The sequence below is a fragment of the Hydractinia symbiolongicarpus genome, chromosome 4 (genome assembly GCF_029227915.1).
Source record: "Hydractinia symbiolongicarpus strain clone_291-10 chromosome 4, HSymV2.1, whole genome shotgun sequence".
NCBI classification, from domain to species: Eukaryota; Metazoa; Cnidaria; class Hydrozoa; order Anthoathecata; family Hydractiniidae; genus Hydractinia; species Hydractinia symbiolongicarpus.
In genome coordinates, this window is record NC_079878.1 from 26,424,657 (window position 1) to 26,528,294 (window position 103,638).

The 103,638-nt window shown below is 33.6% G+C and overlaps 11 protein-coding genes and 1 long non-coding RNA gene across 13 annotated transcripts; 6 read left to right on the top strand and 6 right to left on the bottom strand.

Annotated features, from left to right (window-relative positions):
* Positions 1-1,568: 1,568 nt before the first annotated feature.
* Positions 1,569-16,393, bottom strand: LOC130642104 (uncharacterized). 2 transcript variants are annotated; one of them, XM_057449183.1, is made up of 24 exons: positions 15,623-16,379; positions 10,964-11,051; positions 10,337-10,413; positions 10,208-10,251; positions 10,057-10,135; positions 9,803-9,874; positions 9,483-9,575; positions 9,298-9,377; positions 8,174-8,244; positions 7,807-8,025; positions 7,494-7,675; positions 6,749-7,183; positions 6,567-6,597; positions 6,462-6,490; positions 5,901-5,945; positions 5,071-5,173; positions 4,937-4,973; positions 4,778-4,863; positions 4,519-4,631; positions 3,938-4,017; positions 3,224-3,275; positions 3,052-3,138; positions 2,444-2,527; positions 1,569-2,062 (listed from the first exon to the last, which is right to left on the bottom strand). In XM_057449183.1, exons 2-24 carry the CDS (start codon positions 11,007-11,009, stop codon positions 1,901-1,903), a joined length of 2,307 nt encoding a protein of 768 aa, XP_057305166.1. In that variant the 5' UTR covers positions 11,010-11,051; positions 15,623-16,379; the 3' UTR covers positions 1,569-1,900. The 2 variants fall into 2 exon arrangements, 1 of the variants encoding a protein (XP_057305166.1); XR_008982540.1 differs by having other exon boundaries at positions 1,972-2,062; positions 2,355-2,527; positions 15,623-16,393.
* Positions 12,028-14,480, bottom strand: LOC130642106 (xyloside xylosyltransferase 1-like). Its single transcript, XM_057449185.1, has 2 exons — positions 13,729-14,480; positions 12,028-13,529 (listed from the first exon to the last, which is right to left on the bottom strand). Exons 1-2 carry the CDS (start codon positions 14,191-14,193, stop codon positions 12,909-12,911), a joined length of 1,086 nt encoding a protein of 361 aa, XP_057305168.1. The 5' UTR covers positions 14,194-14,480; the 3' UTR covers positions 12,028-12,908.
* A 1,318-nt stretch (positions 16,394-17,711) lies between the features above and the next one.
* LOC130642108 (gamma-aminobutyric acid receptor-associated protein) lies at positions 17,712-20,127 on the top strand. The gene is made up of 3 exons (XM_057449186.1): positions 17,712-17,966; positions 19,070-19,148; positions 19,588-20,127. The coding sequence occupies exons 1-3, from the start codon at positions 17,877-17,879 to the stop codon at positions 19,770-19,772; spliced, it is 354 nt and encodes a 117-aa protein (XP_057305169.1). The 5' UTR covers positions 17,712-17,876; the 3' UTR covers positions 19,773-20,127.
* Positions 20,128-21,714: 1,587 nt separating this feature from the next.
* Positions 21,715-25,183, top strand: LOC130642392 (uncharacterized). Its single transcript, XM_057449478.1, has 4 exons — positions 21,715-21,942; positions 22,964-23,396; positions 23,581-23,750; positions 24,187-25,183. The coding sequence occupies exons 1-4, from the start codon at positions 21,832-21,834 to the stop codon at positions 24,469-24,471; spliced, it is 999 nt and encodes a 332-aa protein (XP_057305461.1). The 5' UTR covers positions 21,715-21,831; the 3' UTR covers positions 24,472-25,183.
* Positions 25,184-26,139: 956 nt separating this feature from the next.
* On the bottom strand, positions 26,140-31,496 carry LOC130642105 (uncharacterized). The gene is made up of 5 exons (XM_057449184.1): positions 31,356-31,496; positions 28,928-29,604; positions 27,649-28,069; positions 27,404-27,573; positions 26,140-27,129 (listed from the first exon to the last, which is right to left on the bottom strand). Exons 2-5 carry the CDS (start codon positions 29,591-29,593, stop codon positions 26,845-26,847), a joined length of 1,542 nt encoding a protein of 513 aa, XP_057305167.1. The 5' UTR covers positions 29,594-29,604; positions 31,356-31,496; the 3' UTR covers positions 26,140-26,844.
* Positions 31,497-40,232: 8,736 nt separating this feature from the next.
* On the top strand, positions 40,233-55,475 carry LOC130642109 (uncharacterized). Its single transcript, XM_057449187.1, has 5 exons — positions 40,233-40,430; positions 52,583-52,850; positions 53,005-53,155; positions 53,743-53,907; positions 54,481-55,475. The coding sequence occupies exons 1-5, from the start codon at positions 40,328-40,330 to the stop codon at positions 54,700-54,702; spliced, it is 909 nt and encodes a 302-aa protein (XP_057305170.1). The 5' UTR covers positions 40,233-40,327; the 3' UTR covers positions 54,703-55,475.
* On the bottom strand, positions 50,907-51,615 carry LOC130642110 (uncharacterized). Its single transcript, XR_008982541.1, has 2 exons — positions 51,311-51,615; positions 50,907-51,188 (listed from the first exon to the last, which is right to left on the bottom strand). It is a non-coding gene; the product is annotated as an uncharacterized LOC130642110 (long non-coding RNA).
* Positions 55,476-58,763: 3,288 nt separating the features above from the next.
* Positions 58,764-60,611, top strand: LOC130642112 (outer membrane lipoprotein Blc-like). Its single transcript, XM_057449190.1, has 4 exons — positions 58,764-58,922; positions 59,176-59,239; positions 59,510-59,677; positions 60,309-60,611. The coding sequence occupies exons 1-4, from the start codon at positions 58,806-58,808 to the stop codon at positions 60,542-60,544; spliced, it is 585 nt and encodes a 194-aa protein (XP_057305173.1). The 5' UTR covers positions 58,764-58,805; the 3' UTR covers positions 60,545-60,611.
* Positions 60,612-61,226: 615 nt separating this feature from the next.
* On the bottom strand, positions 61,227-77,608 carry LOC130642111 (dnaJ homolog subfamily C member 10-like). The gene is made up of 22 exons (XM_057449189.1): positions 77,337-77,608; positions 71,157-71,217; positions 70,827-70,982; positions 70,615-70,700; positions 70,403-70,528; positions 70,158-70,248; positions 69,944-70,012; positions 68,939-68,982; positions 68,577-68,699; positions 68,391-68,480; positions 67,951-68,067; positions 67,432-67,540; positions 66,837-66,970; positions 66,622-66,741; positions 66,106-66,210; positions 65,251-65,406; positions 64,382-64,515; positions 63,969-64,167; positions 63,491-63,622; positions 63,104-63,214; positions 61,809-61,844; positions 61,227-61,519 (listed from the first exon to the last, which is right to left on the bottom strand). Exons 1-21 carry the CDS (start codon positions 77,601-77,603, stop codon positions 61,821-61,823), a joined length of 2,454 nt encoding a protein of 817 aa, XP_057305172.1. The 5' UTR covers positions 77,604-77,608; the 3' UTR covers positions 61,227-61,519; positions 61,809-61,820.
* Positions 77,609-79,036: 1,428 nt separating this feature from the next.
* LOC130642116 (chymotrypsinogen B-like) lies at positions 79,037-81,924 on the top strand. The gene is made up of 5 exons (XM_057449194.1): positions 79,037-79,384; positions 79,562-79,744; positions 80,198-80,398; positions 80,686-80,892; positions 81,557-81,924. The coding sequence occupies exons 1-5, from the start codon at positions 79,333-79,335 to the stop codon at positions 81,889-81,891; spliced, it is 978 nt and encodes a 325-aa protein (XP_057305177.1). The 5' UTR covers positions 79,037-79,332; the 3' UTR covers positions 81,892-81,924.
* A 3,523-nt stretch (positions 81,925-85,447) lies between these two features.
* Positions 85,448-88,085, bottom strand: LOC130642114 (uncharacterized). The gene is made up of 2 exons (XM_057449192.1): positions 87,253-88,085; positions 85,448-86,774 (listed from the first exon to the last, which is right to left on the bottom strand). The coding sequence occupies exons 1-2, from the start codon at positions 87,958-87,960 to the stop codon at positions 85,716-85,718; spliced, it is 1,767 nt and encodes a 588-aa protein (XP_057305175.1). The 5' UTR covers positions 87,961-88,085; the 3' UTR covers positions 85,448-85,715.
* A 1,662-nt stretch (positions 88,086-89,747) lies between these two features.
* LOC130642113 (probable serine/threonine-protein kinase fhkE) lies at positions 89,748-103,268 on the top strand. Its single transcript, XM_057449191.1, has 8 exons — positions 89,748-89,887; positions 98,244-98,358; positions 98,516-98,858; positions 99,145-99,277; positions 99,458-99,692; positions 100,196-100,241; positions 100,552-100,620; positions 101,006-103,268. Exons 1-8 carry the CDS (start codon positions 89,863-89,865, stop codon positions 102,353-102,355), a joined length of 2,316 nt encoding a protein of 771 aa, XP_057305174.1. The 5' UTR covers positions 89,748-89,862; the 3' UTR covers positions 102,356-103,268.
* Positions 103,269-103,638: the final 370 nt, after the last annotated feature.

Genomic DNA, 103,638 nt, shown 5'->3' on the forward strand with positions numbered 1-103,638 from the left:
AATGGAAGAAAAATGCGCAAGCACCAAAGTTTATGAGAACAGCAAGTCTCCTTGGCTCTTTCCTTATTCAAAAAGTCGTACGACATACAACGGCAAATATGATTAAACCCGAAATTTTGATTCGTGCACTAGCTTAGCCGATGTGGTACACACGTGACTTTGTTCTTCTCAAGTAGATAGTTGACAAGCGGCTAGTAAGTAACAGGTGAGTTCGTAAAACAAAAACTTAAACAACAGAACATCCAAATTTAGTGTTTCTTATGAAAAAAGGCTTCTGACTTCAGGATTATAACCTTAGGAATTACATTCGCATAACTAGTAACTTAATTTTCTACAACTTCATATACATTTTATGATTGTTGATTTTTCAAGTTTCATGAGATTTTGTGTTGAGCTAGCTTGTTAATTTCCTTGTTTACATATTAACTTGGACGAAATAACGAAATTTTGGAGAGACGAAGACTTTGCGTTTGTTTACACAAATACAGTTAACTCGTTGCAACTCGAACACACCGGTTACAATTGGAAATGTTACCCGCGAACACTTGACACTCTAAAAACCTCCGATAACTCGAACCATTTTTGGTCTTCAAAGCTAATAATTCCTTCAGGTAACTCAAACACTTTGTACTCAAAAAAATCAAATCAAAAGGGTTAGCTTGAATGCCAAAATTTTAATTTCTTATAATTTCAAACATTTATTAATGAAAGACATATGTTGCCTGTCCAGATAAACTCGAACGTCATCGCTAACAACCTTTAGTCAAGCTACGATCACCGCAATCGATGTAAAAGATTGTCTTTAAAAAGCTTCAGGATGTACTTTTGTTTGAATACCCCAAAAATTGTTTCGTTTATCTTTAAGCATTATACGAACATGTCCATTAGATCATCAGGCTGCATTGAAACTTATAACTGTCCGTCTTGTTTTTATCTATGTTTTTGTACACAGAATGTCAATAGCACTAAGTCACTAATCTCATCCGACGTCTTGGATAAGGTAGATCTTTGTACTAAAAAGTTTTTGGTGATATTTCTAATAAACTCTAATAAACATCCCATAACCCAATATATGTGTCAAGCACTGTACGTACTCCGAGTCTATGTTATTCACTGATAATGTTGTACTTGCAAATATAGAAACCAAATAAATTTGTTGTTGCAAGTTCGGGACAAGCTGGAATACAAAACTTGTTCCCAGTTAATACTAGATTGTAACATTATATGTATATTTATACTTTATTGCCTGAAGAAGAAGTTGCCCCAGCTTAAACTGATACCTTATTTTTGTTAAGTTTAGTGGAAACATTGTTTAACATTCGTCAAATTGAACTCTTTTACCCTAGTCCCTAGGTTACATTATTACAAGAAAATCTCATTCATCGCCGTTATATGTCACACACCAAAACTCCGTTGTATACCCTTGCATAAAATTAGTAATATATTCTAAAAATATTAAAATTCTGTGAAATATACAAAAAGTTTTCGCAAAGGACAAGAAACCAATTTGGCAAAGGATAAAAGGAAAACAACCGATATTTTTACGACGTATGTTAACTACGAAGAAAGGACCAATTAAAAGATGTTCCACTGTTACGCGTAGGTGGTTGCCATTCCAACTACAATCACGGACAAAAGAAATAAAACATATTCACTATTGTCTCGAGTTCCTCTGAAGATTTGATTGTACCACATGAATCCTACATTAAAAGGGAAGGCGCGGTTCCAGTAATTTAAATTTTTTTAGGCGCTTCATTATAATTAGTCCACGATTGTAGAGTTGCAGAAGAATTAGTAAAACAGATATATATATACAATAAAATATAAAAGAACTAAAAAGAATCGCCACTATGATTATCGAAGATACACTCTTGCGAAAAATTGTCTCCGTGTAATTTTGTCACAAAATATCACTGCTCCCCAACTGTTCTTTTTGATTGACAGAGAGCCGCCGATCCATCTCATTTTTTTTGGTCTGAGAACGCAAATGTATTCGTACACATTTCGGACATCGTTTATCGCGGCGACATTTAATGTGAAACGTTGATAAACAGCCTGGACACTAAGGAAAAAAACATGTTGAATTGATTGAGAAGTAGATGTCTTATTGAATCAAACTTTTCTAATTTTACATTTCGAATGTTTTGATTTTTTAAGAAGGGTTTTGCATGAAAATGTTTGTCTGTTTAAAAAACAATTTTACTGGATTTACTTCTTTCAATAAGCTCCCACTCAACAAAGAATTTTTTCCATACAAGGCCCCACCTGCGAATGAATCACCGTGTTTTTTTATCTAAGTTAAGCACAATACTCGTTTTAAACGTTTTATGGTCACGCTCACGTATCTTTCTTACCTGTGACTGTTTTAGCGGCTTGAAGTCCTCTCTTCCAACAATAAGTCCCCTACATCTTTTTAAATTATTTAATAAACTTATTGAGTTACCTGTGCGGCTATATTGACTTGAAACGGATAAATGATTGCTGGATCGTGACAATATTCACAAATGAATCCTTTCTGTCGACAAAGCTAAACAAAATACATAGAAAAATATCTTGTCGTAACACTCTCCTCCATTAAACAAAACACAGAATACACACAGCACGCGTTTTTGTTATGGCAGTGTAAACACGTTTTTTTTATAAAAAACAAAGCCACTAGTAGTAGAAAAAGTTTCTTATATTCGGACGTCATCTTACTAGAATTTTTCTTAAATTGGACGGCGGGATCTAAAAGAGGAATATTTCGCCAAAAGCATGGTTTTAACACAATAAAATATATATACACAAAAAGGTTGAAATAATGCGGTTTTTGCATTCAATCCGTCATCTAAAATTATGTCTATTCTATTGGAATCGTCAACCTACTCGATTTCTTGTTACACCAGGTACGTGAACGACATTGGAATAAGTGTAATTGTTACTATGGTGATTGTTGGGTTTTTTTTGAAGTAGTCAATTTCTTATGAAGTGGATTCTTATATCAAAACATGCATATAATGTGTTTATGATGAGTAAATAGAAAGAATATATAAAAAAACAAAAATCGCTTACTGTGCATTTATATATATGTTTTGAAAACTGCACAATCACTTTCTTCAAATGGTGCGCAAGCTGACCATTGTAGACTTGCACCAAATCCTAAACATAGGATTAATACCGTTTATAATCAAGAAGAAAGCGACAAAAATTATACAGAAAAAGTGCGAAGCATCATTTTACTCACTAATAACGAATATTGATGAATGTCATCACATAAATATTCTCGTGGCCATAACCTGAAACAACAAAATATTCATATGTAAAAATGCAACAAAAGCACATCCCATAATGCATTCGTAAATACTTGTATCTTGTTATACAGACATACAACATTTTTCGAATATTTTTTCTAACAAACTATGCACATAGCACAAAAAATATCGCTTTTATAATTCTTCTGCAACCAACTTATACAGCTGTCGCTATAGTGATATAGTTTTGGAATTTCGCGCTCATTAATTTTTGCGAATCCATGATCATAGGATTTTTATTTTATATTTTTATTTTATATTTTTTCGAAATGGTCGAATGAATTAAAAATATAGATTAATTAAGTTGATGAATATTCGATCCATTCGTGATTTTGATTAGCAATTCAAATAAATAGTCGTGACAGCAAAAAAAATCCTGCTGATTTATCAGGAGAAAATGGAAAAGTTCGTAAGACTAATTTTTGCAATTAGACATTTATTTCGCGAGCATAAACTTCACAAAAGTAATGCTTGCAAGAAATTATTCTTTTAAGGCGCCCTTGATTTACCTGAAAACAATAAAAACCGCCTCGTTAAAGTACAAAAAAATTCACAGGGTTTGGAAAAAAAGATACTATATATATATAAATATATAGTATATATAAATATATAGTATATATAAAATCATATAAATATGTCAGTAAAACCTGATTCTGAAGTCTTCTGTTACTTCATTTCTGCATGTTTGAACATATTCCTTGATGTACAGGAGTTGCAAACGAAGAAGCTAAAAGTCATCAATTAAAATAACACTACAAATTTATAATGAGGTTGATATATTGTGGATGTGTTTTTATTGTTATAAGTATGACATTTATAAGCATCTGTAGGCTTAAATTTGGTCATTTTAAGCATATGCTAACATTATGTTGACCCTAAGAGAATGTTGTGAAGTTTTTATGTTTTTTGTTTCGTGAGCAGTTTCACTTTTTATTCTTTATGTCTGAATTAACCAGTATGTAATGACGTTTAAGTTGTAATTACTGATGTTTAAAATTTAAATGCAATCTTTTTTTTAACTTAGCATATTTTGAGCCTGATCATGTGTTTTTCATAAGCAATAAGTTTTTTGTCAGTAAGCATAACCTAAGTATATTTTGAGCCTGAAAAAGTAATTTTTAATTTGAATAATTTCAATTGCTTATAAAAAACATGTAACGACATAAATCAATGTTTTCATAAGAAATTTGCATGTCTGGTTTATACCTTGGGAAAAGAGAGAGCCTACCTTGACTTCTTTCAGTTCTATGATCACATCATACAATTCAGCATTAATCTCATCAATATGAAAAAGTGGTTCTTCTTCAATTTTCATTAAGAATAATTTGTTATACTTTGATACTAAAAAAAGCAAAATTTCGCCAAATTTAGGTAACAAAAATATGTAGATTGTTTCGTGTGGCAAAAAAAAAAACACCTTTATATAGCGAAGTTGATAGCTTAACAAAGTAAAAAATAAAATAAGAAAATCAAAGAGAAAAATTCACCTTTATGTCTTTTGAAATCCCAGTTTTGTATAACTCTCGAAGGTATCACGTGTTCTTCGTCGTCATGGCAATCAAAACAATAATACCTAACAACGAATCCATATCACTGATCACACTGCTTGTTTACAAGTAACAAACAAAAGTGCAAACCACACCTACCCTCCATCATAATAACACACTCTGTACGGCCCATATACTAAAAAGAAAAAAAAGAAACACAGTGAAGAAGGGTGCAAGAAGTATTGAATATCTCTTACTCTTACAAGCATGCGCAAAAAGACAAGTCAACATACTTAAACCAATAGGTTTTCCACATTGCTTGCAGCGGAAATTCTGTTTATCTAAACCTTGCTCCAATCCAATCATAGTTAGTTGATTCAACGAAGATTGAGTTTTCTAGAAAAGTAGTATACCAGCTATCACGCACTTTGATCAAACTGAAATAGACTTACATGTGAATCCCTAACATATAGCCTGGCAGCCTGGCAGCCTGGCAGCAAGTAGGATTCGAACAACGGTCCCCACAACTAGGAGCAGTAAAGGCCCCCACCACACCACGCTCGACAATATGCCACCAGCACACTCATAACTTATCCGGATGGCGTGTATATGTAGGCGAAAGTTAATCATGGCATCTGTGCTTTAATTGTTTACTGAGTAGTTCTACTTCAATGTCTCGGAATGAACCATTTTCAGTAACAAATGGAAACACGAATATGCTATGATAAATCTTATCTGTGCATTTCGATCTTGACTCGGTGTATTACATTTTTCAAAACTTCCTATGGATTTTTCATTGATTAACAATAGCTTATTTTATTTTTACAGTTTTCCTTACGACTATCCTTATAATTAACTTCGTAACTCTTAAAAACTTTACGTAACGAGTCCAGGTACAAGCAGATTATATAAAAAAATCCAAGGAGAGGTTGAGGATTACTATGCTATTTCTACTAAAATGCTGGAGATTTCAAACGTTTCGATTTAAACGAACAGTTGACAAAGAACTTATACAGACAAAGGTAATTTTTCAGCGTCATTGATAAGTAAGTTTGTTCATTCAGAACTGGATGGCTATCCAGGTGGAAGGAACGGTAAAATGGCTTTTAGAAAGTTCTTATACCTCGTCTATGTGATGTTTTTGTAAAGAATAACTCATTGGAACAACCTATTAAAATAAGAACGTAAATATATTAGAAAAAATGTTAAAATACATAGTTTTACTTTTTTACAGAAGATAAACTCGCTTTAAAAAAATCTACAAAAGAGTGTATATATAAATAAAAGTTTATGACCAGTTCGAGAGTTTAATGGTTTATGGTATGAACTATTATTGAATTAAACACCTTCTTTCCTTCCTTTGGTTTAGTTCAGTTTCTTCTGAAACAACATTGATCAAATCCATCAACATTGAACGACAAATAGTAGGAAGTGATCCTAACTCTGCATGCGACTGACATAGAATGATTTGATCAATTTCGTTTCATTAGAAATTCCACCTTAGCGTCGGTTTGGCGTCTAGTGCACTTTTTGAGTATCATTGCACAGAATTAGAATTAACAGACAAAAATAAGATATCTTAAAACAATGCTTTTTTAAGTTTCAGATTCCGTTTTTTGTTATGAATCTTCAAATATACATGTTTGCTTGCAAAAATGACTTTATAGAAAACAACAATACAAACCTCAAAATTCATCTGTGCAAGATTGGCATCTGGAAAAAGCAATAAAAACATTTACATTATTTCATCTATCACGTGACATAGGTGCAATCTGAAGAGATTTCATACCTGACTGAGTAGGGGAAGTACAGTCCTCCTTCTAAATGATAAAAAAAATCTTCGCGAGTACAGTACATTGTAATTACAAAAAAGTCACTTCAAAAACAATTTTAAAAGTATTAAAGAGAAATTCCACACCAAAAATTATTTAAAAACAATGGTTAGTTTTCTAAAATAAGGATTAATCAAACCTCTGGTGCTTCTGTAACAGTATTTTCCTTGGGTAATATGACCACGCCTGCATCTACCTCATCAGAAGATGGATTCAGTACTTCTGTATCTTTAGACGGATTGTTGTCACCATATACTTTGAGAAGTGTCCCAAAACTTTCGTTTTTCTTGTTCATATCAGCAATTTCCTCCTTATCTGTGTTCTCCTCCACACTTTTTTCTCCCGAATCTTGTTTTTCCTCAGAATTGACATCAACAGAGGACTCCCGTTCAAACGAAGAAGACCAACCAGACCATCCGTTACCACCCAAACGGTTCCCGATGAATACAGGTGGAGCTTCGTTAGCATCGTTCTGGACAACAGAGTTCTGTGACATACTCTCAGCATCGACATCATGTGTAGAGGGGCTGCTTTCTTTTTCTTCTACATTTTCTACATGTTCTGAAGAAACGTTCTAAAATACAAATTGCATTATCTTCTTCTGAGATAAAATTCACAGTCAATAAATGTTTAAAATGGATTGTTGTAGTAAGTAGTAACATAAAGGATAAAAACTCTCTTAAAAGTTTTTGTGGAAAGTTTTTGTGGATACGTAACACTCACACCCTTTTATCAGATCTACAAGACACATTTATGAGAGGAGTGTTTAATAGTGAGTACGCTTAACCTAGCAAATATGACATTATGTTAAATATTGCAAGCATCAACATAATGATTTTAGAAATCTTCACATTTTCACCTCAATTGACATATACTTTAATTACCTTCGTAAGAGTATCGCTTTCAATTTTAAAAATCTTTCTTGAGACTGTTGTATCAATACTTGACTGTATTCCTTCCACTGAAGGACTTTCATTGAGTTGGATTTTATCAGATGATGCCGTTGATAATGGAGTTTTACTTTCATTTTGAGTTTGCGTGTCCTGAATTAAACTTATATTGATGCCTATAAGTACAACGTGTGATAATGTTTGAATTAAGAGGACTTATGTGAAGCTCGTAAATTAGGACAGAGATATTGTGAGAATACCAAAAGGATTTGGGCATTTTCATTCATAAATGTTCAACAAGACTTACCTGTTTGTTGAATATCACTACGTGTTAAAACAGGACCAAGAATATCATTTTTGACAGCTACATCTTTCAAGCGAGCTGTATTACCTTCACATTGAGCACTTTGTTTTGATTCTAGTTTGTTATCGTCCGGTAGTATACCTGCAAGTTGTAACGGAAGTGTGTCCCACATATTTAACTTCGATGAGTTGTAGTTCAAACGAAACTCAAACTGCATGAGACCTGCATAAACACAAACTAACTTTTCAACAATATTGAATACCATTCAGCATTTAGTACTTAAATAACATCTAAAATATCTGATTTTTTAAGTATTAATATAACATTCATTGTTACATGAATTTTCTTATGTTTGTGAAAATTATAATACCTTGTAGATACTCTTTTAAGATATCAGGTAGTTCACTATCCATAAGAAAAGCATTCACTCCATAATATTTCCTAAATAAATATATATATATGACATTTAACATGATTTGCAAGGTTAGTGTTCTTTGACTGGTCCTTCCATAAAGCAATTTACCTTACACCCCTTTCTCCCAAAAAAATCCAAATCACCCTTGGATATAGACATAATTTAGGCCATTCATGGTTAATCTTTCGCCTATCATCAACCGTTGCATTTACATTTTCAAACAAAAAAATCCTGCATTTCAGTTGATTATTTGAGAAAAAAATCCATTTTTAGATTTTGTATAATCTTCACCTTTCATCAAGAAAAAAGACAAAGCTTGTTAGATCACTTCAAACAATCCAATGTATATTAAAACAAACAAGCACGTTTACTAGCATTTAGAGCTATGTATGTTGCTAACAAATGATAGTAACAAATAATCAAATAATCGCAGCATTCCGCATTTGTAGTTCACTGTAAAAAATGACGATGAACGAAAAATCACCCATGAATAGACTTACCAACGAAATACTGCAAAAATGTAAACACATACATTGTACTGTATTTCAGGGTTTTCTAATATAATTTTCGTTGTATTTCCAGGTTCGTAAGAACACAGCAAAATCCCTCAATAAAATCAATGAGCCACTACTGACAAAAATTTATTTAAAGATTTTAAAAAATTACTTCTGAGGAATGATGGATAGCTAAGATTTTTGAAGATAGCCTAGTCTGTTTTTATGACTTTCAAGGTTTGGCAGATGCCCTAATGACATACATAACTGTTTGTCTTAATCACCAAACTTAACATCTAAAAAAGTAAAAAATGAAATTTGAGTATATATGACAACAAGCAATCTGTCCAGACCACAAAAAACGCTTGTAAAACATCCCACCACCCATATCTTGCTACAGTTTTTTGTTGAACATGCTTTCAAGCAAATCATAAAACTTCTAAAATCTGTTAAATATCGTAAAATTATTATATAACTCCAGCAGTTTCAAAAAACTAGACAAGCAAAAAAGGAAAATTGTAGGAGAAACATATACGAGTGTAAATTTTTTTGTCTCTACAGCAATTAAACAAACCCATTGCTTACTTTAGCTGATTTCTGTCAGCTAGAATTGCATCCAGATAGCTAACTATTAAGCAATCATTTAAGGCAAGTCGTATCCAAGCCTAAAAACAAGAAAGTATTTAATTTAAGCATTGCTATCAAGTGTGACAGAGTAATATCACTATTGATTAAATAACATGTTTAACATATATAAAGCTATTAATTACCCTGCATAAACCAATCTCTGTTGTTACTACTAAGTGCTTGAGCTGTGTAATAACATCATGGTGTGTAACCTCCTTCAACATATCCCAGAATGCCTAATATATAAAAATTTTGGGGGGATTAAGCAAAAAAGTTCTGGAAAATCAATCAATAATTGGTTAATATGTAAAGAATTGGTCTGTGTTTGAAAGACAATGTTCCCTTATTAAAAAAACTGTTCCATCAATTTAAACTTAACATTGGAAACCGCATAAATGTGCAAATAAATGTGTCTGATATAAATAAAAAAATAGATGGAAAAAACTGTGGAGTACACACATACTATGGAAACAATATCATCGTCAGTGGTGCGAACTCCATCAACAAACATTGATCGCAAATTGGTGACTGCTAACTAAAAAGCAATTGACACAAAAACATAAAATGAACAGTCAATATTTTCTTGAAACAACCTGTGTGCATGATTGTGAGAAATTCTATCACATCATAGGTTTGTTAAGCTTCTATATGATAAATAACAACAAAAAGGTGCTAACACTTAAATCTGTAAATAAAACTACTAAAAAGAACACTTACCGAAGGAGCATGTTGCTGGTATTCATGCAGAAATATGGCTTCCAATGCCATACACACTTGCAATGCGTCTTCATCATTTCTAAAATATAATCAATTGATTTTATTTTTCTCTAAATAATTTAGAATGTTAATAACATTAAATTACACTAACCTTTCAACGATGCGAACATCATCATTTACATGTGATTTTTGCAACTATAGAAAAAAAAAGTTCATTGTTAAAGAAGTAGTGGTGGTATAGTGAGTCATTGAAGACACGTAGGGTGTTAATAACGGTCACCTTTTTAATTTGGCGTGCTAAATTCTCTTTCAACTTTTTCTTTCGATACTCATCCTGGATTAAACTATTTCGTAGATCTAAAGAGGAAAACAATTGTTTAATGTGTATAAACATTAGCTTTTTACAGACAAAAATGTTTGTTATTGATTGTAAACTACATGATAATAAAATAGCGAACAAAAAGGACAATGATTTTATTTATTTTTGGTATAAAACTCAGATTGCCTATTATATATTTTATTAATATTATATTCAATTTAACTCGTACTTTGGTAGCTTTAACCTATGCGCAGTACCTTTTTGAACATGCACAATAACTTTGCTAAGCTGAGAATGTTGATAATACCATTAGAAATTGTTTCATTTCTGGTAAATTGTATTTATATAAATATTATTAAGGCAAAATTAATTATTTTTTTCAATCTTTTAGGCTAAGGTGAAATCACCACCAAAATTAGTTTTATTTCGCTTGAAATAATGCAAACAATTATAAAGGCTAGACAAGAAGATAAAATAAAATTTTCATTTCACCCCGGAAATAAAACTTCATGTAAAGGTTGCCTTAATGATGACACAAGTTGATGTGATACAACAAAACACACCTGCATTCACATAAGATCAACAAACCTTTTACATTGTTTCCTGCAACAGCTTTTCGAAGGTATTGAAACATATTTAAGGTGCCATATTCTTGTTGGTTTAATCTTTACTTTTTCTGTAATAAGAAATTGAAAACCTAATATTTGTTTAGGTGTGCACAGAAACCTTCGTAGATAAAAAACCTTTGGTATTTATATTAGGATTTTGTAAACAGTAATTTTTGCAATCTATGCCAACGAAAAATGTTGGCAGCATTAATAACTTTCTCCAATCATTAAAATATAATCTTGAAAATTTCCAGAGCCTCAAAATATATTATTTTCACAGCATAGAATTTGAACTAAATTAGACCATATTTGGCAAGAAATTGTGCTTTGCTAACACTAATGTTTTCAAATCGAAGGAATATTATGTCATTGGTGTTTTGATACATAAAATTTTTATAAAATTTGTTCAAAATTAATGAATGTTTCTGCCAGCGAAGTTTCTGCACTGAAAAAATTTATTTAAAATTGTTCTTCATCAACTAAAATTTTTTATATAACTAGCTTTTTTATAAAGTCCAAACAACCGGTGATAATTTCTGTGTTTATCACAAGGAGTTCTCAACAAAACACTCTGAAATATCTCCACCTGGCTAAGAAAAATAGGGGAAGCCTCTTCCCCTCTTATCTTACCTACGTTTTTGTACCACACAACATTCATTTTTTAAGTCTACAATTCAGAATACATAAACATTTTGATATAAATAAAAACACCATATTTCCTCTGACCTGGCCCTTGTTACATTTTTTTTCAAAATTTAAAGGAGGGTAGTTATTAGAGGGGTGGGTTAAGGAGAGGGTGGTTTAAAAAACTATTTTTAAATTCGCTATAATTTGTGAAAGGCATCACAACAATATTAATTTTACAAATTTAAAAATACAGCAAACTGAAATTCAAAAAGAAAACCTGTCCTTTTTTGGAGGGGGACACTTATTTTCAAATTTAATATTGTATTTACCTCTACTAATATGTTAGGACGAGTATTGGGAAAATAAAATACTTAAAAGAGGGTCACTAAAAGTAGGGAGTGCTAAAAACAAGACATATTGTTACTATGAAGTTGTTAAAGTTTTCTTGTATATAATAAATCAAAGATTGCAAATTTTTTCATTGTATGTAATGTAAGGACTATGGTAACATTAACTTCTGTTTTAAATTACATTTACCATTTTAAGAGTTAGTACAAAAATTTAACGAGAAATATTTACAATGAATAAAGTATAAAATCCTTAATATATTCAAATATCTTACACTTCATAATAATAATATATAACAAATTTCTAATCCTTTTAAGTGTTGCAAGTATGCTGGGTGTCAGGAGCCTTGCATGACTTTGGTCAGACAATGAATTACTCCATTTATCTAAGTTTGTAAACTATGCATATGTGCATAAAAAATAAAAATTAATGAGGAAATAGTCTGTTTACACATTTTACACGGATGTTTTTTTTGGCTAATTTTAAGCACTAAATGGCTCTTGGTACTTAGGCTTAAAAATTTAGTTTTCAATTCAGATAAGCTGCCACAATACCCGCACCTAAACTTAAAATACAAACCTTGTAAAATAAATAAGAATAAATAAAAGATGATTAAATAAATAAATGAATATTCTTGTCAAAACGATAGCTGATTTATTAGAAGAAGTGAAGATTTGCTAATTGAAAGATGGTAAAGATGATTTTTGGCAAACACATGTTTATTTGAGTACAAAAATTTCTATAAATAATTAGGGCATATATATAAATGCAAAATACATAAATGTAAAAAAAGCAAACAAATTAAAAAATCCAGACTTATATAACATGTAAAAATTTAGAAATATAAATATTGAGATTCTGAGAAGAATCTCACAAAACCCAAGGGTAAGAAAAAAACTTTCTTTTTTACTAGTATTTCACAAAACTAGTTCAAATAGTATTGACAGTTCTCAAAAATTTGAAGGAATAGGGGTGTCACAATTCCCATGCAGTATGTGATACGGTTGAGAGCAATTAAAATATTGATCAAATATATCACCATATCCATTATGCCGCCACCATTCGCATAACTGTCGATTCCATTGACATGGCAAAACATAAAACAATTCGTGATGCTCAAAACTTAGAAGTGAGTAAAAATCTTGATCACCCAAGTGACCTCTATAACTATATTTCAATGCAAGTTGGGCAAGCTTTACCTTGTCATCTAAGTAGGTATTATAAAGTTTGCTATTATTCATCGCATCTAAGTTCATTAACATCACACCACTGTTAAAACCTGTTAATCCATGTGGTGGGGGTGCTCCAATCAACGTGCCAGGATTGTTTTCTCTATAGTCCCACGTAATATGCCAATAAACAGGTTGCTGTTCTTGTGCAATTGCAATAATTTGAGTAGCATTCATCAACTCAAAGAATGCAAACAAATCCATAATGTCTACACGCAGCTGCAAATCGATATCTAACATGATTATCTTGGAGAGTTTAGGGGGAAGAACACGATGAATAGCTGTTGGAATAAAGAACAGGACGTTTTTGTAGTAAGCATTTGCATTTGAACTGAACAGTTCCTATCAATAAAAAAGTAGAAAAAAATTATACAATTGTAACAAACCTTACAGCATTACACCTTATTAGGAATAACTTTTTTTGAGAAAAATCTATAACAAGACAAACCTTTTATGACTATTGACTTGGTATATAAGTATATATATTGGGATATAAGTTATTCTGAACATATATATATTATAACAAACAATAAACAATCACCTGTAACGGTTTTATTACATGAACTAACTGTTTTGCCAGCACAGAAATATCTAAATAAATCCTTTTTGGTAAGACTAATAAAGTAAAACTTTTTTGAAAAGTTGAAAATATTGCTTCAGCAATGCCTTTTCCATCTTTATCACTTGTGATGTAAAGTGTGATGTGACAACGTGTTCGACTCAAGAGAGATACTAAAAAGTTGAATAAGTTCTTCTGAAGTTTTCTATTTTCCTTAGCATTGACAAACTGGATAAGGATGTTGATTGATTTGTTGCACTTTTGGGTGACATTAGTAACAACAGTGTGCGAATAATGTTGAAGTTCACCAAAGTTTATTATGGTTTCTTCACTTTTTTCCAATGCTGCAGAAAAAGATTTTGATATTTCATGTGAATATAACAGAATCAGCATTACCATCACAAGTATTATCATGTTTCTAACAATAATTAATCTCTTCCATCCCATAGAAATAATTTATTATAATCTAAATGGGTGTGTTTTTCAAATTATTAATGTCTGATAAAATTTCAGCAGAACTTCAATAGATAGATAACTCAGGACTTTTTTTTTATGAAAACAGAGGATTCTTTAATTTTTATTTGGAAAACAGCCTTAATGTAAGTAAGTAAGTAAATACATTTATTTGTTAAGTTACATTACAAAAAAAAACGTTTTACAAAAATAAATTGACTAGAGTATAAATAATGCAATAATCTAACCTAACAGGAGAGCTAGTCAAATAGATAAATCTAATCAAGAACTAGCCCCCCTCTCAACAAAAAAACAAATAAGATATATATATATATATATATATATATATATATATATATATATATATATATATATATATATATATATATATATATATATATATATATATATATATATATATATATATATATATATATATATATATATATATATATATATATATATATATATATATATATATATATATATATATATATATATATATATATATATATATATATATATATATATATATATATATATATATATATATATATATATATATATATATATATATATATATATATATATATATATATATATATATATATATATATATATATATATATATATATATATATATATATATATATATATATATATATATATATATATATATATATATATATATATATATATATATATATATATATATATATATATATATATATATATATATATATATATATATATATATATATATATATATATAATTAAATAAAAAATATAGCTATATATATATATATATATATATATATATATATAATTAAATAAAAAATATAGCTATATATATATATATATATATATATATATATATAATTAAATAAAAAATATAGCTATATATATATATATATATTTAAATTTAAGTGTAGCAAATAAATTCTTAGTTTATATATATTCCTTATAAGTATTTACTTAACAATTGATTTGTAATTATTTTTTTTGCACTGCTTTTTGGATAGTGATGACAGCTTTTTATCAATTTGTTGGTTATTGATTGTATTCCAGCAACAAATTGATTGATATTTTATACTATAAATTCCATACCGAGTTGTATTAACACTTGAAAGTATTAGGTTATTGTTGATGCCTTTCTAGTATTATGGGTATGGGTATTTGTAACCACAGTGAAAATTCTTTTAAGTAAATTTTTATGATAGTGATCATACGTAAATAAAAAGTATTTTGGCTTAATTGTGTCAGGAAAAGTAAGTATTTTGGATTTATTAAATTATTTTTGGATTTATTAATTTTAATTGCTTTATTTTAAAGGGAGATAATTCCATTCAGGTGTTATGTTATGTTATGTGGTTAAGATTACTAAGGAAAGATTATTTCACTAATAAATATGGATGTACAATACCATAACTTCAATACCCTTTCTTCCAATACTATAAATACTTCACAACCATCTGCAAACTTGACCACGTATTTATCTTTTCCTGAAAAATTGACACGTTTTTGGAAGATCACAAGAAAGGAACAAGCAAGGTAAGAGATTTTAGGAGGTTTCAGGTAAAATTTTAGGAGAAAACACTAAAAAACAATTTATGAGATTTTGCCAAAATTTGCTAAGACCAGAGTTGGCTGTTCATTTTAAATTGTGATTTTGTAATATAAACATATATGCTCATTTTCTATCACAATAAATGAAATAACAAAAAAATACAAATGAATGTCACCAATATAGGAGATTTGCTGGAGTTGCTTTTAAATCTAAGGGAACTTTAAGCTTGCCTGATGTAACAAAATATAGAAATAACTTTCTCTTTATATTACTCGTAATTCCCAAGAGAAAAAAAATCCTTTTTTTGTGAGTGAACAAAGAAATAAACAAAATTCTTACAACATTCAATTAAGTTAACATCTGCAGGGCTTAAATCCAATGCTAATTTGGGCAAGTATTATTTGACTCTTGTCAGCTACTCTGAAATAGAAAACAGGAGAGTAAGCTAGCTTTTGTTTTATTGTTATTACAATACCGCTCGAATGTAACTTTACATGTACGCGATAGTTATCACCTTCGCATGAGCTTTCGGTAGCGTCAGAACTGTTATTGTTAACCTATTATTAAATACATGACCTATTTTTGCATGTTGAAAACAATAGAGTTCATGTCTTGTTTGCAAAATTTAATTAGCTAAAACGGCGATAGAAATCCTTTTTAGATTGCATTTTAAAAGTTTAAGAACGAAAAACTGCGATAAAGATGCTTTTTAGATCGCATTTTATAAGTTTAAGAACGAAAAACGGCAATAGAAATGCTTTTTAGATTGCATTTTAAAAGTTTAAGAATATAAAACAGTGATAGAAAAGATTGCATTTTAAAAGTTTAAGAACGAAAAACAGCAATGAAAAGCTTAAAAGTTTAAGAACAAAAAAAGGCGATAAAGATGCTTTTTAGATCGCATTTTATAAGTTTAAGAACGAAAAACGGCAATAGAAATGCTTTTTAGATTGCATTTTAAAAGTTTAAGAATATAAAACAGCGATAGAAAAGATTGCATTTTAAAAGTTTAAGAACGAAAAACAGCAATGAAAAGCTTAAAAGTTTAAGAACAAAAAAAGGCGATGGAAATGCTTTTTAGATCGCATTTTAAAAGTTTAAGAACGAAAAACGAAAAAATGCTTTGTTAGATCGTGTTTTAAAAATGTAGCCGTCCTTGAATCTGAAAGTTTGGACCGACGTTAATTCACAGGGCTGCATGCATAGATATTATAAGAGTGAATTGATTAACATAAAATTTTTGCCAAAGTGACACTTATTTGCTCTATTTTAGACTGCTAAAATGTTGGCTAAGGACACAAACATATTAAATTATTTCATCATTTTATAAATATAAAGCTAACTATTAGCAAGCTAGCTAGCTAGCTACTTAGCTAATATTTAAAACTTAAATTAAAAGTAGGTGAAGTGTAGGTTAAAGCGCCAAACACATTCTATTGCCTTGAGCATGAATCCTTAGAAATGGGCTGCTATTTTTCCTAAAATAGATAAAGTTTCTTCCTAATCACTAATCATTGTCCTTTGCCAGCAGCTAGATAGTTCGTGAATTTTGCACAAGTAGTTAGCTTTATCTGCAAACATTAGAGTAAACTAAGGCGTACTACATTATTTAAGCGATTTGTTCTTTTGGATCTGATCAGACCAGAAGAGCTGAAGAAAGCGAAAGCATAATAATACAAATTTCGTGCACATGTTACTTGAACATCAAGCAACCTCGTACTTAGACAACAGACCGTGTGCTACTATAAAATTTTAATAAATGATTGTCCTGTTATGACAGATTCATGTCCCAGGAAGGTTATAATTTTTTAAAAGATCAAAAAATGTTGAATAAAACTAGGAAAATATAATAAATGATGTGATTGAGATGCATTATGTTTGCTCTTTGCACGATAACCGCTGACCAAAAAGGAAAAAAATTTCGACGTTAATCACGTGATTTAATGTTTTGATCGAAAGACGCCATTATTGCTTTAACAGCAGAAAAATTGTACTTGCTGGTCAAAAACGAAATTACTAAACTGCAGGAAATAACAACAAGCAGGGATAATCTTTTGGCTTTCATAAAACGTAAGAACTGAACGATTCAGTATTTTCGTGATATTTCAATATGAAATGGGAGTATAAGGAGGAACATCCATTTGAGAAGAGAAGATCTGAAGGAGAAAAAATTCGAAAAAAATACCCAGACAGAGTTCCAGTGAGTATGCGCGATGGCTTAATGTTGTGTTATTTTCTTCCTGCTACACATGTAATATAATTTTTGGCTCCACCCCAATATCCCCACTCAAGCAGTAGTAAATCTTAGGTTTATGATGACAAACTTTGCAAATGATATTTTAGACCTCTTTTGTGCAGCTTACCTCCTATTTATTCCGTATTCTAATATTTACACCTCTCCACTGAAAAATACCTTTTTGGCATGGTTGAAAAATAATCCATCTCTAATAAACCTGCATACAGGATTGCTGTAGTTTCATTTCAAGTGTGTACCATGGCTACGTTTTCCAATATTTCAATGGCATAAAAGTATGACTAGGATCTTACAACAATGTTCAATGATATATGTTAGAAAATCAATAAGTTAAAAAGTTGCAAAAGTTATTCTTTTTCATTTAATAATTCTTTCTTTCTGAAAATGAAGCTAACCTAATATCCACGATTTGAATAGCATATCTGGGCAACTTTTGATCACTTTTCATTTAAATTTTGACAATTTATTCAGTGCATTGTTTTCTTTGACTGTGTGTTGTACACACATATAATAATAATAAATAAGTGCCTAGCCCAGAAAATCACAAAAACCTATAGTTAGTGAATTGTTTCCACTGGTCGGTTTTTTCTAATTTGACTTGTATGGTGAAAATATTTATTCTTTTAGCTACATTTGAGTTTTTAAATTCATTAACACACTGGTGTGAACATTAACTTTTCTAGTGAAACAGGTCACTGGGCAGGTTAAGCTGCGTTAAGGCTTTCCCAATTGGTGTTAAATAAGCATTAGATACTTTACTTGTAGTACAACATTACCTTACGTTGTGGGTATTTAATTAGACAGTCATTTAACAGCTTTATTACACTAGGTGTGAATTTGGCCTCAAGTAGTTTCACCATTAGTTTTTTAAATGTTATTATAAAACTAAAAACAAAATCATATCACCTCAAATATGCATAACATATGCATACTCTGATAAAGTGTTATTCGTATTATATGCATATCCCAGCCTAATTATCACTTCAAAAATGTTGGTATGTAGACATTTATTTTGTATTCTTTCCATTGTTATTATTATTATTTTAAAGGTCATTGTAGAGAAAGCACCAAAAGCAAGGATTGGTGATTTGGATAAAAAGAAATATTTGGTTCCATCTGATTTGACTGGTTGGTGTTTTCTTTGTTTTTAAATTTATTGTTTCCCTTTTGTGTTTAGCTGCTTCGTTTTTTAACTACATGTTTTATAAGAAACCACTTTATAAGAAGCTAACAGCTGAAAATTTTAGGAAACTTTTACTAGTTGAAAAACATAAGAAATGTTCACATATGCCTTCCACCAATCAATGACATTGAAGTTTTGGTACCTGACATAACAAGGAATCAGAAGACTACTTAAAATTGACGATTTTAACGGAAAGGGCATCATCATCTTTTTTCCTTGCATATGTTTTAGTGAAAGTTTGTTGTGTCAAAATCATGTTTTCTCTTATAGAACCCCTAAAAAATAGGGAAACGTGTTAGACACTTTAACTAGTTATATATCCGTTTGCTTGGTTTCTTATAAGAATAGAAAAGTGTATACAATTGTTTACTCTTTATTTTATAGTTGGTCAGTTCTATTTCCTCATTCGAAAAAGGATACATTTGCGTGCTGAAGATGCTCTTTTCTTTTTTGTAAATAATGTTATACCTCCGACATCTGCAACTATGGGACAATTGTACCAGGAACATCATGAGGAAGACTTCTTCTTATACATAGCGTACAGTGATGAAAGTGTTTATGGGTGTTAAAACTTTGTAAATATAATATGCAAGTATTTGAATAATTATTCAGCTGGCCAGTCTTATAATGGATCTAATTCTCTTGTAGTGATATTTATTGTAAACATATAAATATCTGTGGCAATATTTATGTTTTAGACTTTAAATTTTAATGGTTGTTGTAGTTATTACAAGTTTTTAAATATTTCTCTTTTTATGCACGCAAATAAACGGACTGCACTAACTATTTTCAGATATATCTCTGTAGATTCTATCGTTTTATGCACGCAAATAAACGGACTACACTAACTATTTTCAAATATATCTCTGTAGATTTTTGTTTATATACCAGATTTTTATATCCTAAAATAAATTCCTAAAATTATATTTTTCTTTTTTTTTGGCGATGTGATGTCGAGCTTTACAATGTCGCCGTAGCTTAATAGGAATAACTCTCGTACTTGCGGGAGACCGGGGTTCGATTCCCCTTGACAGTGAATCAATATGGGCGAGTGAATGTTACCATAGCCTGGGTTAACTCGAGCCATGCGAGAAAAATTGGGGAGATGGAAGATTTGCAGATGGAAGATTTCACATACAACTCCAAAGAGATCAACTCTCTGTTAAAAATCCTCTTTCTATCAAAATTTATTCTGGCAGAAGTGTTCCCGGGACCATGATGTGGATGATTGGTTCTGTTGAAAAGAGATTTTCTTATAATCTTCACCGTATGGTGGATCTTATTACCTTAGGGAATTAATTTTCGCGTTGATTAATTTTTGCGAGTTTTTTTTAATTTCGCGAAAATTATTTACCACGAAAATTTTTGGTTAAATCGCTATTCGCGACTATTAATTCCCTTGAGATTTGGATATTTTTTTCTTTTTAAAAAACGCCCTTGCCTTTTTGATATAAGATAAAGGCAAAAACCCTGGAAACGAGGGTGACGATTTTCACTTCTTTTTCTTCTAATTTACCTAGAACTACACATAATGCTCAAATTTCAACTTTAGCAGTCCTTATTTTTTTATCTCCCACATAAACACCTTATAAAACGTTGTAAATTTTGAGTAGTACAAATTTATCAATTTTTTTTTTGCGAAATTGGTACAAAATATTTGATTTTTTCTAAATTGAACGCAGGTTGCCACTCTTAAATTAAATTGTCAAGAAATTAGAAATTTTTTTTATACCAGTCGTAAGTCCATGGAAAAAATCCATAGGAATTCTCGCATCGAAAAAAGTCTATAGAGATTCTTCCGTCGCGACTGTAGCTACCATCTGAGTTAATTGACAGACTACAAACATTGTCACAAAATGTCAGCAATTTAAATTTTAATGGCCAGTCATAACTATTTCATTTCAAAATATTGACAAGGAGTGAATTTCAGACCTGCTCCTAAAGAATCAGAATTTATTTTTTTACAATCTATATATCCAATCAATATATGTTTGTAATTAAATTTACATAGTCCACTATGTCAGGAAAGTCATTAATGCTCAAAGTATTGTCAAAATGTCAAAGAAAACTGTCAGAATTTTGAGGTTTAAGTGTTCAATAGTTACTGCTAAGTAATGATCTATACGAAATCTTGTTTGGTCATTTTAGTCGGAATTATTCGCAAGGATGAAATTCCAAAAGCGTCACCGAAAGATTAATTACAGTATGTTCTCTTAACATGCTTGTAACTAAATTTAAAATTTTTATGGTAATCCATTTTTCTAAGAAAATGTAAAAAAAATATAGTTCAAGAAACAAGATCCTGGGAACGAGGTTGTCAAGTACTGCTCCAATTATTTTCTCAGTTTCGTAAGTTTAATCCGTAACTAGTTAATTTTCGGCTGTTATTTTAAATGACATAATTATCCTTTTTAAGGATTTTTTTCTTTTCTTGTCCGAATAGTAAATCATGCAGGAAAGACAATTATAATTCGTGTATGTTTTTAAAATGTTGTTAAATATAAAATTATGCCCTCATACGGCTGTTGTTCGTAAAATAACCCTGGGGACGAAGTTGTGTTTTAATAAGAATTGTCACTGAGACCAAACATACGCCTTCGTAACATTTAAACAGTGCGAAGCAGAAAGATGAGTAGTGAAAAAGCTGTTTGTGGGTGCGGCGTTACCTTGGTGGTGATATTTTGTTTGCTGATTGTCATTCTGATACCGCTCAGTTACTCTGACATTGACTACTACGATGTAAGTAAGTACTTTAAAAAAAGTCAACAAAATATTCCATCTTACCGGCCTAAACTTTGACAGTCTAAATTTTTGTCTCCTTATTTTTATCGTCGATCCTCATCTCTTTTAAAAATGGCCACTTAGAGGCGAAACCGTTTAGACCAATATTAGTTTTAACTGATCGGTCTTGAGTAAGTAATTTTAAGTCCAGTTAGGATTTGCCTTAAAAAATTGCTACATATATCTTTTATTTCCAACTTCTAGTGTAGAAAGTGTAATGCAGAGATACAAGTTGCGGCGTAAATGCAGGGAGAAATACGGGTAAATCTGCCAGAGCATAAAATTGGTTTTATCGACACCGATAAGATCTACTACAGTGGAAGACATTGGATGGGACCAACGAAAACATTTAAAACATCCAGTTAGGATTTGCCTTAAAAAATCGCTACAAGTATCTTTTATTTCCAACTTCTAGTGTAGGAAGTGTAACGCAGAGATACAAGTTGCGACGTAAATGCAGGCACAAATACGGGTAAATCTGCCAGAGCATAAAATTCTTCACTTATATCAATAAACCCGCGAATTATTGATAAGGAAGTTTTATTAACTGGTTTACAACACTCAGTTAAGATAAAAAAAGGAAGTATAAATTGGATAGTTTTTGTCATTAAAAATATTTGCTTACAACCACACGATAATCTAGCAGGTAAGTTCCCCTGATCTAATCTAATCTAATCGTTAAATGAAGACTGGAAACAAGGTTTGGGAAATAATTTTTATTTTTCTACCCACAAATCCATGCAATCCAAAAAGCGCCTGTGTTAGAAGTTGTATCACTTTAAAATACAGTGGACTTTATTTGAACTGGAAATTTGTTCTGGAGATAGGGAGATGTTTAAGATAGGTCCTATCTAAGTTAGGCGCCTCGTTGAATTATCTGAGGGCGCTTTATAAAAATGGAGGATACTTCATTTATACGTATTAAATAATTGCAGCTCTTTAGTCAAACCTTTCTATTCTGTTGCTTGCTTCTTTACAGATGGGATATCTGAAGACAAAAACAACAGGTTTTGTCGACACCGACAAGATCTACTACAGTGGAAGACACTGGATGGGACCAGCGAAAACATTTAAAACATTTCAAAAGTCAGTGCATACAGAAAACTTCAAGCGTTTGTCCATCTTCAATAAAGAAAAATTGGAAGTAAGAATGACTTGTTCGGTGCATTACGTTCTTCGACCGGAAGATTTGAAGCTGTTGCATGATACATACGACGTGGGGTATAAGCCAATCCTACGCACTACCATATTAGCTGCTTTAAAAGGCGCTGCAACAAAGTTTACAATCGACGAGTACAGACTTCAAAGAAGCATTGTCGCTGAAGGCTTGAAGACAGCTGCTTCGAAAGCACTGGGTGGGATATGCTGTAGAAAGGATTGTGAAATCAATAGAATGGAACCGTGTAGTAAAAGTATCTTAATTTTTTGCTTTTCATGTTATTTTTTCCTTCTTTGTCCAATTTACCAGAGCTGAAGAAAGGTACAGAAATATTTTACCTCTGTAACAATCTTTCTAAAAAGAAGATTATCCCTCAAAATTAACTCGTGTTATACAATAATAAAAACAAATGTTAATCATCTCGCTGTTTCTTCTAGACTGTTTAACGTATTCGAAATGCAAAAAGAAAGACAAAGGTGTGTTTGCTCACTTGAAGTATTTTCAGCTCCAACTTGTTGATATCACTGAAGAACAAGAAACAAGATTTTTAAGACAGGTTCTTCTGCAGGAAATGAAAGACACTGAACTCTTTAAGCAAGAAGAAAAGGTAAAAACAAAACTTTGCCAATCTCTTCTTCTTCGGGATGTTGAACCTCAAATAAATAAACATTTTTGTTGAGATTTTCAATTCTTAGGTGTGAAAAGAAAGCAAATTAGTAGCATGGCTGATTTGGGCATCTTATAATTATATTTTTATAGAGATTATTATAATTTTAAAAAACACGTGGCCGCAAGTTTTCAGAACTAAGTAACACGCGACTGCGTGATTTCCACAATTGTAATAAGATTATAAAATGTCCAAGTCATCCACAGTAAATCAGGATAAAAATTGAAAAAAAACAACATTTTTTGATACAATTGTGCAATTTTAAGTTTCCTTGTTAACTACCACCTTCTTTTTTTATCTATTTTTCACAAAAGATTCTCGTTTAGCGTACATATTTGTATCTCAACCCAATGATAAACTTCAAATTTCGTTACAGGTGACACGTAAGAAAACAGAAGAGCAACGAGTTATCATCGAAAATCAAGCAAAGATCGTTGCACATAATGCAACAGCGAACAGCGATTTGATCAAAGAAAAAGCCAATATCGCAGGGGAAAGAATAAGAGAAGATGCCAGAAACCGAGGTTTAAAAATCATTTATGATGCTCTCAATATAACAAATGAGGAACACAAGAAAACCCTGGATTACATTCGAACCTTACGTGACTCTAAGAATGCCAACATGTACATTGGTTTCCAATATATGGTAGCAAGACCTTGAATCTAGTGGGTCCACATAGTGAATATGGTGGTCGAACTACATTAGATCAGATGATTTTTGGGGTAGTCATAGAACACGCTCTTAAAACTTTTATTCAGTTAACATTTGTAGTAAAGCGTATGCTAAAAATATATTCAAGTTTTTTTGACGATTTGATGTTGTATATAATGATTTTTTGTTTTTTGTTTAACGAATAAATGAAATACATTTTATGGTGCTTTTCTTTTTGGCAACCTATGGTGACAAAACACAGGCATTGACAATTGCCACTCTAATTAGCCGCGATACATGGTGTTTTAATTTACGTTATTATTTGTTTATCCTGAAAATCACGCGACCAGGACAAACTGATAATTGTTTGTGGAAAAGACACTTGCTCTTGGTAACCTGATTGGAAAGGAGGCCCTCCCAGCCTCCTAAGAACTATCCATTGTTGATATTATGGTGTGCCAAGCTAGTTTCAATTTCGAAGGCGTTCCTTTCTCAACATATGAAAAAGTTTAGACGACACAAACAAAGAATGCATTCTATTATTTTAATATATATTTTCTCATAAAATACTATCCTAATCTACAAAATATTTTCATGAGGTGAATATTTACATACCGTAAATATCTAAAGTAAACGCCCTGTGGTCCAGTGTAGCACCAGGTGAGGGGAGAGGGGGGTTGCATGAAATACCCCCAGGCCATAAATCTGGAACAGCTTATGCTTTCGTGATGAAGCTCAGCAGACTCGTATACAAAGTTTTAATACGAAGAGATTCTAGGTAAGAAGATAATTTGACGTCATTGGAATCAAAATTGACGTCACGCATGCTAAAAACAAGCCTTTTTTCTCAATTTTGCAACAAATATGAATTTCTTAACTTTATTATACCTAAGGGAAGCACAAAGTGCTCGTCGCAATTTCAATTAGGTGTTATGTTCTATGTTAAATACTGTGGTTTGTGAGTCTGCGTTTTATAATGTGTGTCACGTGTTAGTATATAAACCTGTATCTTTGTATTTAGAGTGAGTTTGTGTTGAGCATATGATACGTACGATACAATACTTAGTATTCTCTGTGTGAAGCTCCATAATATGAGGCATATCATTTTTGGATGACATTGAACGCTGAAATTTAACGACTTTTTCTAACTTTAATTATAGATTCCGGCAAAAAAAAGTTTGGGTGAAGAAATTTCAATTTCATGGAATTTCCTGCTATTTTTGAACAAAGTGTCTGTTTTTTTAGAATTCTTTTTTTAGCAAGTCAATATAAAATAGTTTTGTTGCGTTGTTTTGTTTCTAAAATACCTTTATAAATGTTCATGAATGTTTTGTATCCCACAAGGTCGATATAATGCAGACACGAATTTTTGTAATATTAGGACCAGGAAATTTGAAGTGCCCTCCGGCCATTAATCCTGAACCACTAATGCTTAAGTGATAAAAATTTAGTACAGTTGTAGAATATCTTAGTACACAATTATTTCAGGTGAAAAATAATTTGATGACGTCGTAGGGATCAGAAATGACGTCATATTTTGTACGAAAGTTTCTTATTTTAACGCGAAAGGTAAAAAGATCCGCCTTTTCAAAAACTTGTCATTAAACTTGATGCATGTTTAGAAATTGCATTTAAAATGTTCGAGGTATGAAAAATAATATAATGACAGCGTTGGGATTAGAAATGACGTCATTTCGCAGGATATTTCCTTAAAATCCGGTCTCTATTTTATCTCCAGGACCCATATATTTCCTTATATGGGTCCTATTTATGTAACAAATAACTACATTGCCAATAAAACATCTTAAAAATTCATACATGCAATTTTACAAATATATTTATATTTCTATGTGAATCAATTTTACACTATATTTATATTTTCATACGAATAAAATTTACAAAAAATTACACCCGTCAGAAAAACGCAATTTTTCTCATCAAAAGTTAGGAAAAGTCACAAAATTTCATAACTCGATTGCATACCAAAGTAAAGTTATGCTACGCGCTTCATGCCCCAACCTCGTCCCCAGGGGTATTTGCGTTTTTGACATTGATGCCGGCGTCGTCCAGTAAGCGCTACGACTTTGGCACCAGGTTAAACTTTTACTTGGGTGTTTCTTGCAAAACAATCTATTCCATGGTGTACCAGCAAGATTAATGTTTTTAAAAGATTTACGAACATCACAAAACTTATAAAAAAAATTTTTAATACTCTGATAAAGGCTTTCATTTAAAGAGATTTTTATTTAAGGGGTGTTAATTGAAGGGTCTTTATAAAAGCGGCCTTAATTCAAAAAAGTTTTAGTTCAAGAAGGTGTTTAAATTCTTCAAATTTTCGCATTTAATTTTCATTCGAGTTTTTTCGGTACATGAATCTGCTAGTTATGGCTCCGCTACCATATATTGAAAATCTAAAAATAACTTGGCTTTTGTAGAGTCTGTTAAAGTCCGGAGATAGTCGAACGACAGTTTTTTTTCTTCTTTACTGATATTCAAAGCAGAGTATACAAGATTCAAGCCATGGTTTCTAGCTGCGTTCAGTCTAGCTTCGGCCGCAACCTGAGCCTTGGACGTGATCAAACTGCTCCTGGCTACAGCGACTTGCGACAATTCTTTAGTCAGCATTTCGATAGCAATTCGCTTTTCGTCAGTTCTCTTACGCATTAACTACAGAGTTGGAGAAAATTTCAAAAACAAATAAGAAAATACACAAAGATGTCTTACAACAAAGGTTGTGTAGAACATTCTAAATAATCAGTAACACCCTACTCAAAGGCGCCTCAGAAATCCTCCAAATTCAATTTAGCAATTTAGGGTGACGAAGTACTTTTTAAAACAGAAACTTTATCCCTTCAAAATTGCAATTCATAATAAATTTACTTAGCAAAAGGCATCATTCAAGTGAAAGAGTTATAAAAATTATGTGTAGTATTAACGCTACCATTTCTTGTTGGATGTACACTTCAGTGTGTTTCTTCTCTTGCTCGAGAACTTGTCGCAAAAAAATGCTTTCCTGCTGTTTAGTGATGGAGATATGTTGTAGATGAAAGTATTTTAAAGAAGCGAATAATCCTTTTTCGTTCGCACTGCAGTTTTTGTGTGGTATGCAATCTAAATCACCGTTAACAATATAGAAATCTTAAAAAAACAAACACAAAACACAAACAAATTGATAATCAGTCAAACCTTTGCATTCGTTATTACTGCAGTTTGGAGGACAACAATTGCCACCCAAAGATTTAGCAACATCATCTGAAAGACCTTGCTCCACTACTCTCCTCTTCAGCCTGTATTCTTCTATTGTATATTGTGTTGCAGCTCCCTTGATAGTAGCAAGTATGACTGCTCTGAAAACAGGTCTATATGAAACATCATAAATATCATGCAGCAAGTGTAAATCCTCACTTTTTAATGCGTACTGAAGTGAACAATTCAAAGTTACTTCGATCTTTTCTTTATTGTATATAGAAACCTTCGGGAATCTTTCAGTATGTAAATTAAAAGGAAATATTTTAAATGTCTTTGCAAGTCCGATGAAATGTCTGCCACCATAATAAACTTTCTCAGTGTCCACGCTGCCAGTAATTTTGTTCTTTACAAATCCCATCTAGAAGAGAACAAGAACCAGTAAAGGAATTTCATACAGGCAGTTACCTATAAGAAATTTATGTAGATGGTTCAACAACCTTTACTGCAGATCTATTTGTTTCTCGTTAAAAGCAAAAAGATTGAGAATTTCATGTTTTGTTTTCATTGTATGTTGCTAGGTGTTACCATGGTGTTGCTAGGTGTTACCATGGTGTTGCTAGGTTTTCGTAGGAAATTATTGGATGCTTAAAACAAATTTCAGTCCTTACACTCTTAAGGAGATTTAAAGATTTTTTATTGAGAAGTTAAAGCCTTATTTGAAATGAGGAAATTTGAGAACTTTTTTATATTTCTCAAACTTACTTTCGTAAGATTGAAATTTAGGATGCTGTTTAAAAAATCTGTTTAAAATTCAACTTGGGGTGCGTACTAACACTGCCTAAACATTATCTATTATATATCGCAATTATCTGTAATATGTCGCAATTATCTGCAATATATCGCAATTATCTGTAATATGTCGCAATTATCTGCAATATATCGCAATTATCTGTAATATGTCGCAATTATCTGTAATATGTCGCAATTATCTGCAATATATCGCAATTATCTGTAATATGTCGCAATTATCTGTAATATGTAGCAATTATCTGTAATTGCGATAGATTGCAGATATCTGCGACCAGGTATAAAAATATTGCAGAAAAATTTCGTAAAACGAAACGACAACAAGAAGCTTGGCAATATATATTGTTAACGGAATTTTACGACAGTATACAAGATTTTGCCAGCAATATACCGGAATTTAAAATTTCAATGCTTCTAACCTAGTGTCGCTTGAGAAAAGTATGTATCGTGAAATAAATATATAACATACCTCATAATATTCTAAATCAGCTAAACTCAAAGGTAACAATATGAGCATCAGTAGAATTCCAACGATAAACAAAACCATTATAAAGGTCATCAGATTATTTGCGAGGCTGTTTTGAGGTCTTGCAGTGAATGTTTCTACATCTAAAAGGGATGCAGGAACATCAACTGGTGTAACGTCAGATGAATTCACTGATCTATTTTCAGATGGATCTACTGATCTATCCCCAGATAAATTTACAGATATATCCCCAGATGGATCCACTGGTCTTTCTTCAGAAGGATCAACTGATCTATCCCCAAATGAATTCACTGATCTATTTTCAGATGGATCTACTGATCTATCCCCAGATAAATTTACAGATATATCCCCAGATGGATCCACTGGTCTTTCTTCAGAAGGATCAACTGATCTCTCCCCAAATGAATTCACTGATCTTTCTTCAGATGAATCCACTGCTACATCCTTATATGCATCCACTGATCTATCCCCAGATGAATCTACTGATCTATCCTCAGATAAATCTATTGACCTATCCGCAGATTCTTCCACTGGTCTATTCCCAGATGAATCCAGTGGTCTAATATAAACTTGCTCTGGTTGTTGTGAAAGTAATTCAAATTCATCTCTTCTAAATTTAGGTTCAGTTTTTTTGACATCATGAGACATTACTTGTGATTCTATGAGTTAAAAAATAAGATAATAAAAACATTACAAGACTTATGGCCTCACGAAACGACTTATATTAACTTTATAAAGAGAGTAGAGAAGACTCGGATAGGGTTGGAAATTATAACATACAAATATATAGTATAATGAATACATTGTTATGAACGTTTGCGTAAAACATAGGAAAGATTAAAGTATACAAAATTACTACAGGGTGGACACGAAAATTAAAAAAAGTCCTATTTCATGACTTCTTCAATTGCATATGAAGTAACGGAGAAGGATGAAAAAAACAAATAAATAGACTGGGAAATAAGTGAATCAGTTAAATATTGAAAACAACTTAATCAAATCAAATCAGAAAACACAGTCATTGAAATACGAAAAGAACCTTAAAAAACATTCATAACTTCCGAATGACTTTTCGAAACCACGTGACTTACATCCACCCTGTATTAACGTTAATTGTGAATATAAAAACTATGAATTATGAAAAGAACCTTAAAAAACATTCATAACTTCCGAATGACTTTTCGAAACCACGTGACTTACATCCACCCTGTATTAACGTTAATTGTGAATATAAAAACTATAAATAAATATGTACGGAACTCAAAAAAATGTCTATTATAAAAAAATGCAAGGAATAGCTTAATGATATACAAAAAGTGAGAAGTGTTTCAACTGTAAGTTTATTAATGCTTTATATACTTGGGTTTTTTTTTGTGAGGAGCACATTTTCGTGCTTTAATCTAGATATTTTCCGGGATATTCGATTCAATTTTGTTAAATTCAGAAGAGTCATTGTATGCCCTTGTCATTTCACATATATATGCACTTTCTACGTATTTTGCAAACTACCAGACACTCTAGTCTTAGCTGCATACTGATGTTGTTTCTTATTAAAAATGTACTCTTGGTAACCTATTGCAAATGGTGTAGGGCATTATCCGGACTGGAAAAACTTTTTTTGGTAAAATTAGAAAAGAACAGATAATAACTTGTACACATTTTTCAATAAAACTTTTTTTTCAATAAAAATCTTATAAGAAATATGTTACGCAAAAAACATAATCTTGGATAATTGTGTTCAAAAAAGGTTTGATTCAATTTAAATAAAAAAATTAAATTATCCCTCATCTTTCTATTTCAGAGTTTGGAATGGAAACCAACCTGTTTCAATTTATTCAACACCTTCCTCGACTTTATATTAAAAACACCACTCATACATAAGTTACCAAGAGTATAGACAGAAAAGGTAGGTCTACAAAACAGTATTATAATAAGGTATTGCTATATATTCACTATGTGGACACACAAGATTCAAGGTCTTGCTACCATATATTGGAAACCAATGTACATGTTGGCATTCTTAGAGTCACGTAAGGTTCGAATGTAATCCAGGGTTTTCTTGTGCTCCTCATTTGTTATATTGAGAGCATCATGAATAATTTTTAAACCTTGGCTTCTCGCATCGTCAACCAATGCTTTTGCTTGAATAGTTGCTCTTGATACAATCAAAGAGCTATTTGCATTGGCTCCCTGTTCTACTTCCCTTGCAAGATTTTCAATAGCTATTCGCTCTTGTTCTGTTTGTTTTCGTGTAATCTGCAGTGAGAAAATGATTAAAAAAAAGTTTAGTATTTTTCAAGAGTTAAAATTTCAGACCTTAATAAAACGTTTTCTGTAATCAGAGAAAAAACTACAATAAAAAGGGGAATATTTTTTCACAATACTTTAAAACGCATATTTTCATACACACCAATTCTTTTTGCACAAAATGCTCTGTATCAGTTTTCTCTTGCTCAAGTACTTGTCTCAAAAAGGTTCTTTGTTGCTCCGCAGTGATGTCAACTAATTGAAGTTGAAAGTATTTCATGTGCGCAAACAAGCCTTTGTCGCTTTTTGTACAGTCTATGTAACTCTTGCAGCCTAAAACAATAAAAAAGACTATATTATTATATCTTATACAATCTCTTTAATAATAGCCGTATTCCGTCTGTCTGTTTGTGGGCAAGAAAAACGATGTGTTACTGAAACACGAAATATGCGGTATTAAAAGGACGGGTGGACCTGTGGATTTTTCCACGGGCTAACGACTAGTCTCTTTAATAATAGCCGTCGTCTGTCTGTGTGTCCGCAAAAGCGCGGCCCGTAACAGAAACACGAATTTTTTAAAATGCGCACAAATATCAAATGCGACATATTTTTATCCACTAGGTAAGAAAGTGTAGAGACTTTATAGTTCCTGGGGCAAAGCCCAGAGGCAGACCGAGAAAGACTTGGCAGAAGGTTATAAGGACAGACTTGATACAGAGGAAGTTGAGTTTAGATCTAACACAGTCTAGATCAGATTAGAAGAGGGTCATTAATATACCCCGTCCAACCCATGCTAGCATGGAAAACGGACGTTAAGCCGAGAATGATGATGATCACTGTGCTGCGACGGGTAAATTTAAGGGACGGGTGAACCTGTGGATTTCTCCGCTAACGACTAGTCTCTATAATAACAGCCGTATTCTGTCTGTCTCTTCGCAAAATGGTACCGATGGTAGCGAGACACATGCATCATATAAAGGACGGATGAACCTGTGGATTTATCCACAAGCCATAGTCTATATTAAAATACCCGTATATGTCTGTCTGAAACGCAAAATAATGCCGCTAGTAGCGAGACACACTTAATGGGCAAACCCGTGGATGTTTCCACTGGCCAGTGACTTGTATTTTAAAATTTAATGAAATTACTGAATTTACATTACTACAAAATTTTGATGAACCATAAATTTTAAAAAGACTTATGTAAACAGTAAACGTTTTTTCTCATAAAAAGGTATACAACACTAAATCTGTTGAATACTTGCATCAAGAAAATCTTCTTGCATTAAGTCCTTTCAGCATTGTTTTTTATAGTGTAGCGTTTAATTATGCATAGTCAAGGTAAATGAAGGTTTTGAGTATATGGGATAAAAATATATGTATAAGTGGCATTTATTTTGCCAATGCAATATCCAATAGACATTTTGTGTTTGTATGATTTTGCAAATAAGCAGTTTTCAGGAGAAATTTCATCATATTTCCAATATGCTAGTATTTAAAAGCATGATCACTTTGAAACTGATATCATCAATCTTCACACTTTCCATACTATGTGCTTTTATGAAAACAAGCGGAATCTAAGTTCTCTTTCTTGTTTGTTATGTTTCTTCTTTTAGGAAAATTGTTTTAGCAAATTGAATAAATAATGATAAAATTCAAAGACTAAATTTTGTAAAAATTAATGCCACAAGATTCAATCCAGCATATCATGTTATTAAAAAGCACAACTTATTTTATTTAACAATTCACACTAAATACCTTTCCTGCACACCGCACAACCTTTTCTGCAGCACTTTCCACCTAATGCATTTGCTGCTGCGTCTGCTAAACCTTTTGCAACTAATGGTCTGTTAGCACGATATTGCTCGATTGTGTACTTGTTTGCCTCTCCTTTGATTGCAGCCAACAGAGTGCTCCTTAAAATAGGTTTATATGCGACATCATAGGTATCATGCAATAAAGCCAGGTCTTCTGGTCGCAATTCGTATTGAACAGAGCATGTCATTGTGACCTCAATTTTCTCTTTGTTGTATATTGTTAAACGATCAAACTTTTCATTATGGATATCTTTTCGAAATGTTTTGAATGTTGTGGTCACACCAACAAAATGTCTTCCACCAAAATATACCTTAGTAGTGTCAACTGATCCAGTTGTTTTACTCTTCTTAAAACCCATCTAAAATTTAAATTTTTCAAAATATCAAAAAAGAAGTGTTACCTATCAAAAAAATCCACAGTTGAGGCATGTGCATTAAAATAATGAGATAGTCCATAGAGGTCCAAAAATAGGTCTGTGTGCAACCATTTCGAACAGGCAAAATAGAGCTATTATTGCAGATTTTTATTACGTAATTAATTCTCATATATTTCTATATTCCTGAGGGAAAATGTAAAATATATGGGAATTTTCATTCCAATTTTCTTTTAGAGATTTGCATCTTAAACTATTTGTATAAAACATTAGAGTATAACACTTTTGTTTTTGTTCTAAACACAACACCATTATTTACGGATTACAGAGTGAAATAAGAAAAATATTTTTAATTTAAAGGGTTGTGCGAGATTTTAATAGTAATGCATTTGAGCTATCTTTCTAAATTTTAGGCCTAACAGCTGATTTAAATCATGGTGTGTAAAACTTGCTTAAGGGTCCCACTGTCTGTCCCACTTATTTTAAAATGCAAATGTTTACCTTATTGGTGAATCATAAATTTCCTGAACAAAAATGTTTTGGTCCCAAGCACTTAAACATTATCACAAATTATAATTTAATTTCAGCATTTTTGAAAATGAGAGACAAATTAATTTTTGTTTTGGGATGTTGCTACTTCCTAACCTGTGTTTTGGATGTTGGGTCAAATACGCGACATTTTTGATGAATGCAGCATTAGTAATCAACAAAAATAATTTTATAACTATACCTCATAATATTCCAAGTCAGAAAAACTCAACGGCAACAAAATTACTAACAGCAAGGTTGCTATAACAATTGCTCCAATAATAAGTTGAGCAGTACAATCCATAATAATTGTCACCTAACAAGCAAGAGAATAACATATCACAATCTACCTATATCCTGATGCTCAGGATATGCACTATAGGCATGCAGGTGCCTCCTTCATGCGTGTGACCAAGCATGAAGGAGGCACCTGCATTCCTACCCATTCCCTAAAATTTCTATAAATAGTCCAACGCATACTAAACATGTTGTATTTACTCATTTCAATAGAAATACATTGTTTTTATCAATTTTGTGTAATATTCTGGAACTCAAAGCAATTAAATGATCAAAATAATAGTTCTGACTACACACTTTTTTCTATAAAAACCAGTAAGATCTGACCCGAAGCTGGATGTTTTTCATGCCTTTTCAGTCTGGTTTGTTCTTACTTTATTTTTAATAGTAAGAATACAACTTTGGAATTAAGTTCTGACATATGGATGTTTTTCTTAAATTTCCTTAAAATCTGTTTATATTTAAAACAAAAGGTCTATAATTTTATCCATGAACAATTAAAACAGAGGAAAATGGCTTCCAGCAATCATAGCTCAGTCAGTAGAGCATTTAGCTCATGTCCTGGACTTCAGAGCAAACTGGGCAGAAATGCTATACTTGTTGTTATAGCTGTTCTGCCCAGATTGGGAAAACAGCCTGTTTACAACCAGGACAGCCGGATTATGTACACATGGTCTGAATATTTATAGTTTTTTTTTGCACTGGTTATGTTGTGGTGACTGGATTATGAACGCTGATATAAATGGGCTGGGCAGGCAGGCTGTGATTGGCATTTTCTTTGAACTTTTGTGAATAAAACATTCTCTGGAAGATAGAACACCCCTGAAAATAGACATGGCGAAAGAAAAATGTCTCGACGTAATTCTTAGTATAAACTACTCTTGTAGTAAATACATTTCAACATAATATACTTTGAATTAACTAAATTTCACGTAACCTAAATTATTCCTTTTGTGGGAATTAAGTTTGTTGAAAAGTTATTAAACTTTCGTATTCCAAAATTTAGTATTTGCCACAAAATTTTGTTTTATTTGAGAACAACCAGGGCTGTTTGCTTTTCAGAAGCGATGACGAATGATATAAAAGCGGTCGGTCTGATTATATTTGTTCTGTAAGTCTCGAATAATATATGACTGTCATACATAAGCCAGCCTTCCCAGATTATGTGCGTTCTATAATAAGTGACAAATAATATAAAAATATCATATATAAGCCGGTCGGCCCCAATTACGTTCGTTCTATAAGTCTCAAATAATATTAGACTGTTGTATATAAACTGGCCTGCCCTGATTATGTTCCTTTTATAAGTGCCAAATAATATTTTTAGAGTAATAAGCTGGTCCGTTCTGATTATGTTGCCCTGATTATGATTATGTTGCCCTGATTATGATTATGTTGCCCTGTTCTTAACCGGGGCAAGCTGCCGTACTTATAATCAGGGCAGCGTTTATTATCCGGGCAGAACATAGTTTTGCATGCTTTATAAAAACTACTAGTTTGATATAGCTAGTAAATAACACACTGCATGAGTCTTTTTAAAATACAATGAAGTAAAAATTCAGCCATAACTAGAGAGAAGACAGTCAGGGAAATCCTCTTAATTAAGCTGTATAGCTAAATTTGGAGATCTCCTAAATAAGCTGTATCATAGAGCTTATTAGGTGACATATATTTAAATTAGGAGGTAGAAAAAGTTTTTCCCGATTTTTCGAAAAATGTAAATTTTAGCTGCAGCTCTTTCATCATCAGTTTGACCACTATATTATAAAAGAAGAACGGTATTTCCAGCACTCCGGGTTCAAAAGATATGGACTATAGACAATGGTTCATTGTTAGTGATAGTCTATTTAAGCTGTACTGCATCCTAGTTAGGATGTCACATCACGCGATAGATCCTATTTATGCAGATATTTTTAAAACTTCAAATTTAGCAGACCTTCGGGGTGCTACGAAAAAACTAATGTATTGGAGATGTTTATATGCACATAAATATTGGATTTATTCAGTTAGATAGATGCTAAAATTCAGTTAAATGTGTGTTTTACACGATCAATGTTTTGTACATCTTCTAAGCTGTAAAATGCTGTAATTAGACTGTATCATACATCCTAATTAAGCTGACATCTAAATTAAGCTGTACAGCTTAATTAAGAGGATTTTCCTGACTGGAAGAGGTAGATAGGGAGGATCTAGTATTGTTGCTTAGAAAACAAATGTTAGATAGATAATTAGATAGATACAAATATCCAGGTATATCCCCTGTCTATTATTTACAGGAGGCACCATGGCTTATGGGCAGTATTTAATGCTCGTTTTGAGCTATGTATGAATGAATGAATGAATGAAATAAACATATATTTCAGTTTACTAGGAGATAAATATACATTATTAATTAAAATTTTTGCCCTAGTAAACCCCGGAAACTGCCAAAGTTAGCAGAGCTCGAAGTATGACAGCCACCGTGGACAATACAAAACACACAACTTACACAGACAACACTACAAAACAAGACAGACAAGCGAAAAAATGTGAAAAATATTGCAATTGCAAATCCCAAGAAAAAAGTGGTGTGAAAGTGATTGTGAACAATAGTAATTTTAGGTATATATAAATTAAACATAATTAGACAACAATGTATGCTTTATTAGAGATTTAAGTCTATGCAAAGGGAGATCTAAAAGTCTTATTTCAGGTAAGGTATTCTGACAACTAGACCATAATAGGACACTTTGATGCCTAATGGATTTCAAACCAAATGCCGAAGTACGAACAGCACGCAAATTTATAAGGCCTAGGCTGTTAGCACGAGTATTATGAGAGTGAGAGAAGTCAATTGAAAAGGTACCAATCAAAGGAACAGGTAGATTGTTGTGAAATAAATTATAAATAAATAGTACATTTTGCAGTTTCACAGTATCTGTGAATTTAAGGATGCCTAAATCTTTATAATATTGGTTTGCATTTGTTCTATGGTTGGCAAAATTCATAAGACGTAAAGCACAATTTTGAAGGACAGTGATTCGGTTCACTTGTAAACTTATGGACTGACCCCAGAATTGGGAGCAATAATTTAGATTTGAGTGGAAAAGAGCATTATAAACTGACAGAAGAACATCCATTGGCACATAATGTCTTATTTTTGCAATGATTCCATTAACCTTTTTCAATTTGGTTGCAACTGAATTAATCTGGGACTTCCATGTATGTAGACCAAATTAGGGTCGCGCTCCACCAGACAACATCCAACGGCCCACACATTGTGTCATATCCCCAATTTCCCTCACATGGCTTGGATTAACCCAAGGGGGATTCATTAACCCAAGGGGGATTCATAGCAAAGAACCAGTCGCAATATAAAGCTAGCTAAGCTAGCTATATATTTAGCTATATATTGGTTCCGTCTTGTGCCAAGCTTTTCTGCTATACTGCAAATAAATTGTATGAAAAGGAAATAAATAGGAAAATAGGTTAAGTAAATTAAACATTAAAAAAGTTCTTTAAGTCAACAAATCAATAGGCATCCCTTGAAAATGCCTTCTAATCTTCTCACACCCCACACCCCCTGCGCTAATAGAAAGTTGTTTATACTAAACTCGCCTAATGGCACCCTATAACCGGCCATGACTTCATTTAGCACCGGGCTAACTGGTCCCGACACACGACGTACAATATAATTAGCGCCCATTCATACTTTATCGACATAAAAAACCGACAGACGTTCATTCATACTTCTCCAACCAAATGGACCCGACAAATGAACCCTCATTATCCGAAACCCTCTCTATATAACAAATACATATTTTTTCTGTCAATGGCTATACCAACGTAATATCACATAATACTGCATAATACCTTCATAATCAATACTCTCTGTCGCTACATAACAAATACATATTTTTTGTGTCAATAATCCATAACCAACGTAATATCGCATAATGTGTATGTAATGTAAAAAAATTAGCAAAGGCGCTATTCTCGTGGTAATCCCTTACATGTTTCCGTTTTTTGAACATGTGACTTTGTTGTTATCATATGTTCGGTTTTTTGTTAATAATTCAATAACATTGTTGATATTGGTTGTTAAGTTGTAGATACTAGCTAAATTGCGAGATCGTCAGTCGATTACTACCGTCATCAGAATTTTCAGCCCCGTCCGGGTATGGACTAATCAATAATTCCTCGTGGTAGCGGGCCATGCTTTAGCAAGCATTCTCTATTAGCTAGGAGTATCAAATGTTGTAAAGTAGGTAAATGTTAAAAAAGACTTTCTACTGCTGTACGGATAAGTACATAACAGTAAAGCCTGGTAAATTTATAGTATAATGCCTTGCCTCAGATTGGCATTTTTTAGGACTTGTGATATGTAATTTTTATTAGTCCAAAATATCTTTTCTATTGGTTATCGATGGGCATAGAACACTACCGCCTGTTCAATATATTGTACAAAAACGTCTCTTTGTTTAGCCTGCAATAGGGCCGTTAATATGTCTTTTTACAAAAGGCCATTTGAGCGAAATATCGTTTCTGTTTGTGTATGAATGTGTATCCAACCTCAAACTTTGTCTACTTTATAAAAACAGCTTTCCGTAAATGGCAGTTATGCGAAATATTGTGGCATATTACGTTGGTTATGGCGGATTGACAGAAAAAATATGTACTTTATGTAGCGATAGATACTATTATGAAGGTATTATGCAGTATTATGCGATATTACGTTGGTTATGGATTATTGACAAAAAAATATGAATTTGCTATAAAACGATAGAGAGTATTATGAAGGTATTATGCAGTATTATGCAATATTACGTTGGTATGGCCGTCGACAGAAAAAATATGTATTTTTTATGTAGCGACAGAGAGTATTATAAAGGTATTATGCAGTACTATGGGATATTACGTTGGTTATGGATTATTGACAGAAAAAATATGTATTTGTTATGGAACGATAGAGAGTATTATGAAGGTATTATGCAGTATTATGCGATATTACGTTGGTATGGCCATCGACAGAAAAATTTTGTATCTTTTATGGATTATGAAAGTATTATGCAGTATTATGAAGGTATTATGCAGTATTATGCGATATTACGTTGGTTATGGATTATTGACAGAAAAAATATGTATTTGTTATGTTGCGACAGAGAGTATTATGAAGGTATTATTGTGCGATATTACGTTGGTATAGCCATCGACAGAAAAAATATGTATTTTTTATGTAACGACAGAGAGTATTATGAAGGTATTATGCAGTATTATGCGATATTACGTTGGTTATGGGCATCGACAGAAAAAATATGTATTTGTTATGGAACGATAGAGAGTATTATGAAGGTATTATGCAGTATTATGCGATATTGCGTTGGTGTGGCCATCGACAGAAAAATTATGTATCTTTTATGGATTATGAAGGTATTATGCAGTATTATGCGATATTACGTTGGTTATGGGCATCGACAGAAAAAATATGTATTTGTTATGGAACGATAGAGAGTATTATGAAGGTATTATGCAGTATTATGCGATATTGCGTTGGTTTTGGCCATCAACAGAAAAATTATGTATTTGTTATATAGAGAGGATGTCGGATAATGAGGGTTCATCCGTCGGGTCCATTTTGTTGGAGTACCCTGTGTAAACGTCTGTCGGACTTTTAATATCGATAAAGTATGAAGGATGCTAATTATGTTGTACGTCGTCGTGTGTCGGGACCACTTAGGCCGGTGCTAAATGAAGTCGTAGCCCTACAAACGAACTATTGCACCAGAGAAAGTAGGCGAGAAGTCTATAGGCAGGGTTTGACACGGGGGTAATCCTTTGGTTTCTTAAAGAAAATTACTTAAATAGAAATATAAGAAGTATGACACCGCCGTTTAAAATTAAATCACCATGTTATGTATGTTTTTCAAATATATTTTTTGTCACATGATTAAAAAAAATCATTTACAAGTAAGAGAAGAGAAGGATTATACGTCCCCCGGTGCTACTAATATTGTATTTTACAAAATGTGAACGGCTCGAAATGCTCATCTCATCATTTCTTTTATTTGTCCTATAAATCCAATATAAATGTGCAACCGGCTGGTTGATGCCAAACATCTAAGACTTAGCAGAAAAGCAATATGGGCACTGCGACGTATTGTGCACTAACATCAGTTGTCGTTGTTATTGCGATTTCAATTGGACTAATTGCAAGCTCACTGAAAAAGTTGAGCACAGAAGAAGGCAGGTTTGTTTACATAACCAGCAAGCTAGCTATAGGTAGCTAGCCTAGCTAGCTGACATGTGCATGTCTAAGAAAATTTGAAAAGTGTCCTGTGCACATATCCCACAATTTTAGTAAAGACTTTGTTAATAAAGGAAGTATAGGAACATTGAAAACGAAAAAAATTTAAAGATTGAATATTGAAGATTGATGGATGTTGTTCTAAACTTACATATTTTGCTATTTAAGAACATTCTTTCTAGTGCCTTAGGGATGACTCACAAATTGTAAACTGTATGCTAGTTAGACATCTGATATGTACAAGTACATAACATGTATTCACACATAGCTAAGCTTCCTACCTACCACTTCCTCAGTTCAGGAGTTGAGTCAAAAAGGGAAACCACTACCCATCGGGGAAACGGTTTCCGATTTAGGAAACTTCACAGTTTCCCATTTGGCAAACCGTTACCCTAAATAGGCCAGAAATGCGGCAATGGTTTCCCATTAGGGAAACCACCAAAATAGAAAGGAATCTGCGCACAAGCTGGTTAAGAAGCGCACTAAAAATTTTTAACAATAGAAAGGGAATATTTTCCCGCAAATTTTCACTGAAGGAAAAAAAAATTAATCATAGCCTCTTTCCGCAATTCCATAAAATGGTTCTAAGAATGGGTAACGGTTTCCCAAAAAGAAACCCAAATTAAAATCAAAAAAATTAGTTTAGGAAATAGTTTCTTAATCAGTTCAAATCAGTTCAAAATACTATTGTGTATTAAAAAATTAATGTTTTATGGTATGAAATATTTGAACATCAAAGGAGTTATACCCTCTTTCCCCTAAAGTGAGCTGGACGCTTATTATACACCTTTCTATTTGTGAGTCATCCCTTATTTTAAATTTTTAGGAAATATATCCTTTATTAAATATTAATTTGATAGAGTGCCACTATTTAATATTAATTTGATAGAGTGCCACGTAAAGTTATTTGGTGGGCTTTGAGAAAATTAGGTGTGGATGAGTGGCTAGTTACGATGGTTCAGTCTATGTACAGCAATGCTAGAAGTCGTGTCAGGATTAACGATTCACTTAGTGATGAATTTAGTGTAAATGTTGGTGTACATCAGGGTTCTGTACTTAGTCCTTTGTTGTTTATTCTAGTCTTAGAAGCGCTGTCGATGGAGTTCAGAACAGGTTGCCCATGGGAGTTATTGTATGCAGATGATTTGGTTCTCATAGCAGAGTCGATGGAAGAATTAGTTGAAAAGTTTGAGAAGTGGAAGAAAGGACTAGAAGAGAAAGGGCTGAAGGTAAACACAGCAAAGTCTAAAGTCATGATAAGTAGCATTGCAGCCAAGTGTGACCTTGTAGTTGGAAAGTGGCCTTGTGGAGTTTGCAGGAAAGGGGTTGGTAGTAACTCAATTTTTTGTCAGACTTGCAAGCATTGGGTACATAAGAAGTGCAGTAGTATTAGTGGAAGGTTAAGAGCTGGCATACAGTTTGTATGCAAGTGTTGCAAAGGTGAGATTATAGAGAATGAAGTATTTCCAGCTTTAATGATGTACAACAGTGGCTCGTTAGAGATAGTTAAGAACTTCTGTTACTTAGGTGATATGTTGGGCAGTGAAGGGGGTGTTGGAAGAAGTGTTACTTGCAGGATAGGTTCTGCTTGGAAAAAGTTTAGAGAGTTACTTCCTTTATTGACTAGCAGAGTCCTGTCAATTGAGGTAAAAGGTAAGTTGTATGAGGCCTGTGTAAGAAGTGTTATGTTGTACGGTAGTGAGACATGGGCAGTGAAGTAGGAAGATCTTGACCGTTTAGAAAGGAATGATATGAGAATGGTTAGGTGGATGTGTAATGCCAGTCTGAGAGACAGAAAGAGTTCAGATGAGCTAAGAAGCAGGCTAAGTCTCTGTAGAATTAAAGATGTTATCCAGATAAGAAGATTGAATTGGCTGGGGCACTTGGAAAGAATGGAGGAGGATAATTGGGTAAGAAAGTGTAGAGACTTGATAGTTCCTGGGGCAAAGCCCAGAGGCAGACCGAGAAAGACTTGGCAGGAGGTTATAAGGACAGACTTGATAGAGGGGAATTTGAGTTTAGATCTAACACAGTCTAGATCAGATTGGAAGAGGGTCATTAATATACCCCGTCCAACCCATGCTAGCATGGAAAACGAACGTTAAGCCGAGAATGATGATGATGATGATATCTAGACTGTTAATTTCTTATAAAAAAGAAAAAATGTTGAGTTTTTATGGTTGTGTGGAAGAATTAAATCCACATAGGTCGTTTAAGGTCATTTAAGGAAGTGTAAATTTTTTGAAGGAAGTGTAAATATAAAAATGCTGTATGAAGTGATTGTTTAGTTAACCCTCTTATTAATCATACATACTTGTTATGCTCTATTAATAGTATGTTGTGCTGCCTAATATGCATGCATCATGTAATAAGATTTTTAAATTGGCCATTTTTGAAAAATAATTAGGGATTTTTTAAAAAGAAAATTAGGGAAAGTCAGGGAAAAATAAAGTAATTCTTCTGGAATTTCCCACCATTTTTGAACAAAGTTAGCCTAGTTAACTAAGCTTTCTTCTTCGAGTTGATAAAATGACTTTCTCTCAAACTAAAGCTTAGACGCGAACGAATTACTCAGCGGAAACCCCGAGTTTAAATCGAACAATGTATTAGTGTCGCACACACACCAGTCGACACTATTTGTTAGGGTTCAAACGGATACGAATTTAATGCCACAAACGATAGGTTTTAATCCATAAACGCTAAATAAAATACAAAAACTTTAGTTTAAAAAATACAAAAAGAGCAAATAATAAAAGAAAGCAAACAAGAACGCACGAACAAAATAGATATAGAAACATAAAAACAAAACAAAATATCTTACTAAACCACTTTCACTAGACCACCACCAAACAACATCACACGCAAGCAATACACACATACTAAGTAAAAATACACACATGAATCCACTACATGCTAAAAATGTAAAACGCAACAAACTAATAATACAAAAAACAAAAGAACTTTACGAGTAACACAATGGGCCGTTAACAGACATAAGAACAGAGGAACAAGACAGCAATAACGTACATTAAAATACTAACATGTAACATAAAGTTAATGACGTGAAACATTTAACATAACGTTAAGGCTATGAACACACAACAAAAAATAAAACTATACACACACTTCAATATAAACACGATCTTAAGGGATGCCTAGACGCTGGCATTGCTGTGCCTTAGCAGCAGCAACATGGCTCCCCTCAAGATGATATCTTACATCTTGACAAAAACTAACTATAACAATTTAATCAAAATATACAAAACCATGGCTCCCCGATTGGGAATCGTTTATTTAATTATTTTCGACAAGCACTACCAACTTATGTATTGGACGTACTAGTTCATGTTGATTAGATGTAGTTTTCAGTGACACTGATCAAACCAGTCCGTCATCGTGTTTGTTATTCTTGCCAATTTCCAATCAGAACGATGTTCAGATTCGTCTTTCAATATTACAATGTCGCCAACTTGGAAGCAACGTCGCTTGTGTTGCCAAACATTTCGTTTTTGGAGAGTTTGCAGGTATTCTTTCCTCCACCTTAACCAAAATTCATTCGCAATATGCTGGATACGTCTCCATCGTCGCCGACTGTAAAGATTAGGTTTGTCAAAAACACCAGGTGGCGAAACAATTACGTTTGATTTCATAGTAAGCAGATTCGATGGTGAAAGTGGGAGTGGGCTATCTGCATTGCTTAATGTTTCGCACGTGAGAGGTCTTGAATTCACAATGCCCTTGACTTCAGCTAGCAATGTCCTAAAGGATTTTCCAACTGAACCAATCTCCTCCCTGTAACTGAAGGAAGGTAGATATTTTATCGTCATCCATTTCCTTCAGGGCTTTTTTCAACTCCTTTTCAGCTCCAACAAAGTTACTTCCGTTGTCACACTGCAATGAACGTATATTGCCTCGTCTAGAAATAAACCTTCTCAATGCTTGAATAAAAGAATCAGTATCAAGTTGGTTTGTAGATTCTAAGTGTATGGCTCTGCTCAAGAAACAAGTAAATAGAGCACCATATCGTTTGAGATCTTTTCTTCCTTCTGTGATAATGAACGGACCAAATAGATCTACTCCACAGACTGTGAAAGGTGAAGTTGCTTCAAGTCGGTTGATCGGAAGATCGGCCATCCTTTGATCTGCAGGTTTTTTTGTAACGATCTGCAGGACACACATTTTGATATCAGATAACGAACAAATGAATTACAATTGATAACCCAATATCCCCTCCGTCTGAGCTCATTGATTGTAAAACCTCTACCTCCATGTCCAACATCTTCATGACACTTACGTACAATCATTGTTGTTACATCACCATTCCTGGGTAGAATAATGGGGTGAACTGTTCCATATTCTTCCATTTCACTTCTGGATAAACGTCCACCAACTCTCAGTATTCCATTGCAATCGAGAAAAGGAGACAATTTAAACAGAGAACTTACACGTTTTACCACTGGTATCGAACCATCTTCGGTGCTGGTTTTCTTTAGAACAGCTATTTCATCAGCAAAGTTCGTATGTTGTACCAGTTTTAAGATGACCGTTTCGGCTTTTTGCAAGTCTTCTATATCTATATGTCGTTTACGATTCACCCATTGTAACATAGTAGCAACGAGTCTCTTCAACTTCATCCATTTTGATATTCTTGATGTTAGTCTTAACAACACGTCGTTCTGGATAGAGGTACTGTTTACCTTGACTCTTTTTACTTCAGGATCATTATCTGCCAGAGTAAATTCCATGTTATCAACACCATTTGAAGGTCGTAACGGTTTGATGTAGAAATTCAGGACCAGTAAACCATCTTTGGTTCTTCAAATAACTGTTCATGCTCAAACCACGAGAAGCATCATCTGCTGGATTCATCTTTGAATCAACATATTTCCACTGATTAATATTTGAATGATCCAAGATAGTTCTTACTCTGTTGGCTACAAACAAATGAAACCTCTTACTCTCATTTCTTATATAGCCCAACACTACTGTACTATAAGTCCAATAATACTCCTCTATGTCTTGAATTTCTAGTTCTTTCTTCAAGAAGGATCCAACCTTTATAGAAACTGTTGCTGCTGTTAATTCCAATCTGGGTATGGTTATTGATTTAAGAGGAGCTACTCTCGCCTTTCCCATTACCAAACAGCAATTTATCTCTCCTTTTTCGTTTTCCAGCCTGAGGTAACTAGCTTCTCCATAACTTTTATCAGAGGCATCTGAAAAATGATGAATAGATTTATGTATGACCTCACCGAAGTCTTTGGGTTGAAAACATCTTGGTACATTGATGGCTTCTAATCCAGCCAGTTCAGCGCGCCATTTTTCCCATATAGATCTTTGTTCACTTTTAATTTCATCATCCCAACCTTTCTTGTCAGAACATAATTGCTGAAGAAGAAGTCTTCCTTGGAATAAAAAGGGTGCGGCAAATCCAAGTGGGTCAAAAATCGAACTAACTGTTGAAAGTATACCCCTCCTTGTAAGTGGTCGGTCTTTAAGTTGGATGCGAAATCAAAGGAATTGTTTTCTACGAATAGCTTCTATGTGAACTGTATCATCTGTGATCTTGTCGTTATCTTTAGCTGTCTGTTTTAGTGCAAAATTGGAGCAACTTGGTGATGAGGCTGCACCAAACAAGTGTACCATCATTTGATATTCATCTTCATCATCATCATCATCATTCTCGGCTTAACGTCCGTTTTCCATGCTAGCATGGGTTGGACGGGGTATATTAATGACCCTCTTCCAATCTGATCTAGACTGTGTAAGATCTAAACTCAACTTCCTCTCTATCAAGTCTGTCCTTATAACCTCCTGCCAAGTCTTTCTCGGTCTGCCTCTGGGCTTTGCCCCAGGAACTATCAAGTCTCTACACTTTCTTACCCAATTATCCTCCTCCATTCTTTCCAAGTGCCCCAGCCAATTCAATCTTCTTATCTGGATAACATCTTTAATTCTACGGAGACTTAGCCTGCTTCTTGGCTCATCTGAACTCTTTCTGTCTCTCAGACTGGCATTACACATCCACCTAACCATTCTCATATCATTCCTTTCTAAACGGTCAAGATCTTCCTGCTTCACTGCCCATGTCTCACTACCGTACAACATAACACTTCTTACACAGGCCTCATACAACCTACCTTTTACCTCAATTGACAGGACTCTGCTAGTCAATAAAGGAAGTAACTCTCTAAACTTTTTCCAAGCAGAACCTATCCTGCAAGTAACACTTCTTCCAACACCCCCTTCACTGCCCAACATATCACCTAAGTAACAGAAGTTCTTAACTATCTCTAACGAGCCACTGTTGTACATCATTAAAGCTGGAAATACTTCAGTCTCTATAATCTCACCTTTGCAACGCTTGCATACAAACTGTATGTCAGCTCTTAACCTTCCACTAATACTACTGCACTTCTTATGTACCCAATGCTTGCAAGTCTGACAAAAAATTGAGTTACTACCAACCCCTTTTGTGCAAACTCCACAAGGCCACTTTCCAACTACAAGGTCACACTTGGCTGCAATGCTACTTATCATGACTTTAGACTTTGCTGTGTTTACCTTCAGCCCTTTCTCTTCTAGTCCTTTCTTCCACTTCTCAAACTTTTCAACTAATTCTTCCATCGACTCTGCTATGAGAACCAAATCATCTGCATACAATAACTCCCATGGACAACCTGTTCTGAACTCCATCGACAGCGCTTCTAAGACTAGAATAAACAACAAAGGACTAAGTACAGAACCCTGATGTACACCAACATTTACACTAAATTCATCACTAAGTGAATCGTTAATCCTGACACGACTTCTAGCATTGCTGTACATAGACTGAACCATCGTAACTAGCCACTCATCAACACCTAATTTTCTCATAGCCCACCAAATAACTTTACGTGGCACTCTATCAAAAGCTTTCTCTAAATCTACAAAGGCAAAATAGAGATTCTTTCTCTTTCCTAAATACTTTTCCTGAAGCTGTCTGAGTAAAAATATTGCATCTGTAGTGCCACGCCCTGGAACAAAACCAAATTGCATCTTATCTATATCAATTCTTTCTCTAAGTAACTTATCAATCACTCTTTCAATAACTTTCATTACTTGATCAACCAACTTCAAACCTCTATAGTTACCCCTTTCTAATGCATCACCCTTGCCCTTGAGACAATTCACTATTACACTCGACTGCCACTCACTCAGAATAGCACCATCCTTTATAATCTGGTTAGCAAGACTTGTAATAAGCTCAACTCCAATATATCCAGATGCTTTTACCATCTCTGCAACAATACCTGATACTCCTGCAGCCTTGCCAATCTTCTATTTCCTAATAGCCTCCACTACCCATTCTGTCTTGATCTGCATAGCTGGCCCTTCTACGACATCATCATCAGACAAATTATCCTCGTCCCAATCAAACTCAGTGTTAAGCAACCTCTGATAATGATTCTTCCAAGCTACCCTTTTCTCCTCCTCTGTGCTAGCCAAAACACCTTCATCATTATGTATACACTTCTCACCTACAATATCTTGATTAGTCTTCTTCATTTGCTTTGCTATCTTGAATACCTCATTGCGCTGGTCTTTCCTTCTTCCATTCACACAACGTTTTATCAAGGTTTCCATCTGGCCGCCACAAAAATCTTAAGAAAGTGCACTGTTCTGTTGGAATGCGCACCTGATAGAACATGGCTTCAATATCGGCAATAATGGCTATTTCATCTGTTCTGAATCGATTCAGTACCCCAACTAACACATTTGTTAGATCAGGTCCTTGTAACAGCTTCTTGTTTACAACATTCCTTTTGACGTAGCACTGCAATTGAAAACAACCCTTATTTTGTCTGGGTTCATTGGATGGTAGACACCAAAATGTGGAATGTACCAACTTTTTCCTTCCAAAGGATACAAGGTTACATTATCTTCTCTAAAGGGCAAAGGCAGTTGGTAATGTCCATCAATCTTGCTGACATTGTTTTCCATAAGTTGTAAAAATTCGAAATCTTCTTGTGACATGCTATTGATGATAGAATGATCTTCTTTTTCATTGAAGTCGTGTTGATACATTGTTAATAACATATCAGTCATCGATTGATCTATAACCTTGCTTGGAATGCAAAAGTAGTGTGAAGCAATCTCTTGGTCAGCAATATTTTTCACAGCTATCTTATTACATGTCATACTTGATGGACTTTCTTCTGCTATGGGACCCATGATACACCAACCAAGTTTTGTCCTATAAGCATAGGGACCTCCCTCTTTACTCGCAATTACTTCCTTGGGTTCTAATGCCAGAGGGCAATTTCCTCCAATCAGTATCCCAATTTCTATGTTTTCACCATCTCGCGGCAGGTATCGCTGAATAGCCTCCAGATACTTCCATTTTTTAATCTTTTTGGGGGTTGGCACCTCTTCTTTATCTACTGGAAGTTCATTTTGACTGTAACAAGGGGGCAACCTTATCCTTGCTTCTTTTCCATTGATACTTGATGCATATAAACCATTAACTAATTTGCACTTGTTCGACGTTTCTCCATTGATTGTCTTGATGGAAACCATAGTGTCAATACCATCTACTGCTAGTTCCTTCATTACTTTTTCACTAATAAACGACCCTTGGCTACCATTGTCTAATAAGGCATGTGTTCTTATAATATGTGAGTTGGATTTGTTGTTTAAACTTACAGGTACTACGCACAGGCTGATGACACTAGCATTTAAAGATGTACGGCCACTTTTAACTGTTTCTTTCTTTTCTTTAGAATCAGACTCGTCGTTCAAGTTTGAATCATTGTAGCCTTCAGATTCATCTTTCTGCCTACTATCACCTCTAGACTTTTTGTTTTCATAAGGTTTCGCTATATATCCATGCAACCCTGATGGATGCTCTCCCTTACACACACTACAAGTTCGTCTTTTGCTACAGTTCTTTGCTGAATGCGCTAAGCTTGATGGTTGATAACATAAAAAGCAAAGTCTACTTTTAAATAGAAACCTTCTTCTTTCATCTACTGTTTTTCTTAAGTATGTAACACAATCATCAAGGTCATGATCCAGTGAACATAATTGACAAGTACTTTTGGTTGCTGAAGAACGAAATACCTTCTTTTCTTTCTTAGATGTTCTCTCAGACGATGTCTGTATCTCTAGGTTTGCCTCCCTTGAATATAGTGGGTCAGAAATGAGATCAACTTCTTGTTGTAACAACTGCATAAAATTTTTTAATTTTGCTTCTTCGCCAGTAGCTTTTCTCACTTTTAGAGCCTGTCTGTTCCATCTGTCTTGCAAGTAGATAGGTAACTTTGAATGTAAAATCTGAATCAAGTCTGGACTATCATACCAACTATTGCCACTGTAAGTCATTGTAGCCTTGAACTTTACTAAGAAGGTGTAGAATCTGCTAAAACTGGATGAGTCGTTAGGTTTTAACTTTGGCCAGGATTTAATTTGCTTTCTGTATGCACTCATTATCTTATATGGATCTCCATATCTTTCTGCTAGTAGTGATTTGGCTTGTTTATAGCAAACGTTTATAGGCAAATAGATACAACTACTGACCAAGTCTTTTGGTTCACCTGATAAGTATTTCAACAGTCTTGTGAGTCTGCCTCTTTCTTCTTGTATTTTAGTCTCAACGGCTTCAACAAAGGTTGTAATGAAAAACATATACTCTAATGGATCGCCAGTAAAGATATCCAACTCTACATTGGGAGCTTGCAAACGACTTACTAAATCCGTCAACTGATTAACTTGCCCAAACATATTGTTTTGTTTCCCTTCTTGAAATAACTCTACTTTTTCACTTCTGTTGCCTTGTGGTATATGCTGACTAAATTGATCCCAGTCTTCTAAACTATCTTGTTGTTGGTTGATGCTTTGAACATAGTCACTAACTGTTTTCATCTTATCTACTGGAATGTCAGGTAATCCAATTTTTTCTACTTTTGTTTCTTCTAATTCCGTTTCTTCTGAGTATATCTTCAACTTAGCAGATGCTTTTGCCATGTCAAGCTGAACTTGTATTTGCTTCTTTGTTAGTTCTGCCTCTTGCTCTTTCTGTAAAAAGGCGGCTTCAATTTTTAACTCAGCAATCCTAGCTTTTTCTTCTTTTACTTTAAGTTCAATGGATCTTTTAGTTGATGATGATCTCATACTGCCGCAAGAACTTTTCTTTGATGAAGATTTTTGACTGGGAGCTTCCACAAGATGTTCTTCATCCATCCAACTATATACTCTTCTTCGTAGCGCATTCATTTTTCTATCAACCTCATCGACAGTCCTATCGTCAGAAACTCTACCTTCCTGTTTCACCAGTATCAAACATTTTGCATGGGTGCTCATAAAATTCTCAAAAAGCTTATTTAGAGAATTAAACTTGTCCGTAAACAATTTCTTATTTCCATCCGATCTCACAAGTGCTTCTAACTCACTTATCTGGAGTCTAATGGACTTCTCCTGGCTTTTTCTCTTTTCCTGGAGTAAGCCAATCTCATACTGTCTACCCTTTTCGGTTGACTTTCGAGACCTTTTGGGAGTCAGAACTTCATATGACATGCTTGCACAAACTATGTCTCCGTTGTCTGACTAAATATAGTGGTTTACTATTAGTGTCGCACACACACAAGTCGACACTATTTGTTAGGGTTCAAACGGATACGAATTTAATGCCACAAACGATAGGTTTTAATCCATAAACGCTAAATAAAATACAAAAACTTTAGTTTAAAAAATACAAAAAGAGCAAATAATAAAAGAAAGCAAACAAGAACGCACGAAAAAAATAGATATAGAAACATAAAAACAAAACAAAATATCTTACTAAACCACTTTCACTAAACCACCACCAAACAACATCACACGCAAGCAATACACACATACTAAGTAAAAATACACACATGAATCCACTACATGCTAAAAATGTAAAACGCAACAAACTAATAATACAAAAAACAAAAGAACTTTACGAGTAACACAATGGGCCGTTAACAGACATAAGAACAGAGGAACAAGACAGTAATAACCTACATAAAATACTAACATGTAACATAAAGTTAAGGACGTGAAACATTTAACATAAAACTTAAGGCTATGAACACACAACAAAAAATAAAACTATACACACACTTCAATATAAACACGATCTTAAGGGATGCCTAAACGCTGGCATTGCTGTGCCTCAGCAGCAGCAACACAATGTGACTAATCGCTTCAGAGGACATTTTGATTTATCTGTGAGTTGTTTACCAAGCTTGGGCAATTCTTACTTTGGTAAAAACTTTGTAAAACACTAATGTTTATTAGGGTAAGTGAAAACACTCGCTGGAATATTCCGGATGAAAAGGGCTTTACCTGATAATAATCATGTGGGCAGAGAACAATAGAATTAGCCAATCAAAAAGCGCGACCAGATTTTGGCCGCAGAAAAATTGTTCGAGACCCAGCAAAATTTTTAACTACTCCGATTTCCCGGTGGTAAGAAAAATTACGCTGGGTCTCCTGGCTAGAACAAAGTGTCTGTTTTTTAAAATTCTTTTTTTGGCAAGTCAATGTAAAGCAGTTTCTTTGAGTTGTTTTGTTTCTAAAAAGGATACATACCACAAAGTGTATATAATGCAAACCAGAATTTTTGTATTATCAGGACCAGGAAATTAGTCATAATTATGATGTCATTTCTGATCCCTATGACATTATCAAATTTTTTTTTTGCCTGGAATGAGTTTATACTATGACATTCTAGAACTGTGAATGTGTCAAAAAATAACAGGGGTATTTATTATGATTAGGAAAATCGGAGGATAATCAGGGAATTTGTTTTCAAGTTTTTCCTTTCCTGAAGGTCAGTACGATTTATGCTGAAACAAAATTACCATTTATAGCATGTACACCCTAAGGAAGAGATTTATTACAGGATGTTTAAGAGACACTGGTATATTTTTAATGTTGCAAATCACATGTACCCTAGGTTAAAGAGAATGATAATCAGCATAAAAATAGAAGGAACTGAAACCATAACTTCACGGCTGTCATATAATTTTAGTATTCTTAATTAATAACAGATCCTTTTTATTTAATAATGCATTATAATTTTTAGCTGGTTTGCAATATGACGTTCATCAGCACAAGCTTAAAAGTAAAGTATACACAGCTGGCCTTCATGCTGGCCCACCAGGATACAAATTCATTAAATTTCCACGTGTTTACCGCACCATTTCTTTTCCTGAAGTGCAATGCTTAAATAAAGATGGTTTGACAATAGAATTGAGTGTGCAGTTTCAGTACTTAGCCAGTTTAAAAGACGAAGATTTAAAGGGGATTATTATGGAATTCAAAGATCATGACAACTACAAGGAGGTTGTGCAGTAAGTTGTTAATTCATTTATTTTTTGCTTGTTTACTTATTTGTTTAAAATTATGTGTGGTATGCAACATAGGCTTATTGTAAAAATGGTGAAAACTAAATATGATAATTTATTTCTGTTTTTCTTTTTAATATGTATCACAATTTGACTTTAGAGATGCAGCACAAGAAGTGATCCACAACACCTGCAGTGAGTTTAATGTGACAGAATTTCAAACTTCACGGGTTGAATTTCAAAACAAAATTTTGTCATCTTTGCAAGCCAGATTACTGTCTGATTTCAAAACAACAGTTCGTGATGTGCAGGTATAAAACTGGGCATTTGATCAACTCTGTATACCACTTGTCTGTATGACTGAAAAACATCCCCTTCTTGCTTTATATTATGTATAAGTCAAAGTACCACACAGTTTGTTGAATTGTACAGGGACAAAACTTTCACCTTTAGCCTGAATATTTTTTATTAACTTTCCAACAATCTAGCTGTAAATCTATAATGCCTATTTTCTTTTTATAAGCAAAAATGATTTTCAGTGAATTTCTACCAGTTTATATATTTACATTTTTACAATTTTTCAATTTTTCCAATGATTGGTTTGTTCTAGCTTACTGTAAATGACAGGAGAAGTGCCAGTAAAGAAACACGTGTAATAAAATCCAAATTAATTTTACTTTTGACTTTAAAATGTTTGTTTACATCCCTTTTATCTTTTTCCATAAGCACTCTTCTTATGACACAAGTGAGGCGGGTTTTTAGAATAGAGCTTGTTTAATGCTTGAAAACAACATGTAGCTGTTGAGCAGTCTGGTACATAAAAATGCTCTGACTGAAATTCTAAAAATATGATCCTTGTGAAAAACTTACAGCTAAACTTAAACTATCCATATTTTAGGTGAGTAACATCAAACGCCCTTCAGCATATGAAAAAGTTGTGAGAGATAAAGAAGCTGCGAAACAAAATATTGCTGTAGCTGAACAAGAAAGACCAAGAATTCTTACTGCTGCTAATACTAAGTTGAAAGAAGCACAAACGCAAGCTAACATTACTCTTAACAAGGTACGATCTTTAAATACGACAAAGCAGAAGTTAAAACCAATTTGATCACTAATTGAGGTGTTCATTTAGCAAATTCCAAATATTTTTGTGGATAGGGAGTCTTTTTTCCTGACAATTTAGTGTATGTATTTCTGTTAATTCGTCCTTTCAAAAAAAAAACTATTTTTTTGCTAAGTTATATCAAATTTTTTTTTATTCTTTTGTTTCAAGATGTACAAAATGACGATACGTGCTTCATTTTTTGTCGAAAATTTGTGTTGAATGTTTTCACACTACTGCATATCTGCAGTCGCATGTTGCAGTCAACGTTCGCTATCTCGATCAACCAATTATTTGGTATAGCGAAATTTTGACATAACTAGCAGGTCCTAGGGACCCTGGAGTAACTTTTGTAGGGGCTTATGGGTGACGACTGAAGAAGCTCTGCGGTGAATACTAATTGGGCTCAAGGGTAACTACGAAAGGGGCCTTGGTGTTACCATTGAAGGGGCTTTGGGTTGACCACCTAGATGACTGCTGTTTGAGCCCTAATTTTTAGTTCGAACCTTCAACCGTATATTACTTCGATTATAGGCTCATACTGATGCTCGTATCGCGATAACCAAAGCTAATGCTGAAGCAGAAGCGATACAAAACGCTTACGAGACGGAAGCCAAAACATACGCGAGCATAATGATTGTGCAGAACCTGACAGTGAACGGTTTGCTTTCGTACTTATCCACGAGAGCTGTTCAAACAGCGAAGAAAGACGTTTTTGTAAATATCGATGCTCCTGCGAAGACCAGTTTTCCGTGATAAATTAATGTCGTGTGTCATTGGTTAATACGGAAAATGAAAATTGCCAATAGCGCCATTTATTTTGTTGTATTTCTTTCTTCGTTTGAATCGTTCCATTATTTTTCTACAGACAGCAGACTTTTCAGTGTGTCTAAGGAAAAACATTAAAAACGTTAAACTTCAAAAAACATCTCTGTCCTACGTTGGCACCCTTTCTCATAGTAACTTGTTGCTTACAACAAACTTTTAATGCTACCCTACCCATGAGTTTAAATTTTTAACAAAACTAATAAGATTTTTTTTGACATTCGCATTGATTGTGTCGAGGTATTTTTCACGTTGTTTTTTAAGTGGTAAAATAAGCATTTTTTCATTGTTTTTTACCAATAATTACGCTGCTGCCAAGTTTTATGTCATTTTTTGTGCGACCACGATTGTTCAATTTTTTTTCTTTTTATGTTATTAAAACTTGTTTAAAAAAATCGTATCAGGGTGGTGTGGTGATTTTGTCAGGACAATATCACGAACTTCATCAGATCAATTCATCTATTTTAATGTACTTGTTTTTCCATTTTTTTAATGTTTTTATTTGTATATATATATAAATTTATTTACCTAAAGTTCGACAATTTTTTAAATTATTTTTTTTCATAAAAATGTTCATTGTGTTATGTTCTATGTTTGGTTCTGCGGTGTAAGTCTGTGTTTTGTACTGTGTGTTACGTGTTGGCATATAAACATGTATTTTTGATCTACAGTTAGTTTATGTTGAACATATTAGCTTCAAAATACGTTGATTTTTGAGTTAGCATGATCAACCAAACAGAAACGTATTATTATTTTCCCTTATGAATGTTTGTTACCAAACTGAACTCGTGTTACGTTTATGTAAAAAAATTCCAGAAATATTTGCTGGCCGCACGAAGATAGACTCCTTTATTCAATATGGGTCCCTTCTTTCACAAGAGGTTCCTTCTTGTAATATACATTATTGGCGTTACTCTGTGTTACAGAAATACAGACAATTTCAAGCGTGGATGGAATACCCAGGGTATGTTTTTGCCTATGGTATTGCTCAAACAGTGTTCTGTTATTTGTAAAATAATTCAATTTTTAGTTGCTCCGCAAATCTCGAAATGACTATCAAATGTTAAACATTTTCTCAGTGTGTGTTTTTTATAAACGTGAGCCAGTTTTTTGTTGTTTGTTAAGTTGATAACATGCAAATAATAAAATACGTTATTTGGCTTTGATTTATTCAACACACATAATGTACTATAACTAGTGACATCTAGCCAAAGTAAAAATTTTACCCGTTTTATATAAACCAACAAAATTAAAGTGCCGCAAAAAATGTTTTTAAATCTTTTCTAGACAATATGCAATAATATGCGGCGGGCTATGACAGCAACGGGAATCACTCGTGAACAATGAGTATGGTCACGTGATATGGTTGGGAGTGTGAAATCAAAAATGGCAGCACGCTGTACGCAAAACACCAAACGGAACAATAATATCATTGAAGGACTTTATTTGATGAGCGGTGACACAAAAACAATTATCAGTGTACTATAAATTTGCTTGCGATATATGTTTGAGGTAATTCAGCACCCAAATAATTGTTAGTTTTTTTGAAATATATTATATTTCAACCACAGCCAGAAAAGAAGAAAACACAGGAATTTTGCAAATGTAAGACATGACACAACCTCGTCCCCAGGGCATCTTGTATCTTTTCTGACCCCGGGACGGCGATACGAACATATGTCAAATAATTCTTGCGTCATACAAAACATTTTGGCGTATTAAAATGGCGGAGGAGGTGTATCAGCAGTATCAAGTTTTTTTCAAAGTGAAAAATGTGAGCTTGTCGAGTAAAAAATAAAAAAGCTGCAAGGCGTTTTAAAAACATGTCATTAAGAAAAGAAAAAGCAGAATTTATCAGTAATGGGTGGCTTTTTGAAAATGTTGAGGCCACAAGTGTAAAAGAAAAAAATACTTCTGAAGTAAATACTTTTCTGAAGCCTTTTTCACCCAATATAACTGCAAGCAGTGAGTCCACCATATATGAATTCAGTTTCAGTTAAGTATTGTTTAAATACAGCAAAATCTTTGTCATCATATAAAAGCAGTAATGCGGACACAGATATGAACTCACGGTAAATGAGAATAAAGTTCAGCCAAAATGAATAAAAAATGTAAATGTTAATATGAGGTTAAATTTCTGCCTAGCTACTTTCAGTCAGGCACCTAGAATGACACGAACATTTGAAAATTATGTAGCCATATTTGCACCTTAGAGAACCAACGAAATGTTCAGATGGGCAAATCATTTACTAATTTCCAAGTTTCCCCTAGCTACAAGTTTTGCAACCTAGTCAACCAATTCAGTGAAATACACATAACTAAATTCCTTGAATTTCTTCAAGTAAACAGCAGCCTAAATAACATTATTGTATATTTATACATTTACACAAAACAATCAAGGGCAATATGCGAGAAGTTTGTGTGTTGCGATGAGAGGAATCAAAACAAACTCGCCGCACGTATCTGTGACGTAAAACGCCGATTTCGCTTAGCTCTGCAGGGTTATATATAAAACCTTGGTACATTGAGACAAATCTCATTAAATATTACACACATAAATACTGTGTATTGGAGGGTCACGTGAAGAGGCCTCCTCCAGGGCCATGTTCGTATCGCCGTCCCGGGGTCAGAAAAGATACAAGATGCCCTGGGGACGAGGTTGGACATGACAATAAATCGCACAAAATTTCGCGAAGATTTATTTTGGCAGAATTTGTAGGTTTTGTAATGCACATCTAATAATTCATAATTTTGTAATAAGTGCAAGAAGAACGATACAACGCCTTTAACTGACTTACTAAGTGGGGAGGGGAGGATTGGGGGGGGGGGGGGGGGCGGGATTTCGTCAATTAAGGGCCGATTAAAAATTTTTGGCCGATACATAATTTCGACCATTCAACAAAAGTACCGTTGTTTTTGCCTCGTGAAAGCAATACATAAAAAATGGCACTAAAGCTGCACACCAAAGTTCAACTCCATACAAAAACCCCGAAGAATATCGGGGAAAATATCGCGGTCTAACCGACAACTTCTCTAGCATAGTTTTTGTCTCGCAAAGGTTTTAGTCACAAAACTTGCTCCCAACAACAACCTCGATCCCAGGGCACGCAGTATTTTTATAAAAAAAGATAAAACACGTACTAGATCGATATTGTTCTGAGAATGACACAACCCAAATTTAAAGAGGAATTCAAAAGTAGTAGGCGTTTATTTGAAGCACATTGTAAGCACTTTTCTTTCTTATGTAACTTTAAACCGTATTTCTAAAAACCAACGAAACAGAAAACAAAGATGGAGAACTTGTTACGTAACCTAACTGGATTTAGATCGTAAGGTTGTAAATAAGGCCTAGTGTACACCACGTGGCACAAAGTATAAAGAACAGCGAGAAGCAAAGCAAGGTTTTTTTATTAGTGGCAGGACTTAAAAGAACATATTTGCACTGCGGTTGTATTTTCTTTAAACACAGTATAAATTTATAATGCATAAACGACATTAAAAAAAAGTCGCCATTGGTAATTTAATTGGTTTACCCATCATCTATAAATCCGAGTAATGGACTCATCCTCGTTAGAAACAAACTTGAAAATAAACTTTCTATTTTCTTTAACTGTTAATTTGTGACTGTACTTCTTTTCCCGGAAGTCAGGAGTCAGAATAAAACTTAAAAATCGATTTAAAATATAAAAAAAACGAAGAAAAACATAAGGGTCATTTGTCAAGAACTTTCTATTCTTTTTACGATGCTACCTTGAGATCAAAACGAGAAAGAACTTTTCCATTTCTATTTTAAAAAAAAGTTCTTATGTTCCATTTTATCTCGCGCACAGTATTTTTTTTTTTTTTTTTGCTTTATCGTTTTCCTAGCAAGTGTGAACCATGCTTAAAACACACGTAAAAGTAAAAACAATGTTTATGCACCTTTAAATTCAAACAAATAAATAACAAAATATCAAGTTATATAACTTAATTGTAACATTTAAATAACGCGCTTCTGGTCATTGTCACTCCATCTTAAAATCATTTTTGCAAGCATGAAGACGATCGTTTTTTGTGTGGTGTTCCTCTATGGAGCGAATGGGTTTCTTTTCCCGAAAGTTAAGACTGTAGACAAGCTGGATTTAAATAAATATCTTGGTAGATGGTATGAGGTAAATATGAAAACTTTAGTTTGATCATCTTTTGTTGACAAATGCGTATAATTCCAATTATTTGAAAACGTTCTGTTTTCAAACAATAAGCGCACCCTAAATGTGGGTGTCGCGCCGGTTCGTCTATTCTTTATCTACCGCATTTTGTGTTTCCCTAACATGCATTCACTTGCGGACAGACAGACGGACAGAATGCGGTCATAATTAACATAGAGATGTTGTCCATTAATAATTTAATTATTTATTAATTTAGGTCTACAGTAGTTTGATACAAAGACAAACATTTCAAAGAAATTCTGTTTGTACTACCGCCACATGTAGGTTTGACCTGTTTTTCGTATTGCTGTTCTGTTGCTATTAATAATATCACAACCTCGTCCCCAGTGTCTTGTGGCCCCTGAGCCGTTACCAACTTTATCAACAAGGCAAAATGCTCTGAAAACGAGGTTGATAGTATCAGACATTTTAACATAAAAACATTCGCGTTGATAGCGTGACGGCGGGAAATCCAGACGGAAACTTTATTTACGGAAACCGAAATATAACAATACGAATAAAGTTTAATTAATAATGTTTTGTTATTGTAGATAAGTTGAAATCTGATGGAAATGTCAACGTCTTTAATGCAGGAATCACCAAAACAGCAAAAGGAGCTCCCTTCAATGCTACGGGAACCGCTGTCCCTGTGAAAGGTGAAGCAGGAAAGTTTATCGTTAACTTTGATGTGGCTCCTTTCAAAACAACAAGTCCTAACTGTAAGTTATAATTATAATCAACATTTCTTTAGTTTAAACTTTAGACCAAGATGCAACCAGATTAAAATAGAACTTGATCAGACAAACTATTATCTGCTGACATGACAATCTGGTACAACAATGACGCATAATTATGCAAGTGTAATTGTGCGCATGCGTAATTTATGTTTCTGACCTACTCATAACATCTTTAAAAACAAAGCGAGTGTCATATTTGTAACGTGTAATTCTTGCTTCGACTTACACTTTCATACACGTCTTTTGTTATATATCCATGTTTCCATCCTGCTGAAATACTTGATTATTCAGAGCAGGTGCTCTTTACTTCGCGTGCATAGCTTCAGTGGCAAGTATGACTTCTCAGCACTTGTTGTTTTTAAACTATTCTAGCCACAGTTTTCTGTGGTCTAACGACATGGTTAAACGGGACTCCTTCACTTTAATTTATATCATTTTGGCCGGTATTACAACGTTTGATTGAGTGACCTTACAACTTGGTTCCTAGAGCGTTTTTAACGGCTATGATATACTTATGGTAAGGCTACTGATCGCACACGTAGGAAAGACCTGGAATGAAGTTGTTGTATTACATTCGTGTATCATACGTGTAGAGTAACTATTTTTACCTTAGATTTGGTGATCAAATTGGGTCCAGAAACTCACGGTAAAGATGGTTTGTACGAATACACCGTAATTTCGACACCTAGAAAAGCACTTGTGTGGGTGCTTGCACGAAATGCGAAACAATTCAAAGCGAAGTACGATGCAGAAGTCCGGCAATATCTCGAGAAAAACGGCTTTACATGGTTTTGGAACAAACCGCACCCCACATATCAAGGAGATGATTGCGTGTATCCGCCGATGTAAAATGACGGACATAAAGTAATGAAAAAGTATAATGCATGATAAGAAAAATATAACTTACTACCACAAACTTTTCTTATTTCTATACTTTTTGTTAAGCAACACTAACAACATTAACAACAAAACCAACCAGTAAAAGGGACCTCTGAGATATAAAATAATGTTTTTGGACTTATATTACATAGCTTAAAAAGTTTAAATATAAAAAGCCTAACAAGTTCTGGGGGCGAGGTTGCTTGTATAGTATCCGAGAGGTTTAAAAGTTGCAAACGTAATTGTCGTGTTCAAAACTGGATTGAAATCAAAACAAGTTAAAGCGACTTCTTATATCATATATGTCTTGCAACAATGAAAATTGGGATATTGCAGTGAACAAAGCAATATTAGATGAAATCTCTAAACCATTCGTCTTCTCCTTTTGACATTTTTGAAAAATTTAGTTATAAGAGAGCCTAAAAAACGATTAAGGTTAAAACCCAACCTCGTTCCCAGCCCCTATTCAAAGATGAAAATTTGATATAATTGCCCTGATTTCAGAAAGATACAAAATGTCCTAGGGACGAAAAGTCAATACATAACCAAAACTTTATGAGGACAATTATTGTTCTACTTATTCTGTGATCTCAATGATGTGTCAGGGTGCTTGGGCATGTAACATTGCTGTGACACCAAAAAAAAAAACAGATTTAAAACACAAATAATTTTTACGTTATAAATCTAGATTACATATTATATTTATTCTTTAAAAGAAAAAAAATCGCAGATAAAATATATCTAAAATACACGAAGCTTTAAAAGTTCACACAGGGATGTTATTGTTATTAACACACACATATCGCATATATGTATATATAATTTTCGTGCTGTTGTCGCATTTGTTGAAAGCTTTTTGAACTTCTGCGTCCAGTGAGCAAGTATTTAGCAAAGAGACCCATTCAGCGAAATTAGAATAGTTAAGACTTCTGGTGAAGCGAATTGCTAAAAAAAGATTTAAAGGCTAAAATATGATTGGAAAGGTCACGGTTGATAAATTAGTACAATAATTTAAAATGGTAGCTAATATTTCTTACACTTTTAAATTGTATGTTCGACATCAATTTAAAAAAAAATTATATCCAGTAAAATAAGTTACATACAAAAAGTCCACTTCACGATAAGGTAATAACTATTTCGTGGATTTTTCCAGGTTGTCACTATCGGGAATTTTACAACTGCGGGCTACAAGAAGACTTAGCAACTAACTACTACAAAAACTACAAATCTATACCTAAAATTGGTTTTAAAATTCATCGTGTTCGATATTCTAAAAAGAAAAAGGAAAATACAGAATGATACATAAAATGATACAAAGGCAGCTTTTTGTTATTTTTCAAACACGACATATGGGATCGGAAGGTTGTGGAGTTGCTACTTAGGCGCACACGTAGGCCAGGTAAAGAGCGTGCAAGACTCGCTACTGGCATTATTTATCGCCGCCCGCACAAAAAATAATCGCGAAATTCGTGAAAATTGTTCGTGTTAACATCAGCAACAATTAGTATGTTTTAAAAGTACGGATTTAACTAAATGAGTAAGTTCGCTGTAAACATTGACAAGTGAACATTGACAAGTGAACATTGATAAGTGAACATTGACAAGTGAACATTGACAACATTGCAAGTGAACATTGACAACATTGACAAGTGAACACTGATTAGTGAACATTGACAAGTGAACATTGACAAGTGAACATTGACAAGTGAACATTGACAAGTGAACATTGACAGGTGAACATTGATGAGTGAACATTGACGAGTGAACATTGACAAGTGAACATTGACAAGTGAACATTGACAGGTGAAAATTGATGAGTGAACCTTGACGAGTGAACATTGATGAGTGAACAATGACGAGTGAAAATTGACAAGTGAACATTGACAAGTGAAAATGACAAGTGAACATTGACAAGTGAACATTGACAAGTGAACATTGACAAGTTTAAAATACGCGACTCTAATATAGAAACATCCAATGTGATCATTTGTTTTTCTTTGTTCATGATTGTCGTTTACAGAAATATTAAACCCTGGACTTTTAATTGAAATATATTGGAGCACCTTGCAAGACCTACAAGGTGTTTGGGCCTTCAACCAGGAAAGGAAGAGAATATTGAAAAGAATCAGGCATGTTTCAACTTGCTAACACATTTTTCATGGACTGTTAAAATAGCAACTATGTAACATTTACAAAAACTAACTTTATTTCACACAGACGATGGTTTTGTACGGCGTTGTATTAAATTTTATCAAGGTACATGCTTACAAGCGTCAAGAAGTTTTTCTAACGCTAATGTTTTTAACATAGTCATATACCATGCTATATGCACGGATGTATATTCATCTATGTCACTCTCTGGAGCATACGTACTACATGTACAGATACTCATATATGCCACACGTAGCCTATAGCACAATACCAGACGCAAACACGTCTTTTGCTGAAATAGCACGCGTATTTTATTAAAATATTTATGTATGATACACTTAAAAGCATAGATCATAAACATTTTTATCCTGATGTTACCTTCTGACTGTTTTCTCTCTCTTTTTCGGCTAAATGATTCTCAAGCAGTTGAATAGAATTCGAGTAGAGGTATTCTGTGTCCAGTGTATTCATACTGATACCAGTGATCGTCTAGATACAGGTGTAAGAAAACAATAGAAAAATAACCTAAACATGTAAATATGTAAATAGTTATTTAAAAGAAAAACAGTCCTGTAGATCAGAAACTATTGCAGAATTTATTTTCGCCGTCTGAACCCTACCTCAAAAATAAGTTCCATGAAAATACTACATTACGAAACGAGAAAATTTTATTCCTTAACATAAGAAACAGAATCTCTTCAAACACAAATAATTTAATGCGAGGTTTAAAACCCATTGGGAGAAGCTATGTGTGACGTCACTTACCTGACTCATTCCATCAGATATAGTTCCAGGATAAAATTTAACGGTAGGGTATGCACGTATTCTGACTTGACGACATATATGATGATCATTATCACAGTTGACTTTACCAGCTCGAATAGTTCCTTGTAAACGCTAAAAAATAAGCTTTCAGTGTGGATGGTTGAAAAAAAAAACCGTATTTGATTTTCTGCACGAAAGATAGTAGGAAAATAGTAAGGTTGGGTGTAGGGCGTTAAAGGGCGCTGAATTCATCATGCTGGTGGTGGGTCGATCTCCATATCAGCCTGTGCACCTTTAAAAACGACAATGCCTAACCATATAACTCTACGCACGGGCAATAAAATCAGAGCAATGTTATACATAAGCAGACTACAAAAGTCACAGTTAGTTTTGCTAGAACCTACAAAGTTTGCAAAAAAAAATAATTGGCATTGTGGTTATAACATTGATGAGTGCGATACATGCTAGCATAACATACCTTTGCTAACTTCGAAAAGTGCGGTGCAAAGGAGTGACAATGTCCACACCATGGAGCGTAGAAATCCACAAGCCACGGATCTTCACCATCGATCACTTCTTCGTAAAACCTTGTTTCATCTAAATCTTCAACCATTGTGGGGAAGTACTGAAATACCCACGTGTGTAAAGAATGTAAGTCTCTCCATCCCTGGTGTGGTCTACATGAAAAGATATAAAGAAGTGTAAGAAAAAAACATATAAGAACATCGTTAAAGCTTAGTAATGTACCAAAATATACAATATACAAAATTTACAATATAATAAAAAGTCGGTGTAAAACTTGCGGTAAAGAGAAATATTAAAATGACCTAGACAAAAACGAAATTAAACAACAGAACGACAAAACGTTTAATATACTTATTTTTCACATACATGTAGTACGAAGCTCCTTCGCCATGATAAGGATATAAACGAATTGTTGGGTAGGAGTTAATTCCTTGTACATTGCAAAAGTAACTAAATTGCTGACAATCTATCTGACCCAGTACAGCATCTCCTTTGAGTTTCTAGAAGAAAGCAGTACAAAGTAGAAACATCGCTGCAGTTGTAATTATGTAAGACATCTAGTGTCCCCATGTGATGGATTACACTGCTTTCCCCACTAATCGTCCGCCCATATTGAAGCGCTCCCTTAATAAACGCCATCTAATTCATTAACATTCCACAGCTGGCGCAATGTTAGCGAAAGAAAATCTTATTCTCGTTATTAAGATAAATATATAAAGTGCGAGCGAAGTGATTGGGAATTTACTCAAACACATCAATTTACTATACCGAAAGTTTACTGAAAACGAGGTAAAATTTAATTTCGCGAATGGAAAAATTGGCGAAAACCTATTTTCGAGAATGGTGATAGTAGAAATTAAAACATTTCGCAAACAGCTTAAAAGTTTGCGAGATCGCGAAATTTAATTCTCGCGAAAACATATTCAATTTATTAATTTAAAACACAATAAAGGCGGATAAGGATGTTAACACTATTTATGTTGTTTTTTACATAGAATTTACTACTATTATTTTAATTGTCTCTGATTTAACAGAAAATTCGTTTGTTGTCTCGTTTTCTTGTCGAAAACCCCTAATTTGGAGAACTTGTTGCGTCTTTTTCTTTTAAACGCCCACCCAGTTAAAAAATAAGCCCCTGGACAGAAGAAATACATTATTTAATTTTGGTTCAAACTCTGTCCTGTATTAGTCAACAGCCTCTTACATTTAAATTCAAATCACACACAAACGCATACCTTCGCAAGTTGTCTGTACGTGGGTGCTAACTCCATGCACGGACCACACCATGGGGCGTAGAAATCAACCAACCAGGTTTCGCCGACGGATTTCTTGTTAACAAGTGATTCGAAAGTTTCAGGTGTTAATATTACCACAGGTGGATTTAAAATATCCTACACGAAAAGAAACGATTATATAGGTTAATGGTATTGTATTGATTATCTTTGACGGCTGTGAATTCAACTTTTAATGAGCCACACAACTATAACTGTGGATTCTTTTTTTCATTTAGCACGTCTTGAAAACTGGGTTTTCAATAGTCGACCGACCCAGTATAATTTTTCTTACCACCAGGAAATCGGAATAGTTAAGCGGGAAAAATTACGTTTGGCCTCAAACAATTTTTAATTGGTTATTTTTATTGTCCTTTGCTTACGTGGTCAATATTGGGAAATCTTTTGTTTTAAGCGCAAATGGCCTAACTTACCTGAACAAATATAATAAATTATTCAATTATTTAAGAGGTTCAAATGTGACCACGCCGACTTGTGTTCATTGGTTGATTGTAATTGCTGTGAGGTGGATTTAAACTTTAGGGATTTGCTCTGACATTTGTTTGCGTCTAAGCTTTTGTTTGAGAAAAACTAAATTTAATATCCTCGAAGAAAGGTTAGTTAATTAGGTTAGGTATCCCAAGGCTCTTTTGAAGTCCATCTTTGGAGGCTTATAACTTTATGCAGAAGTATTGGGTAAATTTTACTTCTTTAAGGGGTCCACATTTTCACCTGCTTTAAATCCATATTCAAATACCTTAGTGAAATGTTATATATCAAATCACATGATGTTGTTTGCAAGTATAGAAAATAGTTTACCTCAGCAAATGCGATGATCTGTTCAGCAGTACGACTTCCACCACTAAACAAGTGAGGAGTACTTTGGTTGTAAAAGATGATGGTGGGGTAGGAGCGAACGTTGTACTAAATGGAATAAAACTGCATTGAGCCGAGTTTTATATACGAGATAAAAAACATCAATTACACAAGCAGTTTAGCCATCCAGAATTTGTTTCTTCAACCCATAGGAGAGAGTGGCACAGCCTGTTTTGTTTATACATCAGTGCGATATTCTTTTTTAAGCATGTTTATTATTTCGGTTTGATTTTATACAGCAACATCTGTTTATAACCATGGTAAAAAACAGGTAACGGGACCAGGCTAAAAATTACGCAGACTGACTTCTTAACGGAGCTTCTCTATGATAACAATGCAAATTTAAAAGAATAATTATATAATGAAATAAATAAATTAAAAAAAAAATGAAACTAAAATATTATAAAGCGTTGAGGTTGAACATTTAGACAACTGAAAGGAGAAAAACATAAATCACACCTGCTGGCACAATCCTTTATGTATGGTACAATCAACGGTTCCAAATTGTGCCATAGTACCGCCAATTTGTTTTCCAGCCTTTCGCCATTCGGGGAGGAGTTTCATACAAGGTGGACACCACTAGAAAAAAAGGGAAAGAAGAGGGTGCAAAGATTGTGAGGGATAAATTTTAAGGGCAATAATCCTAAATTAAAAGGAGAAGATGGCATCAATACCGGTGCAAAGAAATCAATGAACCAGTTGTCTCCTTTCTCAATAACTTTGGGGAAGTCTTCAGGACCAAGAACGCGTACATTCGAAATTACGCTTTCCCTCGCAAAATTAGCGATATCATGCGCATTATATCGACCTAAACATAAAAAAGTGTTCATAATCAAAGACATTATACAGACGGGTGGAAAGATATGACTATGCGTATTCTAAAGTTTCCAGTGCAAAACAGAGTATTAAAATAAGTTGACAAACTGAAATATGCAAAGAGTTGAAACAAGCCTAACTAAATTATTATGGAAGCACTTTTGTATATACACACAGTTCAGTTGAGAAGCTAAGATTTTCTATCACATCTTGTTTGTTTTACATTAACTGAAAGCTGTACTTGTTTGTTTTTTTGTTTGTTTGTTTTGACAAAGTTTTTACGTAGATACAATACCCTGAGCATTCATATTTGACTTGATTCTTATCAAATGATTGTCAAATTGCACACCAATATGAAATTGTTAACTTGCTATTTTGTTAAAATGCTTATTTGTTATGCCTAACACATACCACGTTACAAATAAGACATTTCTAAGGAATGGTCTCACATACCATGATGATATTCATAACCTTCTTTCTTGTAGAGGACTACGGTTGGATATTTGGTGACGTGAAATCTATGACAAAAATCTTTCACTTCTTTACAATCAGCACTTGCAATCTGAACAGAAAAGAAATAAACAAATTATTTGATTGATTGATTTATTGGTAATTGATTGATGACTGACATAACATATTTACTCTCAGGTGGAAATTTTTTTGAAATACTAAAAGTATGAGGAATATGGCAGTGGAATAGTAGGGAGGGGGGACTTTTTTATTTTTGATAGTATGGCGGTGAAATTACAACATTTGAAATTTAAAAATAAGTGAAAAAATCCTTAATAGCAACAGAAAGTAAGTGTGAGGAGGTGGACACTATTCGAAAGTAGCCACCAGGACATATGAAAAATTTAATGACTCCTTTTAAGTACTTTCAAATTATTCAGTGTCCTTTGTAAAATTTACTTTAACCTGGGTTAAACATGTGAGAACATGAAAAACAAAAATACAGAAAAAAAAACGACGTACATTGATTTCAGGTATCAAAGCAGTTATTTTTCGCAATTCCAAATCCAGCTCATGTCCAGATAAGAAAATAAACAACCATGGCTCGCTTTTCCCCTCTGATATATTTCGACGTACTCCCTAAAACACAACATTTTTAGTTATAAAATTATGAGGGGTGCACACTAACGGCTAATACCTGCTTAATAGAGTTCTGTGTTTATCACCTGTGGTTTTAAAATATAACAAATAATTGAGAGCAGTGGTTTTAAAATACGACATTTAAAAAATTTGAAAGCAGTGTTTGTATAGTATGACATTTCAAAAAAAGAAGCAGTGAATCAAGTGAGACACGTCACCATAAATTTAACAGCAATTTGATAGTGAAAAAAATAGCTAAATAACTTTTTATTCTCCTGAGTACATTGATTTTTCAGAAAAACACAGAGAAACATTTTACACACCTGAAACAAATCATCATTGATCACAAATGGTTCTGGCAACAACTTCAGAACTTCTTCCATAATCTCACTTGTCTCCAAACTTGGAATCAACTAAAATCGTTTGAAATATCGAGCGACATTGCATATTCATTTCTTTTAAAAGCTCACATAAAATTCATTTATTTCAAATGACGTCAAAATACAAACCTTTCCACCTCTGCCATTGATTTGACCAACAGAATAAAATTGAACGCTAGTGGTTTGGAAGAAGTCCTTGCAAACAAGAGGATTCACTTCACAATCTGCTCGTCCTACGTGTGCCAGATTTTCCTGAAATAATTAAAACAAATACCTTACAACAATCTTTGCTAATAACTCTGCTTAGATTTTTACGTATTAATTCTAAATTTAAAATTTACTAAAATCCATCTCTCATCATTAGGCAGTTTAAATAATGATAGGATAAACGTATCCCTTAAAACGTTAACCTTTCTTAGAATAATAAAAATGGAATCATAAGCAACACTAAACAGTCAAGCATCTTTTATTAAGTAAGGTTTTATTCTTACCAACATTGCTGATAGCTTTAGTAAGGTTCTGTCCGAAACACAGTCTATAAAAAAAAACGGAAATGATAAGAGAGAACAAAATTGTTGTACTATTGTTGCACTATTTTGTACTAAAGTAAACCTTAGTGCAAAAACTAGTTTTAGAAATTTAGAAATTCTGCTAACTATTGATTTTAAGCTATATACCAGCATTTTGATTTGTCATAAATGTTTTTCTTATTATTCATTTCTAATCATTCAATGACCTAAAAATTCTTTTCACTCTACAAACTATAAAATCAATGATTATTTCTGTATTTATCTGCTGAGCAAGATACTGGTTTTCCGGGAACATTCATGTGGACATTTCCACATATAAGTATAGAACTTAAGAAAACAACTACTTCAATTTCTGTTGAAGCTAAATATTATTTTTTGTGAGTAGTATAAAATTATTCATAATCACATCATTGTGAATGTGTTTCTCCAGAATTTCTTCATACGAATTAAAAGACTTTTACTTAATTATAAACAGTGAGTACATCTATATAACACCCCAGATAAAAAACAGGATAATGACTTTTAACGTAAAGATCTTTGTGATTTTGTACTTAAATGGACCTGTTTTGAAAGAATGCTTTGTAGAATAAGCTTTGTTTTGTGTCGTTTCAGCCTGCCCAACCAGACAAGCTCACTTTTTCAGACGAGATCCTTACTAACAACATTTCAAAGTGATAACGCATATTTGCATTGTGTATTTTTATCTGAAAAGTATCGATTATCTTATTATAAAATTATATATGAGAAACATGTGAGACAATTATTATATTGGGCTATTGATGTTGAGAAAATGACCATTTAAGTTGACATCCACATATTTTATTTTACAACTTTATATGTTTAGAAAAGATGCACAATGTACATCATTTTTAAACCAACCCCTTGTTTATCAACAACTACATATAGGTATAAACAAGTACAAATACTGTTCACATAATGGTTAGTAATTGACAATATTTACTGTACCTCTATCAGCTTCACAGAAAGATATCACCCATGGAAGATCACTTGTTGGTATTCGATCTTTTAACATGTCTAATAAAAAATGAATAAAGAAAGCACTTTAATCTATACTGCTTTGTTAATACAACATAGAATTGTAAATCATGACCTGTAAACTTTATACTACAGCATAATCATTTATATGTGAGCTACGTAAAAGGTTAATCGCATAACCTACCATAAGTTATATCTGTCACCTCAACATCTAATCGACCAAGTATATACGAAATCATTTTTTCTTTCTCGTGTTCACCATAGTAGTATTCCCCCTAAAATATTTGTGTTCTAACGTTTTACATCTATTTTCTACAATTTTTTTATAGTTGCACTTATAAAGATATGGTTTGTAAAAGAGTTAGTGTTATAGCCATACACACATCTTTCTAAAAAAAACTAAGAGTTAAAAAAAAGTTTCAAACATACTGTTGGGTATAATACTAATGATGGATAACTTCGTATTTGTTGCATGTTGCATAACATCCAGTCATCGTGACAATTAACTGCACCAATGCGTATGACACCATTCAGTTCTTTTGCAATTTCTCTCCACTAAAATGTTTAGAAATAGTCACTTACAAGATTATATACACGGTGGAATTATGTGTTATGTAGTTAGTAATAAAATGCTAACTCACTGTTGGTGCAAGAGTGTGACAATGAGAACAATAAGGAGAATAAAAGTTAATAAACCAAACATCTTCAGACCCAATAACTGATTGCTCTAAAATCAACAAACATTAATAGATAACAAAACACTGTGTATAAAAGATAACTATAGTTTATTTCACACATATAAATTAAAAAGTACTAATGTACTGCAGCTGAAAACACCTTAAAACTATCTTACCGAAATCCGACTGACTTAAAGTGATGATTTCAGGGTCATCATCATAAATGCCAAATTGTTCGTTATAATAACTCCAACTTTGATACTGATTTGAAAAATGATTATCTTTTAATCCTTCTTCACCATAAACATCATATTTTTTTCGTAGTTCATCATCTAAAGACAAGAAGCATTTCCAATTGGTGAAGAATCTGTATTGACTTTGTAGAAAATATGCAATTCCACATTTATAAAAATTGTATCTGGTGCAAACTATGGGATTCTGTCTGCTCTCTCAATTAATTTGTAACAGATAAAAAATAAGGATTACAAAATTAAATATTTTCAAACCTTTTAGAACTTCGTATGCTTTGTTAATCTCTGTGAAAACCTCATGAGCAGATTTGTCTTCCTGTAAAAAAATAAGATTATATAAGAGGCATGGTAGCTACAAGTTTCTGTTTTTATATATACACACCATCATCATCATCATCATCATCATCATCATTATTCTCGGCTTAACGTCCGTTTTCCATGCTAGCATGGGTTGGACGGGGTATATTAATGACCCTCTTCCAATCTGATCTAGACTGTGTTGGATCTAAACTCAACTTCCTCTGTATCAAGTCTGTCCTTATAACCTCCTGCCAAGTCTTTCTCGGTCTGCCTCTGGGCTTTGCCCCAGGAACTATCAAGTCTCTATACTTTCTTACCCAATTATCCTCCTCCATTCTTTCCAAGTGCCCCAGCCAGTTCCTTCTTTAAAAAATACGGTAAAGGATACATATTTCCGGCACCAGTGCATGGCATATTGGTGTTTTTTGGCTATTTTAAATAAAATTGGCTAAACTACAAGTTTTGCTCATGTTAATTGTGGTGACAGAAATACAGTTCTTTAGCATTGTGGTTAGCATATATTAGGTTTACCTTAGTCATTGAAAATATCATGTAAAACCTGGCACAGTGGGGGTGGTTTCTACCTATAGACCTGATCTTAAAGGTTGCCAGAGACACTAGTCTCACTTGCCTGTAAAGGAACTGAGCCCTACCCAGGTCTTGATTATTAATGGTTGTATATAAAAACCTTACACCCCACACTGCAAGAGTTCTTCAGATGTACCTTACAGTTTACAGTTAACAGTCAAACTTCAAACCAGGTTATCTGCAGAGCATATCAGTGTGGTATTGAAATTTTCAGATGGGACCAAAACAAACAAATGGTGGTACCCCACACAAAAAACATGGTAAGGAGTCTGTTATTCACAAAGTACTTAATGTAGACCCAAAAATACGCACAGTGGAACAGTGGCTGAAGCTTGGGAAAGAAACACTCACTCTTACTGCTAACTCTTTTAACATTGCTGTTAAGGGTAGATCAACAAATGACATTGGCAAAGCTTTAGTCGCACATTTTGGAATTGGTATTGCTAATGATAAGTCCGATTTTGCTGTTCAGCATCCTTGTTCTTCAGCAGCTGCCCTACATCTAGGAAGGGAAAACCCTAATAACACCACAGATATCTTGGATTCAGAGCTGGAGTCAAGCATATCAAATAATTTTGATCTCCAGGATGAGGAAAATCCCTCGACACCAACCTCCACAAAAAAGTTAAAAAAGCGTTCATTTAAAACCAAACATTTGGCTACGAGGAAGAAAAAAGTTAAATCTGTTACCTCAAATTTCGATGCAGAAGGTTTTAAAAATGATTTAGTGACATTTCTTAGAGACGAAATTAAGACTCAATTAAAAAAATCTGATTGCAATTCCACCGTAAGAACACAAACAGAACCCTCAACTTTCGCTGGCCCACAACCTCAGCTGCCATTTCCCTATAATGTCTCAGCGGCCGGTTCGCTAGAACAACAAACCAATCATAATGGCAACCCCATTGTGACTGTTCCTGAAGTTGAAACTAAGAATGTCGCCCAATGCGAGGCCACTGTTGATGCTGTGCATACTAATTTCTCCTCTATTCCGTCTACCCCTCTTGTGCCCAAAAGCTATATTTAATACATTTGTGGACATGCTGGATTGAATCCTTCACTGTATTGCCTTTATAAAAAACTTATTACACTACTTAGATGATTTCATAACAGGAGAGAAAACAAGAGAGGCATGTTTAACAGCATTAAAAGTAATTAAAGATGTACTTTCAGCACTTGTTGTACCTTTAGCCTCAGATAAGCTTGTTGGGCCATCACAGGTTATTACATACCTGGGCGCTCAGGATATTTTGAGCATATGACGAAGCATTCCTACCCATTCCCCAAAAAATTTTCCATAAATAATCTACGCATAATGAACGTGTTGTATTTACTCATTCCGATAGAAATACATTGTTTCTATCAAGTTATGGTATTATTCTAGAACCCAAAGCAATTAACACATTTTTGTAGTTTTTTCCCAGTTACAATATCTTCATAGAATTATCTAGAGAAGTCACATTTACTGAACATATACTGAGGATTCAACTATTTTTCACCATTAGGAAATGTTACTATTAAAAGGTGAGAAAATTATGGAAACTAGTAATCAGCCTGTGAACAAATGAAATACAATGTATTACTATAAAAGACAAACTACAAAGGTGAAATCACTGACCTAAGCCAAAAGAAATCAATTTGCAAAAAAAGAAAAGAATAAAATAATAAATTTAAATAGTTTATAAAGTTTACATATCAATATTTCAAAAACAGATTTGCTTGATAACCCCTACATTTATGAATATGGAAACAAACTAAGATATTAATTTTCTGGTGTATTGAGTTCTCAAACAGTGTTTGTTTTCTTAAAATTGAATTCTTAAGATTTGATCACAGTGTGAAAAAGAAGCACAAAAAGCAACTTTTTTTATATAAATTTGGAACAAGAACTTAAAAATCAAAACCCAGAACCCGCTTTAGTACTCAAGTAGAGTAGATTTGAATTGTGTGATTTATTATGTGATAAGCTTTAAATGCCTGTACTTTTTAGGGTAGAGAATGGGCAACTTGAAAAAGGTGTTCAATAATAATTTTTGTATGATTCCCAGTATATTATTTTATGACAAACATAATAGGAATACAAAATTTAGTTGAATTTTAAGCCCCCCCCCCCCCCCCCCAAATAAAATAAAAAAAAAATTACTGTAATATTCTTTTCGTATTAAAAAAATACCCCTGTATGACACATGAAGCTGTATATCTGCATCCCTTAAATTATTAACAACCCTATTTCTATTAGTTTTAGCTTAGTTTTTAAAGTTTTTTTTAAAAGTAGATTTAAAACAACAACAAAAATTTGGGCCGTCACCCAAAATACATATTTTGGATTATTGCCCAAATTCATGTAATGTTTGCGTCCCGAAGTTGACAAACTAGGCAGTTAGCTTGCTGGATTTTTCCACGGAATTCTAAGATCAACAAAAGTACATTTGTTTTCTGAATCATAAAAAAAACTTGGTTTCACTTAACCTTTTTCTCAGGTGTTTTTTCAACTTTGCAACCCAGGTTTTTTATATACTAAATTGGTTGGTCGGACGGACAATTTGAACATAAAATGTTATCCATGGTGGCTTCAGATGGAATATGGCAACCAAAAGAATGAGGGCACCAAAAAGATGTTTACAGTATTAAAATTGTGGGCATTTTAAAAAATACATTAAAAAAGTTAAAAGAAAACAGTTAAAAAAGAAAACAGTTAAAAAACAAAGAACGGATTTCTGTATATCCCAGACCCAGCAGCCTAAAGTTCAATGTAAACAAAGAAAGTATCTATCTGTGGATTAAACTTAGTTCCCATGCGTTTTTCGACATATAGTTTTTACCATTGTAAAACTTGAAACTTTCTGTTTTCAAAATTGCTGCTGCTGCCCAAAGTTCGGTGTAAACAAAGAATAAAACTGTGGACTAAACTCATTTCTCGTGCGTCTTTTGACATTCAATTTTACCACTGGAGAGCTTTATAATGTTCAAAACTGGTTAAGGCAGAAGAAACACAGGAATTTTTTCAACCTTTCATTGTCTAACAAGCCTTTCTTGGTTGCAGTGGTGTTTAATAACAGTATATTCATCATTAAGTCATTTATCCCAATGTCTCTGCATACAAATTTGATAAAATCATAATGGGAGATATGCTGCAAATGGTTAGAAGTTCTTTGGAATAGAGTTATTCAAGGATCATTTGTTTTGCAGTTTGAAATATTAAAGGAAATTTGTTATCATAAAAAGAAAGCTGGAAGTTTTATTGAAATAGTTGTCTGAGCTTGACCTTATATATGTGACAGTTTGCAGTGATTTTCCTAGTCAGAAAATTTACTTTTAAGATACTTTTAAGTCAATCATAGGTTCGGATTTTTCAGGGTAGCCATCATGATTTGAGGGAAAACCTGTTGTTCCCGCAGGGGGTGAATTTTTTGTTAAATCTGTGACATTGTTTTGTTCTAGGTGAGTTTTTGCTTATTCAACTTTATCTTAATTCAGATACTTGTAGTTCTTGTTTAATCAAATCTTTTTCTCTGACAGTTTGACTGTAAAATGTTCGTGGATTCCCTGAACTGAAAATTGTACCGCACGATAGATAGATAGATAGATAGATGGCCATATTTTACATGGCTAGCCTCACAAATATTGACGGATATATCCTGTCTATTAATTCCAGGAGGGTCCATGGCTTAGATGTAGAGTCCTAGAGTATTTAATGCTCTTTTTGAGATACGCAGACCCAATTAGGGCCGAACAGCCAACATAATGTGCCATTTCCTCAATTTCCCTCACATGGCTTGGGTTAACTTGGGGCTATGGTAAAATTCACTCGCTCATGTTGAATCGCTGTCAAGAGGAATCGAACTCCGGTCTCCTGCACAGAGTACGAGAGCTAATCTAACCACTAATCTACGGCGCCACAAATGTGACATTTACAACCAGGAGAATAAGCAGCAAACTCCAGAGACTAGTTTAAAAGAAGGAAGCATAAGAATAACATTTAAGTCAAGTTCTTCAAAATCAACTTGCCACAAAAGAAACCTCAAACTTGAAAACCCACCCACTTCCAGTCAGGGTAAACACCTAATTAGGCGGCATGACCTAATTAGGCTAGTCGTTTAGCGACGTGATGTAGTTTAATTAGGCTACCCGTAGTCTAACTAGGCGAACGAAAACTTTCTGTTGTAAATACGTGGAAATCATTGCGTTTCACACTACAATTTTTATGTGAATCAAATCTGTCCACTTTGCAGATAATTTTGACCAATTATCGTCTTATTTGCATCGCGCATTGGTAACTTATGGCCCAAACCTTGTGTGGCACTATTTGTTGTTTTAAATAATGGATTTCAGCCATTCACACCGCAGGGAAAAAATAAATATGGCGGACGAAAACCTCACCTAAATAGGCGACACTTAACCTAATTAGGTTATATATTTCATTTTAACATAATTCTTAGTTGCGCGAACATACCGAGGCACAAGTGACAATTTTGGAATCATGGTCGCGTAGACTATCCATTCTGAACAAAGATTTTTTGCGATTTCTTCTTAGGAATATGTGAAAAGCCATTAAATATTGTAATGTCTTAACTAGGTTACATATGGCCTAACTAGGCTACAATGAGTCGCCTAAATAGGTGGTATGCCCTAATTAGCCTACCGTCGCCTAATAAAGCGTTTACCCTGACTGACTTCTGGTAACGTAAAGATTAGTGAAGATGTTCAGCCCAATCTTGGAACGCGCCCCGTCTTAAGACTGGCCAGGCCAATCTTCCGACAGTGACAAATGGGTGGCCAGTCTTAAGACTGGACTGCCCAATCTACGGACGTACATGCCCAATCTTAGAACAATTGTGGAAGACAAACATAACAATAAAATTTTTAGAATTTACCTCTTAAGAGGAACTTTATATTGAAACTTTTCTTGGAAAATCAAAAGGCCAAAAATTTATTTATACCATGTATTTTATGAAAGGTTTTTTTTCTATAGACTATGATATTAGCTAGCTGGCTACAGCTCGCTAGCTGGCTAAACATCTCATCCAATGAAATTAACAGCTAGCTAACTAATAATATGGTTGAATACGATTTTTCTGATAATTCATAAATATAAACATTTTATTTTTAAAATTTAGCCACTACTACAAACTGTATATAATTGCTAAATGTATAACACATGCTCTACCAGCTAGCTAGCTAGCTACGATTTTCACTCTACTGTGTCCAAAAACGGGCCCGGTAAATTCAACAGTACCCAAAATATGATGTTTTAATGTGCCTGAGAATGTTTGTTGGGAGTCTCAAAAAACAGAGCTCGTGTGGTGCATCCCTTCCTTAAAATTTAAAAGGCGCCAAAGATGAGCCTAACATGGTCTTTTGCCCAATCTTGTGACACCCTGCCCAGTCTTAAGACTGGGCAATTTTATGTCCAAAGATTGGGCAGCGTCCTAAGATTGGGCAGAACAAAGACCTCATAGAATCTTTTTTAAAGTAGGTAAATAAAATTTAGATATACACCAAGACATTAGAGCTAAAACGTTGCATACAAACTTGATTAAAACTTACTTTGTTTTTATCTGGATGCTTTTCCAGAGCAAGTTTTTTAAAAGCTTTTCGTATTTCTGATTTTGTTGCATCCTGTGACACACCAAGTAACTCATAAAAGTCTTTTGTGTAAACAAAATTGACAAAGATAAATACAAATATTAATATAAAAGTTCGTTGAAAAATCATTATTGTATCACCTTGCCTGATGAATAAATAAAATAAATAGAATGTACAAAAATCAGTCAAGTTTTCGTGTTGAAACTTCGCAGATTCTAAATTAGACATGTAGCGCTTCACGAAATTTTCGGTGTACGGTGCAAACAAGGAGAATTTCGTGATAATGGTACATGAATCCTTTTAAAGATAAACAAAGCCACGTGTACATCACCTGTTTCCCTTTATAGAGAACACGGAAATTCAGAATTGATCACCACCACACCCGTTGCTGGGAGACGAGTGGGGACATCCTCGTTGCTGAATATTTTAAGTATTATTGGGAGAAAAACAACCTCGTCCCAAGGGCTCTTTTTCACTTTTTCATATTGTGACCGGATTCAGGTTAAGTTATGCCATAAAAACATGCATATATACCGCCAAAGAAAGAATTTGGTTATAGTAGTCTTGTGATAGAGCGTCCGCTAGCTCTACCAATTGGTACTGTAGAGGCTACCTTGGGTAAATAATTTCAGTAATAATAGTCCAAATTCTTGAAATACTCTTTGCTGGCGTCATTTAAAAACTCCCTGCATGACCTACGTAAAAAAGCAGAGACTTTGCATCCTGTCGGCTGTATGGATTAACCTTTTCACGCTTTTGTTCATATTTGAAAAATTATTACGAAAACACTGTCTTTGTTCCCATATTTTTGTCCAAGGCTGTAATAGTCAATGATGTTTTTATGCTGGTTTACAGCCTCGTCCCCAGGCCCATTTTTCTCTTTCTGACAATCTTCGCACCGTCTCCGATATCAAAAAGCGAAAAAATTGCCCTGGGAACGAGGTAGGCTTGTTTGTTAACTTCGTTCCCAGGGCGACTTACCTAAAGGCCAAATTTAAGACGCAAGTAGGGGAGATCTTGCTTTTTCGTATATATAATACCCAAAAAGAATTACAAACCACAATATTCCACAATTATTTACCTCTTTCTCTGCTGCATAGAATTATGTTCTTTTCTCATGTAACTGGCTAACTTAGTTAGTCACTAAATATCGATAATCGTAGAAAGGGCTTGGGGATAAGGTTGAGGCAAGCCGACATTCATCACACATTCTGTCTCACTATCCTCCTAATTCTAATCCGACCGCTCTTTCAGGGCTTTTCTTCTCCTCCCTGATTCAAGTTAAGGGATAGAAAACATTTGGAAAGGAATTCTAATTGAACGTGAAATAATGCTCGATCCGTTTGTATGGTGATGTAATTTTAAGTATAGAGATGCTGTATTTTCTTTTTGTTGAGTGTACAGTCATTAATTTTTAACTGCAAAAAATTTTAAGTCAAGCGAAAGTAATACTGACATGGGTGCACGAAAATAATTAACGCGGAAAATAAAGAGGGAAAAAATTAATTATTATTATTAAAATTATTTACTAAGGATGACTTCTTTAGTTCCTAATCAACGAGGGTCCTACCAAAGGGGTCCAACTGTATTTAAAGCTCCCATTTGAGCTATGAAAGTCCAAAGTCGCACAGCAATCGCCCAACAAGACAACCGTCTAATCCTATTCTCATGCTGAACGATAAACAGACGGATAGGTTCACACTTTTATAGTCTCTGGCATGACTCGGCTGGCGTTTAAACCGAAGACCTTCCGCACTGGAAGCCAACGCTATACCACAAGGCTACCAGTCAGTAGAGGCACACTGAAATAAAGGACATTGAGCTATATGAGATATTGCGTAAAACGTTCTTACATAAAAGCTGTACAAACATAAAGATTCAGCTGCAAGGTCGAATCGAATATATACTTATTACGATGTCAAGTGACTAAGTATATCATAAAAGATTTCTACGCACCATGTATGAAATACTGATCTTTATTTTACTATCGGTACTAAATCTCAATCAGGGTAAGTTGATAATGTCAAACTGAATGTTGGTGTTGTCGTTGTTGGTTTTGTTTTGTTGTCGTTGTCGTTTGTTGTTGTTGTTATGGCTGCTGTTGTTGTTGTTGTTATTATTTTTGTATTCTTTTTTTCTTCTTGTTTTTATCGGTCTGCTGTACTGTATAACTGTAACGCTTTCAGCATGCGTGGATATCCATCCTAAAATTTGCAAAGACTACGTTAGCAATCCAAGAGTGAATATTTGCAATTACCCGACCCACAAAAAATGGATGACAGAACATTGTAAAAAATCATGCAATTTGTGCCATCTTTATACCACGCTACCACCGACGACACTTCCACCACGTACAGTACCACCCATGAGTAAGAATTTTTTTTTTTGCATGCTGTCAGGTGTATATGGGTAGGCTAAAAACAGAAAAGATCTGTAAAGTTTTTCTATTCGAATAGGTTTAGTCAAGTTTAGTATCCTTTTCTAATAATTGTTTGCTAAACCTCTGCTTTAGGTTAAGTATGCGCAATTTAGCGATATGCATAAAGTATGTACTACTTCTGAAAACCGCAGTAGTTTTCCCACAGGCTAACCACTATTTTGCTACTTCTCCATCATTCATGTTACACACATACAAACGTAGCGCATAGTGATAGAGATTATCACAACACCGTCATTCGTGTTAATCTTTTTTAGAAAATACAGGAACACTATATATGTAATGAAAAACATTTTCTCTAATCTTACTTAAAGTCTATAGAAATACATTTTCAATTAACATTGATATATTTTTTTCCTCTATTTTTGTCTTTTGTATATCTTAGCTGGCTGTGGCAAAACATTCATTCCGAAATCAAGAGTTATTGCTGGCCAAGATGCTGTTCCTGGAGCATGGCCTTGGCAGGTTGCCCTGCACGCTAGTGGTAGGTTTATGTGCGGTGGTTCTTTGGTTGCAGCAAATTGGATCGTCACCGCAGCTCACTGTGTTGTAGGAAGGCAAGCTAGACATTTTACTGTGGTTTTGGGTAGGTCATAAATTTTATTTACTGTTAAAAAGCGAATTTATTTTCATGTTTTATCAAAAGGGCTTTCATACCACGATTGGACCATGCCTTCTGTTAGAACATCTTTTTATCTTAGTCTTCTTATCAAAAAATGATAACGAGATTCAAAGAGATTTTAAAATTAAAACTTGATTGAAATATGAAACAAAACTTACTTTCTTTTTCCATTTTCAAGGCAATATTGTTTATCTTACAAAAATAAACAATGCTTTATTTCTTACATCACGTTACGTATGTTTTTCTGTTAGGTCTTCACAATCGTTCACACAAAGCTTTACCTGACGATACCTACCAAGTCACCAGAGTAATTGTACATAGCGGATATCGTTATAAATCAAACGATATCGCTGTCTTAAAGTTGAAAAGACCGGTCATGATGAAAAACAACATACAAAGGGTTTGTCTACCGGAACAAGATCAACCACCTGTGGACGGAACAACGTGTTACATAACAGGTAATATTATAACACTTTAGGGGCGTTTTCATACCGCAATTTTGTTTGTCGCGTTTTCATATCAGGCTCGTATAAATTGCACATGCGCTAAGGCTTTGTACACATGTAGGCAATAGCTTTATTGCGGGTAAATGGTGTTCATACCTACGAAATCTCATACCTGTCCGTCAAGCCGGTATGAGTTTAGTTATTTCATATTGAGGTCTTAGAGTGTTTCTTTTATATAACCAATCGAGTTGCTACGAAGTTTTGGCTTAAAAGCCAAGCAACCGCTGAGGAAGTATAAAGCTGTTGTAAAAATTGAATATTACGCTTGAAGAAGAGGCGAACTCCTTTAATAACTACTAAAACTTTAAGCATGAAGTCAAAGGTTGCTTTTAACAGCTCGCTAAGATGATGGGAAAGAAGTTGATTGTGCAAAAAATCGCGTATTTAAAGAATTTCATTGTAGTCACTCTCTCTTTACTAAATCTACAATACCCCTGACTATGTAAAATGAAGTAGGTTTATTTGCAACTTCATTACATTCATTAGCACATCACATCTAAAGTTAATAACCGTTCGTTTTTGCCAAGACAGAAGCTATTTTATGACTTGACAACCTCGTGTACTGTTTACTATTACACTGTAGTTTAATTGCTTAATGGTCAAGTTCGTTTAATAGGTTGGGGCAAAACAAAACACCCGGGAGGTGCATCAACAATATTGCAACAAGCTCCATTAAATACTGTTAATGAAACTGCTTGCAAAAAACTCAATGAAAGGCTGGGAATACGAATTACTGATTCTATGTTATGCGCTGGAAATCAAATAAGCAAAAAGAGTGGTTGCCATGGCGATTCTGGTGGTCCGTTTGTTTGTCAGGCGCAGGACGGCCGTTGGTTTTTGCATGGCGTTGTGAGTTGGGGATCACCACAATGTAAATCAAAACATAGTTATTCTGTGTTTGCGAAAGTATCAAAATTGAGGTCTTGGTTAGATCTATTTATTTGGCAATGATAACTCATGAAAAAATATACTGTAAAATTAAAATATTTTGTTTTTTTTTTCCATCTTTAAAAACTTGGCAGGTTACTCTTAGTAACTGTCAATGTCATGAAAAATCCTCTACAAGATTATAATCTTTGTTCCTGTTGTCCTTTCTCGTCCCCAGAGCTTTTTAAGATTCGCAGAAGAGGATTAGTTCCTCAGACACATTTCCCCGGCGAATTCGCCGTCCAATGCGAATTTTATGGCCAAAGTTAAAATAGGAATAAAAATGGTCTAACGAATTATTTCTTTAAAGAGAATCAAAGAGTGCGTACAACATTTTGCTAAAAGAAATTAGACTCAGAGATCTTTCGACTTCTTTAAAAAGAACTTCCTCTTCTTTTTTTTGTTTGACCATCTTTTTGATCTGTGCTCCGTTTTCTTCAAGGGAAATACTCACAACACTTTTTACTCGTTAAAACTTTGTAAAACAAAACATTTAGGTAATAGATTAAGAAAGATCAAGCGGTGTGGCTTTGATGATTGCAATTCGCATGTTGAAGTTTTGATATTAATTTGCATGCTAATTCTTATATAATTTGTACGAATAACATAACATGCAAATAAGGGAACTGTTCACACCAAACAATTCTTATTGCATGCGATAACATGCGAATATGCATAAGAATTACGTTATTCGCATCGGTGTGAACCTGGCTTAAACTTCAAATGGTCTGATCAGATGATGCTAACGATATTGACACGAAATTTCTTAAATTAAAATTTTGATCTTTCTACATAACTTAACTTTTTAACATCTAACTTTTACAACAAGTATAATAAATCATTTACACATAATTATATTCTGGATATCAAGGCCTTGTCTTTTGCAACATAACCATTTTACTCGTTAGGTTTATGTTGGGTTTTGCAAACTACAAACCAACATTAAGTACTCTGGACTTTTAATAAAATAAACAAATCGGTTGGTACTGGAAAACTTTATTTTAAAAATTTTGTGCTTTATTGTGCCTTGGATGGGTATGCGATTACCTATCACTGCCATGAACTGGTAACCATGGAAATCGTAGTACATTTTCTTATCCAGTGATTGAAAGATCTCCCCAGTTGACGTGTAAGGGTATGACGCCATCTTTAACAAATACGGTTCGGCATCCGGACAAGAAACCATGTGACATCGCATTGAACGCCAATGATTCTACTGTTACTTCTCCCAATACAACAAATATCGAAGACACAAATAACGATATGAGGCAAGCAGTTATGGCAGATGTACTGCAATACGAAAGGAGTTCTCTCCTTTGCTCCATGGACCACGGAAGAGACCAAAGTTATCATGAAGCTTGAGAATTTATATCTCCTATTTTTTAATTCCCATGCCTGATGAATATTCAAACTCATTTTTAATTTTAAAATAACTTAATAGCTTTATGCCGTAGCTATAAAAATTTTAAAATGTACATAATTTCGACATAGTTTTGAAATTAGTTACAATGAACTGTTTCATTGCAAAAATGACTTAAAAATGTCTATTACTCTTTTCATATGGATGACAAAAAATCCTAAAGTTTTATTATAATAGTGTGTTACACCAGGTCACTTGTTTCCATAATAGTTTGTAATCTAGACCACGAAAGTTTACAAAACTTTCTAAACCACCTCTTGCGGTGTTAAGATCATCCCACTGCTTGGTTAAGGGTTATATTGTTGACCTTATTACCATGCACAAGTCTGATAATTGCTGCTTTATAAACATAAAGAGAATTGTATTTTTATTAGAAGAATTGGGATTTCAGTGCATCCTGATAAATCACATTTTCTCCCTACCTAAACTTAAGAACATCTTGGTTCTTTCATTGATTCAGTCAATATACTTAAGGAAGACAAAAAACAAGGAATATTGTCAAAAACTTTCGTTTGCCACTGGCAAAGTTAACCTGAGTAAAAATTGCCCAACTTCTTGTTATCTTCAGCTTTAGTTTTTATGCTGTGCTATTTGTAAAAGTTCATTATGGAGATTTAGAACGTCTGAAGATAGACTCATTAAGAAAGGACTGGGGCTATTTTGATTCATACACTTCTTTGTCTATGCAATAGCAGATATACAGTGGTGTAGGACAATATTACCTCATTATACAGTCCTATCTTATTTGGTAACCCCACCATGACTATTTCCACTAATGCTTCTAAGCTTGGGTTGGGTGCAGTATGTTCTGAATCACAAACTGGTGGTTTATTTTCAGATATCGAATCTGAGCGGCATATAAAAGTTCTAGAGCTAAAAGCTATTCTTTTTGGACTGAGGTCATTATGTAACTTAGTTTTCAACACCCACATCAAAATATTGTGTGATAATACAACAGCTGTACATTGCATAACCAACATGGCTAGTTGTCGTTTAGTACCTTGTGACATTGCGGCCAAGCATATTTGGAATGAGCTATTAGACATTTAAACTTTTTCCTGATATAGATTTATTGACCAGTAGAATCAATACCCAACTTGCTACATTAGTTTCTTATAGACCAGACCCTTGTGTTACACATGTCAATGCTTTCACAATTAACTGTGATCACTCTATTGCTCCCCCTCCTTTCGCCCGTGTTTGGGCAGTTGTTCAGAAAGCAAGGACAAAATTTAAGGCTTGATTATTGTATCGAATTGGCCAAATTAATCCTGGTATGCGTTGCTTTTTTATTATACTGTTATTATTATATTTTTGAAATTATTACCCAGATAACCTCTTAAGTTCCTATTGGTACTTCTATCAACGAGAGCCTTGCGAAGGGGGGAGTCCTAATGCATTTAAAGCTCCCATTTGAGCTACGAAAGTCGAAAGTCGCACAGCAATCACTTAACTAGACAACCGCCAATCAATCCTATTCTCATGCTGAGCCTTAAGCAAAAAGGATAAATTCATACTTTGATAGTCTCTGGCATGACTCGGCCGGGGTTTGAACCCAAGAACTCATGCACTGGTTCTTAGTGATCAACAACCGCACACACTTATCTTTAGATATTTTTCATCAGAAATGAAAAATGTGTTTCCTTCATTCACAGTTGAAACAAATCACCAGAAACCATTAAAATTTCTTCTATATTCCACCAACAGGAAAGTTTGTGTTGTGCAAAACCTTACAGAAAACCTGGCTAGAATTATTGGTCTACTCGGTCCGATCTCAGTAACCGATAATAAGTTATGCTGTTTCGTTCTTTGATTTTCATTGCTTTTAAAGCTTTCTGATGATGAGTCGAGGTAGATAATTTTAAGTCTATGTGATGTTCATAACTCCCCATATCAATGTACACACAACTCCTCATATAATTACCGCGCCCTCCCACTCTCAGAAATAGTTTAGCCCTATTATACTGTGCTTGTTTTGGTAATAAATATACTAGACGAAGGGGGGCAGGGGGGCTGGATTTAACCATCCCAAAATAACATGTAAATAATATGTTAACTAAACTTGGCAAGAATACAAGTAGGAAACGAAACGCTTTTGAAAAGGGTAAGATTTCATATTATTTGTATGATTTTGCGTGTTTTGGTTCGGCAATTTTTATATTTGACTGTTATCTAACACTTTTAAGCTGGCTCTATAATTATTCCTTATAGACATTCATGAAATATTCATGAAACAAATTTTTATATGGGAGAAAATATAGTACAGCATTTCAAAAAAGGAAACATGGTGTATTTTTGGAATTACGACAACACGACTTATTTTAATTTGGATGAAATTCAAAAGTAAGAAAACGCCGTTAAAAAATCTCTAACATTCATTTTATTTTCAAAATGTTAGCGAAACACGTTTTTTTTGCTATCATTGTTTCTACTGTTTTCGTAACGCTTCATATTTCTCTTTCAAATCCATATACTCAGTTTGTAGTTTGAGTTGGCTTTCGAGGCATTGCTCAAGAACAGTGTTTAAGCGACGGATTTCAAGTTGGTCAATATTTAAAATCTCTTCTTCGTTAACTTTAACAGAACCAAACTGATTCCTTTGCAATAGATCTTGTTCCTGGCTCTCACGGTAACTATTCTCTTGCGTTTTATCTATATTAAGTCTATCAAGTATATTTTGCGGTATCTCCACAACGCTATCCTCATATAAATTACCATAGTTGACTTGTTCTTCACGACCATAATACATGTCACTGTCTCCTAGTAATTTTCTAGTATCCCATGTGGGTTTGGAAGAGCACAATCTTGGCTCATACCTCCAATGATATTCCAATAGCTGAAAATCAAACACCTCTTTTACATTGCAATAGTTTTTAAAGCTGTATGAAGTCTGAACACTTCCCCCTCTATTTTTCCAAAATATTTTCATTAATTCTGGATAGCTTCCATGTAACGCTATATATTCATCACAAACATTTTCTTTTTTAAATAAAAATGGTAGACTAGCCGCAGGAGGGTCATGATGAATGCGTATATCGTGATAATATATGTTTTTTATCTGCAGCTCTTGTATCCATAGAGCAATCTGTTGATCAGCAAAAGGATGGCAAAGCAGTGTGTCTTTTGGCTGTGACAAAAACTTATGAACAACATCCTTGGAGATGACTATAAAGCTTTCTTCTGGTCGCACGACATTTTCTTGACAATGAATCCAACTCCATATCATATTTGTTTTCGGCACCTTATGTTGAAGGTCATACATCAAAACATCAAAACAAACAAACTGGTCGTCATCTAACCTCATGAAGTATTCAAAATCGTAAGCTAGCAAAGCCCATCGCAAATGATATAAAAACCTTTCTCCAAAACGAACACCAGATAGTAACGGTTGGACAAACAAGTCTTTGTGTTGTCGATTTTCAATAATTAATTCTTTTCGGCTTCCGTCATCATCAACAGTACCATCGGTAAAAAAGATGCATCTTACCTAAAAGAACAAAGATTTGCAATTAACAGCAATACATGTTGTTCATTGACCCTAATTTTGTTATTCATATTTATGCATTAGTGTCAAAATCTCCATGGTATGCGCGGGTCTGGAGTTGTTTTGTCCTGTTAACCAGTGACGATTGACTCTAACCAGCACCAATGTGAGCATGTGTAGTCTCATAAGGTGGTTAAGTGTTTATGAAACTACGTATAAAATATATAGTATTCAAGAGCACTAATGGATGTGGTCATTTGAAATTGAAAATGAAACCAAAGGGAAACTATTAAGATGGTGGTACAAAGCTACGAGACCAGCTTAATAGAACGGCAAGGTTGCTATTGGTGCAAAGAAAAGAAGAGGTAAAAAGACTTTAACACACATTTTAATTATTCAGTTGGTAACCTGCTAACAATAAACAGATAATTGACTTAACAGTCAAAATTAGTCAACTGTCAACAATATACGCATTCCATACCTGCTTGTAATTCTGGCATTGCTTCCACCATGTTTGTCGAATAGCTTCTCTACGATCAGTACGTAGTGGGGCAGAAGACACGATGAGAATTAATTGATATTTCTCTCTCTTTGTTACCTTCATAATGTCCAACATATCTGGGAATTCTTTTTTCCACCATTTTATAATGACCTCGTCTGCAAGCATGTATTCGCGGGTGAGCGCATGTATCGTCTTTGTACTGTTCATCAAATTTGTTTTAACTTTGTGATTCTTTAATTTGCCTGTTTTTTTTACTCTTTTCGGATTCATTTTGATTTTTTTAATATCTTTTTTGAATCGAATCTTTTTATCTTTGCGTATTGTTTTTTCTTTTTTGACAGGTTTTACACTTCCCGTCTTTCGAACTTCTTTTCTTTTTAAACCTTGCTTTACTAACTGCTGGCGTGTATTTACTGGAAACTTTCCAAGTTGTAACTTCTTGAACTTTTTCTTCTTTTGTAGTTTTGTTTGTTTGCTTCTGTTGTACATAACTCTTGGTCTGTCTTTGTTTTTACTTTCCGCATCCACCCCAATTTTTTTCTCTGACGTTACATCTGGGTAGAACGTAACTTTGTTATGATACGTTATCCTATTCTCGCCCAATGTACTCGTGAAGTAGTGAATCATTACGCACAACTGAATGGACACGAGTACCATGATGAATTGAGTAAGTTGTTTTAAAGACATCTTTTAATCAATGTTTTCATCTAATCGAAACATCACATCATCACATCGTAATTTTTAAAATATAAAGCTTTAATCTTTTTAAATTAGCGATTTGAACGCTTTATCATTAACCGCTAGTTTGCATTGTTTTTTAATAAGTAGAAAAGAATTCAATGAACTACAGACTTATATAATTGTCGTGTTGTTAAAGCTTTTAAATTAACGTTCAACTAACCTTACGGTTTACTATTTACTTCTGTCGATCATGGATCGTGTATTTTTTTACTGTGTTAAGAAATTCTCAAAGGTCTGATTCCCTAGACAAATTAATATTCAGACACAAAATGTCAGTCTCCAATTTGGAGTAAACATAATCCGCAAAAAATATACTTTAAATGAACTCGCACGTTTTTTTACAGACAAATTGTTATTGACATTTCCTCATCCATAATGTCTAGTAATATTTTTAGGGTACTCTTCAGGCCTAGTTTGTATTGTAGAATTATGCAAATTAGAAGATGTAAAAAAAAAAAATTTACACAGTTAATCTAACAAAAAGCTTATAATGCATAGAGTTTGAAAAGAGGACGAAAAATGGTATATATGTCAAATTTGTGGCATTAAAGAGTTTCAGTCCTTCAGATCCAAAATGGTCTAAATTTTGACATTTTTTTGCAGATGTCAGCATTTTTGTACTGAACTTCATACAAAATGAAAAGAATAATTTTTAAGAGGTTAGCAAGTTGTTGGGAAAAATAGTATTGTTTTCTGAATTCCTGAATTTCTAAGTTCTCACTTTTCTTTAGGAGCATTTTCTGTTTTATATATTCTCAACTTTCAATTAATTATTTCGTTTATTAGACATGTATAAATTGTATACAAATCAATTTTAAGATTTTCGCTGCAAACGTGCATTGTGAGGAGTGGCGCTTAGCTATCTGGCTAGCTGTATTCTTGCTATTTTTGTTAGCTATGTTTCTTTTTGTGTTACTAGCCTTCAGCCTGACTTGTGGCTGTACTCAGCTAGAGAGAAAGCAATTAGCCACGTTTAAAACAGTTAGCAGCTACACCTTTATTGTTATGGTATTCTACGCAGAAATCAACAACAACCTCGGAAACCTGTAATACATAGGTTAAATTTTACTCACAAATAATTTTGAAACTTTAACACACGACAACGTATACTGAATATAAATTTCTAAGCGACTTTTAAACTACACAGGAAAGCATTTCGGGAAATATTCCGTGTGTACACCAACCTTTCATCGCATGAGCAAAAGAACGCAAAGTAACATGGTGTAAGCGTAGGTGATATATTCTCACATGTTTTTACGTTCGGGCGCAAAGGACTGTTGTACCGGAACCGGCATGTGAGCGTAGATAGTTACAAATTTTTATTTACGCGAATAGAGCGCAACTACGTCCCTGGACCTTTTTAGGAGATTATCACAAAAAGGAAAAAGGCCCTGGAAAGGATATTGAAATAAAAACCCTCAAGAGTTGAGTTGGGTCAGAAACAGTAATTAATTATTCCCTTTTTTGTGGCCGCCTTATTATTTTTCCACTTACTCGGGAACTTAATTATTCACAAATATGAAAATACACAGTTGCCTGGCAACTAACTGAGTTGTTTAAAATCTTACTGCGCAAATGTGGTAAAAAAAATCGCACTAAATATATAAAACTGCTTTTATGTCGAAATTTTTCTCTATCTCATCTAAAATATATAAACTCGAATCAACGGAAAATCTATTAAAAAAGGCGTAAATAATTTAAAATTTGTGGTTTGTAAAACGCGTAAGGTTTTCATTATGTTTGCAAATAAGTATTCCATTAAATTGGTTAGATGTCTTATTTTATGTGTGTTTATTCAATCGTGATGAGAAGACAGTTGATGTTATAGTAAGAACAGGAAAGAAACTAATGACTGATATCAACGGACAAAAACGTAAGTTCTTTATCCCCTTTAAATGCAATTTTTATAATAATATATATTCGGGATCAGCATAGATTACGTTGTTCTGGAAACTATACTGCATAGTATAAAGAAGAATTTAAGATGTTATATATAAGATTAATCTGATAGGAAGAAGTTATAAATATTTTTAGTATAGTTAAAACAATAAAGATAATCCTCTTTTAATGTTACAGCCACGATGGGAGAGAAATTCTCACCGTATGAGTTAGACTTACCCTTGTCCGCAGTGTTTTTCATCTTTTTGACATCACGAGGGTGATTTAAGCTCCCATACTCATTTAAGTCCGTCAAGCTGGTGTAATATTGGATTTTGTAGCCTATATAGTGACTTTTGTGTCTAAGGGATTTTAAAGATAAAAGATAAATAATGTGGGCCTATTTTGTAAATTTGTGAGAAAAATTTAAAATAATGCAGGCTGATGCATCTACCCAGGGTGTACGAGCCTGATTATTTTGTAAGACGGAACAGTAACACGGGGCAGTTATAATCTCCATACTGGAAAGCAAAGACGATATTTGGTTTTGGAAATAATAAAATCAACGCCTCAAAATAAAAGCAGCAAAGATTAACGCAAAATGGCTAATAATATACAAATTTCTTAACTTAAAGGGCTTACGGATTTTCGACTTTAGTGACTTACACGAAAGTCGAGCTGATTGCCGTGAAAAACAAAAATGGCTATTTTTCCGGCATGTGTGTAATTTACAGCCTCAAACATATAGATATATCTAGAATTATCTTTTCTGGCTTATCTAGACTTACAAACAAAAATATTGTTTTTTCATTTCTCTAAAGCAATATAGTTTCCCAAGTGTCACGAAGCGAGAATATAAGGTGGTCGCCGTAACATAATATCACAGTTTCACAACATCATACATTTTTTCCTCTCTAATAGTTCTGTTTACAGGAAACTCCTTTTTGAAGTGCTTTCATATTTGTCTAATGAGATTTCTTTTTATGGTTGTTTTTGGCTGAGAAAATTTCGGGGACGGTAAGTGTTAGATAAACTTCTGAAATCGTTCAAACATTTTGAACATAATTTACGCTTTGCTTGTGTCTGGTGGATGTTGCCTTTGTTGTGAAGAATTGTTTATAGGTATCTGGTTTGGTTGTTTGTTTGTTTGTTTGTTTGTTTTGTAAAACATTGTTAGAACAGCATTCATCACAGGCCAGTATAATTTGTGCGATAGCATGGATTTTGTGATCACCAAATTCCTACATTGACTTTTCTGAGCTACAGTTCCTACACCATTTTCAAAAAAATGAGCAAGCTTGGCTTTACAAAGTTCTGCCACCTTGCAATACGTTTACAAACCAGATTTAATAATTACTGCATGACGCACACAAGTTATTTCTGCGATCACGTGATGGCTCGTACAGATAACATGTAAGGAGAGAAGGGGGTTAGAAGTATAACTTTCAAAATATAAACGAGATTACTTAATCACTACGTCTTATGTTAAGATGTTTATTTTGTTAAATTTGTAAATTTGATGCGAATTTATTTCTTAAAAATAGCTATTTTCCACTTTAAACAAAACTTTGGAGGAAGCAGTCGAGTATTTAATAAAAGGAAGTCTGGGCAACTTCGTCATACCAAGGATGTTTAAAATTACAAAAATTCAAACAATGAAGCAATCTATACATTAGCAACGGATGGTTTCAATAAAAATTGTCGAGTTGTACCTCCTTTCCTCTTTAAATCTCCTTGATCATACCACGGTTAATGCTGAAAACGACGTTGCTTGTCAATCAAATTAACAGCTAATGCGCTAACTCGACCTTGTTGTCAGGATTTCTGTTGGTGGAAACCATTTTAAAAATACTTTAAAAGAAGTTTTACTTTGTTATGTTGAGATAAAATTAATTGAAATAAAAACATATTACATATTATTAGTAATAATAATAACAATAATAATAATAATAAAGGAAGAGGGCATTGCGCACTAGGTTTTAAGTTATTAAAACTTCCTACTGTAACCACACGCAAATGTATTTATTTTGCAGTTATTAATTCTTTTTATAGTTTGGCTTGCCAATACATTCGTCACAATGGGCTAATTAGATTTAACTTTACTAGTTAATTGATTGTTTCACGTTGCAAAAGCTAATTAAATGATGCTTTCAAACATTCTTCGAATTCAATTCATTCAAGGAGTTGCAGGTGATTGGGACCTGTGCTAGTAGTCGCGAAGCACTTGCCTTATAATATGAGTACAGAGATAATCGAGATGAGGTTTTTTTTTGCTTTTTCTTGTTCATTTAAAACTTAAATACACGAGAATTACATTTTATGTTATGAATCTTTAAAGTTTTTCATGCCTTTTGTCGCGCCGAAACTTTTTAAAATTTTATACACATTAGGGCGATGAAAACTAAAAAATGTCACAAGCTTTTTTGCACCGACATTAAATTTACTTTTCCGACTTATATAATGTCTATGAGTAGGCCTTATTTGAAAACAGCTGACAATAACATCTGACGTGTCAGACTGCTATTTGCATGCTAGCATGACAAATATGTGATATTTCTTTTCATAGTTGTATTATTGTAAAATAAAAAAAAAACATTGAGGAAAGTGTTGTAATACAAGCTTAGTCTCCGTGTACGTAGCTAAAAAGTACTGGGATCTAAGTGGCCTTGTTTTGGGAAACATTTCAAATCTTGTAGACAGTGACGTCATAAAATAGATGATCGTAGCGAAGTCTGACCCTCGCCCCCAGGGTTTTTTGCCTTCTTTTGATATGTCATCCCTTCTATCAAAAAGGCGAAAAACCCTGGGGACGAGGGTGTTTATCGTCACTTTATTTTTGTTTGGACTTTATGTTGCATAATCAGCGTTTATTTTGTATGTCGTAATTTGACTGAGAAAATGCGATATAGCAATTTTGAAAGGAGTTTTTTATCCAGGAGCTTCAAAAAATCAACGAACAAACTGTAAAAATTAAGTAGCTATGCGTAATTTAAAAGTATCTCTTAAACTTTACTCTTTTTGTGTTGACATTTTATTTGTTTATTTGTTTTTCGGTATTAGAAGTGTTTAACTTATCTCGACATTTTCCCATCGTGTTTGCTTACGCCAAGCAGTTAAATCACGTCATGAAACATATTTCGCACCATTATTAATGCTGTAAGGTCACAGTAGTTTGGAAACAAAGTTGCTTGTGTTTAATTACTGCGTTTTCTGATAACCTCTTCTAGAAGAAGTTTTTGTATGAATATTTTTTTTACCCCTTCGACCTACTTCATTCACATCGCTTGTTAAGGAATGACAAACTCTTACTAGCCTGCGTTCCAGAAAAAAATCAAACTAGGCGTGGTTTGAAAATCACGAAAAAATGTTGAGGTGATTTTATAAGAGGGACTTGGGGTGGATCAAGATTCAGTGACTTAGTAATAGTAATAACCCTCAGACAAAATTACTCAGGATGGAACAGAAATGGCTATCATAACAAATGTTTGAGTTAATGCGAAATTCAAAAGTTACCGATGAATCTTATAAGGAACTATTTTTTTTCTTCATAATAAAAACCGTTGTCTGTCTGTGTGTCGGCAAAAACCGGCTTATGTTTAATCACGCACGAACCCTTTAAGTTAAAAATAACAAACTCTATATATCTTTGTCGACTTTGCTTGCCACTAGTGTATATGAACTAGTTTGTCCGTCCTTTAAATGTCAGGGGAATTTGCCCGTCGCAACAAAATCGATAAATATATCGCGTTTACTATTTCGTGTGTCCGTAACACGATTTTTTTCGCGCACAGACATGTAATGAGCCCTTTTCTTATTCACAAGAATCAAGAAAGTCCATTCTTATAAAAAAATACTTGTTTGTACACTGTATGAAATAGTTGTAAAAATACTAAATAATTGTTTTGACAAGAGAAAAAAAGACGGGAATATCTTGCGTGATAAATTTTCGTGTTAATTACGTGAGTTCGTTAAAACAATATTTTTTTAATACTGCAGTGCTCTATACCTTTTAATTTGTTTTCGCAGAGAAATCTGGCAACAGCTTAATATGATGGGAACCGAGTAGGTGGTCCTGTTACCCTTTATAATAGAGAGACAGAGCTTAGTTAAGATCCTTCTACTGACATCAGCTAACTAAGCATTTTTTAACAGACAAAAATGTCGGACTAAAGTGGCAAAATTTTATTTACCCCGAGATGAGAAGTTGTTTTAAGTGTTTCTTACCGCGCATAGAAATGCAAAACAAAAATTTAAATAAGTATTTTTAAAAGTGGACAAAAGTGACAAAATTTTCTCCAGATGACGAATGTTTTGTCTGACTGTCTAGCGAGTATGATGAAATAAACACTGAGTAATGCTAATTTCCTGAACATGAAACGCATAAGTTACTCTGCGCAAATAATTAATTTTAATTTATTTTCGTACGTATTGCCAAGGCAAGCCACGTGGTAAGTTTTTATAAGGCGTGCAAGCTATAAAAGCGCTCACGTGTCAATTAGTTCTCGAACCGTTGTAACTATCAATAAGAAGACACACTACTAGTCGAATTACTTTGAATCTTTTTCTGTTTCAGAAATTAGAAAATAAATAAGATTTTTAAGTTGGGCGCAGCAAATAAGAAGAAAAGGGACCTTTTTTGTTGAAGATATTAATTTAAGCGTCTTTGTGGAATAAACCATACATTTGTATTTCTAAGTTAAGAGTCTTTTTTTAATGTTTAGTGATTTATTAAGAAAACTTTAATATCCGTTTGAATGAGACATACCCTTGTTTTTGACGTGTTATCCTGCAAAAAAAAAAGAATTCTATTTTTATACGCCAAAGCGTACATAACCATTTCCCGTCAGTCAAGTGGACAGAAGTGGTTATACACCCATCCTTACAAAAATACGTTTTTCCGGTTATTCTGTGTGCTATGTCCCTAACATTATCACAATACCTACGGATTTCCCGCTCTTATTGTTACTAAGGACTGGAACCTAAGTGTACCGAAACAATTCTGTACTTTATTGTGATTATGTTAAAAAACTATAACAAAAATTAAATTAAAATGCGGTTTAATAAAATTAGACACTTTTTCCTAATCTTTTCTTGGCTCGGTTTTCAAGTTTCCTTTGACATCAAAGCGGCCTGTTGTTTATTTTATGAAACAGTATGACGGCAACACTTGCTACACCTATAAGTGTATGACCAGGTTTTATGCAAAGTATATAAGACTAGCGTGAGAATACACATGCTGGAGTCCGGCAAGAAGAAGATATTAGGTCAGTTCATATTTTGTCGATATTTACATTACTTGAATATAATATGAAGTTGAAAATGTTTTAGGAGCAAGTAATATTTACTGTTAGTTTTGTTTATATATCATTTTAATATATATTTGCACGTATTTTATTTGTATTTACATAAAACTACTTGAAAAGGATAGTTCCATACAGGGAGCTTAACTTAGTATAAAAAAACAAAATGCTTTTCTTGAACAGAAGTATATACTTTATAAGTTGTGTGTATTCTTCGCTGGTTCTCCGGTGGTTTTTTTAACGTACTAGGAAGTAGATATGGACCAGAAGTACCGTAAAATACCGTAAAATGGCGTAATCAAGCGTAACCGGTTACAAACGCACCCGTAGTTATGCGAACTTAATCTTTATATCAAAATTTTATTCCCGTTTAAAAGCGTACCCTTAGATAAGCGTGTTTAGAGAAAGAAGATATCGAAAACAATAAAAATTGAAAAAGTGATGACATTTTAAATCATATAGAACAATTTTATTTTATACTTTATATAAACTTATGGGGCAATACAAAAAATTATTCAGTTATTGTTTCGTTTTCCGTTGCACTTTTTTATACTCGATTCTAAGTGCACCCGTTGATAAGTGCACCCGTGGGTAAGTGCACCTGTGCATAAGCGCATCAAAGTTTTACCATCATCGCTGATAAGCACTGCGCTTGAGTACAGCATTTTACGGTATTATACGGCAAGTTATGACAGAAATGTCAAATTTCATCAAACCTCATTTATATATTGAGGATGGAATCCAGTTATATAACGCAACTTTAAATCAGGACTCAACAAGGTCGTTTGTTTTAATTTATAGTTCAGTGGTTTAACTTGTGGGTTCGCAAATTCATTCTCTGATACATTAGACCTAAGATACCGGATTAGAATTAACACCAAAAGTGAGGCATGGTAAACTAAAAGTGATAATTTCTCCTTCTTGAAGTAAAACTTACCACCTTCGAAAAAACAAGTTGATTTTATATGGAAGAGCTTGAAAAGTCGAAATCTTTTTTTTTTAAATCTTTATATATTTTCAAGATTATGGGACTTAAATGTTTTGCCAATTGTGCGAAATTATGACATCATCAAGTAGTTTCAAAACAAAGAGTTGGTGTTATTAATTATATTTATAACAACTAAATATTTATAACAACTAAATATAAATGCTAAAGTGAATGTCTAAAATTTATAACCCCATTCACCTTAGTGAAACTGCTAACCACAAACTTCACTAGGTTTCCTAATGATGTCATGTACAATCTTAAAAGTCCGATATCTCAAAAAACAAACAAGGTATTTGGAAGATATTTATAATTTTTTAAACAACTTCCTAAGGTCTTTATATGAAGTCAACTTGTTTTTAACTGGAAGATCGAGATAATACATGTAAACGTTATTTTGTTTTATGGAATAGTAAATTGATATAAAACTTAAAAATTCTAATAATGAATAAAATTTCGCAAAAATTATTAAAAATGATGTCTCGAGTTCTCCTAAGGAAAGACTCGATTGATCGAATTTCGTATAAGTGGAAGCCCGCTTTACATCAAATTTACACGGAATAACAAATATTTTGACATGTAAGTCAATCCTATTTTTATATCTGTTATCACAGAAATACAATAATGTCAGATAATCCTAACAAACAATTTATAACAGTAAGACGTCATCATATTTGGTTATTTATTCATACAATATAAGCTGTAAAACTCGAAGAATTCCACAGAGTTGCACGCAACAGAAAAAAATTTAAACATTAAGAGTCTTTCCTCCAAAATTTAATATCATAAAGAATAATGCAAATCCGAAAATTGAATTCATTAAGCCAAAGTATCTTTATATCAACTTCTGCTGAAAGATGTGTTGGATGTAACACGAAATATACATATTTTAAAATTAATTCATTTGTCTTATATTATCTGATCAAGATACTTCATGAATGACACTTTCATGCGACCATAGCTATTCACGAATAGGTAATTTTTAAATTCCAATAAGACACAAGAAACAGATTACATGTAAGCTTACGTCATATTTAGTGATATCTTTACACGAAAAGTCAGATAATCCATATAACAGTCATAAGTGACTTGAGCGATCAATCATAGCATAGAAACCTCTCTAATAGGCGTATTTATTTTTAAAGTGAAGATTCTTAATTTATAAAAGTTAAGAATACATCCTCTCCAAACAGATAATACCCCTCTAAATGCTAAAGCGCTTTAACTTTTGTACTTTTGCTATTTTTTTTTTCTTATTAAACTTCACATAAATATCAGTTATTTCATTTTATGAGAAAATCACACCAGAATCAATAGGAAGAAAAATTTCGGTCATTTATTACAATAATCAACCGACCTCCGCTAATTAAAAAATGTCTGCCAGTTGTCTCAGAGGGTTGTGACCTGGAAACAGAGGAACAGCCTACGTAATAATTAGAATAATCATAATGGCAACTTGCAATAAGTTTATTACGAAATTATTATATTTTACATTCTTTAATTATTATACTTGTTTTAGTGGCGGTCAGCTTTTTCCTTTTTAAAGAAATGTGTGTCACTATTTTACCGTTAATATGTTAAACATACTATAAACTTGATTTATCTTTTATTTTTTACCAAAAGGCGTGACGCGCTGACTAGTTACCATGCCCTAAGAATGTCATTTTAGCCAAGATAACGATTAAAAGATTCCATTTAATATAATGTCGACTTTGTTCCCAAGTAACGTTAAGTTTTTTCCCCCGGTAGAGGTAAATTAAGTTCCGACTGGCTAATAAGAGACAAAAAATCATAATTCAGGAGGAGAGCGTGCGGGTTTTCGTCGGTTAGCAAGCGGACTTAATTAATTAGTGGTGAGCTGACAAACTTTTGTAATAATAACGAAATAATTAAGTGCTAATTAATGAAATTACTGAAACAAACTCAATTTCACCTTTGACGATATCCACATAAGAAAATATCAAGAACTCACAACGGTTCTTTTACCTCGATTAAGAAAGTATACAAGAGTAAATAAATAAATAAATAAATAAATAAAATAATAATGCTCCATCGTACCGTTTTAGCTGCACTTCAATTAGAAGAAGGTTTGGATCTACTACTACAACCTCGGCCCCATTGCTCGATTGTAAAAGGAATGGATTTCGAAGAAAAATATGACGTTCTTGAGGAGCTAGGAAAGTAGGAAAAGTTATTTGTTTGTTTGTTTGTTTGTTTTTTTCAGCATTTATTAAAGTTTAAAAATGGACAACATCTGCACTTTTTTATCCCGAACTTTTAAGCATCCTTTGAAATCACCAAGAATAAAAAATATTTTGTTTTTAAAATATTTTTATAGGGGGATGTTTGGCGTCGTTAAGAAATGCCGTAACAGAGAAACTGGCGAATACTTTGCCGCTAAAATTGTTCGTAAGACTGCAAAATCTAAGAAAGAAGTGTCTCGTGAAATAGCCATGATGAACCAGTTACACCACAAGAAACTCGCTCAAATATATGACGCATATGAAACCAGTAGACAGATGCTTATAATTATGGAGTTGATAGCTGGTGAGGAGTTGTTTGAAAAGGTTGTGAAAACTGAGCAAACTCTTACAGAGATGCAAGTAGTGAGATACATGCGTCAAATTTTATATGGAGTGCAACATATGCATGAAAAGAGAATAGTTCATTTAGATTTGAAGGTATGATGGTTCAACTTATTTTCTCTTAAATATATTTTCTTTACAAATCAGAAGTTCAGAAGTAAATACGTATTCAAGCTTGCTCACAGGTAATTTATTTTCCGATCAGCGAGACAAACCACGATAAGTCCTAAGAACGAGGTTGTTAATCTAGGAGTTAAAACTAGTCGTGCGCTTCGTCTAGAATTAACCCGCCGCTACTTGTAGCTACCATCTTTAATTCACAGACGAAAAGTTTGGTGTTATAATATTAATTGATACTGTTACCATGACTTTTCTATTTTAGCCTGAAAACATATTGTGTGTTCATGGTGGTGTACCAGGCTATGAAGAAATAAAATTGATTGACTTTGGCTTAGCGAGAGAGCTGAAACCTGGAGTATCGGAAAGTGTAATTTGCGGAACACCGGAATTTGTTGGTAAGTATATATCACTACTTGTATATACTCTCATCGGCAAATTAAACGTTCTCGCCCGCAGAGATCTTTAATATAAACTCTCCTTCCAGGATAATCTTGAAACGCTTAGGTATGCAATTCTTTAATTTACTTGGACGATACGCATCAGTGATTATAGTAACGCCGAGAATATTCTTTTAGCACCAGAAGTAATTTCTTTTGACCCTGTGTCAATTGCGTCCGACATGTGGTCAATTGGCGTTGTCACGTTTGTCCTACTTAGTGGCATCTCACCGTTTCTTGGGGACGACGATACAGAAACGCTACAAAACGTAACGAGTGGGGAGTTTGATTTCGAAGATGAAGACGAAACTTTTGACCATATATCAGATGAAGCAAAATCCTTCATCGAGAAGTTGATAGTTATGAAACCAACGTGAGTAATTACCTTGACTTTTAATAGAATGGAATGGTCTCTCAGGTAAGCAAATAAACAAGAAGTCCTGGGAACAAGGTTGTCAACGGATTCCTCACGCAACTGCCGTATTGTAATGATCAAACTTTTCATATATCAGCACACAACACTGAATGGGCCCTTTTTTTTTGAAAGAGCGCTCTCTTTATAAACTTGAAGTGAAGTGACTGCCCTACTCGAATAACGGACTTTCGACTTTCCCCTTTCCCCTTTCCCGTAAAGAATGAGAATGTAATAACCGCCCTCCTCAAAAACGCACTCTTTTTATCTAGATATAAGGCGCTAATTTGAAATAAAGGTGTTAAGAAGAGGCGCTAATATGGATCTAATAATAAAACATTTCAGCAAAGGCCAAAAAATTATTTTTATTATAAGATAAAGATTGAACACGAAACACTAAGCATAATTCTGACCAAATAAATTGGTGTTTTGTTTCCTATCTTTTGCATTTCTTTTCGTTTCAGTAAAAGAATGACAGTTGAGGAATGCTTTCAACACGAATGGCTAAAAGTAAGACCCTTTTATATCTTTTATCTTTCTCTTAACTATATCTAAAAACAATTTTCGTTCTTATTTCATTATAAATTTAAACATAACTTTAATAAAAGAAAACTTCCGCGGTTGTGCAGTTTTTGTCCCTTTTCACGAATAATTTCTAAAATACGCCATCCCCCAAAGTTCTTACTCCCTAATTTTTAATATTCTGGAATGGTTGTTCCAAATTTTATAATTACGTATAAAAACCATGATTCTTTTTTTTAATTTCTACTCTGTTCTAAATGTTTATTAAAACTAGTGAGAATATCGCAAATTTCTTTAGGAAGGAGGAACAGAAAACATAGTTGATACTTCAAATTTGAAGAAATATCTGGCCAAACGAAGATGGATGGTATGTTGAACCATCTCGTTGTTTACAGATTTTTGTATACATTTTATTTTAATGCCTTATAAAGATTTTCATATTATCTAAGTCAGCGCTGGCGAAGGCTCTCAAGATATCTTAGGGGAGTAAAGGGGTGGGAGGATGGGAGTTAAAAAATGGAGGTGGTATAGGGATTCAGTGACAATCCGAAAACTTTCTATAACTTTCGAAGAAGGTTTGGTTATGTTGTGGATAAGATATTTAAGATATTTTTCATCTTGGAGCTTCCACTTCCTAAAACAGCACTGTAACCTTTTTCGTTAGCCTTTACATTTTTCTGCTGACCAAATAAGGTTAAAAGGGAGTATCACTGACAGGTAACTAATATATTATAACATCGACTATGTTTTAGAAATCTATTAACGCAATTAAAGCGATTGGTCGGTTCTCAGCAGGATTATCCTTGTTTAACAAACGCAAAGATGAATCAAATCCAAAGATAATTGAACTCCTGGAAGGAAAGGATATGAAAAACAACGAAAGCAACAACAACAACAAGAAAAACGGCGACAACGACACAGTTGATAACGTCGATAGCGAAGAAAACGATAAAAACAACGACAAAAACAACGACAACAATGACAACAACAACAAGAAAAAGATCATCGATAACAAAATCAATGACATTGAAATTATCCATAGCAACAACCAAATCACTGAATCTCGAAATATACCGAATCGTGTTGATAAAGAATCAAAAATCGACAACAATTTCACTGGATGCTCATCAAATACTGATAACGCCGACGAAGTGTCAGCAGCTCTACAAAGGAGAGCAGAAAGACGCAGGATTGCACGCGAGGAACGCGAAAAAGAAGAAATTAATAATGTCTTGTTCAACGGTATGTGTGATATCACATCGCAGTCGAAGAAAACGACTAACGATTCAAGCGATGATATTGGTCAAAAATCCCAAGATATTAAACAGAAATCGTTTAACGAATTAGATGAAAAAATGCATGATAAAGTTTCTAGAATTGATAAAAATATCAGAGATTCTGAAGTAGTAACAGATAAGAACAATAATGAAGTTAGTTTGGAGAACGACGAAAAAGTGCTAGCAGAAAATAACAACATTCTCAAAAACCACACCTTAAACTGCAATGGAATAAACAACATAAAATTGAATGAAGAAACAAAATCAAATAATGAGATTTTATTACAACAAAAAGAAAAACAAACTAACAACTTTCCAAAACCAGAAAATTATTCGAAAAAAAACAGTAACAAAAAGAACGGCTTGATTCAGGAGGACCACAATAATAATAACAATAATAACAATAATAATTATCAAAAAGAAAAGAAAAATTCTCGCCTTGAATGTTCGCCACCCGAAGTTGATAACACAAAAAGAAGAGGCTCCCTATTCTCCATCTTTAACAAGGGAAAACCAAACAATGTATCCATGGCAACAGATTTAAAATATGGTATCCACTCCCCAATTACTGACCGAAGAAGATCTACAGGTAACGTGTTGAAACGAATTAAAACAATAGACGAAATTAAAATCAGTACACCTGAAAAAAAACCGTTAGCTTTCCAAAGAGGAGAAACACTCCGAAAAAGTTTGAAAAAATTCGATTCTTCTGATGTAGACAGTTCAAAAAATACTGATCGGAATAATTTAAGAAAACAAAGCATGCCTAACATTAGAGTTCAAAAAGGGAGCGTTAAAAACAGAGTCGCAGCATTTCAAGGGTAACAAACAAGAACTTTTCCATAATAATGGAAAATTAGAAGAGTTTGTTCGGGTGTGTATGGAGTAGTACTTTGAAACCATACCGTTTGTACCGTAAAGCGTAAAAGAGACTGAGAAAAAAAAGAAGTCTGTTGCATTTGGTTGGACTTATTTTTGTGGGTAATTAGCCACTATATATAGCTATCCTTTTTTACCGCATAATAAGAACAAATCCAATGGTTTTGCCACCAAGAATCCTTGCTAATAATTTTTTTATATTTTAAAGTATTTTGTTTTAATAATTTTCTCATTTTTTTTCTTGTGTTGTAAATTGTATTAACTAACTGTATTGATTGAACTTTGTTGCCTTTGGGAATACCAGGCGGCTGTTATGTGGTTCTTGATGTCGAGACGTCGGAAATAATCGTCCTAAATGTTCTTAGCTTTAATTTACGACATTTGCTCACTCGCCATCAGTTTTCTCCCCATAGCTATTTTTGTTGGTTTGGCTGGTTTTCGTCACCTTATGACGATTTTGTTACTCAGAGCCGAAAGAAGTTTGGACCGATACGATATCAATGTGAGAAATTATTGCGTCCAAAAATTTGTGGATTGGCGTTTCGTTCACATATGATAGCTTTCTTGTTTATTAAAGTTTTGATTAATGTTAAATGTCAGCCGTGGTGCAAGAATTTCCAGACTGTAGGGCAAGGGCTTACATTCTAAGTTTATCTAGACCCGAGTAGGAAATTTTGCATCTTCGGTTTCTGTCTCCTGAAAAGAAAGAACGACTGTTTGCGATAGGAGTTAAAACGAACTGCCACAAGAAGACTAAAGGCGTGAGAACGTTAGAAGGACTGGGGACTAAGAGAAGCGAATATAAACACTAAAAAAATCTAGCACTCCAATTATGGACAAAATTATTTTAACAAACTCATTTTTTTTCGTCATTTCTTAAAGTTGGCTACACAGGTAGAACATTTTCTGATCTCTTTTATTTATCAGAAAAAAAGATTTTTTCATGTCATTGAAAGTAAGCAAACTGAAGGATTTTTCTCATATTACTTTTATACTAAAAAACGCACTAAACAACTCTTTCATGAAAGGTATCATAAATTTTTGAGAATTTTTTTGTTCATTTTGCTCTTAGCCTCATTTTAAAAAACCTTTGTTACGTTTTCTACTATTTCTATCAATTTTGACATTTTTTAGCATTTATGAATAAACACACACCTTCTACATTGTCTTTATTCTTTTCTATTTTTATTATTTTGTAACTTTGCTAGGATTTCGAGAAAAATTATTAT

Bases quoted from the DNA above. Each gene is read 5' to 3' on its own strand.
- LOC130642104 (XM_057449183.1), bottom strand. From the start codon at position 11,009: ATGTTTCAATACCTTCGAAAAGCTGTTGCAGGAAACAATGTAAAAG. The intron at 9,576-9,802 runs GTATGTGTGTAC...TTTATATATTAG, and splicing joins ACGATGATATTGTTTCCATA to GCATTCTGGGATATGTTGAA. The intron at 3,276-3,937 runs GTTTTACTGACA...TTGTTGTTTCAG, and splicing joins ACAGAAGACTTCAGAATCAG to GTTATGGCCACGAGAATATT.
- LOC130642106 (XM_057449185.1), bottom strand. From the start codon at position 14,193: ATGGGATGGAAGAGATTAATTATTGTTAGAAACATGATAATACTTGTG. The intron at 13,530-13,728 runs GTGATTGTTTAT...TTTTATTGATAG, and splicing joins ATGTAATAAAACCGTTACAG to GAACTGTTCAGTTCAAATGC.
- LOC130642108 (XM_057449186.1), top strand. From the start codon at position 17,877: ATGAAATGGGAGTATAAGGAGGAACATCCATTTGAGAAGAGAAGATCT. The intron at 17,967-19,069 runs GTGAGTATGCGC...ATTATTTTAAAG, and splicing joins AATACCCAGACAGAGTTCCA to GTCATTGTAGAGAAAGCACC. The intron at 19,149-19,587 runs GTTGGTGTTTTC...TTTATTTTATAG, and splicing joins GGTTCCATCTGATTTGACTG to TTGGTCAGTTCTATTTCCTC.
- LOC130642392 (XM_057449478.1), top strand. From the start codon at position 21,832: ATGAGTAGTGAAAAAGCTGTTTGTGGGTGCGGCGTTACCTTGGTGGTG. The intron at 21,943-22,963 runs GTAAGTAAGTAC...GCTTCTTTACAG, and splicing joins CTGACATTGACTACTACGAT to ATGGGATATCTGAAGACAAA. The intron at 23,751-24,186 runs GTAAAAACAAAA...ATTTCGTTACAG, and splicing joins TCTTTAAGCAAGAAGAAAAG to GTGACACGTAAGAAAACAGA.
- LOC130642105 (XM_057449184.1), bottom strand. From the start codon at position 29,593: ATGTCTCATGATGTCAAAAAAACTGAACCTAAATTTAGAAGAGATGAA. The intron at 27,574-27,648 runs GTTTGACTGATT...ACGGTGATTTAG, and splicing joins CAGTAATAACGAATGCAAAG to ATTGCATACCACACAAAAAC. The intron at 27,130-27,403 runs GTAGCGTTAATA...CCAACTCTGTAG, and splicing joins TGTACATCCAACAAGAAATG to TTAATGCGTAAGAGAACTGA.
- LOC130642109 (XM_057449187.1), top strand. From the start codon at position 40,328: ATGGGCACTGCGACGTATTGTGCACTAACATCAGTTGTCGTTGTTATT. The intron at 40,431-52,582 runs GCAGGTTTGTTT...TATAATTTTTAG, and splicing joins AAAGTTGAGCACAGAAGAAG to CTGGTTTGCAATATGACGTT. The intron at 52,851-53,004 runs GTAAGTTGTTAA...ATTTGACTTTAG, and splicing joins AACTACAAGGAGGTTGTGCA to AGATGCAGCACAAGAAGTGA.
- LOC130642112 (XM_057449190.1), top strand. From the start codon at position 58,806: ATGAAGACGATCGTTTTTTGTGTGGTGTTCCTCTATGGAGCGAATGGG. The intron at 59,240-59,509 runs GTAGGTTTGACC...TTGTTATTGTAG, and splicing joins TGTTTGTACTACCGCCACAT to ATAAGTTGAAATCTGATGGA. The intron at 59,678-60,308 runs GTAAGTTATAAT...TTTTTACCTTAG, and splicing joins CAAAACAACAAGTCCTAACT to ATTTGGTGATCAAATTGGGT.
- LOC130642111 (XM_057449189.1), bottom strand. From the start codon at position 77,603: ATGTCTAATTTAGAATCTGCGAAGTTTCAACACGAAAACTTGACTGAT. The intron at 70,983-71,156 runs GTTTGAAAATAT...TCTTGTCTTTAG, and splicing joins AGCATACGAAGTTCTAAAAG to ATGATGAACTACGAAAAAAA. The intron at 68,068-68,390 runs GTGTGTAAAATG...GTTGTGTTTTAG, and splicing joins TCAATGATGATTTGTTTCAG to GGAGTACGTCGAAATATATC.
- LOC130642116 (XM_057449194.1), top strand. From the start codon at position 79,333: ATGTATGAAATACTGATCTTTATTTTACTATCGGTACTAAATCTCAAT. The intron at 79,385-79,561 runs GTAAGTTGATAA...TAACGCTTTCAG, and splicing joins GGTACTAAATCTCAATCAGG to CATGCGTGGATATCCATCCT. The intron at 80,893-81,556 runs GTAATATTATAA...TTCGTTTAATAG, and splicing joins AACAACGTGTTACATAACAG to GTTGGGGCAAAACAAAACAC.
- LOC130642114 (XM_057449192.1), bottom strand. From the start codon at position 87,960: ATGTCTTTAAAACAACTTACTCAATTCATCATGGTACTCGTGTCCATT. The intron at 86,775-87,252 runs GTATGGAATGCG...TTGTTCTTTTAG, and splicing joins AATGCCAGAATTACAAGCAG to GTAAGATGCATCTTTTTTAC.
- LOC130642113 (XM_057449191.1), top strand. From the start codon at position 89,863: ATGACTGATATCAACGGACAAAAAC. The intron at 89,888-98,243 runs GTAAGTTCTTTA...GTACCGTTTTAG, and splicing joins TGATATCAACGGACAAAAAC to CTGCACTTCAATTAGAAGAA. The intron at 99,278-99,457 runs GTAAGTATATAT...ATATTCTTTTAG, and splicing joins CGGAACACCGGAATTTGTTG to CACCAGAAGTAATTTCTTTT.